At 44.6% G+C, this 144,179-nt stretch overlaps 1 protein-coding gene across 1 annotated transcript; it reads right to left on the bottom strand.

Moving 5' to 3' along the window:
* Positions 1-32,993: 32,993 nt before the first annotated feature.
* Positions 32,994-116,004, bottom strand: LOC103186697 (collagen alpha-3(VI) chain). Its single transcript, XM_042336498.1, has 49 exons — positions 115,897-116,004; positions 100,954-101,544; positions 99,364-99,939; positions 97,660-98,235; positions 95,161-95,757; positions 93,676-94,272; positions 91,425-92,021; positions 89,942-90,538; positions 88,464-89,060; positions 86,429-87,031; positions 85,432-86,043; positions 83,286-83,876; positions 79,668-80,273; positions 77,734-78,342; positions 75,993-76,339; positions 72,990-73,068; positions 72,557-72,702; positions 72,361-72,453; positions 71,482-71,535; positions 70,780-70,851; positions 70,648-70,674; positions 69,814-69,858; positions 69,657-69,710; positions 69,315-69,377; positions 67,701-67,766; positions 67,490-67,543; positions 65,912-65,947; positions 64,672-64,734; positions 63,652-63,714; positions 62,747-62,809; positions 62,583-62,645; positions 61,689-61,739; positions 60,718-60,753; positions 60,559-60,621; positions 60,264-60,326; positions 59,234-59,266; positions 59,111-59,147; positions 57,872-57,883; positions 57,280-57,773; positions 56,159-56,246; positions 52,795-53,484; positions 51,846-51,948; positions 51,718-51,755; positions 50,923-51,183; positions 50,049-50,114; positions 42,179-42,349; positions 41,980-42,030; positions 35,404-35,574; positions 32,994-34,756 (listed from the first exon to the last, which is right to left on the bottom strand). Exons 1-49 carry the CDS (start codon positions 115,973-115,975, stop codon positions 34,716-34,718), a joined length of 11,685 nt encoding a protein of 3,894 aa, XP_042192432.1. The 5' UTR covers positions 115,976-116,004; the 3' UTR covers positions 32,994-34,715.
* Positions 116,005-144,179: the final 28,175 nt, after the last annotated feature.

Raw genomic sequence — 144,179 nt, 5'->3', positions numbered from 1 at the left:
TGATTAATATCTGAAAATCTCCTCAGTGGAGAAAATGCTGATTAGGAACTGTAGGGAGTGCAACTGCTTATCTTGGTCTCTTAGGTGCACAAGGCCTCTGACTGATTTGGTGATTATGTTTTTAACACACTGCAGGTGCTGTGAGTGAGACATTCGCTGGGTCTGACGCTGATATATGGCTTTTATTATTTCAGCCCCGCAGCTTATTGCTTCCAACTGACAGCCAGTAAGATGTTCTTTTACCAATTAATGTTTTTTCGGGAAGAATAAATTGTCAAACAATTTCTCAATTTTTTAAGTAATGAAGGCATTATAAAAGGGTTTCTCTCTTAGTTGTCAGCTGCTGACATGTTTGTGCGTGTATGTCAGTCAGTCAGTCTGCCCATGCTTAACCTCTAGGAAAGAGTCTGCTCCACACTGCAGCATGGCAGTAAAAAAAAACCAAATAATTTAAATAAATCCTCGCGCATGGTGTAGCGTCTATTATATCAGCACAGTTTTCTGTAAAGTGTATTGACTGCGCATTTGTAGAGAAATGCAGTATAACAATGTCCCCCGAACCACTACCCTCCTTGGGGAAAGGCTGGGGGAGGTAAGCGGTGTCTGTTTGAAGCTGAGTTGCCTCCAAGGTGACGTGCTTAGCAATGGAATGTCAGAATAAAGTCAGCCTTCTGTGGTGGTCTCGGTCATCTGGTTCCTGAGCCAGTCAGGTCCACCATAGTCCAGGATACTGCTGATAACAGACCAGCCATTCACATGACTTAGAGAGACAGACAAATCACTGGGCACTCAGCTCCTGTTAACCCTGGAAGTCAAAACTCTAAAGGATAGAGTGGACAAGCAATACTAGACTTTTCTCTCATATACATCTTTAGCTGATTAGACTCCAGCAGTTACCCCCGATATCCTGGCGTCCTCAACCTGTGCCTATTACTCACTGTATTTTGGTAAGCAAAAGTGGTATTCTATTCCAGACATGGGAATTTCCATGTGTAGGTGGCATCCATATGAAGAACTCTGTCTGGTTTGGATATTCTTAATAATAATAATAATAATAATCCTTGCATTTGATATAGCGCTTTTCACGTCGGGAGGACGTCCCAAAGCGCTTCACAGAACACACTGTAAAGTAAATTGACTGTATATTTGTGGGCGAACCCGGCAGCCAATTGCGCACAGCAATGTCCCACAAACAGTCGTAGATTGAATATGACCAATTTATTATTGTTTTTGGTTTTGGAGGGATTATTATTAGGCGTGTGGAGTAAGGACTTGCCCAAGGTTTCGCCCTCTGCCTGGAATTGAACTCAGGTCTCTCACTTGCAAAGCGAGTGCTCTAACCACTGAGCTACAGGACTCCACAAGTATGTGATGGGTTTCTGTATGTGTCAGACACTCAGTTGACCAACGAAAAAATCCCACAGCCATGAAGTGAATGACTGTTTTTATTTGGGGGATTGCTGGCCAAAACAGCAGGAGAATGCATTTCTCTTGATAAATAGTGTCATGGGATCTTTATTGTTCGCTTTTCCGAGGGTAATAAAAAAATTCGTCACTCAATCCAAGATTGTGTGTGGGCCACTGTTGTGTGCAATTGGCTGCTGCGTTTCACCCAAAATATAATCAATTCACTTTACCGTATATTCTGTAAAGCGCTTTGAGATATCTCGAAGATGTGATAAAGCGTTATATCAAATGCAAGGATTATTATTGTTATATTCATCTGAGCAGGCATACAGACCTTCGGTTTAATGTCTCATCATAACAATGTCACCACCGACAATGCAGCACTGCCCCCAGCACTGCACTGGAGTGACAGCCTAGACTGTGAACTGTGAACTGTGAAGTCCCAACATGGAGTTTGAATCCACAATTTTCCGACCCACAGTTGAGAGTGCTACCAACTGAGCCAGGTTGGATTCCCGCATTGGCCTCTTAGGCGAGCAATCGGTCTATGTTCTAACTCACTATTAAATTGCTTCATCCACTGGTTACAATGGCTGTCTGACGTTGCACAGGACTGGACAGCTCGCCTGTGTGTCCTTCTTTCTCATCGGAAGATAATAGCAGCACAGAGAGAGTAATGCCCTAGCACTGGGGCCATAGCACATCCATACCAGACTGTTGAAATCCTTATGTGGAGTTAGTCTCACTGTAGTCCCTGCGGTCCCCTATAGTGAGAGGATACATGGGTGATAACTGCCTTGTCACTAAAGCAGTGAATTGGTCCCATTGGACTCTTATTTTCTACCTTTAGGGATGCATTACATCAAGGTACAGCATGAGATACTGTGGTCTATTATGGACCATACTTCCCTATTGTGGTCTCTTTTGTCTACTGATCTATTATAGATCACAGTAGATAATTATTTGGGGAGGACAAGTTTGCAAGGCTATGGAGAGAGATCGGGGGTGTGGGTTTGATTTGGATAGCTTTTTTCAAAAAGCCAGAACAAACACGATGGGCCTAATGACCTCCTTTTGTGCTGTATAATTCTATGATTCTATGATTATGTATTCCAAACCCATTACAAAAACCTAATGAACAGATTGTTGTTGCTAGCGATCTCTGTGTGATAGACCCCACTGTTAAAATGTTGGTGAGGAAGGTGTAAGTTTGAGAATTATGCATTCAATATAAGATGATGCTCCTCCCAGCCAGCATTCAGCCACCTCCATATCCTCATCCAGCAGCAACAGCAGCAGCAACAACACCACCAATACCTTGCGTTTATATAGCGCCCTTCACACAAGGTAGCTCCTTGGACCGCTTAACAGGGGTGGAGCCTGATGTAGAGCCAGGGGAAGGAGGGAAATGACTCTAGGCACAATCGAAGAGAAAGGTCTTAAAGCGTGATCTGAAAATGAGGAAGAACGGGTGGAGGGATTGAGGGAGAGAGTTCCAGAATTTTTGTGGGTAGTGACCGAAAGCATGGCTGCCATTGCTGGAATGAAGGGGATGAGGGATATGCAGGCAGCTGGAGCCAGCCGAGCGGAGGTGGAGGGTGGTTGGTTTGGAATGTAAAAGCCTGGTATGAAATTCAACCAGTAGGCAATTAATGGATCAGAAAGACTATCTATGTTCCTTTGCTCTGAGTGCAAAACATTTGCACTGTTCTTGTCAGTAACTTTGTTGTGCTGCTTACATGTGTCCAGTGGAAGTTCTCTTGTGTCCAGTTGTAATTCTGTTGTGTGTTCGACATACGCAATCCTTCAATGGGTCTGGCTTCCAGCCGTTGCAGAAAGCACATCAATTCATGATCCAGCTTTTCAACCACATGCACATTCTATTTCCTGTACTTTTTATTCCCATATTTTGTTGCCAATTTTCTTGTATTCTTCTTAGGAAAACCTCTGCCTCCTTGTCATCTCTTCTCCCGCTTTAGCTCTGGATAGACATGGGATTAAGTTTCCTCAAAATTCCTCAATTTGCCTTAAATTCCCCCGCCCCAAACTTCCACAAACTTTCCCCATAGCCTATCCGAATGAGATTTCTGAATTAGCATTGAATTAAGAGCAGTTTTGTGCTGTGGTGCATATCTGGAAGGTTATGGGATCAAACCCCCACATCTAGGTCGACAGTGCAATGCAGAGGAACATTGCAAAATTGCTCCAAAAATTGTTTTTGTTAGAATAGATGGGGAGAGATTATTTCCACTAGTTGATGAGTCAGTCACTAGAAGACATCAATTTATGAAAATTGGCAAGTAAGAGGGAGATTAGGAGGATTTTTTTCACACCGAGTTATTAGGATGTAGAATGCCCAGCTGGGTGTGGTGGATAATATTGGCTTGTGTTACTGCCAAAACATCCCACACATATCTCTGAAAAGTGGCTTGAACTCAGAAGGACATTGTTCAGGCTCCGTCCTCATTTTGTCAGCCTCAGTCGAGTCAAGGGCTGAATGAACTTCAAACCTTCTGGGCCCAAGTTCAATTGATGGAGCACTTCCATAAGTTAAATGTGAGGAGTTATTAATAATATTACTTGCATTTGATATAACGTCTTAGCATGTCTTTGAGTCGTTGCAAAGCACTTCACAGAATATGCTAAAAAATTAATTGACTATATATTCTGTGGGTGAAATATGGCAGCCAATTGCGCACATCAGTGTCCCACAAACAGTTGTGGATTGAGTGACCAATTTTTTATTGAAGGAATTATTACCCCGGGAAAAGCCAATTGACTAACAACCGGGTTCCTACTTTTTGCTAGGTAAACAGAGGCATGTAGAGTACGAAAACTTGCGTAATGTTTCGCCTTGCTAGGAATCGATCCAGTATCTCTCGCTTGCAAGGTGACTGCTCTAACCACTTGTCACCACCTCAATAGTTTCTCTCCCAAATCTTGTAGAAGACCTGTTGGATGAAGAAAACTTTCGAAGACGTGCCCTCCCAGCACTAAAATGGAGAGTCAGCCGAGTGTGTGAGCCCAAAGTCCACCACCACTAACTTACTTGCGGGGGGGGGGGGGGGGGGGGAAGCGAGGACTTCCTTCAAGTTTACCTGGCTCCACGGTAACATGTTTGGCAATGGAATGTCAGAATCGAGCCGGCCCTCTGTAGTGGTCCCTGGTCTGGTTCCTGAATCAGGTGAGTCTGCAGTGCTCCAGAGCAATGCTGATGACAGCACTGCCAGCCTGGCTCATCAGTAGGACATGGAAGGACAGACCAGTCACTGGGGGCAAGGAATTCTCCCACTCAGTTCTTGTTAAGCCTGCAAGCCATAGCCCAAACAAGTAGGGTAGTCCAAGCTGGACAAGCATCAGGAAGCTTACTAGTCAGTGCCTTCAATGGTAAGCTAGTTAAACTCTTGCCAATCTGCACCTAATACTCTCCAGAATTAGGTAAACAGGTTGCATCCCTCCAGGTTGAGTGTGCGCAATTCATTTCAGACATGGGAACTTCCATGTGTAGATGAAATGCATAGAACTCTCAGTCTGGTTTGGAGACTCCGAAGCATGATGATAGGTTTCCAAATGTATCAGACACCTGGCTGTCCCAAATATGACCTTTGGCCCAGAGGAGAGTGTGCTACCAACAGAGCCTGTCTGACACCAGGAATAATGACCGAAAGTACAAAGAAAAATTGTGTGAAAATTAGTGAGGAAGTTAGTTTGCCTGTGAGACAGATGACTTGAAGCACATTGCAGATCACTGACAGACATATGCTGTTTTTAAGCATTTAGCTGCTCTGCAGAATGGCTATTAATCAACCACAGTTATTTCCTGAAAACTGTGTATGTGGGTGGGGGGGGGAGGGAAACTATGCTCTTTCTTCTGAAAATGTAAGCATGTAAGTCTTATAATATCACCCTGTAAATGGTAACAAAATAGCAATCTTTGCATTTTATAGAATGCCTATAACATATCAAAGCACTTCACAAAAGATTCTGTATTAAGTCCACTGACTATATATCTTTCAGTGAATGTGGCTCATTCTTTTCCTTGCATCTTTTCCTGTATAAGGCTCTGTGAGCCTATTACCCCCATCCTTGCTCGGCTCCACTGGTTCCCCATCCCGAAATGTGAAACCACTTGAGACATCCTCCCAAAATACAGCCTCTGTATAAAGTAAATGGTATTGTATTGGCTCATGCAGTGGATTTAATGCAACAGATTCTCATTTCTTACTGATAAAACGTGAGCCTACATACCCATGCTCAGTGTGTCAGCTTGGTTCAGTGGCAACACACTCGCCTCTGAGAGTTAGAAGGTTGTGGGTTGAAATCTCATATCAGGACTTGTTATCATTTACAGGGTGATATTATAAGACTTACATGCTCTCATTTTCAGAAGAAAGAGCGTAGTTTCCCTCCCCCCCGTCCCACATACACAGTTTTCAGGACTCACATAGTCTAACCTGACGTTCCAATGTCGTGCTGCAGGTGAGGGGGGTGGAGTGCATGTTGCATTGTCAGGTGAGATGTTAAACCGAGGTCCCATCTACCCGTTCAGATGGATGATTAAGATCCCATGGCACTATTCAAAAACAGAAGGGCTTTCTCCTGGTATCCTGGCCAACAATCCCCCAAATAAAATTAGTCACTCACTTTGCAGCTGTCTGTGGGATATTGCTGTGCTCAACTGGTTGCTGTGTTTGCTTACAAATATTCAATTTCACTCCATTTCTGTCATTCCATTTCACAGTAAATCCTGTGAAGGGCTTTGAGACGTTCTTCCAACGTGATGAAGTTCTATACCAAATGCAAGGATTATTATCATCTATTGCTAAATATTTAGGTACTGTAGAGAATGTGCCAGCCTGGCTCAATTACTTTTGAATTAGTATTGTTTTTGGGTCGGAAGGTTGTGAGTTCATACTATTTGAAACCAGGAAGTTTTTCCAACAATTCCTCTGTTAAATTGGTCGTGGCTGTTTGTGGGACATTACCGTATGCAACTATCTACCAAATTCACTTGAAGATATATAGTCATTGGACTTAATAGAGAAACTTTGTGAAGTGCTTTGAGATGTTAAAGGCGCTGCATAAAATGCAAGGATGCTATTTTATTACCATTTACAGGGTGATATTATAAGACTTACATGATCACATTTTCAGAAGAAACAGCAGTGTTCCCCCCCACACACACATAGTTTTCAGGAAATAACTTGGTTGAATAATAGCCGTTCCGCAGAGCAACGAAATGCTTAGGAACAGCATATGTCCGTCAGTGTCCTGAAATGTGCTTCTGGCTCACAGGCTAACTAACTTCCTCACTGATTTTCACACAATTTTTCTTTGTACTTTCCTTCATTATTCCTGGTGTCAGACAGGCTCTGTTGGTAGCACTCGCTCCTCTGGACCAGAGGCTATTTTTGGGTCAGCCAGTCTGACACATGGATACCTATCATCATGCTTCGGAGTCTCCAAACCAGACTGAGAGTTGTATGCATCTCATCTACACATGGAAATTCCCATGTCTGGAATTAAATGCACACTCTCAGCCTGGAGGGATGCAACCTGTTTACCTAATTCTGGAGAGAATTAGGTGCAGATTGGCAAGAGTTTAATTAGCTAAAACCACATAGCTTACCATTGAAGGTGCTGTCTGGTAAGCTTCCTGATGCTTGTCCAGCAAGGATAACCCTACTCGTTTCAGCTATGGCTTGCAGGTTTAACAACAACTGAGTGGGAGGATTTCCTGCCCCCAGTGACTGGTCTGCCCTTCCATGCCCTACCGATGAGCCAGCCTGGCTGCGCTGCCATCAGCATTGCTCTGAAGCACTGTAGATACCCCTGGCTCAGGAACCGGATTGGAGACCACTACAGAGGGCCGGCTGGATTCCGACATTCCGCTGCCAAGCATGTCACCTCGAAGCCATGTAAGCTTGAAGGAGACCACCTCACTCCTTATTGTACTTGCGAATTTTAGTAACGCTTACGTACTATGCGGCCTCTGTTCTTTTCTAACGCTGTCAGTGTGTGTCCCTGCTCAAAGGTGCCTCAACTGAGTCAGAATCAAGTCAATTACAGGTATTCCCGGTTAACTCCAATGCCCGGTAACAGGGATGTCGCATCGGGGTCTGTCTGCACTGCTGGAACTCCGATGTCAGCAGCTGCTCTTTAAGTGATTTACTCCTTTTCTTGTCTTAGAAATTTACAGAGACTCGAGGGTACAATCGGTCAATACAACAGCTCTTTATTAAGACCTAGTAACCCAAGGCTACTTCTCATATAAGAAACAAAACTATTTAACATAAACAACAATGGCATCAAATTTAACTAACACACACAACTAATTAACTTAGCTAATTAACTATCAGCACAAAACTACATAAGTATAAAGTAATTTAAACCAACCTGACTTGCACAGTAAACCTGTACACGTCAGCACATACCGGATAACGACCATTAGACAGTGACCACGAGGCACACCGAGCATTGCTTTTTATAGGCACATGGCCCCGTCCAGCAGGACGCGAGTGCGAAGGCTCTTTCCTGCACGAGTGTCCACGTGACTTTCCAGGCTGATACTAACTGCCCGTCAATCAAACAATCCAGATATTGTTGCAACTTGGGCTCGTGTGCTCTTGCAAACAGCCTTTGCAGCTAAATAATTTGCAATCTAATTAAAGGCACAGGCTTAAATAATATATATATTATTTGTCTGGCAGACATCAAGGCCTGGATGAGTGTAAGCTTCTTGTAAGCTGAATATGATTGATGGAAGCCATATTCCTTGGCTCCCATCCACGTCTTCACTCCTGCGGATCTAAAGTCCTCAACCTCCCTGGGGTCTCCCTCAGACTCACCGAACCAGTGTGCAACCTGGGCGCCCAGTTCAACCCCTGCTGTCCTTCCAACCCCACATCTGGTCCCTGACCAGGACCGCCTTCTTCCACCTCTGTCACATTGCCCGCCTCTGACCGTACCTTACCCCAAATGCAGCCAAAACTCTCGTGCATGCGTTTGTCATCTCCCGCTTGGATTACTCAAATCGTCTCCGCAGCTCCACCATTCAAAAGATCCAGCTCATTCAGAACTCTGCCGCCCGCATACTGACCAGGACCAAACTCCGTACCCACATCTCACCAGTTCTGGACAGGCTCCTCTGGCTCCCCATCACCGAACGGATCAACTTTAAGATCCTCACCCTTGTGTTCAAATCCATTCACTCCCTGGCACCTCCCTACCTCTCCGACCTCTTCACTCCCGATCCACCACCCGGCGCCTCCGATCGACTGGCACCGGCCTCCTGCTCATCCCTCGCACCCTCTGCCCCACCATCGGAGATCGCACTTTCAGCCACTACACCCCAGAACACTGGAACACTCTCTCTCAATCCCTCCACCTTGCCCCCTCTCTCCCGTCTTTCGGGTCCTGCCTGAAGGCTTTCCTCTTTGACCGTGCTTATGGCCACCTCCCCTCTCCCTCAGGCTCCACCACTGTTAAGCGCTCTGAGACGCTACCCTGTGTGGAGGGCGCTATATAAGTGCAAGTTGTTGTGATATATATTTACATTTTACTGAGGGATACAAGAACAAGACAATCATGACACCTTGCTTACTCCCACCAAATAAGTTAGTAGTGATGAACTTTGGGCTCACAGTTTAGGCTGACACTTCAATGTAGTGCTGGGAGACCACTTCTTCAAAAGATCTTCTCTGTCCAAAATATTCTGCAAGATTTGCGAGAGATGGTTATGAGACAAATGTTCTGGGCTGCAAAAGGCAATTTCAGATCAGACTCCACACATTTCTTCACACATTGGGTAACTGATGTTTACATAAGAACATAAGAATTAGGAGCAGGAGTAGGCCATTCGGCCTCTCTAGCCTGTCCCGCCATTCAATAAGATCATGGCTGATCTATTCTAACGCCACCTACCCGCCTTATCCCCATATCCCTTAATACCTTTATCCACAAGAAATCTATCAATCTCAGTCTTGAATATGTTCAAGGACTGAGCATCTCCAGCCCTTTGGGGTAGAGAATTCGATAAATTCACTACCTTCTGAGTGAAGAAGTTTTTCCTCAACTCAGTGCGAAAGGGCTTACCCCGAATTTTAAGACTGTGACCCCTGGTTATAGTTTCTCCAACCAGGAGAAAAAGTCTCCCACTATCTATTCTAATGTGCCCCTTAATAATGTTATAGGTTTCTATAAGATCACCTCTCATTCTTCTATATTCTAGAGAATATAGGCCTAAATTGCTCAACCTATCCTCATAACTCATGAAACATCTGGTTAAAATGAGCCGTGCTATGGTAAGTTACAATAGTGCGTTCCTTTCGTATAAGCACACTTTGAAGAGAAGCACTGTTCAGTGAGGCCTTGACTTGCTCTAGAAGCTGGGCTTGGACTTAGACTCTTTCTTTTTTCAGAAAGTAAACCTAACGGGCTGATTATTATTTTAAAAATCTTACAGATGTTGGGACTTGGCTGAAATGGATTTTACAGAATCCATAGGGAAGAGCAGGTACAATCACTGAAATTGCAGCATTGTACTCACTCCCCCAGAGCAACCTACAACAATTCTATTTCCTGCTCTGTTCACTAGAGATAACTGGGAGTGTGTCCCAGCATTAGACACACCGGGCTCAGATTGTAATAATACTAATCCTTCCGTTTGATATAGCACCTACAATTTGCCTAACAGTAATTAAAAACCCGGTTGTTAGTCGATTGGTGGATCGCTTTCTGGGGGTAATATTCCCTTAAAAAAAATTTGATCATGCACCCATGACTGTTTGTGGGACAATGCTATGTGTAATTGATTGCCCCGTTTTGCCCGGAAAATATACACTCAATGACTTTACTTTATATCCTATGAAGTGCTTTGAGACGTCTCAATGAGGTGATAAGGTGCTGTATAATAATAATAATCCTTGCATTTGATTTAGCGCTTTTCACGTCTTCTAGACGTATCAAATGCAAGTAGTATTATTAATGGATCTCAGCACCCCATATTAATTGGTTTTCATATGAATGATGAAAATTTTTCAACTAATCGATCCACTATTAGGCATGCAAATAGTTTGGGATTTCTAAATTCATTCAATAAACTAAATTATTAAATTGTCCAACATTCAATTAATCAAATTTCACTGTTCAATCAGGAGAATAGGCGGAGTGTTAGTGTTTCTGTATCTCTGCCGAAGTGCGTTTTTTTGCCCAAGTTGTCTGCTTCGCTTCTTTAATACGTTAAGTTATGAGTGCTTTCTTTTTAATGTTTCCTTGGCATTCAGGATTCATTTGATGAGGTCTTGGAAAAAGGGAATGTGGATACAGTACTTATTTCAGTGGTTAACACTACCTAACATTCCTTGGAGGGTTTGTGGCTTGAATTCTTTTGCACTTTGTTTTCACAAAGGAAATAGTATAGGCTTATGCTAAGTACCTCCAGGCCTTCAGAAAGTAGCTGGAGATACTCCATGACAGGCCCTGGAACATCCCCTCTATGTCCATTACTCTCTTGGCATAGAGTGACGCTTCCACAGTTACTCATTTTAATCCAGACTGAAATTAATTGGTTTCCATTAGAATGGAAAAAATGATTCAATAAACCAAATTATTCATATATTTGAATATCCAGTATTCAATTAACCGATCTATACTCTTAGATGAGTTGTACAATTTTTAAAAAATGTTTACAATTTTTTTAAAAAAAATGATTATTCATTTGAGAAACTTAACTGGTGAATGAGCGGCCTAGCTTTCTGTTGGTGCTGAGCTACAGTAGAATGTGAATGGTTCAGTAGATAATGTACAATACAGCACTTCACGTCAGGAGGACGTCCCAAGCGCTTGACAATTCTGGCTGGGCACCAGAGCTAACATGTACCTTGTTACAGAGACTGTGATTGGTTCATCAGGTAATATACCTGTACTTGGAAGGGCAGACCGGGCTCTGGTACAAGAATTCTTCCCACTGAGTTCCTGTTAACCCTGCATGCTGAAACTCTAAATCTTAGGTTGGTCCTAGCTAGACAAGCTTGCCAGACAATGCTTTCTATGGCAAGCTATGCATTTTAGTTGATTATTATTATTAAAAGTAATAAATAATAATATTTGCATTTAATATAGAGCCTTATGTCACTGAGACATTTGAAAGCCCTTGACTGTGTATTTGCAGGCAAACACAGCAGCCATTAAGTGAATTTACTCTCCATGGATAAACTCCAATTACCCCAACGCACACTATGGAGTCCCCAAGCCTTGGCTCTCTAATTGAACCATTCATATTCTACTGTAGCTGAGCACCAACAGAAAGCTAGGCAGTTCGTTCAGCAGTTAAATTTCTCAATCTGTTCTGAATACTCTCCACACCTAGGTACGCAGGGTGCATCCTACAAGGAGAAGAGTGCACATTCTGTATAGACTAGGGAATTTCCATGTGTAGATGTGGTACGTGGAACTCAGTTTGGTTTGGATACTCTTAAGCACAATGAGGGGTTTCTGCATTAGTCAAACACCTGACTCGTTCAGAAACCCAACACTCTGCTTGAGAATATGGCTGACCAAGACCAAAACAAAAGTTCTCTTCCAAGCATTTATAATAATAATAATCCTTGCATTTGATATAGCACCTTATCATGTCATTGAGGCATCTCAAAGTTCTTCACAGAATATACTGTAAAGTGAATTGACTATATTTTGTGGACGAAACGCAGCAGCCAATTAAACACAGCAGTGTCCCACAAAAATTTGTGGGTTGAATAAACAAATTATTTATTTATTTTACAGGGATTAATACCCCGGAAAGCGCTATACCAATTGACTAACAACCAGGTTCCTACTTACTGCTAGGTAAACAGAAGCGTTTGGTGTAAGGAAACTTGCCTAAGGTTTCTCCTTGGGAATTGAACCCAGGCCCTCTTACTTGCGAGGCGAGTGCTCTCACCAGGGGAGGAGCAGGAAGCTGTTAATCTAAAGATGAAATCGGTTTAAGTTCATAGTTGAAAGTGTTTGTGTTATTTGAGTGGTGTTGCACAACAGGCAAGAACATCATCTAGAAACACTGTGTTCAGTTCTGAGCACCACATTTTAGGAAGGATGTCAAGACACTGGGTGGAAAGGAGATTTACCAGGATACCAGGAATGAGGGACTTCAGTTATCAGGAGAGGCTAGAGAAGCAAGGATTATTCTCCTTGGAGCAGAGAGGTCAAGAGGAGACTTAATAGATGTTTTCAAAATTATGAGGGGATTCGATAGGGTGAACAAGGAGAAACTATTTCCACTGGCGGGTGGGTCAGTAACCCAAGGGCACCGATTTAAAATAGTTGTTAAAAGAAACAGGGGAGGTGAAGAGAATTTTTTTTACACAGCGAGTTGTTCGGATCTGGAATGCATTGCGTGAAAGGGTGGTGGATTCGGTAACAGCTTTTAAGGGAGAAGTAGATAACTATTTGGGGAGGACAAGTTTGAAGGACTATGGGGAGAGTGCGGGGGAGTGGGATTGAATTGGATAGCTCTTTTCAAAGAGGCAGGACACACACGTTGGGCTGAATGGCCTCCTTCTGTGCTGTATAATTCTATCATTCTGTGATGACAACATTGTCATGTGGCTCTCCTGCCTGCCAGGTGAATTTCTTCCTTAATGTAATGGAACTGCAAACCAGGCAATCCCGAGGAGCTTTATTTTTACTTCACAAACTCCTATGCCATCAATTTTAGGAATAATGAGCCAAGGGGCCTTCTTCAATGAAACCTCTTCTGTGATTGTTTGCTCAGCTGGTAACACTTGCTTCTGAGTCAGAAGGTTCAAATTCACAAATTTGGAATTATGAACTCACAATCTAGGTTAACACTACAATGGGTGTGTCCAGCAATGTGGAAGGAACCATCCTTCGGATGAGACGCTGAACTGAGATCCCACCTGCCTGTACAGGTAGACATTAAAGATTGCATGGCACTATTCAAAATGAGAAGGGAGTTTCTCCCTGCATCCTGGCCAACAATCCCCAGATAAATAAATCGTTCACTCCATGGTTGTTTGTGCAACATTACTGTGGACAAATCAGCTGCACGTTTGCCCATCACATACACTTTACAGTAAATCAAATGAAGGGTGTCGATGGTGTGGTAGAGCGCTGTACCAAATGTTATTATTGTTATTATTATCTAGAATTGTACAAGAAAAGCTAGTGAAAGCCAACTGAAAACTTATTGTCGTTGTAACTCACCACAAAGATGGGTGATTATGTATTGAATGCTTTACTGTGGAAAAGAATAGACCTCAGTTTCATGGTTTTACAGTAGAATTGCATTTAATCCTGTAATATTTGGCAATGGAACACAATTCATAAGCAGACAATGATGCTTTTAAACATTTTGGACCCAGATTCCAATTAATCGTCACCTGTTTTGTCTTAAAAATTAAGGTGCTACAGAAATGTGGAAACATTCTTAAAATCAGCATTAATTCCAAAGCAGCTTCTTTTCAAGAGCTGTGGAAAACCTACTTCTAAATTGAGACTGAATTTGAGGATTTGCCACAATTATACACCACCTTAAATAATATGACAAACTGGTATCACAGGCTAAGACTACGTTCAATTTCTGGCCCATCATCAGGGTGGGAAAAAACACAATTCAGGAGCAAAGAGGTCCTGACATTGGTGTCTATACTGTTTCATTAAAATAAAATAAATTGAAATAAATAAGGGGATAGAAGGATATAGAAGAGGGGATTAGCAGAGGTGGAGATTTGTGTCGACTATAAATATCAGCACTGATTAATTGGGCCGAATGGCCTGTTTCCATGTTGAACAGTCTATGTAATTCTGTGTGAAGCCTGTGTCAGCTTTACTGACTGATTCTGATTTGATTTCCTGTACTTAGTTGGTATACTTTCATAGATTCAGTTGGTTGCACTCACATGTGTAAGAAAGTTGTGATTTCAAGTCCTACATCAAGACTTTGGACTCACAGTCTAAGCTGACACTCGTGCTGGGGAAGTGCTACATTGTCAGAGGTTCTTCAAACGAAATGTTAAAGCAAAGTCTTGTCTGCCAGTTCACATAAAATATTCCATGGCACTACTCAAACAGAGAGGAGAGATCCCCAAATAAAATTAGTCATTCACTTCACCGCTCTTTCTGGAATCTTAATGTGTGAAAATTGGCTGCCGGGGTCTCCTGCAAACAAAATACACAGTCACTATACTTTACAGTGAATCCTGTGAAGCTCTTTCAAACATCCTCCTGACGAGAAAGGCCATGTACCAATACCAATACTATTACAAAAGGATGGCCATGATCTTTGCCAAATTACTTAGATGTTTCTGTATCTTTTAATCAAGATGTGCAATGTAAAAGATAAGAGTCCGACCACAAATAGAGCCTGGAGGGATTCGAGCCTCCAGCTTCTCTGGAGGGGTGAAGATCAAAGTAATCTCGCTCTCTGTTCCCAAACTCGAATTAACACAGATGTCACAGTTCTGTGCACATGGAAATTTGTAGGACACTGGAAGGGAACGTGCAATGAGAAACATCTGGAGTTTTGTAGATTCGTAAGCCCTTTTGAAAAATGTCTATAGGATACGTGCATCTAAAAATGTTATTGTGCCTTGTGAATAAAAAACACTTCATGATCTTTATGTGGAGGTGACAAAGGCCTTATGGAATCATTGTGTGATCAACTGGTCAGGATCAAGTCAAGCCTCTGTTGCGGTCTCGGTTGTCCGTTTGCTGAGCCAGGTGAGTGCATATTATTCCAGGTCACTGCTAATGACAGACCAACCAGTCTGGCTCATCAGCAGAACTTGGAAGGGTAGACCAGTCACTGGAGGCACAAATTCTTCCCACTCAGCTCCTGTTCACCCTGCAAGCTAAAGCTCTAATGGGTAGGGTGGTCCTAGTTGGACAAGCAGTGGGAAGTTTGCTCGACAGTTTTTGCAATGACAAGCTATGTGGTTTTACTTGGCTAAACTCCAACTGAATGCTCCAGTTAAAATCCAAAATTTGCTGTGCACAAATTAGCTGTCGCATTCGTTTACAGTCACTGCACCCAAGGGCGTTTCTCCTGGTGTCTGGCCAACAATCCACAAGTAAAATTTGTCATTTACTTCTCGGCTTTTTTGGGACATTGTTGTGCACATCTTGACTGGTGCGTTCACTCAGATAACACACATTTATTTTACAGTATATGCTGTGAAGTGCTTTGAGAAGGCCTCATGATGTAAATGGCCAAGTGTCAAATGTAAGGATTATTATTTACAGAAATGTTTGAACAACAGCAACACGTTACATTTGTATAGTGCCTTTCACGTAGGGAGGGTATCCCAAAGCGCTGGACCATCAAGGACTTGCACCCAAGCTTGGGATTGGGATCAGGAGGAGTGGAGAGTAGGGTGGGTAGGGGTAGGAGAGCATATTCCTGTTAAGGCTCACTTCTACCCAGCCTACCCATCTCAACTCAGATTAACTTGACTTCCCAAAGATTTCTTTATTAAGAAATCAGATTAAGAAATACCACAAACTATTATCACAATGAGCATTTGTAGCTACTTCTCTCCTTCCCTGACAATTGTGACACTTCATAGAATCATAGTAATCTACAGCGCAGGAGGACATTTGGTCCAACGTTTTGCCCCGGTTCTCAGAGTAAGCTGTCAGTTCAATCGCACTACCCCACTTTATCCCCACACCCCTTCAAGCCTCTATCCTTCACATACCTATTCACTTTCCTCTTGAAGCCCACAATAGACTCTGTCTCTACCACTTTACTTGGCACAGCGATCAATGTCCCAACAACTCTGTGTGAAAAAAAATCTTCTAAATTCCCCTTTCGCTCTTCTTGTAACTATCTCATGCTTTCAATGGGACTCAATTGAAAATCCTTTCTCCAACCTGTTCCTGCTGTTTTTAATATCTAAATGACCTGTTTGCCCTAGGCAGACACATAGCCATCAAACAATCTCAGAGTAATCTCCTATGTGGCAGCCCACAGCATGGTGAGTAGCACACTCACCTCGCAAGCAAGAGGACCTGGGTTTGATTCCTAGGCAGGGTGAAACCTTAGACAAATTTCCTTCTCCACATGCTTGTGTTTACCAAGCAGTAAGCAGGAACTAGACTGTTAGTCAATTTGCAGCACCTGCTGTATTTTGCCTTTTCATTTTTTCATCTCCGACAATGCAGCACATCACCAGCACTGCCTTGGAGTGCCAGGCTATACCGTGAGCTCAAAATCCCAGACGTGGGGTTTGAACCCACAACATTCTAACTCCAAGACAAGAGCACTACCACTAGGCCAGTATCAAATGTAGCAAATCAAATAAGGATTATTGTTCTTATTTTGGGAGAGAGTGGTAAAAGTGGCTGAAAGCTCATCTGGTGATGGGGCGGTGGAGGTGGGACTAATGAAACGGTTCGGGGGAGTGGACAGTGAAAGTTATTAAGACCGAAACTTACCCACCACACACTGCCTTTAAAGGCAGTACAGCCAACAATTGACCGTTGTTTTTTCGAACGTTCCTTCAGAGCTGCAATCTTTCTCAGTTCGCCCCCAGCTTTTCCAAAGTTTGGGACACTTGGCGTTCTTGTGCTCTAGTATGAGCTCACGATGAGTCAGATGCTGTCCACTAAACAAACACTGATCACCAGGAACCTCACACAAAGAGATCAGTTTCATGTGCTAAAGGCTGCTGGCTTACTTCAGACATCAATGTATGTTTTTCTTGAAAGTAATGTAAAAATATCTAAAAATCCTTGTTTATACAACAGCAGTCTAGCATCCCAGACAACTGGACTGCAAGGTAGTCAGGTTTCAGCCAGGCTTGGGCTGGGGTGGATGGGCAGCGGAGGAATCTGGTCTGGGGAATGGATGTAGAAATAAAATATAACAGTAATAATCCATGCATTTGATTTACCACCTTTCAAAGGTCTAAAAGTACTTCACTGGATTTATTGCGAAGTGTAGTGTCTGTACTTTGCAGGCAAAGAGTAAATTAAATATGACAAGGAGGATAGGGTTGAATAGTGAAGAAGAGGGAAGTACAAGAATGAATGGAATCATAGAAATCTACAGAGGAAAACGAGGCTATTTGGCTCATTGAGTTTGTACCAGTTCTCAGAGCAAGCTGTCCATTCAACACCACCGTCCTGCCTTACCACCAACTACATTAAGCTTCATATTCCTGTCTACTTCCCTCTTGAAACCCAATTGATGCTGCTGCTATCACCTTACTTGGAAGGGCATTCCACATGCCTGCAACTTTCTGTATGAACACATAGTGGAATTCTCGGCTATATTGTCAAATCAGTTGATTTAGATCATACTCGGGCTGTACAATCCTCTGGTCAAACTGTACCTTCTGGTGACCATGGCATAAGTTGGGTTGCCAGGCTCTGGAGGCAATGCAGAGGACAGGAACAAGGATGCTTCCCAGTGTTAGAGGAATGAGCCATGAGCAACAATTAACTAGCCAGGGCTCTTCAGTCTTGAGGAGAAGACAACTCAGAAAGGACATTGTAGAGCTATACAGAATTTAAATGGAATTGTATTCAATGAAAAAATAAACCCAGATCATTACTGCAGGATGCACCAAGACAGGAGAACAAAAACATACGGGTTTAGAGTTGTAAAGTGCAATTTCAGGACAGACACCAAGAAGGTTTTCTTTACTTAGAAGTTAATGAACAACTGGAACAGGTTCCCAGAAAAGGCGAGGACACTGGGACTCATTTAAAAAAAACAGCTTACTGCAGTACTGGGGGGATGGTAGGGTGGTGTGCTGAAGGCATGGGATTGCATGGGCCGAAGGGTCTTCTTCATCTGAACTGATTTTGTGAAATGCTGCTGCCCCCGATGGAGATGAGCTAACTCAGCACAGAGTGGGATTGGAAGCTGGAACTTTCCTGCAGGTGGGTTACTAATACATGATTTCCTCGCTCAAGGATAGGAAGCAGCTGCTGCATGGACTCCACGCCAGATTATGTTGGTTTATTTTAAGACCACGTATTAACAATGAAAGCTGACTCTTGGCCTTCTAAACAATTCACTGTCTGCCTGACCAATCTTTTCTCCTACACAATCCAAACCAGAGCCCACATCTCCAATGTCCCACAGCTTTCCAGAGCTGGTTTTCCCGCATGAAAAACCTTGAAATTCAAAATGTTTTCTCCCTGACAACTATTTGGAGGAGATTCAAAGTTTGTTTCTAGCAAGAGTGGCTGATAGCAGTGCAGTTCAAATCATTGTCCTCAGTTTCACCTTTAGTTGTTATCCACTCAGATGAAAAATGCAATAATCTCTCTCTCGCTCTTTCTTTGCTCAAACACACTCAGATTTGTTTGCCTACAAATTTATTATAGTTAATTTCAATGAATCACTTTGAAGCGTACTCCTGATATGAAAGACATTGTAGCAAATGTAAGAATTATTAGGACTATTCTTTTACTACTTACAAATGGCATCAGTGTTCTTGGGCTAGGGGAGCAGAAAAGGTTAGGGAAGAGCACTGCACTGGAACATCAATCTACTGACAGCTGAAGATAAGGCTTCCTACCCAGAGGCAAGAGTGCTAACAGGGATCCCCACAGGAAGGGAAAGCAATACAGAATCTTGGTCTCCTCAGCATTATAACTTAGGAGATTGTCTCTCACTGCATTCTCTCTTCCTGTGTTATGAAGGGGCGGGAGCTCTGTGGGATTAGTAATGGGCTGAGCATTTCAAGATGTCTTCTGGTGGAGGAGAGAATGAGTAAGGGATGGAGCTGCATGTTTACTATCCAGTGTCTCATTTAGTGTTTTAAAATGAGCAGGATCTATACAAAGTCCCACAGTGATAAACATTTTGTGAACTTGTTAGTTAGTGCTGGCTAAACACTGCATAGCCACTCATCAGATGACTAAATTGTACCCTGGCCCATATCCAATACAAGCAAGCCAACCTCTCATTCTGTCAGGCAGATCAAGTCAACACTGTTCTGTCAGTACATGGACTTAAGAAAGAAAAACACCAACCATTAATTCTCCACAAAAAATGAAGAAGAACCAGCTTGTCTGTGCACAACAAGATCTTTTTAAAAAGTTAATAAACACTAATAATCCATATTAGCTTTCAAAAGGGAGCTTGATAGAATGGAGTAAACTACAGAGATATGGGAAAGCGCAAGTAAATGGGACTGAATGGATGGCTCTTAAAAGAGCCAGCACAGACACGATGGGCTGAATGGTTTTGATGGTTCTATAATGGTTAATAATAATCCTAGCATTCGATACAGAGTCTATAATGTGAAAACATCTCAAAGCACTTCGTAAAATTTCTTTAGTGACTGTATTTTGTAGGCAAATGCAGCAGCCAATTTGTATACACCCATGAACTGAATTTTATCTGGTGAATTGTTGAGCAGGACACTGGGAGAAACTCCCTTTTCTTTTCAAACAAATAGGCGAGATCTGTTTCCAAATGAAGCACAGCACCAGAGGAAATTGATTGACCAGGAAGGGTTTGATGGCATTTCATTGTTGCTACACTGCCGGCACAGTTCCAAATCAGAGTTAATCCTGCACACAGTTGTGATATTAACTCTTCTGATGATTTATTACCCAAATCAATGGATTTGGCCAATGCATGCACCACCTTGTCAATCATAGCACATCAAGCGACAGGACAAAGTTCCCAAGGGCAAAGTGTGGCGCTGCAGAGAGGAACCAGCATAGCATAGCTCTGCCAGGCAGAATCTTTACGGATTGAGGGATAAGTGTGAAACTTAGCTAACCTAAATGAGACACTGTATAGTAAACATGCAACTCCATCCCTTACTCATTCCCTCCTCCGCCATAAGACGTCTTGCAATGCTCAGCCAATTAGGCATCCCGCAGAGCTCCTGCAGCATTGTAACAAAGAAAGAGGGAGTGCAGCGAGCGAGACAACCTCCGTTGGACAAAGGAAGCACTGAAGTACCTGAAGCTCTGTGGCGTTGAGCTCACAGTCTAGGCTGACTCTCTACTGCTGTACTTGGGGGAACACTACCTTGCCAGAGGTGCTATCCTTCAGATGAAACATTAAACTGAGTGCCACCAACTGAATCGGTATCAACTTTGAGATGTTATAGGCACAACATGAAATACTATTTTATTACTATGAAGAATTAGCAGCTAGTCATCTTTGGTTGTTGGACAACCATATCCTAATAGCTGGATGTTCCTGATTGATGCTTGCATTAGAATTTGACAAACCAATTTAACAGGAACCTTAATCTCAAATCATTCTTTGGGGAAATAAATACTAGGGGCCAGATGGAAAATAGCTTCTGCGGTGCAGTGGATGTGGTCGTGAGAGCAGCTGTTACTGATGGTCAGTAGAATGGGATTTGTCATTCCCACAGTCTTCCCCTCTGTTACAGATCCCAATTGCTGGTTACAGGCCCTTTCTTTACTTGGATGCATCTATACTCACTGATGAACTGTTCATATAGCATTTGTAAGGAGCAGCAATGATTGTGTAGTGGATAGAGTTGTTTACAGACCAAGAGCTTGCTGGTTCAAATCCCAGTCTGTGCTGAGTTTGCTGATCTTATCCAGAGCTGCACGGAGAAGCTAAATTGGATTGGCTTTTCCTGGATTTTTCTGGATTCCCGCTCCTGTTCCCTACAGCAGCCTCTAATAGTGCACGTTTGGCAGTCGGGTGAGGAGAGGTCAGGCTTGGCTTTGAGACCCTCTACAGTCGAGTGGACTGCCCACACTTACTGCCAAGGCTCATGTATGAACAATGGCTACTTGGACGGGGTGCCAGAGGACAACCAGTACCCATGGAATTACACAACAGGAGAGGAGCAGGAAAACAGGCTGTGAACCAGGAGCACAATATATACCAATGTAGAGAAAATGAGAAAATAATTGAACACAACACAGCATTCGGTTTATCTCAAACCATTCCGTTATCCTCACTGACAACATTGCTGGCACAGCGCCTGAGTCATTCCACAGATCCAGAGAGACTGCACTTAATGGAGTCAGTAAAACAATCCCTAACAGATTGGATTGTGGATTAAAGACCTGTTTACATTCCTGTTGGATCACACTGTGCAGCCAGCAAGATAGTTGAGACCTATCAACCTCCCCTTGACCTGACATCTATTAAACAGTAAAAGGCTACATTGAACTCTGTACAGAGCCTTGGGATGTCAATCCACTCATAGTTTATCTAAATGGGGGTAAATACTGCTGAATACTCGTCAGAACAATTAACCCTAAATTCCACATGCAGATGTTGAGCAGGAATGATCTAATAATAATCCTTGCCTTATCACATTGTCAGAATGCCTCAAAATGCTTCCCAGGACTTTACTATAAGGTAGTAAAGATTGTGCAGGTTGTAGGCAAATTTATAGGTAACTTTCCCTTTTTCCCCGGCTAGGCATCAAACTATTGCCACTGTTCAGCACTCCAATGCCCTCTGATGCCCTACCCTGAATGAAGGTTTAACACCATACCAACATTTCCACTCGGTGGGCACTGGCCTGCTCCATATTTCCCGCCTGCCCACCCGACCATTGACAGTCGGCCTTTCAGCTCTTCTGCCCCATCTTCTGGAACTCCATCTCGGAAACCCTTTGCCTTGCTCCCTCATTTAGCTCCTTCAAGGCCTATCTCAAGACTTTTCTCTTTGATCTGCTTTCTTGATTCCAACCCCCAACTCAAGTACAAGCCTATAACTGTCTAGCGCCTCGGAACGCCCTTCCGATTTGAAAGGGGCTGTATAAGTCTAATTTTGTTGTTCTTGTTCCTCTATAAATGGAAGTGAAAGATGTTGGACACACAACCCTCTGCTCCAGAGGCAATAGTGCGACCAACTTGATTTAGCAGCAGGTTGATCCCCTTTTCACAAATTAGCATCCCATTTCCAACCTGTCCTTCCTTGCCAAAGTTCTGGAATGTGTTGTTGCTAACCAGCTTTGCTCTCACCTGTCCTTCCTCACTGCCTCCTCAAACCCCTCCAGTCTGGTTTCCAACCTGCCTACAGTACAGAGACGGTGCTTGTCAAGGTCACAAACGGCTCCCTCTGTCTCCTTGTCCTCCTCGACCTCTCCACCACGTTTGACACAGTTGGCCACACCATCCTCATCCACCGCCTCACCTCCCTTATCCATTTCAGTGGGACCACACAAGCCAGGTTCGAGTCCTACCTAACAAACTGTCTTCATTTTATTGCTTCAAACTGTTTCTCCGCCCGCCACCGCCCGATCACCTGTGCCATATCCCAGGGCAACATCCTTGGCCCCCTCATCTTCCTCATCTGGATGCTCCATCTTAGTGATGTCATCCGCAGACATGGGGTAAACTTACTTTGTGGAGACCTGTAGCTCAGTGGTTAGAGCACTTGCCTTGCAAGCAAAACACTTGGGCTTCAATTCCAGTCAGGGCGAAACCTTGGGCAAGTTTCCTTACTCCACACGTCTAATAATAATCCACCCAAAACAAAAAACAATAATAAATTGATCATTTTCAATCCACGACTGTTTGTGGGACACTGCTGGGCACAATTGGCTGCTGCATTTTGCCCACAAATATACGGTCAATTCACTTTACAGTCTATTCTGTGAAGCGCTTTGAGACGTTGAGAAGACGTGAAAAGCGCTATATCAAATGCAAGTATTATTATTATTTTTATTATTATTATTATGTATGCGGATTACATACAAATCTACTTCTCCAGCTGCAACTCCAGGTTCGCCGATGTTATCTCGACTTGTCTGGCAGACATTAGGGCCTGGATGAGCAAAAACTTCCTACTACTAAATGTTGACAAGACAGAGGTGATACTCATTGTCTCCTGTCAATGTCTTCTTTTACTGCGGTTCTGATCTCCTCAACCTCCCCGGCCTATCCCTCAGACTTACCGAATCAGTGTGCTACCTAGAAGTCATGTTTGACCCACAGCTGTCCTTCTTCCCCACATCCAGGACCTCCTTCTTCCCCACATCCAGGACCGCCTTCCTCCACCTCCACCATATTGCCCACCTATGAACATACCTTGTCCCAGACTCAGCCAAAACACTTGTCCATACATTCGTCACCTCCTGATTTGATTTTTCAAATGCCCTCTTTGCCGGTCTTCCCAGCTCCAGCATGCATAGGATCCAGCTGATCCAAAACTCCACCGCCCACATACTCACCGGCACTAAACTCCATACCCCCATCACACCAGTTCTAGCCAGGGTCCACTGGCTCCCTATCACCGAATGGATCGATTTCAAGATCCTCACACTCGTTTTCAAATCCCTTCATGTCTTGGCCTGAAACTCTATGAACAACAACAACAACGTCGGGAAGATGTCCCAAAGCGCTTGACAGACAGATAGAGATATTGCGTATCCTACAACCCACAACCCGCTGCCTTTGTTCGCCTCGCTTCAGCCTTCTGCATGTCCCTCGTGTCCTCTTTTCCACCATTGGCGGCTGTCCTTCCAGCCATTATGCCCCCAAACTCTGGAACACTCTTCCTCTATCCCTCCGCCTTCCCCATTTTCAGTTTGTGCCTGAAGACCTTCCTCTTCAACCGTGCCTACGGTCACCTCGCTCTCCCCCAGCTTGGCGACATGCTCCGCCACTGTCAAGTGCTCTGGGACGCTACCCTACTTGTGAGACGCTATATAAATGCAAGTTGTTGTTGTATCATAGCAGCAGCTAACCACAACGTCCATCTAATACTACTGGGTAAGGAATTTCCTGAATCACTTACTCCTGGATCTTCTAAGATTCCCAAATGAGTTTATGAGGCCCCTTTCAGTATAATTTCTGAAGAGTATGTGAATGTTTCCACAGGGTGAAGGACGGCTATTGGCTGAGAACATTAAAATGCTTCACTGTCTAGACACATGATTCTGTCTTTCTGTGGGAACTGTTCATCATCTTTCACGTGGTAAGCTTTGGCTTGCTCAACTATGTTGAGTTTGGCACACAGCAGATGGCATTTTGTTTCTATAGATAACTTGTGCTGTGTGACTTTCTGTGACTGAGTCTGAAAAGTATCCACAAAGCTCTATTCCGAGCTGTATGGAGCTCAGGAGTTTATTGTGCTGTCAGCTCAATCTCATTGTGGGTTCAATCCCCGCATCGGATATATCAAGGCAGCAGGACAAGAAGGCGCAGGTTCTAGTTTACAAAGGCCAGTTTCGGGCACCAGAAAGGTTTCCTTCACTCGGAGGATAATTAACAACTGACACAGAATATATTGTAAAGTGAATTGACTGTGTATTTTGTGGGTGAAACGTGGCAACCAATTGCACACAGCTGTGTCCCATAAACAGTCATGGATTAAGTGATCAATTTATTANTTTTTTTAAGGAATTATTACCCCTGGAAAAGCGGTTTGCCAAACCATTAACAACAGGGTTCCTATTTACTGCAGAGGTGTGTGGAGTAAGGAAATTTGCTCAACGTTTCACCCTGCCGGGAATCAAACCCAGGTCCCTCACTTGCGAGTCAAGTGCTCTAACCACTGAGCTAAAGGACTCCACAGAATACACTCCAAGCTGGGTGTTGGGATCAGGAGGGGTGGAGGGCAGGGAGGGTAGGGGTGGGAGCGTGACCGAATGTGCGGTTGAAGAGGAAGGTCTTGAAACGAGTCTTGAAGGAGGCAAGGGAGAGAGCAAAATGAAGGGACTGTGGGATGAAGTTCCAGAGGGTGGAGGCAGAGAGGCTGAAGGCCTGGGGCGGGCAAGGTGGGGGACGTGAAGCAGGCTGGGGTCCGCTGAGTGGAGGAAGTGGATAGGTTGATAGGGGACTAGCAGGTCACAGAGGTAGGGATCAGCAAGGCCATAGAGGGCTTTGAAGGTGAGGACCAAAATCTTAAACTGTATCCTCTGAGTAATGGGGAGCCAGTGGAACCGGGTGAGGATGTGTGTGAAAGGGTCGCGGAGCCTGGTGCGGGAAGGGCAAGAACTTCAGAGTTCTGAATGATCTGCAGCCTGTGGAGGGAGTATTCGGGGAGGCTGACAAGCATGGAGTTTGCGTAGTCAAACCTGGATGTGATGAATGCATGGATGAGGGTCTCGGCGCCCTGCGGTGAGAGACAGTGGCGGAGCCGGGCAATATTGTGGAGGTGGGGAAAGGCAGAGTGGGTCATGGCGTGAATGTGGAGGATGAATGACAGGTTCTCACTCTTTGATGTATGTTCAAATTTTAGTAACGCTTTTGTATTAAGTGGCCTGCGCTCTCTCCTAACCCTATCAGTGTGAGTTCAATGAGTGGACAGGTAGGGGACACTATCCTAACCCTATCCCTGTTCCCTGGCTCAACCGAGTCAGAATTAAACACTCAGACTGGTATTTCCAGTTAACTCAATTCAACTCGCATGTCTCCCACAGTATGATGCGAATGTGAGGGGCTTTTTCCCGCGTGAGTGCCCACAAAAGGGACAAGCTTTCTCATTTTCCTTAAATAATATATATTATTTACATATTATTAAGGATTGCAAAAGCAGGATAACTATGACAAGTTGAGGGTCGAACAGGATGTCGAGGTTCCGTATTGGCTCCATGAGGTGTAGTGCATCCATGAAGGGTGATGCTGTCAGCGCCCAAGGTATGGAGGTGCTGACGGGAGCCAAGCAGGAGGGCCTCGATCTTGTTGACATTCAACTGGAGGAAGCTTGCTCTCATCCAAGTTTTAATATCTGAGAAGCAGTTTGTGAGGACAACAATAGTCCTGGTGTCAAGGGTGGAGGCAGAGACGTAGAGTTGGGTGTCATCCGCATACTGTGGAAGTTGTCTCCATGTCTACGGATGATATCACCAAGAGGGAGCATGTAAATGTCGAAAAGTAGGGAACCAAGGACACAGCCCTGAGGGACTTGACTGTGTGGGGGCTGGAGGAGAAGCCGTTAGTGGAGACAGAGTGGAAATGGTCGGAGAGATAGGATTTGAACCAGGTAATGGCAGGTCCATGAAGGTTGAGCTGTGAGGAGAAGTGGTGGAGGAGCATAGAATGATCGACAGTATTGAAGGCAGCAGAGAGGTCAAGGAGGACAAGAAGACAGAGAGAGCCCTGGGTTTTCATTTTTCCTCCACTTTCTGAAACTCCATTCTGGAGTCCCTCCAACTCACAGTGCTCCCTTTCCCTTTTCAAGTCATCCGTCTCAAAACATACTTCTTTGACCATGCTTTCAGGCACCTTTTCCCTCCCCATCCTCTTCAAATCCCACCTCCAGCTAAGGTGAAGTGCTTTGAGATGTCATCCCGATGTAAAAGAACATAAGAGCATAAGAATTAGGAGCAGGAGTAGGCCATTCGGCCCCTCGAGCCTGCCCTGCCATTTGATAAGATCATGGCTGATCTTCAGACCTATCTCTAATTACCTGCCCTATCCCCATATCCCCTAATCCCTCTATTTTTTAAAAGTCTATCAGTCTCAGCCTTGAAGATGTTCATGAAATGAGCATCTACAGCCTTCTGGGTGAAGAAATATTTGCTCAACTCTGTTCTAAAAGGCTGACCCTTAATTTTAAGACTGTGACCCGTGGTTATAGATTCTCCTACCAGGGGAAACAGACCCTCGGTGTCTACTTTACCCAGCCCTTTAAGAATCTTATATGTTTCAATAAGATCTCCCCTAATTCTTCTGTACTTTAGAGAATACAGCCCTAGTTTATTCAGCCTATCCTCATAGATCAGTCCCCTCATCCCAGGAACTAAAAAGAGTGAATCTACGCTGCACCCCCTCTAGGGCAAGTATGTCCTTTTTTAAATAAGAAGACCAAAACTGCACACAATACTCTAGTTGCGGTCTCACCAAGGCCCTGTACAGTTGCAGCAAGACTTCCCTACTCTTGTACTCTAAACCTTTTGCAATGACGCTAACATGCCGTTCGCCTTCTTAGTTGCTGCTGCACCTGCAAAGTAACTTTTTGAGACTGGTGTACAAGGACACCCAAATCCCTCTGAACACTAACACTATCTAATCTCTCCCCCTCTAGAAAATAATCTGTTTTTCTATTTTTGCTACCTGGGTGAATAACTTCACACTTCCCCACATTAAATTCCATCTGCCACCTACTCGCCCACTCCCTTAGCCTATCTATATCCCGTTGCAATCTTTTTACATCGTCCTCAGAGCTTACCCTTCCACCTAGTTTAGTGTCATCCGCAAATTTAGATACGTTACATTCAATGTCCTTGTCTAGATCATTGATATAAATTGTAAATAACTGAGGCCCAAGCATTGATCCTTGTGGCACTCCAATAGTCACATCCTGCCAATTCGAGAATGACCCATTTATCCCTACTCTCTGTTTTCTACCCGTTAGCCACTCTTCAATCCATGCTAATATGTTCCCATTAATCCTGTGGGCCTTAACCTTGTGCAATAGCCTTTTGTGTGGCACTTTGTCAAATGCCTTTTTAAAATCTAAATATACTACATCTACTGGTTCCCCCCTACCTAACCTGCTAGATACATCTTCAAAAACTCTAAAAGATTAGTTAAGCATGACTTCCCTTTTATAAAGCCATGTTGACTCTGCCTAATCTTGTTATGGTCTTCCAGGAATTCCATAACGACATATTTAATTAAGGACTCAAGAATTTTCCCAACCACTGATGTCAGACTAACTGGTCTATAGTTCCCCATCTTTTCTCTCCCACCCTTCTTAAATAGTGGTGTTACGTTTGTAATCTTCCAATCAATGGGAACCGTTCCGGAATCCAGAAAATTTTGGAAGATCAAAGACAAGCCATCCACTATCTCAGTAGCCACCTCTTTTAAAACCCTAGGATGTAGGCCATCAGGTCCAGGAGATTTATCAGTTTTAAGAACTGACAATTTACCTAAAACCATTTCTTTACTAATATTAATTCCCCCAAGTTGCTCGCTAACATTGTCTTCTTGGTTCTCCTCTATTCTTGGTAGGTTTTCAGTGTCTTCTAAGGTGAAGACAGTAGCAAAAGGCACTGTATAAATGTAACTTATGTGATAGAGATATAAACAGAGCGAGGTAGAGAGATAGACATAGTGTTTGAGAGAGAGAAAGAGAAAGGATCGAGAGAGAAAAACAGATGACAACCAATCAGATAAACAAAAAGAGAATGATGAACAGAAAAGTGGAAGAGAGGGAAATAGGGGAGAGAGAGACACACAAATGAGAGACAGATAGAGGAGCAAGAGGGAGAGAGATAGACAGAGTAGTGAGCGTAAAAGAGCAACTGCAGTAATGAGGGCGAAGGGGTTCAATTGGCATCAGCCCATTGTGTGAGAGGAGGAAACCAGCTCAGGAAAGGAGCTGATTCTCGATTGCAGCCAGCCACACATCAGGACAGGAAGTGGGCCCCTGAGTTCAATTGGAATGCACTCGCTGTAACTACAGCAATGACTACAAATCCTAATAACACTGAACTCACAGACAACATTGCTCTTGGCAATTATATTCCTTGGTATTGTGTAAAACTAGGACATTAAACCAAGGTTCCATCTGCTTGTTCAGGTGGACGTTATAGATTTTATGGCACTATTTGAAAAGAGAAGGGAGTTTCTCCCGGTGTACTGGCCAACAATCCTACAGATAAAATTCACTATTCGGTTAACGGCTGTTTATGGGACATTCCTGCACACAAATTACAGCCTCATTCGCCCACAAATAGTTATTACACTTAACAGAAACCATGTGAAACGCTTTGAAAAAATTCTCTCCCCTGTTGTGTTCGTTTTTCAGTCTGGGATGAAGAAAGTAAACCCAGAACAATATTTACATATGCAATGAGACAGTGGAACAAATGGGCACAGGTTCTGGCCTGTAACTGGCAATTTCAGGACAGATACCTGGAAGTATTTCTTTACCCAAAGGGTAATTAGCAACTGGAACAGATTACCAGGAAGGATGGTTGAGGCCAGGACATTGGGACATTTGTTCTTAAAAAAATTTTTTTCGATGCTTGATGCCCACAAATATACAGTCAATTCACTTTACAGTCTATTCTGTGACCGCTTTTCACGTCTAGAAGACGTGAAAAGCGCTATATCAAATGCAAGGATTATTATTATTTTATGTGATGGGGATGGTAGGAATCTGGATGGATGAGATCAGATGGGCTGATCAACTTCTGCACTAATCTCATAATCTTACGTGAACTGAGTTGTCCACTTTGAGCCCCCACCAACTCCTCTCAGTGGTGAGGATTATAGCTTATAAATAGCTGAGTCCCAAGGACTGATCCTTGTGGCACTCCACTAGTCACATCCCGCCAATCAGAAAAGGACCTGTTTATCCCTACTCTTTGTTTCCTACCCGTTAACCATTCCCCAATCCACGTTAATATGCTCCCCCCAATTCCATGGGCCCTTATCTTTTGGACTAACCTTTTATGCGGCACCTTATCAAATGCCTTCTGGAAGTCCAAATAGACCACATCCACTGATTCACCCTTATCTAGTTTACTCGAAATATCCTCAAAAAAGTCTATGAGATTTGTCAAATATGACTTCCCTTTTGTAAAGCCATGTTGACTTGTATTGTGCTCCCCTAAATACCGCACTACCACATCCTTAATCAACGATTCTAAATTTTTTCCTATCGCTGATGTGAGACTAACTGGCCTATAGTTCCCCATCTTTTCCTTTCCACCTTTTTTAAATAGTGGTGTGACATTTGCGATCTTCCAATCCATGGGGACTGTTCCAGAATCCAAGGAATTTTGGAAGATCAGACACAAGGCCTCCACTATCTCATAAGCTCCCTCTTTTAAAACTCAGGGATGCAAGCCATCCGGACCAGGGGATTTGTCACTTTTTAGTGCTAACAGTTTCCCAAGCACCAATTCTCTACTACTGAAAATTTCCCTAAGTTGCTCCCTGTCCTTATCCCTTTGGTGCATCTCTATTGTTGGCAGACTTGTTGTGTCTTCTAGGTTGAAGACAGATGCAAAGTACCCATTTAGGGACTCTGCCATGTCCTTGTCCCCCATTACAACTTCTCCCGTCTCTGACTGTAGTGGACCTACATTTACCCTCACTAGCCTATTCCTCTTAATATATTTGCAAAAACTTTTACAATCAGACTTAATGTTCCTCGCTCGCTTACCCTCATACTCCTTTTTCTCACTCTTAATGAGTTTTTTAGTTTTATTTTGCTGGTTTCTAAAACTCTCCCAATCTTCAGATTTGCCGCTTTTCTTGGCAGTTTTATAAGCCTTTTCTTTTAATTTGATGCTTTCCCTAACTGCTCTAGTTAGCCACGGATGAATTGCTTTCCCTGTGGTACTCTTATTCCGCAAGGGAATATGCGACCGCTGAGAATTTTGCACTACATCCTTAAATATTTGCCACTGTTGGTCTACATTTTTACCTCTTAATCTTATTCTCCAGTCTATTTTACCTAAATCTTTCCTCATACCTACAAAATTAGCCTTATTTAAATTCAGAATACTTGCCTCGGATTTAACTATATCCCTCTCTAACTTAATGCAGAATTCAATCATATTGTGATCACTCTGCCCGAGAGGATTCTTAATACCTACACTGCCAACTAGCCCTGTTTCGTTACACAAAACAAGGTCTAGGATGGCCTGTCCCCTAGTTGGTTCCTCGGCATGCTGCTCTAGAAAGTTATCTCTCATACACTCAATGAACTCTTCTTCTGACCTACTTTTGCCGATTTGGTTTTCCCAATCTATGTGGAGATTGAAATCACCCACTATTATCGCTTTACCTTTCCTACATGCTCCACTGATTTCTTGATTGATACCCTGTGCTATATTGTGATCGCTGTTTGGGGGTCTATAAACCACTCCCATTAATATTTTCTGCCCTTTATTATTTTTTATTTCCACCCATATTGTCTCGACCTCCTGGTCATCGGATTTCAGATCCTTCCTCTCCACTGCTTTTATTTCATCCCTAATTAACAGGGCTACCCCCCACCTCTTTTCCCACAGTGCCTATCTTTCCTGTAAACTGAGAACCCTGGAATATTTAACTCCCACCCTAGATCTCCTTGTAACCATGTTTCAGTGATGGCTACTAGATCGTACCCATATGTGTCTATCTGTGCCTTTAGTTCATCAGTTTTATTCCGAATGCTTCGCGCATTCAGATATAACATTTTTAATTTCCTACCATTTCCTTTACTCTCTGATTCCTTATCTGCTTTGCCAAGCTTCTTACCCCAAGTTAACATATTCCTATTATCTGGCATGCTATTCTGGTCATCTTTACTTTTTCTAATGCTAACTTATGGTTTCTCTTACCTATATATTCCCCCCCCCCCCACCCCTTTACTTGTTTAAATTCCTATTTATTTCCCTGTTAATTTGTTTAGCTAGGACATTTGTCCCAGCACGATTTAAATGCAGCCCTTTTCTCCGAAAGAGCTCTTTTCCCCCAATATTCGTGCCAATGGTCCATAAAAAGAAACCCCTGAGTTCCGCACCACTCTTTTAGCCATGTGTTCAAGTCCTTAATTTGTTTGTTCTTGTACCAATTGTTGTATGGTACAGGCAGTAGTCCCAATAATACCACCTTCGATGATCTCGACTTCAATTTGGACCCCAGCTCTTCAAATTCCCTTCTCAAGTCATCTTGGCCTACTCTACCGATGTCATTGGTACCTATGTGAAGTACCGCCAATGGATCCTACTAACCCCATATCTACCTATCCACTCCGTACACTCAGCAGGCTCCGGCCTGCTCCATGTCCTCTGCCCAGCCCACCCCACCATTGGCGGTCGGGCCTTCAATCTCTATGCCCCAATCCATTGGAACTCCATTTCACAGACCCTTTGACTTGCTCCTTCTCTTGCCTCCTTCAAGGCACGTCTCAGGACACTCTTCTTCAACCGCGCCTTCGGCCACTCTTCTACCCCTATGCTCCCTGCCCTCTACCCTCCCTGATCCCAACTTTGTTCTCGGGTCCAAATCCCTGACTGGCCAGCACCTTGGGACATCCTCTCAACGTGAAAAACGCTATACAAATATAATTTGTTGCTGCCTCAAAATGTTGCACAGTATTTTGATGCTGGCATGTAGTGGATTTGTAGTTGTAGGTGAAGGCAGCAATTTATACACAGCAGTGTCCTACAGGTATGAAATGAATGACCAATTTTATCTGTAAATTTTAATGGAAGTATTAAGCAGTGGGATTAAAAGATCTGCCAGCTAAAACTGAATAGCTTGCCACTGAAAGCTCTGTCTGGTAAGCTTCCTGCTGCTTGTCCAACTAGGACCACCTTACCCATTATGGTTTTGACTTCTAGGGATAGTAGGAGTTGAGTGGGAAGAATTCCTGCCCCAATGACTGATTTGCCCTTCTTAGTCCTGGTGATGAGCCAGGCTGGGTTAGTCTATCATCAGCAGTGCCCTGGAATACTGTGGATCCACCTGGCTGAGGAACCAGACAAGAGACCATCACAGAGACTCGATTCCGACATCTCCTTTGGGGCCAGTTCAGCTCTAAGGGACCCTACTTACACTCTATATTTTTAACTCCTGAATTAGAAGTGATAGGTCCTGACACCAGACCCAATAACAGTGTAAAGGATAACATTTGCACCAACAATACAGAGACCCCTCAGTCTGAGAAGCACAAAAAGAAGCCACCAGCCCTAAACAAGTCAAATTTCAGATCAATTTTATTAGAAACATTCTTGAACGTACATATCTTCCGCAAAGTTATACATGGTAACAATGTTGTAAAAAGACATCAATCAGATGACACAAACATTCACCCCTAGGGCACTCAATTTCCTGGCGTTGTGCTAGGGAAGAATTCCTGATAGTATTTTTGAAAGTATTATTGGTTGTGTGTGTGGGTGTGCTTGTGTGTGAGAAAGAGAGAGAATGTTTTATCACTCAATCACTCAATCTCCTGGCTTCAGCCTCACAAAGCAAGTATTTTTAAACAACTTTTTTTTGTTCTTTTGATGTGTACTTATATGTGTGTGGGTTTTAACCTTCCCTGGTTCTGTGTGGCTGTCAGAATCTGCATTCGTCTGTAGAACCACTACAGTACTACAGTAAGCACCCCTGAGACATCACACTGCCCTTGTAAATACAGTGCTTGCATTTGATATTGTAAATGCAACTTATAACTAACTGGGAAAGCTTCTTAAACTTCTTAGCAAAATAAAGATTGTTAAAAACACTGTTAAGAATGGTACATAAATCTACCCTCACCTGACGAGAGTTGAATGCACTTTTTTTTCTTAGAAAAAAAAGGAAAGTTCAATTTTCGTGATAGTTCATATCTGGTGCAACAGTTCACTAGATTATAGCTGGTCTGAAGGGCGTTAAGATAGGATAAGGGGCTGGGTAAATTGGGTTATATTCCCTAGAGCAGAGGAGGCTAAGGAGTGATTTGAAGTATTTAAAACGTAGTTAAGCTGAAATTAATTGGCAGATTAGATAGTGGATGACTCTTCCCTCGAGTTGTTACGAGGGGCAGGGCCTTAAAATCAGAACTAACTGAAGTCATGAAAGTATTGCTTCCCACAGAGAGTTGTTAGGAGTTCCAAAGCTCTGCCCCAGAATACGGTGGAGGTGAAATTAATCAGTATGTTTAAAAGATAAGAGAGAGAGAGACTTGGGCAGTACAGATTTTAAGGAGTGTGGCAAAAGGATGAAGCGTTTAGATTAAAAGATCTTCCAAGATCTGGTAAACTGTTGGAACAGGTTCAATGGGTTGAGTGGCCTCTTCCTTTTCCGATTTTTCTATGTTTGTATACAGCCAGCGAATGCTGCTAATTTACACCTGGATTAAAAAATTGATCAAAGCATATACATACAATGGAAGCCTACCATGGTTCCCACGCCCCTCCCACACTCCCACCCCCCACCACCTTTCCAACCCCCTCGTATTCTTGACCTTGTGTTAGAATCCAGCTTTAAGACATGTCCCAGAACCACCTTGTTATTTTATGTTTTTTTAATTTTTTTTACACCCAATAAAAAGGAAAAAGCGGTGAGCATAGTCAGAGGAAATGTGGAAAATGTAATGAAAGTATATAATAAAAAGCACACACACCACGGTGTGTGGCACACACGTACATATACAAACATACACACCTGACCGATGAAAATGAAAGAAGCTGGGTTGAACGTGGATGTGTGCAACAGTGAACGGATTAATTATCCACGAATACAACACAAACTTTAGCACCATAATAACATGCAACAACTGTGCTTTTCAAATGGGAAGACTTTTCAAGATTGGGTTAATGAAAGCTATTAGCGTTACAGTGTAAGGTATCCGTGGAACCCTTCAGCGGATTGGGAATGTGGACAGGCCGTTGACACTGGCTTCTATCAGAGGTATGTAGGCCAGGGGATCTGTTTCTTTACGTTCCCATCGTGTTTACCATACCAGGTGGAACCTGACCTAAAAAGGACAATAGACATTGACTTACACCATGGCCTTTCAGTCAACAATATAATAAAAATCCTTGCATTTGGTGCTAATACTAATCTTTGCATTTGATATAGTACTTTATCATGTTGTTGAGACATCTCAAAGCACTTCACAGAATATATTGTAAAGTCGGTGAAACACGGCAGCCAATTGTGCACAGCAATGTCTCACAAACAGTTGTGAATTGAGTGAACACATTTCTTTTTGTTTGAGGGATTATTACTCTGAAAACCAATCCTCCAATCAACTAACGACCAGGTTCCTACTTACTGCTAGGTAAACAGAGGCAGGTGGAGTAACGAAACTTGCTTATGGTTCCGCCCTGCCTGGGAATCAAACCTGGGTCCTCACGCTTGCAAGGCCAGTGCACTAAGCAAGTCCCGTGTCCCGTAGCGCCTATTATGTTTGAAAATCTCGAAGTGCTTAGCGCAGCTCTCTAGGAAGTGTAAAGTGTAGTGACTGTGTACTCTGTAGGCGAACACAGCACCCAGTTTGCACACAGCAACGTCCTACAAACTCTAACCCATTTGCTGCCTCCGTATGGACTCAGTGGAGTAAAACAGAAAGTGAACGTTACTTATTACACAGCTGAAGAGCAATGGGACCAGGTGGATTACCTTTTGTACAGTTCTTGGCACACTCATCCTGCGTGTTGAACCTGTTCTGGTTTCCATTGCACCCACCATACCAGAAGCGTGTGCACTCCGCGCTTTTTGTGTCGTAATACCACCTCAGGACAAAGTTTCGGCACATTCCTTCATCCCGCGGTTGCTGACAAATGTCTGTAACTAATAATAATATATAATAATCCTTGCATTTTATATAGTGCTTTTCGTGTCTTCTAGACTTCTTAAAGCGCTCCACAGAATATACTTTTAAATGAATTGACTGTATATTTGTGGGTGAAACTTGGCAGCCAATTGTGCACAGCAGTGCCCCACAAACAGGGGATTGAGTTATCAAATTATTATTGTTTTTTATTTGAGTGATTATTACGGAGAACAAGTAGAGAATAATTGTAAGGGGTTAAAGGTAAAGCTTATAATGATGGTGCAGAAAGGAGAGGATTCCCAAGATGTGTGTGTGAATGCACACACACATCTTGGGAGTGAGTTACAGGCAGGAATCTACTCTGGGGGGTGGGGCTCAGGGATATATATACAATAAATGTGCAAACCCTCATAATTAGAAATCATATAATTATCTAACTCGTATAAACACCAGAGTCCCATTCAGTTTGCTATCAAAACCATTGGATATCTTTGCACTAGTAATGTTAATCATCTCTTAACTCGTGACACAGCTGCCCTTTCCTCCATTACTTCCACACTTACCAGTTACATTGAATCGCGAGAAATACAGTCTTGACCATCACCACATGTACATTTATAGAACATTGAGTTATGCACGAGCAGTGTAGATTATGGATTAAATCAGATTTTATAAAATTTATACAGTTTCCATATAACTCATACTTCGGGTAAATCATATTAAATGTTATGGTCCCCACTGTGTGACTTATGTGAATTTTACTATATACAGAGAATAACTGATACAGTATCCCAGTAGTGTGGAACCCAATCCAAGAGTTTGGGTGGTTATATATGGAATAACAGATCCTGGGCTGGAATCTAATCAGGGTTTTTTCGGTGATTTACTTATAGAATAGGTTGGGTGTTGTCGGAGGCCAGACTCAGATTGCTATGTTGCAATGACTCCTGTTATTTTCCTGTCACTCCAGGTTTAGCTGGAAATATCCTCACTCAGCCTGTGGCTCTGAACTGCCACATCGCATCGCTGAAGGAATGAGCAATACAATACAAAATGCGAAACAAATTACATTTGTAAAGCGCCTTTCACGTCGGGAGGACATCCCAAGGCACTGAACAGTTAGGGATTAGGACCCAAGCCTGGGGGGGTTGGGCTCAGGGAGGGTGGAGGTCAGAGAGATTAGGAGGGTGACCGAAGGCATGGTCGAAGAGTGGGGCCTTGAAGGAGGCAAGAGAGGGAGCAAGGTGAAGAAAATGTTGGATGAAGTTACAGAGGGTGGGGGCAGAGAGGCTGAAGGCCCCGACTGCCGATGGTGGGTCGGGCCGGGCGTGGAACATGGAGCAGGCTGGAGCCTGCTGAGAAAAGGGAGTGGACAGGTTGATAAGGGGTTAGCAGGTCGGAGAGGTAGGAAGGGCCATGGAGGGCCTTGAAGATGAGGACGAGAATTTTGAACTCGATCTTCTGAGGGATGGAGAGCCAGTGGAGCCGGGCGAGGGCGGGTGTGATGGGGTCACAGAGCCTGGTGCGGGTCAGGACACGAGTTGCAGAGTTCTGGATGATCTGCAGCTTGTGGAGGGAACAGTTAGGAAGGCTAACAAGCAGGGCGCTGGCATAGTCAAGCCTGGTTGTAATGAAGGTATGTATGAGGGTTTCGGCGGCCTGAGGAGTGAGGCAGTGGCGGAATTGAGCAATGTTGCGGAGAATGGGGGAAGGCAGAGCGGGTCATGGCACGGATGTGGGTGGAAAGGACAGTTGAGGGTTGAACAAGATGCCTAGGTTCCTGACTGGCTTGGTGAGCTGGAGAGTGCATCGTTGAATGTTACCAGTGCCTGAGGTACGGAGTTGCTGACGCGATCCAGGAGGAGAATCTTTTCCTGATTCTTTAAAGCCTGAAACTAAATGAAACAAACATTCCTCTCTTTCACCCTCATACTGCCATTCTCTGCCTCCCTCTGACTGCGTGGCAGTGATATACGGCTCAGTTATCTGTCCTGACCCTCAATGTTCATCAACGCGCATGTACAGAATTTTTGTCTGGTCCCAGGCAAGTGATAAGGATAAACTTGTCTCTCTCTACACATCACTACACTGATATTGGATCTCTGTGCTGATGTCGCTATACTAATACTGCATTGCTGTAACTGATATCACACTGCTATATTTAAAGCTCATTGTTGCCAGCATGTTTTTTTTGGTCAGCCGGGTGTCTGACACATGCAGAAACCCATCACCATGCTTCAGATTATCCAAATCAAACTGAGAATTCCAGAGAGAGATTCCCGAGATTGAGAAGCTGTGAGGCGCGGAGATGTGCATAGCCAGTTCCTGCCACAACCCAAGCAGGACTCTCCTGTCACTGCCCCACGCTCCACTCGTCTCTAGATTATAACCCACCTGGATCCTACCACTGGGGATAATACTGTCCTTAGGACTCTCAAATCTCTTTCCCTATAGCACCTTTTAATATATAGCTCAATTAACTGTAGTTAATAATAATAATCCTTGCATTTGATATAGCGCTTTTCACGTCGGGAGGACGTCCCAAAGCGCTTCTCAGAAGACACTGTAAAGTGAATTGACTGTATATTTGTGGACGAACGCGGCAGCCAATTGCGCACAGCAATGTCCCACAAACAGTCGTAGATTGAAAATGACCAATTTATTATTGTTTTTTGTTTTGGAGGAATTATTATTAGGCGTGTGGAGTAAGGAAACTTGCCCAAGGTTTCGCCCTCTGCCTGGAATTGACCTCAGGTCTCTCACTTGCAAAGCGAGTGCTCTAACCACTGAGCCACAGGACTCCACAAGTTCCAGAAGTATTAGAAGCCGAGTTATACCACCCAGCTTAGACTGTGGAACATACTCTTTGACCGCACTTTTGGTTAACTTTCCCAACCACAACCCTCTTCAAATCCCACACCCAGCTTGGGTACCTAGCCAGCAGTCACTTTGAGATGTCCACCTAATGTGAAAGGCGCTATATAAATGTAAATTATATTATACTGTATTACATACTGGGTAGGGCTCTGTTATACCACCCAACTGAGACACGGGTATACTGTAGACAGCACAGAGCTCTGTTATACCATTGGATTGATGCAGGTATATACAACACAAAGCTCTGTTTTACCCCTGACCGATACAGGGGTATGTACAGTACAGCGCTCTGCCTAGTCAGGCTTCTTGATTAGCACATAACTCTTTTAATAGTATCGTAAAGCACTTCAAACAATGAGATGGTTTGAAATGTAGCAAGTGTTGTATTGCCAGTGAAAGCAGCAGCTAATGTTCACTTAGTAGCACCCCACCAGCAGTAAATCCCTTCAGACAGATAGAGCCAAAGGACCATGATTGTTAGAGAGCAGCGTACCGCACGCTGGCTTGCCATTTGAAATGTACAACTCATCTGCCTCAGCAACATCTCACGAACAGCATTGAATGACAATTATTCTGTATAATGGTGAATTTGGCTGAGAGAAGAACATAGGCCTCAGATGGTCTCTGCCCCTTTTGTTAAGTAGTGCTGTGCAATCTTTCATAGGCTGATGGAACCTCAGTTTAATAGCTCATGTGAAGGACAGAACCTCCGACAACACAGCCCAGAAATTCCACTTTGCCTATGAGAGTATTTACTTAAAATGTAAGATATTGTAGAATTGGGGAAATTTCTTAAATTCATTCTTTGTGTGTTTTTTTTATACTCTTAATAACTATGGCGTTCACCCACAAAATACACAGTCACTTCACTTTATAGTGATTACGGTGAAGCGATTTGAGACATCCTCCTGATGTGGAAGACACTGTATCAAATGCAACAATTATTATTATTAAAACCGCTTCCGAATTAAGACTGATTTTTCCATCTTAAATTTTACAATAAAATAATCCCATGGATTTAGACCACCATCAGGACATCCTTCTGAAATGAAAGGCACTGTATAAATATAATTTGTTGTTGTTGTTGATACAAGGGAGAAATTTGGGTAAAATGTAAGATGAAGACCCAAGTAAGGCTTAAATTCGAGGCTACCCACCAAGGCAGCCTGACCCTCCGTACTGAGCAACTGCTGATGATGCAAAGAAATGAGGAGTGGAGAGTTTTGAGGAGTGAGCTGTCAGCTTTAATAGCTCAGGATGTTTGCGCAATGCAAACCAGATGCTGAAAACAGCTGTGAACTTACTCCACAGACTCTAGCCAGTCTGCAGGAAAAAAATGCAGCTCAGAGCTTTGGAATTGTGAAGGTCATTGTCTCCGAACACAATAAACCTTGATATAATAATATTATTATTATTCTATCTAGATATAATGATTTATTATTTTATCTTTGCCACATGCAGATCCCCGTGTCTGAAATGGAATGCGTATTCTCTCCCTGTGTAGCTGCATCTCACTTATCTAATTCCAGAGAGTATTAGCCCCAGGTTGACAAGAGCTAAGCATTGAGGGACCCCAGAGTATGCGTTGGGGTATCTCCTTGAATCTAACTGGCTAAAACTACATAACTTGCCATTGAGAGCACTATCTGGCAAAGTTCCTGCTCCTTGTTCGGCTACGACCATCCTACCAGTTAGGGCTTTGGCTTGTAGGGTTAACATGAGCTCAGTGTGAAGAATCCCTTCTCCTCACATTTGGTCTGTTCCTCTAAGTCCTGCCAATGAGCCAATGAGGCTGGCTGTGCTGTCATCAGCAGTGTCTTAGAGTACTGCAGAGCCATCTGGCTCAGGAATTCAACTAGAGACCACCTCAGAGGGTTGACTCAAATGCAACATTCCATTGCCAAAAATGTCACCTTGGAACCTGTGAAGTTCAAAGGCTCCCACCCATCCCCATTCTCCAACTCCCACCCCACGTGTAAACAACACGCCGTCAACCTGGTCTTTACAAATTATCCACTTGAGACCCCAAATTATACCTAATCTTATCCTTAAGATTGTTTCACAACTTTGGAAAATTATCTTAAATTGAGTCTGAGTCTCAGGTCTTTGCAGTTCTTAGAAAGACCCACAGAGATCTGCTTATTTTATCATGAGCTACTTCATACTGACAGGCTCACTAACAGCACCCAGCCAGCACTCTGCATTACTGATTATCTCTACTGATGTTATTCAAGCTCGCACGCATTCTCGGGCTCTGAAACTCCCGTGTTACTGACTGCATTTCTGTTCACGTTAATCCAACTCTCTAGTCCCAAAAGTGGGGAAATCTTTGATGAAAGCAACCCCTGAATTTATGCCCTTGCATGACATTAAGGCATTTAGAGTTGAAATATTACAGATAACATTCTAAGCTAAAAAAAATGCCTCTTGTAACAGGCTTTTCCAAAATCCATTATTCTCATCTGTTGACCTGTCAAAACTGACTGTTTGGATAATGCAGTGTGAAAGTGGGTGAAATTCATCAACTTCAATGCATTTTTTTAAATTCCAAATATGGTTTAGTAGCTGGAATGCAGCTGAGCTGTATTTGAAGCACCGAAAGAATAACCATGCTTTGTCTGGGACAGCTTAAGCTGCCAGCACAGGGGCTCCCTGAAGGAGGAGAAAGAGACTCACCCATAACGAGTTTCCCTGTTGGATGTCTCCCAGATTTACAGACCAGCGGACATTGGGATTCTTCCTCCACTCTAGCCTGTCCATTCATTGACCTCGAAAGGATCATCCCTCCCACCACAATAAAAAAAGCTCCATGTGCTATCATCTCTGAGTCCGTTTCTAATGTTAGATTTCAATTGACGTCTGTTGTGTGTCTGGGCAGATTCAGCATCTTCTTTTGGCAGTGAGCAGGGAATAAAACAACGGGACGAAGCCAAACTGGAAAATCTGAGCTTGCAACTTGGACGTAGTTCAAGACACTTTTGGCTGTGGCAGCCCCAATCCTTCAATTCAGTTTTATTGACCTATCCCTAGATCTGGAATCTCTTTAGTGCCTTAAGTTGTAATATGGCCAATGGCAAGGGTTCAACAAGGCAGGTTAGTTTAACATTAGTCAAAAGTTGTTGGTTTTGCTGCTCTTTTATTCACAGCAAGAATAAGCTTTGCATCTGATCTAGCCCCTCATCTCATCAAAACGTCCTGAAGAGCTTCATAGCAAATACACTGTGTATTTTGGGGCGAGCATGACAAAGAGCATCTGTATGTCCTGTCTGTCTCTTCCAGACTATCCAGTCTTCGCTTTGTCTCCCCTGCTCTATCCCATCTCCTGTCTGTCTCCCCTGCCTTTTCCCATCTCCTCTTTCTCTCTCCCTGCTTTCTGTCTCCCTGTCCTTGCTCAGTCTCTTCTTCCTTCCTCCTCCTCTCCAGATCACACTGATCATCATGGGCACACATGGCTAAATTGGTACCAGACCCAATGCAGACTATAAGATACAAGATCCAGTGTGCACGTCACACTGGACCTGGGGTTAACTTGAGCGCTCATTTACCTGGCAGCGAATTTTCCTCACCCACAGATTCTGATGTGCTCCTCTCTGGCACTGTTGAAGAAAACCAATCGCTTTATAAATACGCGGAATTTTGTCTTGCACTCTTAACTGTCTGAATTTAATTTCAATGGAGTGGGGAGTAAAGGGGGAGGTGGGTGGTGCTCAGAGAGGGAGGTTCCCTGACGGCCACTGTACTTACATGATTTGCCGCACTCTCTAAGGCACTCGGCTTCTGTATCAAACCTATTGGCATTACCGTCACAGCCCCCATACCAAAACTGAGTGCAGATCTTGTTTTTCCCGTCAAAGAACCATTTCGCAAGATATTCCAAACACCGAGATCCCGAGTCAAAATCCAGCATGCACCGATCTGTGAAATTTACACGCAAAAATATGAGCAATTAATAACCCAGGGCACACTTGGCCACAGCTAAATAAAAACAGGGAGGGATGGTTTGTGAAATACAGTGGAACCCCATTGTAATAATAATAATCCTTGCATTTGGTACAATACCTTATTACATCATCGAGACATATCAAAGCGCTTCACAGATTATACTGTAAAGTGAATTGTGTATTGTGTATTTTGAGGGCAAAACGCAGCAGCCAGTTTGCACACAGCAATGTCCCACAAATAGCCATGGAGTGAGTGACCGATTTTATTTGGAAGATTTATTGGCCAGGACACCAGGAGAAACTTCCTTCTTCTTTCAAATAGTGCCATGGGATCTTTAATATCCACATGAACAGGCAGACACAACCTACAAATTACACAGTCAATCAATTTTACAGTATATCCTGTAGAAGCGCTTTGAGACGACTCAATGACATGATATGGTACTGTATATGGTGCTGAAATGAAAGGATTTTTACAATAATTATTTTTGCAACCTGATATAGCGTCGTATTGTGTTGAAACCATTTCAAAGCACTTTTCTGCAAAGTTTTTCTGCAAAAAGAGTTTTCTGCAAAGTGCAGTAAATGTGTATTTGTAGGCGAATGCAGCAGTTGATTTGCATACAGCAATCTCCCACAACCCTTTTTTTATATCTGGGGGATTCTTGGCCAGGACATACAATCAGACAGACAGACTCTCTTCATCTTAGAATGCAATTTTCATTGTAACCGTGGAATAAAACGCTAGTCATTAGCGCATGTTAGATCGCAGTGTGGCCAACTGTTCAACAGCAGAGGGCTCTATCTCTGTGCACCATAGTACCAAGAGGAGATCTATCCTGTTCCTCAACAACCATCACATATACCATTTGCCAGAGAAGGTCAATCAGGGGCCGGAAATGTCTTGTGGTCTTGGCCTTAAGAGTACATCTGATGAAGTAAGTTTGTACAGGATTTGACTGAATTCTTCAATTCAATCTCAACTTGGAAGCCAGTTTTCCACAATTCCCTCTGGGTTACTGACTTCAACATTAAAATTGAGTTCAAGAAATTTTCCAAAATTCTGCACAATCTTAAATTTTGTGTCAGTGATCTTGAGGTTAAGACCAAGAGGTTATTAGAGGCCTCAGGAATGGTTTGAACTCCTTCCCTCTCCCCTTCTCCACACTCATTCTTTGCCCATCTCCACCCTCTCCTTCTCCTCATCCTGCTCTACTCCCATCCCCTATCTCCCCTTCCCTCCTGAGGCATTGAGACTAGTTAGAACCCCAAACACTGTCACCAAAGGGCTAACTCAGCAGTGTTGTGGTTGGAGCTGGGACTTTTAGCTGTGTCCCAACGCACTTGCCAACTGAGCTGTGAGGAGAGGGAAAAGTAATTCCTGCAGAGCCCTTTGCTGCAGTAACTAAGTAAGCTATCTTACTCTTTTATTGCCTTCCTCTCTGTGCTTGTAATGCCGAACACATTAACTGTTGTAAAGTCAGATACTGGCTAATTACTGAACTTCATTGCCCTCCTGGTACGTGAAAATACACTCCATAGTCTTAAGCACCATGTACTTTTTAGCACAGTCAGATCCACAAATTCCAACTTAGAATTCATTCCAGCTTTACTATACAACAACAAGATTCCATTTATAGAGCGCCTTTCACGTCGGGAGGACGTCCCAAGGCGCTGTACAGTTGGGTCAGGACCCGAGCAAGGGGGAAGTGGTCGGGTGAGGGGAGGGAGCGAGGAGGGGGTAGAGAGTCGAGAGGGTCGCTGAAGGCACGGTCAAAGAGAAAGGTTTCAAACCAGCCTTGAAGGAGGAAAGGGGGAAGGCGGCGAAGGCACTGGGGGATAGAGTTCCAGAGCCCAGGGGCTGAGAGGCTGAAGGCTCGGCCACCGATGGTAGGGCGGTTGAGGCGGGGGATGTGGAGCAGACCGAAGCCAGAGGAACGGAGGGTACGGGCAGGTAGGTAGGGGGATAGTAGGTCGGAAAGGTAGGAGGGAGCAAGGCCGTTAATGGCCTTGTAGGTGAGGATGAGGATCTTGAAATCGATCCTCTGGGGGATGGGGAGCCAGTGGAGGCGAGCGAGGGTGGGAGTGATGTAGTCGCGAAGCCTGGTGCGGGACAGTACATGAGCTGCAGAGTTCTGAATGACCTGCAGCTTGTGGAGGGAGGTGCCGGAAATGCCGGCGAGGGGAGAGTTCCCATAGTCCAGCCTTGAGGTGATAAAGGCGTGGACCAGAGTTTCAGCAGCATGAGGGGTGAGGTAGTGCCGTAGTCTGGCGATGTTCCGGAGGTGATGGAAGGCGGTGCCAGTTGTGGCACGGATATGAGGGAGAAAGGACAGCTCAGGGTCGAACAGCGAGGTTCCTGACTGGCTTTGAGAGGTGGAGAGTGCAGCCTTGGATGCTGATGCTGTCAGCGCCTGAGGTGCGGATGCGCTGACGTGAGCCAATCAGGAGGGCCTCAGTTTTACGCACGTTGAGCTGAAGAAAGTTGTCTCTCATCCAGGACTCGATGTCGGACAGGCAGCTGTCAGGACATCGGTGGTCGTGGAGTTGAGGGTAGAGGAGGAAAGGTAGAGTTGGGTGTCATCCACATACATGTGGAAGTTAACCCCATGTCTGCGGATGATGTCACCAAGGGCGAGCATATAGAGGGTGAAGAGGAGGGGACCGAGGACAGAGCCCTGAGGGACACCGCACGAGACAGTGCGGGGGGGTGGAGGAAAAACCATTCGTGGAAACAAAGTGAAGACGGTGGGAGAGGTACGACCTAAACCACTCAAGGACAGGGCCTTGAAGGTTGAGGTGGGAGGACAAGCGGTGGAGGAGGATAGCGTGGTCGACCGTATCGAATGCTGCCGATAGGTCGAGGAGGACGAGGAGGCAGAGGGAGCCCTGGTCAGAGATGTTCAGGATGTCATTGGTGACCTTGACCAGGGCAGTTTCTGTGCTATGGGCAGCATAATTTGTTTTTAAAAATAATAATCCTCACATTTAGGATTGCAAACATCTAAAATTAAAGATTAATCCTTGACTGACTGAACACAAGATTGGTATGAAATGCCTGCAGAGAGGGAGAAAAAAAACTTTGCCCAGAATAAGAACCTCTCTTGGAGACATGTCCTATACATTTGGTGACAACTGACATCCTGCATGACCCACCTCTTTTAAGAGAGGTGCTTAATTCTGAGCAGGAGTTGGAACTGGCATTAAAATCCAGTAAAATTATGTTTATTAGAATTAGGTGTCAGTCTGGCTCGGTAGGTTGTTTGCTTGCCTCTGAGTCAGAAGGTTATGGGAACAAGCCCTATGTCAAGGCTTTGAGCTGATAGTCCAGGCTGACGCTTCAGTGCAGTGCATTTGTCTGCCTGTTCAGGTGGGTGTTAAAGATTCCATGACGCTACTCAGAAAGAGAAGGAAAGTTTTCCCCTGGTGTCCTGGCCAATATACCTCCATTTTAATCAGCCATTTACTTTATGGCCGTTTGTGGGGCATTGCTCTGTACAAATTGGCTGTCGTGTTTTGCTACAAAAACAGTCATTAACACTGAACAACGGTTTCTGTAAAGTGCTTTGAGATATTTCAATGTGATACATGGATATAAATATACAAACTTATGTTCTTTCGTCTCTGATTATAGTTGCTGTTTAGATTGCTCCCAGACCTCCACCTACCCTGCTAACCTAGTGCGTAAAGATGACTTCTGTGGCAGTGCCAAGCACAAAGACCAGAAAGTCTGAGATTCAAAGCCTGCAGTCTGTGCTGAGTTAGCTGATCTAATTGTTAGGATGCTTACAATCTGCCTCAGTACTCTGCTAGGCTACAAGGGGAAGGGAAGAAATCAACCAGGGCTCCTGCTCCCTGTCCAGTATGTGGGCATCCAGTGACAATAGGTTCAAAACCATAATGTTACACAAAACAACACATTTAGGAGAAAAGCAGGTGAAACAAGCACAAAATGCTTTCAGTATTGTGCTGCGTCAGATTCATATTTTTTACAGCTATACCGAATACTCCATCTAATCCCATAGCTCGTGGGAGTGAATGAGAGCCACTAACACATACACTTCTCCTATGAAATATGATTGTGACACCATTATATACCCTCATAACATACAATCAGCGCATACAGTCTCTCCCTATCATCTGACACTGTTCCCATCTGCCTAAAAACATTACAGTATCAGAACCCTTTAGAAGACACAGTGCCATTACCTTGCACTGAAGTGGGCAACATCAGCTTCTGATGGTCTTCCTTCCAGATACTGATTCCCAAAAAGGCTGACCTTAGCACTCCCCCCACCATACGAGGGCAGGATAATACAAGCCAACTGAACTGGGCGTCGATGGTGAGAAGGTGAAGGTAGTGTAGTAAAAAGGGTAACAGACAGCAAACTGTCCATGCAAGAGAGAACACAACAAATTGATTTCACATATTGCCTTTCACATCAGGAGGACATCCCAAGTCGTTGGACAATAGAGAGTTTGCACCCGAGCTGGGGTTTGGAGTCAAGAGGGGTGGAAGTTAAGAGGGTGTGGGTGGGAGGATGATCAATACCCAAATGCTGACCCTTACTTTAGAAGAGGATGCTCTAGAGGAGGAGGGGGTGTCTTTGGGTGGGTGAGTGGTGCTGGCAGAGTTGTTGACGCTGAGTTAGGGCCTTGATCTCCGGGCCTTGAAGGTACCCAGAGTTTGGAATACTGCAGTAAAACTCATATAAATCATATCAGTTTGGGACCATAATAATAATAATATAATAATAATAATCCTTGCATTTGATATAGCGCTTTTCACGTCGGGAGGACGTCCCAAAGCGCTTCACAGAACACACTGTAAAGTGAATTGACTGTATATTTGTGGGCGAACGCGGCAGCCAATTGCGCACAGCAATGTCCCACAAACAGTCGTAGATTGAAAATGACCAATTTTTATTATTGTTTTTGGTTTTTGGAGGGATTATTATCAGGCGTGTGGAGTAAGGAAACTTGCCCAAGGTTTCGCCCTCTGCCTGGAATTGAACTCAGGTCTTTCACTTGCAAAGCGAGTGCTCTAACCACTGAGCTACAGGACTCCACCATACCATGTAATATGGCTTATGCGAAGTTGAGTTGCAGACAAACCTGTTTAAATTGTATAAAATCCAATTTAATCAATAATCTACATCACGCATGTGTAATTCAATGCAGCTGGTAAGTGCACATATGGTGACGGATCAAGACTACGTTGCCTGCGAACCCTTTGCCACATGCGCACTTACTGGCAAGGATTGGAATTGCATTGAATTGCGGGAAATTAAGTTCTTCTGCAAAAGCGGCAAAGGATCAAAACTACGCTTCCCGTAATTCAATGCAGCCAGTTGGTAAGTGCACATGTCAGGACAGGACATAATTTCCAGCGTTTTAATGCAACCAGTAAATGTGGGAGTAATGGAGGATAGAGGAGTGGTGTTACGAGTTAAGAGATGATTCATACAACAGTGCAAAGAAATCTAAGTGGTTTTGATAGGAAACTGAATGGGACTCAGGTGCATGTAAGACTCAGGCAATTATACGATTTAAGACCAACGCAAGTTTTACTTTACTGTACACAGGAGGTGTTGAGAGGGCAAAGGCCATGCAATGTATCCCTCTGAGGAGATCACAGTGTGCAGCGTCCTTATTCCTAGCTACACCTCCTCGCCCCTCTACTCTCCGACACCATCAATCTCTCCCTATTATTTGGCACCATTCCCATCCGCCTAAAAATAACTATAATAATAATTCTATAATAATTCCTTGCATTTGAGGTAGCACTTTTGTGTGTGGAGTACGGAAACTTGCTCAAGGTTTCGCCCTGCTGGGAATCACACCCATCCCTGCTTTCTAACTACTGGCTCATCTCCAATCTTCCTTTTCTTTCTAAGTTCCTTGAAAGAGTCATTGCTTCCCAGCTTCACTCATTCCTGTCCTACCACTCCCTGCACGAGCCCCTCCAGTCAGGTCTTATGTCTCACACCGTCTCCAATTTGTCTCCACCAAGGGTTTCCCTTTCAGCCCCTGCAGTCTTGTGCGGTGATCCTCTGGACTCTGTACTCGGCCTCCTCCTCTTCAAACTCTACAAGCTCCCACTTGGTAACATCATCCGCAGACATGGGGGTCAACTTCCACATGTATGCGAGTGACACCCAACTCTATCTCTCTGTCCCCACCCTTGATTCCAGGACAACTGACGTCCTGACAGACAATCTGGCAGACATCAAGTCCTGGATGAAAGTCAACTTTCTACAGCTGAATGTCAGCAAGACCGAGGCCCTTCTGATTGGCTCTCGCCAGCGCCTATGCACCTCAGGCACTGGCAGCATCAGCATCCATGGATGAACACTCCACCTCACCAAGCAGTCAGGAACCTGAGCGTCTTGTTCGATCCTCAACTGTCATTTCTCCCCAATATCCGTACCATGATCCGCTCTGTCTTCCCCCACCTCCGCAACATTGCCTGACTCTGTCACTGCCTCACCCCTCAGGCTGCTGAAACCCTCATGCATGCATTCGTTAGCTCAAGACTCGACTATGGAAACTCCCTCCTTGTCGACCTCCCCAACTCTTCCCTCCAAAAGCTGCAGATCATCCAGAACTCTGCAGCTCGTGTCCTCTCCACTACCAGGCTCTGTAACCCATCACCCCCACCCTCACCCGGCAACATTGGCTCCCCATCCCTCAGAGGATAGAATTCAAAATCCTCGTCCTCACATTCTAGGTGCTCCACGGCCTTACCCCCACTGCATCTCTGACCTGTTGACCCCCTAATCAACCTGTCCGCTTCATCCGCTCAGCAGGCTCCAGCCTGTTCCATGTTTCCCGCCTGACCTGCCTACCATTGGCGGCCAATCCCTTCTCCTTACTCCATCCTTTACCTCCTTCAAAGCAAGACTCAAGATGCTCCTTTTCGACCGTCCCTTCAGACACCCTCCTACTTCTCTGCCCTCCCTCATCCCAACCCTGCCCCCCTCCCCTCCATGCTCAGGTCCTGATCCCCAATTGTTCAGCGCCCAGGACGTCCTCCCGACGTGAAAGGTGCTTTACAAATGTAATTTTGTTGTTGTTTAGGAAATTGCAGTGTGGGACGTAGCTGGGAAATGGGCATATTAAAGGCCTTAGCTGTGTAAAGCAGAGGCAAGAGAGCGCGAGCGTTGGCAGAGGGGCGACCACGGTGCTGACAATATCAGGTGACCTTGCTATTTGACTGACCGAGCACAACCCTCACTGTTCACAATGTGACTCAGAAGTTGCCAAATACAAAGCTCATTGCAGTACACCCCGTAAATACAGCAATAACAGCAATCATATAGCGCCCTTTACCTAGGATAACATCTCAGAGCGCTCGACAGGGACGGTGTTGGACACCAAAGAGGGGAGTACGACGAAGTGACCATAGACATGGTGAAAGAAGTAAATTTTTAGGCAAGATTTAAAAACAGATAGAGAGCGAGCGAGACGGAGGGAGTTCCCGAGGTGGCAGCATTTTTGCTGAACTATATACACGGTAACTGTAATATACTACAGTACGTTTATTTCATTTGCCTTTAAGGCAACTGAGTGGGAAGTCTCGATTTGCTCTAACCCCATTTTAGCCCCATCAGGCTGTCTGCCTGCCCCCCTCTCCTGCTGGTGTTAGCGCAGAAGCGATGATTTCCACTTACCTGTCTCCGGGTTCTCTAGCGGCTCCTGTCCAAGAATGATGGGGCTGCTTTTGTTGGCTGAGCTTTCTGGAATTGGGAGAGAAATGAGGGTTTGATTCACTGGGATAGAATCTCGCCAATTGTAGATAATAATCCTACAATTCATTCTGGAATGAAACCCACATTTACTCAATGGGCTCCATCCACCAATTATTGAGCGCTGGATGGATAGCATAGAAGGAGTTTTACTCTGTATCTAGCGTGGAGGGAGCTTTCCTATATATCTAACCAATGCTGTTGCTGACTTGGGAGTGTTGAAACAACAGTGCAGGGAGAGCTTTACTCTGTACCTAACCTGTGCTGTAGTTGATGGACAGGTGTACACCAACTATAACTGTACGATTGACCGGGATAGAATCTCATTTAGACTCCAGCAGAAAATATTACATTCTTAGCATCAATATCAATAGGAAAAGTCAGCGCCTCTCTCTGACTCTCTCAGTGTTGTTCATTTGTGAACAATTTGTGTTGTTCATTTGTGTTGTTCATTGTGGAGTCCTGTAGCTCAGTGGTTAGAGCACTTGCTTTGCAAGCAAGACACCTGGGTTCAATTCCAGGCAGGGCGAAACCTTGGGCAAGTTTCCTTACTCCACACGCCTAATAATAATCCTTCCAAAAAACCCAAAACAATAATAAATTGGTCATTTTCAATCTACGACTGTTTGTGGACATTGCTGTGCGCAATTGGCTGCCGCGTTCGCCCACAAATATACAGTCAATTCACTTTACAGTATATTCTGTGAAGCGCTTTGGGACGTCCTCCCGACGTGAAAAGCGCTATATCAAATGCAAGGATTATTATTATTATTATTATTATTATTTAAGGGTGACTTACTGGTTGTAAAGGTGCTGTTATAAAAGGTTTTGGCCTTGGAATGATAGAATCCCGTCACCAGCACATCATACATCTGCCCGTCTTCTAGCTCCTTCAGGAAGATCTCTGGCTTAGTGACGTTGGTCTTCAGGATAAGAAGGTTCTGGTTGCTTTTGACCACAGTGACCTCATAGTAATGGATCTCCTGTGGCTCTGCCTGGCCCCATTTCAAGAAGATGCTGTCCTCTGTCACGTTGGACACCGAGAAATCTGTGCCTGGTTCTGTGAACGCAAGGGAAAAGGAAGAAGACGCAGATGAAGAGTTTTCAACCAAAGGGAAAAATATTTTCATTGAAATAGTAGAGACAAAACATGGAACAAGGAAGGACTGTTTGGCAGCTCCTCTGATGGCCTTGTGAGGAAACAAAAGTGCTCAATGAAGCACAAAGCCACACAGACTGGACCGATTTGATTCTTGGTCTGTCATTAGTTCGCTGATTTTCAGTTACAATCAGCCTCAGTGCCACAGCTCTCTGCCAGGGATGCTTTCTACACCTAGCTGGATTAGCAATATATTGGTAGAATTAAAAGAAGACTATTGGGCCCTCAACGGACCACAGTTTAACATCTCATCTGAAGGATGATGCAAAACAATGCAAAACACTCCTAGCACTGCTTTGGAGGGTCAGCTTAGATGATGAGCTCATTTTCTGATGTGGATCTTGATCCCACATCCGTCTGACTCAGCGGGCTGTGTCACGGACTTCAGCCTTGGCCCTGAGCAGAAGGGTTCATATGAAGCTCAAAATAACGTACCTGCAAGTTTCGGTGGATCGACAGAGATTTCGTTGTCACTAGAGATGTAAAAGAAAGAAACATTAGAGCTTCAACTCTTGGGTTATGTGTCAGGTTAACAAAGTGTTTGCTCCACAAGGTCTGCTTACCTGGGTTTGACATGAGTTCCCCAAGTGCCTGGTCCCGCATCGTCACTCTGGAGCCTTTCACACTGTTTCTGCAGCTCTGTTGCCAAATAGAATGTGTTCTCACCTGGGAGAAGAAAACATTTCTTTAAGGCCTCTCAACTCTCAACAACAACAACAAATTGCATTTATACAGCGGCTTTCAAGTTGAGAGGATGTCCCAAGGTGCAGAAAAATGAGGGGTTTGCGCCCGAGCTGTGGGTTAGGATCAGAGAGGGGTGGAGAGCAAGGGGGCTGGAGGAGGGAAGATGATCAAAGGCACGGTCGAAAAGTAGGGTTGAGACAGTCTTTGAAGGAGGCAACGGAGGGGGCGAGGGGGAGGAAGTCTGGGGATGGACTTCCAGAGGCTGGGGGCAGAATGGCTGAAGGCCCAACTGCCAATAGTGGAGCAGGCAGGGCAGGAAACGAGGAGCAGGCCAGAGTTTGCAGAGCAGAGGGTGCGGTCAGGTTGGTGGTTTTCTCCAGACAAGCTCTCGATACACAGCCTTGCCTCGGGCTGCACATAGTCACCAGTGGTAGACTGCTGGCAAGTTCCACCTTCCCTGGGCCAGTTGTGTTTTCAGCATGGCAGAAGGTTGTCAGGAGTATTGTTATCTCCTTTACAAGAACAGGGTGATGTGGGGAACGAGGCCGCCACAACTCCATAGAACAGAGACAGAAAAACAGACACCAGAAGTCTGGTTTAATAACCTGGACTGGGGCCAACCACTGAGGCAGAGGGTCACTTAGAGCAGAGGATGATGGGTAATGTCATGTAGAAGAGGGCACTGGATAAATTGGGAAGGCTTGTGGACAACCTGCTTTTAGTTAGTGTGTAAAATGGCAGGGGATGAGGAGGCAGCTGGTGGGTGACGTGCTACCTTTAACTGACTGTCTCCCTTCATTTGTTAGCGAGGGAGGGGCTGGCACTTACCATTGAGGTACTTAGGGAGGAGGCGGCCAAACCTTAGTACAGCGTCGCTATGCAACTGAGAAGTGTCAGAAATGTGCTTGAAGAAGACATCGTGAGGGAAGCTAGCCAAGTAGGCGAGGTTCTTCCTGTTAATCTGCTCCTCAATGCTGAATATGATGAAGAAATAGCCTTTGCACTTGGCTCTGGTAACCGCTACCTCCAGCTTCTCTCTCTCAGCTTCCGTCAGATCTCCAATTGTTATGATGACCACCGCCCTCAGAGGTCTAGGGTGGGGGGCTTTCTCAAAAACGTTTGCGATGGTCCACTCGACAGCATGGCCCAAGGCCCTGGTCCCTTCCAGCAGCACCATCTTGTTCCGGATGTACTCTGTGATGGCTGTGGCAGAGGAGTGGCCAGTCAGGGTGAAATCTACCTGCACCGGGGCTAGGCTGCGGTTGGCCTGGAAGTGGTAGGAGGCGTGCTGGACGACGGCCACCCTGGCGTGTCGCTGCGATGCCGCGGGCTGTGGGCTGATCTCAAGCTGCTCTGTCATGTACTCAATGAAGCGTTTAATCTCCAGGAACTGGACAGGGCTGGTGGACTCAGAGGTATCTAGCACAAAGGCTATGTCCAGGTCTACATCGCTGGGCTGGGGCGACCGCTTCTGCCGGAACAGCTTGTCATCGCAGAGGTTATTGGGTTCGCAAAAATCTGAGCGGGAAGAGAAGAGAGACAGAGTCACAGTGCCCTGTAAAACACCCTTGTGGGAAGCTGGACAATTATCATTGGAAACAGAATGTGCAAAATAGCGAGTATTTGCAGTGCACCTACAATAAATGCAAGTGGTACTACTCGAGGGGGTCACGCTGTGCTTTATAGTGGGGTTACCCTATGTTAGGGTACCCTATGAAGGGTGTTGTAATAAATGCAAATTGGTGTTGTGCAGTTCAAAGGCATGTGGACATGAATTCTAGATCAGGCTTCATGTTGCTCTCCACACAGCAGTTAAGTGTCTGTCCCTCCAGCTGTATAAATACTACATCAGGGTTAAACCCAAACCACACTGCAGCCTCAGTGAACCGGCTGGTGTTTACTAGGGTAACCTTTATTTCTACTGGTGACATTAAGGTTCTGGAGTGAGTGTGTCAGCCTTGGTCCTCTTGGTGGCAGTGGCTTTCCAGCTCGAAAACACCTGGCGGCACCAAACCGGTCGTGGTTGACTCCAATTGGCAATATTGTAGCTGTAGGAGGCCTGATCAGACAGCACCAAGCGGCCTTTGGTTTCTACTCGGCATCTACACAGGCTGCCTCTGCTTCTAGCAGACCCTGCCCCAGTGTTCAGGCTTTGAGTGCTAAGCTGGTGTGATTCCACTCAGTCCTTCGGGATTGACTGACTCACTGACTGAATCTCACACTCTTCACATCTCAGTTGCAGGAAGAGCTTTGAGATGTCCTCCACAATATCAAAAGTGTTACAAAAAATATAAACTGTTGTTGTACAAAGGGGGATGCCAGTGGGGTCGTTTTCAATACAGTGGTGCTAAGTTTCACCAATCAGCACCGATTTACAACGATGACAACAACTTGCGTTTGAGCACAAAACACAGTCACTGCATTTTACACTATATCGCACAAAGTGCTTTGGGGAGTCCTCTCGACATGCAAGATGTTATATCAAATGTAAGCATTGTTATTATTAGTATTTAAATAGTTTCTTCATGCAGAATAGTGCCTTGGAGTGCTGTCCATAGCACAGGAACTGCACTGGTCAAGGTCACCAATGATATCCTGAACAGCTGTGACCAGGGCTCCCTCTGCCTCCTCGTCCTCCTCGACCTATCGGCAGCATTCGATACGGTCGGCCACGCTATCCTACTCCACCGCTTGTCCTCCCACCTCAACCTTCAAGGCACTGTCCTTGAGTGGTTTAGGTCGTACCTTTCTCACCGTCTTCACTTTGTCTCTACAAATGGCTTCTCCTCCACCCCCCGCACTGTCTCATGTGGTGTCCCTCAGGGCTCTGTCCTCGGTCCCCTCCTCTTCACCCTCTACATGCTCCCCCTTGGTGACTTCATCCGCAGACATGGGGTTAACTTCCACATGTATGCGGATGACACCCAACTCTACCTTTCCTCCTCTACTCTCAACTCCACGACCACCGATGTCCTGACAGCTGCCTGTCTTGGACGAGAGACAACTTTCTTCAGCTCAACGTGCGAAAAACCGAGGCCCTCCTGATTGGCTCACGTCAGCGCCTCCGCACCTCAGGCGCTGACACCATCAGCATCCAAGGCTACACTCTCCACCTCTCAAAGCCAGTCAGGAACCTCGGCGTTTTGTTCGACCCTGAGCTGTCCTTTCTCCCTCACATCCGCACCACAACTGGCACCGCCTTCCATCACCTCCGGAACATCGCCAGACTACGGCACTACCTCACCCCTCACGCTGCAAAAACCCTGGTCCACGCCTTTATCACCTCAAGGCTGGACTATGGGAACTCTCTCCTCGCCGGCCTTCCCGGCACCTCCCTCCACAAGCTGCAGGTCATTCAGAACTCTGCAGCTCGTGTACTGTCCCGCACCAGGCTTCGCGACCACATCACTCCCACCCTCGCTCGCCTCCACTGGCTCCCCATCCCCCAGAGGATCGATTTCAAGATCCTCATCCTCACCTATAAGGCCATCCACGGGCTTGCTCCCTCCTACCTCTCTGACCTACTATCCCCCTACCTACCCACCCGTACCCTCCGTTCCTACGGCTCCGGTCTGCTCCACGTCCCCCGCCCCAACCGCCCTACCATCGGTGGTCGGGCCTTCAGCCTCTCAGCCCCCAGGCTCTGGAACTCCATCCCCCAGTGCCTTCGCCTTGCTTCCTCCCTCTCCTCCTTCAAGGCCGGTCTCAAAACCTTTCTCTTTGACTGAGCCTTCAGCTCCCCTCTCGACTCTCTTCCCCCTCCTCGCTCCCTCCCTTCCCTCCCCTCACCCTGACCATTTCACCCCTCCTCGCTCCCTCCCTCCCCTCCCCTCACCCTGACCATTTCCCCCCGGCTCGGGTCCTGACCCAACTGTGCAGCGCCTTGGGACGTCCTCCTGACGTAAAAGGCGCTTTATAAATGGAATCTTGTTGTTGTAAAATGATGCATTGCAGCTCTAATGGCTAGTTAAAGAGGGGATACGGTGGAGGGATGAGGCAGGGGTGGAGTGGCTGAAGGCACGGCCAAAGATGATGGCAGGGTGCAGTCGGGAGATGCACAACAGGGCTATGTTAGCTGAGAGAAGGGGGCAAATAGAGGAGTGGGTACCAGCAGGTCAGAGAGAGGGAGGTGCTGGGGATTTGTAGGTGAGGTGAAGGGAAAGTAGGAAACTGACAGATGGAAGTAACATACCTAAACAAACGTGGCAGGACATCACCTTTTCCATTGTCGCCTCATCATTGCGGAAATTCAGGAGCTGCGACAGCCCGGTTTCATTTATCTAGCAAAACAAATACATGACTGAGCTAGCGTGTCACTCCTCCACACAGCAGGGATGGATGACTCTGTCACTCGGACAATGTTATGAAGCAATGAACTGGACCGGAATAAAAATACAGCATCCATATTTGGTCCCAAAGATTTTCTCTTTGGGGAGAAATTCCACCTGAGTCCAGATTTTACTCTTATTTACGTAACATTTCAGAAAATCCAGAATTTAGCAAATAGTCAAGTTCAGTCCCAACTTTAAAGCCGTTTTTCTCTAGGTCTCAAAGCAAACTTACATTAAGAACAGCTCAAACTTATGTTTAAAAGACAAATAGATAGATTGGGTAAAGATCAGCCAAGATCCTAAACTGGGGAAGAGGCTCATTGGGCTGAATGGCCTCCTCTTGTACCTGCTTTCCTATAAAGGCCATATTGAAGAATTTTCCAAATTGATACATGATACATGAGTAGGGTGATTTTATGGTGGAGTTTCTCCCCAAGTTGTGTACGCTATAATACAGCCAGATACACTTTACAATGTGACCTGTGAAACTCTTTGGGATGTAGCGATGATGCGCATAATAATATTACATCCTTCTATCTAATTTAACGCCTTATCACGTCATCAAGACATCTCAAAGCGCTTCACAGGATATACTAAGACTATTTTTGTGGGCAAAACGCAGCAGTAAGTTGTGCACACCAGTGTCCCACAAACAATCGTGGAGTTGGTGACTATTTTTTTATTTGGGAGGCTTGTTGGCTCAGATTCCATTCTCTTTTCGAATAGTACCATGGGATCTTCAACATCCATCTAAACAGGCAGACAAGACATCCTTTTAACATCTCATCCATATGACAGCACCTCCGACAACCAACAACCCCCCCAGTACTGTACCGGAGTGTCACCTTAGACTACGTGATTCCAAGTCCTGAGATGGGGCTTGAACTCACAACCTTCTGACTCAGAAGTGAGAGCGCTACCACTGGGCCAGGTTGACACACAATAAGCAAAAGGCAAGAGGAGGCGGGATAAAAAGCCTCACCTGCAGCGCCCGGTTCAGCACGTTGTCATCTTTGGGCGTAAGGAAGACAGAGATGATGTTCTCGTCGTAGATCTTCAGGATGCCCGCGTCCAACTCCGGGGAGCGACTTGTGGCTCCGCTAGGGAAGAACACAGCCAGCTTCCTCATCAGGAAGCCACTACGCACACGCTTGAAGGTATTCTTGGCCACAAATTGCGTAGCGTGGGCAAGGCTGGACTCCCTGCTCGAGCGGGTGAACTGCATGTTTTCGATACGGCTGATCAGGTCCCGCTTGTTCCTGGCACCGCTGAAGCGTATTTCTGTCATCACTTCACTGTTGTAGGTCAGCACTGCCACCCGAGCACCCTTGGGGCAATTGCTCTCTACTATGGTCAGGTTATGCACTATTTTGAGAATGAAGTCCTTGTAGCTGTTAAGCTGGGCAGCATTTGAATCCTTGGATGTATCGATCACAAAGGCCAGCTCGGTTGGATAGACTGGACACTCCTTTTCACCTGAGGGCAAGGACTAAGAGTGAACCCGTTTTCCTTTCAAATCATCAAGCAAATGCCACAGAAACTCAAAAGTATTCACTTCATCCGGAGTAACTTACCATAGCAGCAAGCTGTAAAGGAGACAAACAAGCACAGTGTAAGAGTTTTTATCTGGGATCATCAACATTTCAAAGGAACTTTACCTGTACATAGTTGCACTCGGAATAAATATTCTCTATTGGGCACATATTCATCTTGGTGGGAATCAATTAGTATGCAATATTTTATAATGATATTAATCCTAGCATTTGATATAGCTTTAATTATTACTTTTTTTTATTATTTTTTTTATTACATTGTCGAAACGTCTCAAAGCACTTCACAGAATATACTGGAAAGTAGATTGACTATGTATTTTGTGGGTGAAACGCGGCAGCCAATTGCACACAGCGGTATCCTACAAACAGCCATGGCGTGACTGACCAATTTTATTTGGGGGATTGATGGGCGTGACACCAGGGGAGAGAAACCCCCTTCTTTTTTTGAATAGCACCATGGGATCTTCCACCTGAATAGGCAGATGGCACCTCGGTTTAACGTCTCAATCCAACACACCTTCAGCACTGCATTGGGCTAGCCTATGCAATTCCAACTCCTAATACGGGGATTGCACCTACAACCTTCTGACTCAGAGGTGAGAATGCTACCACTGAGCCAAGTTGACACACTTGGAAGCTCTCATTCTAGCCTGTGAAGTTGGATCAGGGGCTCTAAAGCTGCCAGTATGTAAATTGGACAGATATAATAATCCTTGCAATTGATACAGTGTTTTTTCTGTCCAATTGCTTCACATGATTTTACCCTAAAGTGTGTGTTTGTAAGTGAATACAACAGTCAATTTACACACAGCAACGTCCCACAAATAACCATGAAGTGAGAGACCAATTTTATTTGGGGGACTGTTGGCCAGGATACCAGGGGAGAGTGTTATCTGAAGGATGGCACCTCTAACAAGGCAGCACTGCCCCAGAAGTGCACTGGAGCATCAGTCTAAGGAGATGTATTGCCCTATCAGACTGAGTTGTATTCAAGACTACTTCCTAGCACTGAAAGATAAAAGATAAAATACTGCTATGCTGCGCGAACCATTCTCCTGTTAAAATACAGAAGGGAAAAAAATCTGTGGAGTTTTGCTCTAGGTACCTTTGGCAATGAACTATTCTAATGGCAGAGTCCCATGGCAGTCAGCATCACCAAGGTGCTGTATGTGATAAGATCGGAATTTCTAACCACACATGTGAGTGAGACAGAGAGAGAGGAACATCTATCCTCAGAGATATGTAACATGCATGACTTACGGCAGGAATCTCTGATCTGCTTTACAAGATCGCAAGTCTGAAAAATTAGGAAACAAACTGGATGGTCAGTTGCTACACGATAAAATCCAAACTATATTTTGTAATCTGAAACACTTTACTTACCATGACAGACAACCCACGCCTTCCCTTTTCACCCTGAAAAAAAGGGCAGGAGATATGTGTCAAAAATCTTCATAAATGTACGACCACTTAGTGCAATGCTCGGGCTGAACGTCGATTGTGTAAAATAATAATAATCCTTGCATTTGATAAAGACCCTCATCAAATCACTAAGATGTCTTAAAGCACTTCACCGAATATATTGTAAAGTAGATTGGCTGTATTTTGTGGGCAAAACATGGCAGACAATTGCATACAGCAATGTCCCACAAACAAAGGTGGATTGAGTGACTAATTTTTTCTTTTTGGTGGGATTATTACATCAGAAAGCTATGTGCCAATTGACTAATGACCAGGTTCCTACATACTGCTAGATAAATAATAATACTAATAATCCTTGCATTTGATATAGCGCTTTTCACGTCGGGAGGACGTCCCAAAGCGCTTCACAGAACACTCTGTAAAGTGAATTGACTGTATATTTGTGGGCGAACGCAGCAGCCAATTGCGCACAGCAATGTCCCACAAACAGTCGTAGATTGAGAATGACCAATTTATTATTGGTTTTGGTTTTTGGAGGGATTATTATTAGGCGTGTGGAGTAAGGAAACTTGTCCAAGGTTTCGCCCTACCTGGAATTGAACTCAGGTCTCTCACTTGCAAAGCGAGTGCTCTAACCACTGAGCTACAGGACTGGAGGCGTGTGAAGTAAGGAAACTTGACAAACGTTTTGCCCTGTCCAGGAATTGATCCTGGAGTCTTCTCACTTGTGAGGCAATTCCCAAGGCCAGGCTGCAGTTCCACACATTGTGTGTTTAAATGTGAATGATTTGCAGGAAGGGTGTCTGAGATCAGATGTGGGACTCATTTAACTAACAGTGCAGTGCTGTGAAAGTGGGGTAACGAGAGGGGGGTGTTTCCTGGAAGAGGTAGATTGGCTGAAGGGGCCGTCTTCCACCAAACTGTTATAAAATTGTACAGTGATCAATCTATAAAATACTTGCATTTCTAAATCAAACAAAATATACTGTACCTGGGGGCCTGAATAACCATACTCTCCTTTCTGTCCATCTGCTCCTGGCTCTCCTGAATATCCCTGTGTGTTTAGGAGAGAGAGAAAACGATCAACACTGAAGCTGTCCCATACTGAAGCCATCACAAAATGACCATTATGGAGGTCGTCACACACTGACCAATAGTACAAAATTTAAGAAGTGAAAGTTACTCAGCAGCAATACAAAATCCGCAGCAAAAAGTCATCTTTAACACAGTGAAAGTGAGAAGCGTCTCAAATAAGTGCTGCCTTTCGTTGTTTGGAGACCACTCACCCTCCTGCCTCGGTTTCCTTTCACACCTTCTCTGCCTTTCACTCCGTTCTCTCCAAGGTAACCCTGATTTGAAGAACACAATACTATCTTATAAGATGATCAAAATGAGAAATGCGAAGCAGAAAAGCAAGGTGATCAGTGGAAACTTAATCCTTTTACCTTTGGTCCTGGGAGTCCTAGTGGACCTCTCTCTCCCTGGAAAACAAAGACAAGGTGAGACCCATCAGAACACAACTGAGAGCTTGCTGCAGTGACCAGAACGATTGGTCTGTTGGTTATTTGATACATACTGGAAACAATGTGTGGAAAACATGCTTCATTCTAAGTCAATGGAGGATTGGCAGGCTTTTACCCATTAATTCAACAGTGACTGCAAGTGTCTGCAGTATTTCCATCCTGCTCTTTCTTCCGAACTAAACTGACCTGTCCGCTCCCTCTGCTCAGTGGACTCTGGCTTGCTCCACGTCCCCCGCCCAGCCCACCCAGCATCCGCCACTGGGCCTTCAGCCTTTCTGCCACCGTCCTTTGGAACATCAATCTACAGTCCCGTTGCTCCCTTTCAAGGCCTGTCTCAAGACCCTCCTTTTCTACCGCACTTTCGGTCACCATCCTACCCCCACCCTCCCTATCTTCCACCCATCCTGATTCCAACCCCAACTGGGTGCAAATCCTTGACTGTCCGCGCCTTGGGACGTCTTTTCGACATGAAATGTCATTTGTTGTTGTTGTTATAGGTAAACTTCCACAAAAACATAGAAATTTACAGCACAGAAGTGCCATTTGCTTGCCTTTCAGTCCCATTTACTTGGCTTTTACCCCGTAGCCCCACAAATGACTCAATTTTTAGATAGCTGTTTAGCTCGCTCTTGAAAGCTAATATGGATTGTGCCTCGCCCACCACACCCTGCAGGACATTCCACACCCTAACAACTTACTGTAAAAAATTCTTATTAATCTCTCCCTTTTTGCTCACTTGCCAATTTTTGTAAATTGATGCCCTCGAGTCACTGACATACAGACTGGGGGAAATATTTTCACTCCATTGTTAAGCCTGTGTTAACCTGCATTCATTGCACACTCCTTTGCATTTAACAAATTTCCATAAGTGTCCTTCCCTGAACATCACTGACCTTTCTGCCTCTGGGTCCTGGGTTTCCGATTCCATCTTTCCCATCCTCGCCCTGTAGGAGCACAGAAATAGACTGAGTAAATACTGGCCGTACAATAATTCTATAATGATCCTTGTGCATGCTATAACACCTAGACTGTTGAAACATCTCAAACTGCTTTACAGTAACGAATGTTAGTGACTACACATTTGTGGGCAAAGAGGTAACCTGGTACTTAAGTTCATCAGAATAATGATATTATTAATGCAAATTGCAAGAGAATGCCAGAAATCATTGGTATTCTGTACTAAACTGCATGTTGTTAAATGCACTCAGTGTACTTTGCATTAGTCCACTGCAAATACATTGACTGTATTGAGCATCTTTTTTTGGTCAGCTGGGTGTCTGGCACATGCGGAGACCCATCACCAAATTGAGAATTCTATGCATCCCACCTATGCATGGAAATTCAACAGATTGATTGTCGGAATGGAGTATCCACTCTCTCCCTGCAGGAACGCATCCTGTTAGCAAGCCCCAGGAATACCAGAATGAGGGTTGGGGTGGCAGCTGGAGTCTGTCCAGCTAAAACCAGATAACTTGCCGTTAATATTGCTGTCTTTCCCACTGCTTGTCCAGTTTGGGCTTTGACTTGCAAGGACAATAGGAACTGAGTGGGAGGATTTCTTGTCCTTAGTGAGTGGTCTATCAGCCAGGCTGGCTGATCTTTCATCAGCAGTGCCCTGGAATACTGAGGATCCACCTGACTCAGGAACTGGACTACCGAGACTGCTACAGAGAGTTGCTCGATTCTGACATACCATTGCCAAACATGTCATCTTGGAGCTTACCTCTGCCCCAAAGAGTATATTGAGCAACTCATAGGGAGTTAGAGCAAACAGAGTGAACACTAACCATTTCTCCACGAGGCCCAACAGGTCCACTTTCACCCCTCTTGCCAGAGGTGCCAGGCTCACCCTGAAAAGCAACACATCAGTTAAAACTGAGCATCAGTAAGCCACAAATCAGCTAACTTCACGAACTCAATGGAGTCAGATACATTCTAAAAGGCCACTCACCTTTCTCCCAATTGGCCCACTCCTACCGTTTTCACCATCTGGTCCTGGAGGCCCAAACGGTCCCTAATCAAAAGAAACAAAAGAGCCTCTTAAACAATTAACAAAAAGTAGACATCAACTCAGCTCCCCAAAGCACTGTTACATTCTCTTTACACTCCCCCCCCCCCTTCCCCCCACTGCTTTATATTTGGAGTGTTGTGCTCATTGGCATGAAGAATATCAAGGGTTAAGGGAAGAGAAAACCAGACTAGCAATTCTAGATCTAGTAAAGCCTGGGCAAAAGCTCCCTCTGTTTGATACCAGCTTGTATACCAGCTGCAATATTGGTTAGATATAGAGCGAAGCTCCCTCCACACTCCCTCCATCCCGACTCCAATGTTAGCTACAGCATGGGTTACATATAGAGTGAAACTCCCTCTACACTACCCATCCAGCACTCCCAGGTCAGCTACAGTTTGAGTTAAGTTACACAGTTAAACACTCTGGCAGATGTGTTCTCCTGCATGTAAACCATATAAACCCCTCAATTATATTCTCGGCTTTGACTCATCAAAAGGTGCTGAAATTTATCTGGGGAAATATACGGCTGGGAAAAATACAAATTGGATGGAGAATCACATTCAATTCATTTAGAACTGTTACAGCTGCTAAAAGGTAATCCACAAGTTTGGTCTGGATTGATACAGGACAGAGAGTGTATTTTTGGAACCCCATTGGACGACCTTATATAAATCAGATCAGGCCCAGTCTTGAGCTCAAGCTAAGGAATGCACAATAGTATACAACTCCCCAGCTCGGCATCAAACTACACTATTGTGAAACTGTCTGAGACCTACCCCGCTTAAAGTGGGCTATGTAAAGTGCTGTATGTATATGAGAAATGGTCACGTGTTCCTTGCACTCACCCGAGGCCCTCGCATGCCCGGTGCACCAATGATCCCAGGCTGACCTCCGCTTCCAGACGGACCCTGACAATACACAAAAAAACATCAGTTCTGTGTTTTGCATCTTAAGGATCCTTGAGATCTTACAATTATAATACAGTAAACCTCACATAAGTTGTATCAGTCGAGACTATAGTATGTCTTACGCGACTTGCTCAAAGTCGAAGTTGCAGGCAAACTGTATAACTCAAATAAAATGCAATTTAATCAATGATCTACACTGTGCATAATTCAATGCAGATGATAAGTGCGCATGCGGTAGTTCGTCATTACAGCCGGTAAGTCCGTATGCAGTGACGGTCAAGACTGCGTTTCCCGCTATACAATGAGTCTTGACACAGCCCCGCAAGCGCACATGCCAGCCAATGTTGGAACTGAATCACAGGAAATGAAGTTCTTCTGCGCATGCGCTGACGGATGAAGACCGATTGTGGAGTCCTGTAGCTCAGTGGTTAGAGCACTCGCCTTGCAAGCGAGACACCTGGGTTCAATTCCAGGCAGAGGGCGAAACCTTGGGCAAGTTTCCTTACTCCACACAGAGCCTAATAATAATCCCTCCAAAACAAAACAATAATAAATTGGTCATTTTCAATCCACGACTGTTTGTGGGACACTGCTGTGCGTAATTGGCTGCTGCCCACAAATATACAGTCAATTCACTTTACAGCATATTCTGTGAAGCGCTTTGAGACGTCTAGAAGACGTGAAAAGCGCTATATCAAATGCAAGGATTATTATTATTACTACGTTTCCCACGATTCAAAGCAGCTGGTAAGTGCGGGAGTAATGGAGGTTAGGGGAACAGCATTATGAGTTATTAGGTGATTAATACTACTAGTGCAAAGAAATCGAAGAGGTTTTGATAGCAAACTGAATGCGAATCTGGTGAAGGTATGATTAGGTGATTATGCCATTTATAAAGATAAGACTTATGCAAGTTTTACTGTATTTAAAGCTTTTTTTTAGTTGTCTAATACCTACTTGTGGGCCTCTGAATCCTGGCTCCCCTGCACTGCCTGGGGGTCCTGCAGCACCTTTGTCGCCCTAAATGTGTCACGTGAAATAAATTTTAATACATGACATTTCTTTTTAGCATCCTTTGTCTCACACAAGTGGATCTGAGCTGCTTTTATTTTTGTTCGGCTGGGTAAATGACATATGCAGTAACCCATCATGCTTAAGAGTCTCCAAACTAAACTGAGAATTCCACGCATCCTATCTGTACATGGAAATTCAAGAAATAGAATGGAATGCACACTCTCTCCAGTCTTAACAGCTTCCTCTTTGACCGCGCCTTCGGCCACCCTCCTACCCCTACGCTCCCTGCGCTCCACCCCTCCTGATCCCAAACCCCTGCTCGGGTCCAAATCCTTGTCTGCCCAGCTCCTTGGGACATCCTCCCGATGTGAAGGGTGCTATACAAATATAAATTGTTGTTGTTGGTGCTTACCTAAGTATTAGTTGCAGGTTGACAAAACCCAAGGCTTGGGGACCCCAAAGTGTTTGATGGGGTACTGTGGGTGTGTAACCAGCTAAAACTGCATTGTTTGCCATTGATGGCACTGTCTGGCAAGCTTATCCAGCTAGCACCATCCTACCTGTTAGGGATTTGACTTGCAAGGTTAACAGGAGCTGAGTGGGAGGATTCCCTGTCTGCAGAGACTGTCCTGGACTTCCAAGTCGTGCCAATGAGCCAGTCTCTGCTGTGCTGTCATCAGCAGTGCCCTGGAATACTGTAGACTGGCTTGGTTCAGAGGATCTGAGTTGGCAGAGTGCACGGTTCCAGAGAGGCTCCATTCGTTTGAGTGCAGAATGGTACCTGAACGCACAACCAGCCAATCCAGCAGTGAATGTGGGCACAGCGACAGTGCCTTTTGGTATATTTATACCACAATTGTAGATTTGTGTGTCACTCTGCACTGTTTCTCACTCCACATTTTTAGTTATGCCTCATTCCACGCTGTAAACTGTGTCTCTCACTCCACACTGCTCAATGTCTCTCACTCCAAACTGTTTGATGTGTCTCACACTGCACTGTTAAGATGTTTTCCATTCTACCCTGTTCAATATCTCTCATGTCATGCTGCTAGCTATAACCCTTCATACTATACTCTCTGTGAATGCAAGAAATTCTTACAGATATGGAATAAACCACAGACAGGAGAGTACACAGAGAAAACACTGAGAAAAATGATTCAGAGAAAAAGAAAGAAAACTGTACTCTGGGTCCGGCTGATCCCCTGCGGCCGGTCGCTCCCTGTAATGACATAAACAAACCCTGAATTACTGATATGATACCAAAACCAGGAGACATGTCATTAGCATATGGCTTGCATTCAGCTTGTTTATTTAGAAACATTCCACTTTTTTTTCACAGAATGAGGCTAATTGGTCCATCGTGCCTGTGCCACTTCTTCCTCTTTTTTGCCTTTTTTTTATAATCCAATAGAACCATAGAAATTTACAGCTTAGTTGAAGGCTATTTGTCCCATCGTGTCTGTGTCGCTCCCTCAAGAACAACCCTTTCAGTTCAATGTGCCAGCCCTTTCCCCATACCCCTGTAAGCTGACTCCTTTTAAAGTATGTGTCTAAAATAGTTATTTACTTTATTGGACCTTGCAAATTGGCTGCATTGCTTCCCTACAAATACATCGTCATTGCACTTTGCAGTGAAGCACTTTGAGGCGTTGATGTGGTAAAGGCGCTGTATCAACCACAAAGATTATTATTATTAATCGTTTGGTGGTGGCTGTCGGTGTTCAGTGTAATGCTCAACAGAATCATCCCCTTCAGTGAGGGCAGAATCAGGCTCTGTTAAGATTGACACTCGGGAACCCAGCAAACTTTTACCTGGTCATTTGAAGCATAGTTGCACTGGGGAGTCAGTGGGTGGGGGTTGGGGGCATGGTTATAACAATCTAAAGGAGAGTTTAGGAAAAACATTTTTACTCAAAGAGTTGTTGGGATGTCGAAATCCAATCTAAGGTACAGAGGCAGTGTCCATTGTGTATTTCAAGAAGGAGGTATATGAAGAATAGAGGCTTGAAGGAGTGTGAGGATATGGCAGGGCAGTGGGATTGAATGAACACCTTTCTCTGAGAGTTGTTGGAGATTTAATGGGCTGAATGGCCTCCTTCAAATTTCTCTGATTCATAGTTACATGGTTACACTGGGAAGTTACAGTGAGGTCTGAACTGTTCAGTGAGTGAAAGCGTTACTCCTTTAGCAAAGCAGTGTTAAATCCCAGAGTCTCAGAGATATGCACAGTAAGAATATTCAGCCTTTTAGAATATACTGAGCCCAATAAGAACATAAGAATTTGCCAGGCGAGAGAAGACCAACATCCCTCGCTTGCCTTCCACCATCCTGGCAGATGCTTGACATGTCGTGTCCCAAACTATACACGGTATCCCAAGATATTATTTTCTAGCAGAAACCTATCTCATTTATTCTTGAAACAAAATTATATTTTCAGCTTCCACTGTCTCCCTAAGGACAAGGGCACTGTCTCCCTGTTCCACAAGTTTGCTAGTCTCTCACTGAAGTAGTGTTTCCGCAGATTTGTTCTGAATTTACCCCACTACAGTCATAGGCCAGGTCCTCTGGTTCTACTGTTCAGTACAAGATAAAACAACTTGTCATGGTCTACATTATGTGTTCCCTTCAGAATCTTAAAGACTGCCTTACTCACTGCTACCGATCCCTGCTGGGATAGCTTCAATTTATTATCAAGCAGGATCCCCAGGTCCTTTTCATTTCCCGTACAATAATCCTTCACGAGTAATAAAATCTCACTTACATTCTTGCCAAGTGGTCCCCTCTGTCCTGGAGTGCCATCTGTACCGGGGTCTCCCTACATCAAAGTAAAATGTTAGAAAGACCAAAGCGGGTTAACTGTTGCCGTATATTTTTTGATGCATTAATATGACTAAAAGGTTAACACTAGCTGTAGGCTTAACAATGTGATTATTATTCAATAATCAAAATATCTGGAACAAACTATACATTACCGCTATGCCAGAGTCACCCTTCTGCCCTTTGATTCCTCTCTGAGTGTTGTCAGTTCCTGATGTGCCCTGTAGGATCACAGAGAATCCCATTGATATTGTTATTTGCTTTGTGATGCCTTGTACTATTTTCCTATAAAATCCATAGTCACTGCATTTTATAGTGAATCCCATGAAGCATTTTGAGTCATCCTGCTGATGTGAGAACAGCTGTACCAAATGCAAAGCTTATTGTTTTAGTATTTACCTCCACACACACACACATACATCATGCAGCCCTCCCTGACCATTGTAGAACTGGAGTTACCAAGATCCATCTCAGTCATTGCTAGTCAGCATCGAACCATACTTGTGTCCACTGATTGGTTTGGCATTCCAAATGAAACCCAGAAACTAGCTAACTGTTATAATAAGGTTAGTGCAGAACTGACTGTCAATAGATATCACAAATAAATACGATCAATTATAAACCTTAATGTACTTGAAAGGCGGACATATGAACATCCAGTGGACAAAAGTCATTTGCGCATTTCTCCTTTGCGGAAAATAGTCCAGGGTCTTCTTGGGGCTGAGCTGGCTCCAAGGTGACATGCTTGGTAACAGAATGTTGGAATCAAGTCAACCCTGTGGAGTGGACTCAGTAGCCTGGTTCTGAGTACTGCACAGCACTGATGATGGACAGCTCAGCCAGCCTGGCCCATTTGGCAGAATCTGCGGGGGAGCAACAATTCTTCCTACTGGACAAGTAGTTAGGGGAGGGTATCGATTTATGAGACCTTTCAAGACTTGTAGACCTTTGTATTACCCACCCGCTGACAGTATTTGAAGACCAAAATTCACCTTGTCCACAGACACTTCTATATTAAATGGACTTAGGTTCAGCATAGGCTGAATTTTTGTTTTGGTCAACCACATGCGGAAACCCATCATCATGTTTAAGTGTACCCAAACCAAGCTGAGAATTCCATGCATTCCACCTACACTTGGAAATTTCAGAGATAGATTGTTGCACTGGAAGGCACACTCTCTCCCTGGAGGGTCGCATCTAGCTTACCTAATTCCAGAAAGTATTAGGCATAGGTTGGCAAGAGCCAAGGCTTGGGGACCCCCAGAGTGTGCATGGCGTACTGCTGGAGTCTAACTAGCTAAAAACACATAGCCATTGATATATGTGAGAACTTCATATTTGTTAGAATAAACGTTGATATTGCTAAACTCATTGTGAATTTTTTTTTCCCAGTTCTCATTCAGGGTTCCACTGAAAGGTAAAAATTCCATTCAGGGTTAACGCTCAGTGCCTTTGATTACATGACTCAAATGGGGACGTCCCATTGGTGATGGACATCGCTAAAGGCAATGCATGTAACACTGAACAGAATTCTTACCCCATGAAGCTAATCTTGTTGGTAACTTATAAACATGAAAAACATGCCTTGCAACTCCTTTATCAATTTGCAGTAAACAGGATCTAACATAAGAGAACGAGCTGAATGTTAAACAACGAATGTAATCCTTGAATACTCTGCTCTGTTTCAAATTACCTGCAGCTCAGCCACTTCCAATAGTTGAAAATTAAACAGATTGGAATATGGGTTTGAAGTTATTTCTGCAGCTTACCGGGTCACCTCGATGCCCCATTTCACCTCTTTCTCCTCTCCCACCTTTGGCTCCTTTCAAACCCTGCACAGAAAGAAGTATTAGTTAACATACAGCTTGATTTGACTGTGTTATTGCTAAGTATGTACAATTTCAACCCTCGGTACATTCATCTGTCTCTATTTATCTGCCCCTAAGTAGCTCAGACACTATGAGTGTGTTTATCTTAACATCTGCCTGTATCTCTATAACTGTCTGTGTTTGAAAATTGTATAAATACCGTACGTAACCCAAACTATTTGCAAATGCTAATACCATTAAGTGACGAATGGCCATATTATGGAAAACACTATGTAGACTTACCCGGGGACCCAGGTCACCTCTTTCTCCTGACGGGCCTGCTATTCCATATATTCCCTGCAAGGGAAATAAAGATGGCATTTAATACAATGTTGCAGCAATCCAAGCAAATTATTGGCAAGTGAAAGGAAGGCGTGGAACATAATGGTCCGTAACATACCTGCTCGCCATTTATTCCATCAAGACCAAGTTCTCCGTCTAGACCCTACCAAAGAGAAGACAAACAGCGATAAACAAAACACAAAATACTGCAGATGCTGGAAATCTGAAAATAAGAACAGAAGTCACTGGGAACACTCAGCAAGTCAGGCAGCGTCTATGGAGAAAGGAAAGTGAGTCAACGTTTCGGGTCCTCGACCCTTCTGGGGTTGTGGCGAAGGGTCATGGATCCAACAAGTTGACTCACTTTTCCATCTCCAAAGATGCTGCCTGACCTGCTGAATGTTCCCAGTGACTTCTGTTTTTGTTTACAAACAGCAATAAGATAGTTTGGATGATAAAGGCCATTCGGTTCAACTAATCTCAAGCTCACACCAACCCCACGATCACAGTAGTCATGCCATTTCGTAAATGAGTTCCAGGGTCCTGCTTTTATCGTACTTCCCAGTAACCTATTGTAGCTGGTAATTATGCTTTGTAAAGGAATACTTTTTGATGTCTGGCCTAGAGTTGCTTTTCTCAATCCAAAAATTTGCCCTCTTGCCTTGCTGCATTTACATATCTGGAAGTATGTGTTCTGGGTTTAAGGTCTCAATCCAATTTAGCATCTTACATACCTCTATAATAATAATAATTATAATAATCCTTGCATTAATGTATAGCCCCACCTGGGAATCGAACCCGAGTCCTCTCGTTTGTGAAGCAAGTACTCAAACCAATACAGTACAGGATTCCAAGGACTATAAGGTCCCCTCTGAGACTGAAAAGCTATAGAATAAGAAGCACAGTCAAAAATAGCAACTGCTGCTGCAGGCTCGCCAGGCTAGGTACATACCTTATCTCCTGGATATCCACGGGTGCCCTGTTTTTGAAAGAAAAGCAAAGATTACTTGTGTGCAACTGTAAAATATTCTTTTGGAATTTGATGATAAGTCACCCAGCTGTTGGAAGACATATCCGGGGTTACCTTCATTCCACCTTGTCCTTGGCATCCCTGAAAGCCTTGAGTTCCATTTACACCAGGCGGACCTCTCTCACCCTGTGACAGACACACAAGAATTTAATAATAATAATAATATTAATCCTTGCATTTGATATAGCGCTTGATACATCTTCTAGACATCTCAAAGCGCTTCACAGAATATGTTGTAAAGTGAATTGACTGTATATTTGTGGGCGAAACGCAGCAACCAATTGCGCCCAGCAGTGTTCCACAAACAGTTGTGGATTGAAAATGATCAATTTATTACTGTTTTGTTTTGAAGGGATTATTATTAGGCGTGTGGAGTAAGGAAACTTGCCCAAGGTTTCACCCTGCCTGGAATTCAACCCAGGTGTCTCACTTGCAAGGCGAGTGCTCTAACCACTGAGCTACAGGCATCACAAATTTGGTTCAGATGAAGTAGGGCCCTCTGGCCTTTTTGATGTCATGTTTTTTTTGGGGAGGATCGGCTGGGCATCTGATACAGTTTGCACAAGAGGGAGAAGGGTTGCATTGGAGCAGGTTGCATGGGCAGAAGGCAAACTGTATTACCGGGAGTAGGAATTTGTAATTCCGGTTGATCGAAACAACATGAAAAGGGCTACAGAACATTCTGATGTGACAGTTCGCCAATTACATATTTGATGAGGAAGCAGGGAGTATGCAACAATTACAGGTTGTACTTACTGGTCCACCTTCATATCCTGGATGACCACTGAATCCTTTAGGACCTGGGTTACCCTGGAGGAAGGACAATGCAGGACAATGAATAAATCTGTTTGGGACATTTTCACCTCTGTGCTGCCTTATTTTTAATACACTTCCAGGTTTACAATGCCCTGGGTATACTTGCTTGTTGTCTCGCTTATAGTACATTTTGAAACTCTGTTCATCAGTAAATGTACTACCCACGGAGGTGAGTGTGTTTGATTCTTGGCTTGGTGATAAATGTCCTGACTCTGACACTGTTAACTAATAATGCTCTCAGCAGCACCATCAGTGCATTGATGGCCAACAGGGAACCACTCCCTTATACAGGAAGTGTGAGTCCAGTTCAAAAGGGCTTGTTCGTAGATAATATTGGTTGTATTATCTATTACTAGTGGAAATGCCAAGAAATGGAAGAGAGCTTTAGCAAACGCAGGGTTACAGAATGTGGGACCCTCCATAACGCAACCATGGGAGAAACCACTGGAATCTTAAAATGTTTTCACAAACTTCTGTAAAGTGTAGTGACTATGTATGTTTAAGTGGACAAACAGCCTACTTGTAAGTAGTAATGTTGCATGATTTTTATCTGAGGGATTGTTGGCCAGAAACTAGGAGAAACTCCCTTCTCTTTTCCAATAGTGCCATGGGATTTTTAATGCCCATCTGAATGAGTTCTCAGTTTAACGTCACCTATAATGCAGCGCTCCCCAAGCACTGCACAGCAGCATCAGCAGAGACTATGAGCTGAAAGTCCGCAACTTCTAACCCAGCGACTAGAACGCTACTGACTGAGCCAAGTTGACACCTACCTGTTGATAACATGTAAAATGCGAACTGCTTGGTAGGTTTACTTACCTTCAGGCCTCGTGGTCCCTGAGGACCTTTGTCACCAGACTGACCAAGACACTTGCAAGGGACATCACAGCATACTCTCTCTGCAATGTTATCCTGTCAAGATAAAGGCACACAGCAGTTTTGGCAATAAATTGTTCAGATAAGGACACTTTAAAATTAATTTTAAAACAACCCTAAGTAAATAATTTAATCTTACAAGTTCTTCCGCCAACTCATATTCTAAATCCAGCTGGCTGATTGACAGTGGTCTCCTGTACCGAAACCCTCGGCCAAACTCCAGCAAGGCAGCTTCTTCAAACCCTGCTACGTTCTCCATGGCAACCAACAGCAATGAGTGGATACCTGTTGGGAGACAGAAGAAAGAAGCAGCACATCAGCTATTTAAATGCGATTTTTTTCTTCCCCCGTCATTTTGCTCTCTGAAAAGAGGTCAGGCTTGGTTATGGTGCCCTGTTCACATGTGAACAAAGGCCATTGAGGTTGGGTACTGGAGGGCAACATGTGCAACGAAGATGCCAGACCGCGAGTAGAGAGGCGTAGGCCAATGAGGAGAGGATCAGAAAATAATTGGACATGCTAACGTTTCTAAAAAATACTAGACATGGGGAGGCAGATGAACATTGTTATACCTCCTCTTCGTAATGTCTCGGCTTCTGCCCTTAATGTGTTAATGTCTTCATCGAGCCCGTCCGTGAAATGGATTATGACCTATAAAAGGAGGAAACGACATTTGAGCAAAAGCTGCCAACAGCAACATCAATTACATTTAGTCTCCCACAAAACACACAGTCAATCCTCTTGACAGTATATCTTGTGAAGCACTTTGAGATGTCTCGAAACATGATAATGTGTAATATTAAATGCAATTGCAAGAATTATTATTTAACATCGGGAGGATGTTTCAAAGCACTTTTCACACAACTGACCGAGAAAAGAAGGGCTAAATGACATTTGGAGTGTCCATCCAGAAATGTCAATCACTTTGAGATCTCCTTCCAATGTGAAAGACGCCATATAAATGAAAATTATCTTGTATTTAATAATAATTCTTCATTTGATATAGCTTACACATCAAAGTATATCAAATGCAAGGATTATTATTATTATTATTATAAAGTGCTTTGCAGGATTTACTGTAAAGCATTTTATAAACACACAGGAAGCAGGGAGTCTATGTGTACTTTGTAGATGAATACAGCAGCTAATTTGCACACAGCAATGTCCCACAGAGAGCCAGGGATTGAGTGACCAACTTTATTTGGGGGATTATTAACAAGGAGACTGAGTAAAACTCCTTTCTCTTTTTGAATCATCCCATGGGATCTTCAACGACCACTTGAACAGGCAGACAGGACCTTGGTTTAAAGTCTCACCTGACAGTTACTCCAACAATGCACAGGAGTGCCATCCTGTACTGGGAATTCAAAATCCTGACATAGGGCTTGAATCCACAATCTTATAACTCGAAAGTGTGAGTGTTACCAACTGAGCGAGGCTGACTCATTTAAAGAGGAATGGAAATAAACTGTACTTTGATGAAATCATTCAATAGTATTGACTGGGATTTGATTAGACAGGCTCTGTGGCTGTACAGCCCTCCCTTGGAGCTCAGTCAACTCCCTTTGGGGAAACCAAGATTGTGCATTTGGGGTACTGATGGAGTCTAACCAGCTAAAACCACAAAGTTTGCCATTTGAAAGCAAGCTTCCCACTGCTTGTACCGCTAGGCTCATCCTACCCTTAGGGCTTTGACTTGTGGGGTTAGCAGGAGTTGAATGGGAAGAATCCCTGCTTCCAGTGACTGGTCTGGCCCGCCTGCAAATGGGACAGGTAGGTTGGTCTGTTATCAGCAGTGCAGGAGAGCCCGTTTAAGAGGATAAGGTGGGAAGTGAAATAGGGGAGTTATCCCAAGAGTGGAATCAATAGGACTTTGGGCCTTTTACCACTCTGTGTATCTACATACACTGCCTTACTTAGGTGCTATCTGCAATGTTTGGGGTGATGGATACAGAAGAGAATGCGCCAATCCAGAATTTTAACACGCAGTTGAAAGTGACTGGCAATATTGGTGTCTATTATATGCAACATGCATTTCCACAAAATACATTTTACGCACATAAGGAAAGGGTAGAATTAAAAAATGGTAACAGAGCTAAGTTATTACTGGGGGTCTACTATAGACCTCCAAGCCAGGGTGAAAGCCTTGATCTGGAACTGTGGGATGAGATAAGGAACAACAACAGCAACAACAAAATTACATTTATATAGCGCCTTTCACATTGGGAGGACGTCCCAAGGCGCTGGACAGACAGAGTTACGGAACCAAGCTGAGGGTCGGGGGTGGGGGAGGACAGGGGGGGAAGCAGGGAGATTGAAAGCACGGTCAAAGAGGAGGGTCTTGAGGAGGGTCTTGAAGGTGACGAGGGAGGGGGCGAGACGGAAGAACTGTGGGATGGAGTTCTAGAGGGTGGATGCAGAGTGGCGGAAGGCCTGCCCACCGATAGTGGAGCAAGCAAGGTGGGGAATGTGAAGCAGGCCGGAGCCCGTTGAGTGGAGGGAATGAAAGGATGGTAGGGGGTTAGGAGATCGGCGATGTAGGGGGGAGCAAGACCAAGGAGGGCTTTGAAGGTGAGGACCAGGATCTTGAAATGTATGCAAGGGGCCAACCATTGTGGTTGGAGATTTTAACTTAACTGAAATTGATTGGGATAATAATGTGTCCACTGGTAAGATAGGGAAGGGGTTTCTAGAGTTAAAGGAAGACTTTTATGACTCAGTTTGTAAAAGAGCCAAAGGGGAGATAACAACTTGGATTTGATAATGAACAACAGGAACGACCAAATCTCCAACATAAAGGTGGGAGAAGCAGTAAGCATCAGTGATCACAATACAGTCACATTTGACTTTTTTTTTCTTTTCGACCGCGCCTTTGGTCACCTTCCTCCCCCTCCCCCTGGCTCGGCCCCAGAATCCGTTACTGTGAAGCACTCTGAGATGCTGTCCAGCATGGAGGGCGCTATATAAATCCAAGTTGTTGTTGTTGTTGACATCACAAGAGTTGGTGAGGTTCTAAAAACCCAAACAAAACTGCCAATCTGTTTCAACTTGTCCAGAATAGTAAAACCAGAGGACATGGCCTGAGACTGAAGGGGGGTAAGTTCAGAACAAATCTACTCAAACACTATTTCAGTGAGCGAATAGTGAACCTGTGGAACAGGCTCCCTAGGGAGACGGTTGAAGCAGGAAGTATTGATTCTTTCAAATACAGATTAGATAGTGTTCTTTGAGGAAATAACATTATAGGATATAGTACATGGGTAGTTTGGGACATATGTGCATATGACTCCCAGGAAGGTGGAAAGCAAACTAGATGAACCTTGGTCTTTTATTGTCTAGCATTTCTTATGTTCTTATGTTCTGTAACGGCAGGTGTAAAATGCACTCTGTGGAAATGTATGTATACAGAATAATTGCATAAGACCTGATTTATGCAACTGACAGTTAAAATAGGATTAACCAAGTCAGTATCCCATCAATTAGTTTTGTTTCCTTTACATGCGGTTTATACCCACATTATTATCACATGGTGCGTAACAATCTCCCAACATGAAAATATGTATTGAAAGACTTACCTTCACACCAGCAGAGCTGCGGTCTCTAAAGGCTTGCAAGTATGCATTTAAAGTCCTTGTGTCGAGGACGTATGGAGCATCATCTCTCAGGGTTTGGAAATTTTTCATTATTTCGGGTGTGTAGTCTTCAAAGTCGAAGAATTTCCGCTGGCCTCCACGACTGTAGGCCATGATGCCGACTCTCACCACTGGCACCTTTGAGCCAGAGCAACTTAATGTCCGTAACTGGGAGATTCTCTGCATAACATCTCCCACCTTGGACTCCAAAACCCTCAGAGGTACAAAGACGTTGTCTCCACGACCACCACTGCTGACATCTAAGCCAAGCAAAATGTCGATGTTGCAGTCTGAGGATGGAACAGAGAGAAAGGCCTTAGCACCTAAATGTAACAGTTATAAAATGAAGAAACTTAATCATGATTCTTAGATTCAACAAAGCCCCTTTTACATGGGAGGACATCAAAGCGCATGAGATACTGTAAAGTGGAGAGGCTATGTATTTATTGGCAAATGCAGCAGCCTATTTTGCACAGCATGCAACACCACAAACAGCTATGGAGTGAATGACCGATTTTATTTGGGGGACTGTTGGCCAGGATATTGGGAAAAACTCCACTCTCTTTTCCAATCGTGCCATGGGATCCAAGTGTGGATGACCACTCATTTTGGAATTAGGATTCCAAACACCTTGCCTATCCTAGATGCATTTGGCCCGGCACCACAACAAACTGATATTTTTATTTTCCTTAAACAGAACCGTGGTTGGTTGTGCTTAAGGCAACCTTAGGCAGGGCTTTCTCGCGATCTAGCGGTGGAATGTTACTCTCATTTGTTTACTCTGTGGATCTGGTTGGAGCATCTCTCACACAAGGCTGGTATTGAGACAAATGTGGGAATGCTTCTGGCTGAGCAGCTCACCAAGGGAGCTGAGGCTCCGCTTATATGGAGTCCTGCATCACAGTGGTTAGCGCGGTCTTCTCACAAGTGAGAGGTCCCAGGTTCGATTTCCTGGCAGGGAAAAACCTTAGGCAAGCTTCATTATTCCACACAAGCTCTTTACTTAGCAGTAAGTAAGAACACGGATGTTAGTCAACTGGCGGATCACTTTCCAGGTTTAATAATCCCTCCAAAAAAAAATGTGGTCACTGACTCCCACCACTGTTTGTGGGACACTGTTGTGCCCACAAATTACAGTCAATCCACTTTACAATATATTCTGTGAAGCTCTTTGAGACATCTCAATGATGTGATAAAGCATTATATGAAATGCAAGGATTATTATTATTATCATCAGCATTATCATCAGCCTGAAAAAGATGCCTTGTGATACTTCCCTGATTTCTGAGACACTATCCTATGTAAAGGGTGTTATACAAATGCAAGTCGTTGTTGGTTTGAATGCCATGCCGTTATTTACCAGATGTGTGCTGAATAGTCTTTCCACCTCTACAGATGTTCTTCTAAATAAACAATCCTTGCACTTAATGTGTGTCTATAATGATGAAATAAAGCACTTTGGAAGCAATTGGATTCAAATATATTGACTGTATTTGTAGACAAAAGACTAAGTGATAGGTATTTATGACCAAATAGTTATAATATTCAGTGATTGTGTATTTTTCGAAATACTACATAGTGCATTCCCCACTAATATCATCAAGCACTTGTCTTAAGACATATGACCATTAGTTCTTAATTTATACCCATCCATTACTACTTCAGCGATCTCTCACATTCTTACCTTTCACTTTATCAGGCACTCTGGGACACAGTTCACCTGAAATGCTGTCAGCCAAGGTCAGCAAGATGTCCTCAGTCAGGCCAGACAGACCATTGTAGTTGGTGACCCTGAATGCTGCCGCCTGCTCACTTGCTATTTGGCTCATTTCATCCACATCGGCGTTTGGCAAAGCCACAGTGAAGAGCTTGATGTGTGAATCTCTCAGCTCTCTTGCAGCCAACAAGGCATCGTCGGTCGACTTCCCACCTGTTAAGAGGATAACAATCTGTGGCACCCCCTCGTCCACCCTGCTACCTGCCGGCCGGATTAGCTGCTGGGTTTTAATCTGCCTCAGGGCTTTCCCAGTGTTCAGCATCCTGCCCCCTTTGTACTGGATATTCTGGATGGCCTTGATGACACTCTCTCTGTCTGTGAAGGAATTGAGGAAGAATTCATGCGACACGTCTGAGCTATACTGGACCACGCCGACTTGGAACGATCCGTCATCCCTATAGCTCGCGTCCACTATGCTCCTGATGAACTCGATCAAAACTGGGAAGTTCGTCCGTCCGACGTTCATGGAACCATCCAAAGCAAACACAATGTCAGCCTTTTTCTGACGCAATGATGCTGTGAAGAAAGTTTAAAATATGGGGAGTTTACTTAATAGAAACGAATCATACTTGCAATCGATTCAGCGCTTATAACATTGCCAGTTAATAATGGCTTTCAAGGGCAGCTGTAAACACAGCAGCCAGTTTGGAAATAGTCATTAAATGAATGTGGAATTTTATCTGGGCGATTGCTGGCCAAAAGATCTTTCTGGTGCGCCTGAACAGGCAGACAGGATCTCAATTAATATTGTAGCAGAGGATGACAACTCTGACAATTCAGCTCTCCCCAGCACTGTACTGGACAGTAAACTCAACATCCTGCTGTGAGGCTTCATCCCACAACCATAGGTGAAAGTGCTAACAGCTGACCTGAGCTTAAATTTGAAATTTGTTGTGTGTTTGGCATTAAAATTTACTGCCAGTGATTGACTACAGTACACACTACACATGGAAACCCATCACTTTCCTTAATCTCCAAAACAAGCTACTGAGAGCTCCACATATGTAAGGTAATTTGTTATGGAGCTCCCTGGTTGTACCCTGCTCACTAATCCCAGAGTTTAGGCGCAGATGTCAAGAGCCAAGACTTGGGACACCAGAGTATGTGCTGGGTTAACTGTTGGAGTCAAACCAATTAAAATCTCATAGGTTATCATTGTTAGCAATGTCTGACACTTAGTTGGTGAGGAATATCTGAGGGTTGGGATGAAGTTGCTAGAAGGCATCTTATCTAGCTAGGATCACCCTACTCATTAAGACTTTGGTTTAGAGAGTCAATAGGAGCTGAGATGGAAGAATTCAACATCAACCGCGACGACATCTGAAAAGCGCCAGTTGAGTCCTTATTAGGTGGGTAGTAGGAACTCCAAGATTTGGAGCAAGATTTTTGGTGAGCAGCACAACTCACTATGAAATAAATGAGAGCATTGCCACCACACTCTTACAGACAGCTTGGACACGCATCACTATCCAGCCTGTTCTTTCCTGATTACATCGCAGGCCTCCCAATGCATCCATACAAGTCCCATGACAACAACAAGATTACATTTGTATAACGCCTTTCACGTCAGGAGGACATCCCAAGGTGCAAGACAGTGTACAGCATTTCAGACCCGAGCTAGGGTCAGGGTGGGAGAAGGGAGGGGTATTCCTGGTATTGATCTGTAAGAATCCTGTTGTGTTCTCTTCCCTCCCAAATACCAGAGCAGCTCTTAAATACTCACGCTCCCTTATCCACACACACACATTGAATTTTTGGCAAACTCCCCCCACCCCCCACCCCCCATCCATAAGAACCATAACCCTTTAATTAAAGGGTAAGAGGCAGCAGCAGGCACACACCTTCGGGTGTGGGGGGTTCGGGGGTCTCGTAATCCACTGGATTGACCATTAGCAGCTGGTTGCGAAGCGCCTCCTGCATGGTGGGGAGCAGCTGGAAGCTATTGAGAATGTACACGCTATAAGGCAGGGTTCCAATATTTTTCAACTCATCTCTGTCAGGGTTTTTTGCACCAACAGCAAAACTGTAAATTCCTGAATTTTTGATTAAATCTGAGGAAGCTCGGATGTCATCTTGGGACTTGCTGCTGGTAATGAGTATCAGATACTGTGGTACCCCCTCATCTTTCCTGCTTCCAGCTCTTGAGATGAAGTGGTTTTGAATAACAAAGTTCACAGCTGCCCCAGTGTTGAGCCTCAAGTCCCCTACAGGTCTAATGCGCCTGATGGCCCCCTGCAGGGAAACTTTCCTCTGATGGTCTTTGAGGAAGAACTCGGTTCTTGGTCTGTCACTGTACTGAGCCAGGCCAATTCGGATCTTGTTGGCTCCAATGTCAAGACTGTCAATTAGGTAAATGATGAAATCACGGATGTGAGCAAAATCTCCAGAGTTCACGTTTTTGGATCCGTCAACCAGAAACACTATGTCTTTCTTGGGATTGTCAGAACCTAGAAAACATTAGGTCAGTATGTTACTAGAGGAAATGGAAAAGCCACACAAGAGGAATGGGAGGCACATTACTGGGGTAAAGCATTAGAAGCATTGCTTTGGGTCAGACCAACAACAACTTGCAATTCCAGAAAGTATCAGATGCAGAGAGGCAATATAAATTGGAGGATGCCAAACTTGAGTTAGAAATAATAATAATTTAATAATAATCCTTGCAGTTTTCTATAGCACCATTCAGGACACAAGGACATCTTTCAAACCACTTCACAGGATATTCTGCAAAGGACCATGATATTGTTTTCAAATAACAGCGGGGTAAAGTGAGTGAATAACCAATTTTATCTGGGGGATTGTTGGCCAGGACACCAGGAGAAATTTTTGAATTTTGGAATAGTGCCATGCGATTATTATTAATTATTAATAATAATAATCCTTGCATTTAACATACGATACAAAATTACATTTGCATAGCACCTTTCATGTCGGTAGGACATCCGTAGGCGCTGGAGAGTCAGAGATTTGGACCTGAGCTCGGGTTGGGATAAGGGAGGGTGGAGGGCAGGAGGGTGGATAAAGTCAAAGAGGAGGATCTTGAGACATGCCTTGAAGGATGCAAGGCGAAGGAACTGTGGGATAGAGTTCCAGAGGGTGTGGGCAGAGAGACTGAAGGCCTGACAGCCAATGGTGGGATATGCCGGGTGGGGCCGAGCAGCGGACATGTTGGAATGAGCAAGGGCGTAGAGGGCCTTGAAGGCGAGGATGGGAATTTTGAACTTTATCCTCTGGGGGATGGGCGAGGGTGGGGGTGATGGGGTCACGCATCCTGATATGTGAGAGGACATGAGCTGCAGAGTTCTGGATGATCTGCAGCTTGTGGAGGGAAGAGTTGGGAAAGCCGACGGGCAGGGAGTTGGCGTAGTCGAGCCTAGATGTGATGAACGAGTGAATGGGGGTTCCAGCGGCCTGAGGGATCGGGGCAGAGCCGGGCAAAGGTGGGAAAAGGCAGAACAGATCATGCTATGGATGTGGGGCAGAAAAGACAGTTGTGGGTGAAAGAAAATGCCAAGGTTCTGGCCTGGCTCAGTAAGGTGGAGTGTGCATACATGGATGGTGATGCTTCCAGTGCCTGGGGTGTGGAGGCGCTGACAGGAGCCAATCACGAGGGACCTGGTTGACATTCAACTGCAGAAAGTTGGCTCTCATCCAGGACTTGATGTCTGACAAGACATTCTGTCAGGAAGCAGTGGACCTTGGATTCAAGAGTGGAGGAAGAGAAATAGAGTTGGGTGTCATCCGCATTCATGTGAAAGTTGACCCCGTGTCTGTCGATGATGTCACCAAGAGGAGCATGTACATGTTGAAGAGGAGTGAACCAAGGACAGAGCCCTGAGGAAAGCCGCACAAGACTTTGCAGGGGCTGGAGGACAAGCCATTTGTCGAGACAAAGTGGAGACAGTGTGAGCGGTAGGATCTGAAACACTCAAGGACAGAATTATGTAGGTTGAGGTGAGAGGAGGGGTAGTGGACGAGGATAGAGTGGTCAATGGTATCAAAGGCAGCAGAGATGTCAAGGAGGACGAGGAGGAGACAGAGGGAGCCCCGGTCACAGATGGACAAAATGTCATTTAGCACTTTGACCAGGGCAGTTTCTGTGTTTTGGGCAGCACAGAAACCCGATTGGAGGGGTTCGTACAGGGAGTGGCGGAAGAAGAAAGAGCAAAGCTGGGAAGCCACGATTCTTTCATGAACCTTGGAAAGGAAACGGAGGTTGGACATAAGGTTGGTAATTCTGAGAACAGGGATGGGACCAAGGAAGGTTTTTTTAAGGATGGGGTGATGATGGTTGAGAGGAGGGAGGAGAAGTCAGTGGAGAGCAAGAGGGGGTGAAGTGCAGGTTGAAGTCGCCTTGGATGAGGAGGCGTACAGAACAGAGGCAGAGGGAAGCTAGAAGGGTGGAGATGTCAGAGAGGAACATGAGGGAGGGCTTGTGGGGGGGTGATAAACAAGGAGAATTTTGAAGAAATGATTGGAGGGATGGTTGGAGGGTAAGGTGCTCGAACGAGAGAAATGAACCGGAGGAGTAAGGGGACTTGGACTTGGAGATGACCCACACCACCACCATGGCGGTTAGGTCGAGGTGTATAGTGGAAGGAAAAGCCGGGTGGTGTGGTCAAAGTCAAGAGGCATCACCTGGGGTGATCCAGGTTTTTGTGAGGGTGATGATATCAATGATTCCATCAACAATGAGGTCGTTGATGGCGAGGGCTTTATTGGAAAGGGAAAAGACATTTTGATATAGTGCCTTATCACATCGTTGAGACATCTCAAAGGGCTTCACTGTAAAGTTGTATGCTAGATTGACTATATGTTTTATGTATATGTTATGGCCAAAACGCACCAGCCAATTGCACACATGTGTTCCACAGACAGTCGTGATTGAGTGCCCAAATTATTATTTATTTATTTTTTCCCTCTGTGTGTGGAATGGAATACAAACACTCTCTCTCCCTGGAGGGACACATCCTTAACATCCATCTGAACAGGCAGACGGGACATTACTTCAACATCTCATCGGAAGGAACGCACCTCCAGCAATGCAACACACTCCCAGAACTGCAGTGGGCTGTCAGCCTAGACTGTGAGTTCAAAGTCCCAATGTGGGGCTTGAATCCACAATCTTTTGATTCAGAGGGGGGAGTGCTACCATCAAGGCAGTCTGACATCTAATACAGGAAAGTGAGATACAGGAAAGAAGAAAGAGGGTGTAAGATGACGAAAGGACAATTTGGGTGAATTAAAGCTGTTCAGAGAAGAATTGGCAACATAGAGAGAAAGCCTTTCATGAATGGTTCTAAGGGGAGAGTTCAGAGGATTGTCTACCGCAGTGCTCCACCCCAGGGTTCAGCAACTGAGGCATTTTTACATTATGTTGGCACATTATTACTAATATTAATAACCTGGTCAATCGGTTCAAACAATTTGATAAACACGGCAGAAAGATTATTCCTTACGTAATGTTTCGTGGATTGTGCTTATTTCAGTTGCTTTCATGTTCAATAAAGGCTTCAACAGACGTTGCTCAAGTGTTCCGACATCCCGCAGATCATCCACCTTGAAGATGTAATTGGGAGACAGTGAAATCCGTCGCAGCTCCTCATCATCCATATCCCTGGATCCAATAATGAAAGGCGCCACACCAGCTTCTTTCAGTGCCAGCGCCGCCTGACCAACATTATCGGTGGACTTGCCACCAGTGAACAGGATCAGAAACTGGGGCACGCCTTCCTCAATTCTGCTGCCAGCAGGCTTGATGAATAGGTTAGCTCTGACGAAAGCCAGTGCCATTCCAGTGTTAGCATTTGGTCCTCCTAAAACAGCAAGGTTTCTCACTGCTCCCAGGACCTCAGCCTTGGTGGAGTGAGTGTTTAAGAGGAAGTTCACCTTGGCTTCATTGCTGTACTGCACCACTGATATACGCACTTTGTTCATTCCAACATCCAAGTTGTCAACAACTTTAATAATGAAGCGTTGAATTGCAGGGAAAACACGTCTGAGTTTGTCTGATCCATCGATGAGGAACACAATGTCTCTCTTGATGGCACCTGGAGGTAGAAGAGAACCACCTGTTTACCTTTTCACCAATAAAAAATAGTCCTAACTCTCTCAAAAAAAAGTATTCCATACTATTCAATGAAAAGTAGTTTGGTGTAGCAATTTGAACTTTGCACTGACCCCTGGTTGACTTTGTATTAACCTAATCATCATTGTGGTTATATTATTCTTATTCTTCCCGAACTGGGGAGTGGGGTCTCCTTGGAGCTCAACTGGTTCCAAGATGACATGTTTGACAATCGAATGTCAGAATTGAGCCCAACCTCTGTGGCAGTCTCGATAATAATAATAATAATCCTTGCATTTGATATAGCGCCTTATCACGACTTCAAGACTTCTCAAAGGGCTTCACAGAATATAAAGTTAATTGACTGTATATTTTGTGGGCAAAACAGGGCAGTCAATTGCGTACAGCAGTGTCCCACAAACAGTGGTGGATCGAGTGACCAAAGTTTTTTTTTGAAGCAATTATTACCCCAGAACATCAATCTGCCTAATGACTAACAACCGAGTTCCTACTTACTGCTGGGTAAACAGAGGCATATGGAGTAAGGAAACTTGCCCAATGTTTCCACCTGCCGGGAATCCTCTCACTTGCAAGGCGAGTGCTCTAACCATTAAGCTTCAGAACTTCACTTCATATCATGAAGTGGGATATGAATACATATCCCACTTCAGTGACTGATCTGCCTTTACAAGTCCTGCCAACAGTGGCTGGGCTATGAATATATATCCCACTTCAGGATGTAAGCAAAATGCTGCTCAATAAGTTTACATTCCTGTCTTGCATTTTTCTTATGTTAAAACTCAACCACTAAGTTACAGGACTCCACTAGTCCGGTTCCTGAGCCATGCGGGTCCGCAGTACTCCAGCCTGGCTCGTTGGCAGAACTTGTATGGGCAGATCAGTCACTGAAGGCAGGGTTTCTTCACATTCAGCTCCCATTAAACCTGCAAGTCAAGCTCTGCTGTCCTGGCTGGACAAGCAGTGGGAAAGCTTGCAAGACAGTAATATCAACTGCAAGCTATGCAGTTTTAGCTGGTTAGACTCCAGCGGTATCCCAACTCACACTCTGGGGGTCCCCAAGCCTCGGTTCTTGCCAACCTGCACCTAATACTTTCCGAAATTAGGTAAGCAGGATGTATCCCTCCAGGAAGAAAGTACGCATCCCATTCCAACAATCTATCTCTGGAATTTTCATGGAATTCCATGGAATTCTCAATTTGGTTTGGATACTCTAAACCATGGTGATAGGTTTCCGCATGTGTCATACACTAGGCTGAACAAAAAAAACACAAATACCCATTGCAGCTGTAAAATTGCTGCCTAAATGTCACTCCCAAATATTTGTTTTGTGGGCGACAGGATCTTCGTTTAATGTCATATTTGCAGGACGGCATCGTAACGTTTTTACATAGAGGAGAATTAATGGCTGGAACAGCATAAGCAGAAAAGTATTTATGAAAAAATACTTGTTGTCATGGGAGGCTGGGGAGCAACAAAACACTTTTATGGATTCATGTTTTAAGCAAATGAAAGCTTACCTTCAGCAGCTAATTTGTTCCTGATTTGGATTATCTGAGCATTGTTCAGCTGGGTCAATGGGGCTACTATATCCTGTCTTATAGCCTGTGGGTCCTGCAATGTCTCTAAACTGAAGACATAATCGAGGGACAGTGAAATATCCTGCATTTCTTTTCTGTCTGCGTCCCTGGATCCAATGACAAAAGGCGCCACAGCAGCCAGTTTCAATCCGAGAGCTGCCTGTCTGACATCATCACTAGATTGACCAGACGTCAGGAGGATCAAAAACTGGGGCACTCCATCTTGGATTCTGCTGCCACCGTCCCTGGTGATTATATTTCTCCTGACGTACTCTAGAGCTGCACCAGTGTTAATTTCTCTCCCTCCTCGGTGGTTGAGGTTCTTTAATGCCGCCAGCAATTCCGGTTTGGTGGAGTAGGTGTTTAACAAGAACTCCACTTTCTGCTGGTCGCCATACTGGACAACACTGACCCGCACTTTGTCGGTTCCAATGTCAAGGTTCTCAGCTACGTTGATGATAAAGGTTTTGACGAGGGAAAAGGACCTTGAAGCCTTGTCTGAACCATCAACCAGGAACACAACATCTCTCTTCACACTCTGTGGGGTTGGATCTGGAAAATAGTCACAGGAAAACCATTTGAAATTTGTCTGTAAAAACTCCTTTATCTTTTTGACAGTGCCACGGGATCTTTAATATATTTCTGCGAAGGCAGACTGGACTTTAGCTTAATGTCTTATCTGAGGATGGCACCTCTGATAATGCAGCACAGGCCAGCACTGCACTTTAGTGTCTCTCTGGACTGTAAGTTCAAGTCCTGACAAGGTACTTGAACTCATGACCTTCTGATCCAGGATCATACATGATCCACGCAGTTTGCTGACACACAGCTGTGTTCCCAATCATCAAGTGGAGAACGTCCACTTACAGGAACAGCCAATCACACTATTGTGGGACAAAGCATACTCTAAAACACCAAAACCTACTACAAACCTTACCTACTATAATCCTTCCTTGGTCCACTATAACCCTTATCTGATCTCTGGTCAGAGTTGACAGAGGAGATTCGAGACGTTGTTCAAGTGTTCCGACATTCCGCAGATCATCCACACTGAAGACGTAGTCAGGGGACAATGAAATTTGCCGCAGCTCTTCATCGTCTGCGTCCCTGGATCCGATAGTGAAAGGCGCCACGCCAGTGCGTTTCAGTGCCAGCGCTGCCCGCCTAACATCATCGGTGGACTTGCCAGCAGTGAGCAGGATCAAAAACTGGGGCACGCCTTCCTGGATTCTGCTGCCACCATTGATCGTGAACACGCTCTTCGTGACATAGCTCAGCGCTTCCCCAGTGTTTGTCTGTCTCCCTCCTTTAAATCTGAGTCTTCTTATTGCATCCATCACATCCTGTTTGTTTGAGTGGCTGTTTAACAGGAACTCGGGTCTGGGATCATCACTGTACTGTACTACACTGACTCGCACTTTGTCACTTCCAACATCGAGTTTCTCCACCACTCTTGAAATGAAGCTCTGGACCGAAGGGAATGAGGATCTCATTTTTTCTGATCCATCAACCAGGAAAACAACATCTCTCTTAACAGCACCTGGAACACAAACGGAAATGGATTCCTGTTCAGCGTTCACTGTGTCTAAAACCCAAGTGCCTTGTGCAGTATCAAGATCAGGTGAATAAGCTGAAGGAATGTTTCTATCAAAGGAATTTCTGTCACTTTTCAAGAGTCAAAACTATATATTCTCCAACTAACGGTAAGTTCACTCAAAAATCGGACAATAGGTTGCAATCATCCGCCAAACCCGATCAATACTGGGGGCAGGATTTCTTCCCCTCAGCCAGAGAGCACTCTCAAAAAACATACAGTTTTAGCTGGTAATTTCCAGTAGTACCTGAACACACAGCCCAGGGAAACCTGTGGCCTGCAGGAGAGAAGTGACTCACGGGGATTTCAAGTATCTCAGCCCTCGCTCCCTCTGAACATTCACACAAGTCTAGGTGAGTCCGTGTTCGATCAGTAATGTATTTTCAGTTGATTGAATATTTCTTGATTAACGGCAAAGCTCGGCCAGAATTGCCAAATGCTTTGGGCGTCCTCCCAGCATAAATTGCATTATATTTTAAGAAGTGAGAAACCAGTTTCATTTGGGGGTATTATGTCCAGGATACCAGAGGAAACTCCCTTCTCTTCGAATAATGCCAAGGGATCTCGACTTACATATTGGTATGGTTCAGTTGTTTCTTGAACTGCTCAATAAATTGTTGCTCACCCCTGGATATCTTATTCTCCTGATGTTTAAAGTTATTCAAGACATAATGTAGATACAGCATTCCACATGTGCTCCTCCACTGACCCTTACATTATTATGCATGAAAATCTGTAGGTGCTATACTGTGTTAATTGCTAAAATGTGCTGTGTGCCTCCACTCTGGAGTTCCATCCTTGAGACTCTTTGATTTGCGCCTTTCCTCGTCTCCTTCAAAGTTAATCTGAAAACCTTCCTCTCTGACCACACCTTCAGTCATCTTTGGACGCCAACCCCCCAAATCTGACCCTCCAGTGCCTTGGGTTATCCTCCGGATGTGAAAGGCGCTCTAGGAGTATAATTGTTTTGTTGTTCTTCTTTTATATCATTTATATATTCATCTATATAATGTATAACTGATAATAATCCCTCCAAAAAACAAAATAATAATAAATTGGTCATTTTCAATTCAAGACTGCATGTGGGACACGCTGTGCGCAATTGGCTGCAGCATTTCGCCCACAAACATACGGTTAATTCAATTAGCAGCATATTCTGTGAAGTGCTTTGAGATGTCTAGAAGACGTGAAAAGCGCTACATCAAATACTGGGATTATTATTATTATTACAGTCCATCTGAAAAGCTGACGAGTCCTCAGTATTTAGGCTTCCAATATTTCTACATTTTACTTTGAGCTGTCCATGTGGGATTAGGAATATAGGAAGGGCTTCAATAGTAGGATTCAATAGGATACTCAACAGAAAGGGCCTCCTTACCTTCAAGGATCCTTCTCTGGATCTGGACTACCTGATCTCTGGTCAGAGTTGACAGAGGAGATTCGAGACGTTGCTCAAGTGTTCCGACATTCCGCAGATCATCCACCCTGAAGACGTAGTCAGGAGACAATGAAATTTGCCGCAGCTCTTCATCATCTGCGTCCCTGGATCCGATAGTGAAAGGCGCCACGCCAGTGTGTTTCAGTGCCAGCGCTGCCCGCCTAACATCATCGGTAGACTTGCCAGCAGTGAGCAGGATCAAAAACTGGGGCACGCCTTCCTGGATTCTGCTGCCACCATTGATCGTGAACACGCTCTTCGTGACATAGCTCAGCGCTTCCCCAGTGTTTGCCTGTCTCCCTCCTTTAACTCTGAGTCTTCTTATTGCATCCATCACATCCTGTTTGTTTGAGTGGCTGTTTAACAGGAACTCGGGTCTGGGATCATCACTGTACTGTACTACACTGACTCGCACTTTGTCACTTCCAACATCGAGTTTCTCCACCACTCTAGAAATGAAGCTCTGGACCGATGGGAATGAGGATCTCATTTTTTCTGATCCATCAACCAGGAAAACAACATCTCTCTTAACAGCACCTGGAACACAAACGGAAATGGATTCCTGTTCAGCGTTCACTGTGTCTAAAACCCAAGTGCCTTGTGCAGTATCAAGATCAGATGAATAAGCTGAAGGAATGTTTCTATCAAAGGAATTTCTGTCACTTTTCAAGAGTCAAAACTATATATTCTCCAACTAACATTTAGTTCACTCAAAAATCAGACAAAAGGTTCCAATCATCCGCTAAACTCAGTCAATACTGGGGGCAGGATGTCTTCCCCTCAGCTCCTTTAAACCATAGAAACCAAATCAGTGATCAGTAGGATGGTGCCGATATGAAGCAGGAAGCTTGCCAGAGGGCACTCTCAAAAATATGCGGTTTTAGCTGGTAATTTCCAGCAGTACCTGAATACAAAGCCGAGGGAAACCTGTGGCCTGCAGGTGAGAAGTGACTCACAGGGATTTCAAGTATCACAGCCGTCGCCCCCTCCGAACATTCACACAAGTCTAGGTGAGTCCGTGTTCGATCAGTAATGTGCTTTCAGTTTTTTCTTGATTGAATATTTTTGGTTAACGGCATAACTCTGGTGCCCGGCCAGATTTGACAAATGCTTTGGGCGTCCTCCCAGCATAAAACGCGCTATGTAAGTGAAATTTTTATTGTCAATTGCATTATATTCTCAGTGAGTAACCAGTTTCATTTGGGGCTGTTATGGCCAGGACATCAGAGGAAACTCCCTTCTCTTTCAAATAACGCCAAGGGATCCCTACAGTCCATTGTAAAAGTCTGATGAGTCCTCAGTATTTAGGATTCCAATATTTCTACATTTACTTTGAGCTGTCCATGTGGGAATAGGAATACAGGAAGGGCTTCAATAGTAGGATTCAATAGGATACTCAACAGAAAGGGCCTCCTTACCTTCAAGGATCCTTCTCTGGATCTGGACTACCTGATCTCTGGTCAGAGTTGACAGAGGAGATTCGAGACGTTGCTCAAGTGTTCCGACATTCCGCAGATCATCCACCCTGAAGACGTAGTCAGGAGACAATGAAATTTGCCGCAGCTCTTCATCATCTGCGTCCCTGGATCCGATAGTGAAAGGCGCCACGCCAGTGTGTTTCAGTGCCAGCGCTGCCCGCCTAACATCATCGGTGGACTTGCCAGCAGTGAGCAGGATCAAAAACTGGGGCACGCCTTCCTGGATTCTGCTGCCACCATTGATCGTGAACACGCTCTTCGTGACATAGCTCAGCGCTTCCCCAGTGTTTGTCTGTCTCCCTCCTTTAACTCTGAGTCTTCTTATTGCATCCATCACATCCTGTTTGTTTGAGTGGCTGTTTAACAGGAACTCGGGTCTGGGATCATCACTGTACTGTACTACACTGACTCGCACTTTGTCACTTCCAACATCGAGTTTCTCCACCACTCTAGAAATGAAGCTCTGGACCGATGGGAATGAGGATCTCATTTTTTCTGATCCATCAACCAGGAAAACAACATCTCTCTTAACAGCACCTGGAACACAAACGGAAATGGATTCCTGTTCAGCGTTCACTGTGTCTAAAACCCAAGTGCCTTGTGCAGTATCAAGATCAGATGAATAAGCTGAAGGAATGTTTCTATCAAAGGAATTTCTGTCACTTTTCAAGAGTCAAAACTATATATTCTCCAACTAACATTAAGTTCACTCAAAAATCAGACAATAGGTTCCAATCATCTGCCAAACCCGGTCAATACTGGGGGCAGGATTTATCCCCTCAGCTCCTTTTAACCGTGGAAACCAAATCAGTGACAGGTAGGGTGGTGCCGACTGGACATGAATCAGGAAGCTTGACAGAGAGCACTCTCAAAAAACATGCGGTTTTAGCTGGTAATTTCCAATAGTACCTGAATACAAAGCCGAGGGAAACCTGTGGCCTGCAGGCGAGAAGTGACTCACAGGGATTTCAAGTATCACAGCCCTCGCCCCCTCCGAACATTCACACAAGTCTAGGTGAGTCCATGTTCGATCAGTAATGTGCTTTCAGTTTTTTCTTGATTGAATATTTTTGGTTAATGGCATAACTCTGGTGCCCGGCCAGATTTGACAAATGCTTTGGGCGTCCTCCCAGCATAAAACGCGCTATGTAAGTGAAATTTTTATTGTCAATTGCATTATATTCTCAGTGAGTAACCAGTTTCATTTGGGGCTGTTATGGCCAGGACATCAGAGGAAACTCCCTTCTCTTTCAAATAACGCCAAGGGATCCCTACAGTCCATTGTAAAAGTCTGATGAGTCCTCAGTATTTAGGATTCCAATATTTCTACATTTACTTTGAGCTGTCCATGTGGGAATAGGAATACAGGAAGGGCTTCAATAGTAGGATTCAATAGGATACTCAACAGAAAGGGCCTCCTTACCTTCAAGGATCCTTCTCTGGATCTGGACTACCTGATCTCTGGTCAGAGTTGACAGAGGAGATTCGAGACGTTGCTCAAGTGTTCCGACATTCCGCAGATCATCCACCCTGAAGACGTAGTCAGGAGACAATGAAATTTGCCGCAGCTCTTCATCATCTGCGTCCCTGGATCCGATAGTGAAAGGCGCCACGCCAGTGTGTTTCAGTGCCAGCGCTGCCCGCCTAACATCATCGGTGGACTTGCCAGCAGTGAGCAGGATCAAAAACTGGGGCACGCCTTCCTGGATTCTGCTGCCACCATTGATCGTGAACACGCTCTTCGTGACATAGCTCAGCGCTTCCCCAGTGTTTGTCTGTCTCCCTCCTTTAACTCTGAGTCTTCTTATTGCATCCATCACATCCTGTTTGTTTGAGTGGCTGTTTAACAGGAACTCGGGTCTGGGATCATCACTGTACTGTACTACACTGACTCGCACTTTGTCACTTCCAACATCGAGTTTCTCCACCACTCTAGAAATGAAGCTCTGGACCGATGGGAATGAGGATCTCATTTTTTCTGATCCATCAACCAGGAAAACAACATCTCTCTTAACAGCACCTGGAACACAAACGGAAATGGATTCCTGTTCAGCGTTCACTGTGTCTAAAACCCAAGTGCCTTGTGCAGTATCAAGATCAGATGAATAAGCTGAAGGAATGTTTCTATCAAAGGAATTTCTGTCACTTTTCAAGAGTCAAAACTATATGTTCTCCAACTAACATTAAGTTCACTCAAAAATCAGACAATAGGTTCCAATCATCTGCCAAACCCGGTCAATACTGGGGGCAGGATTTATCCCCTCAGCTCCTTTTAACCGTGGAAACCAAATCAGTGACAGGTAGGGTGGTGCCGACTGGACATGAATCAGGAAGCTTGACAGAGAGCACTCTCAAAAAACATGCGGTTTTAGCTGGTAATTTCCAATAGTACCTGAATACAAAGCCGAGGGAAACCTGTGGCCTGCAGGCGAGAAGTGACTCACAGGGATTTCAAGTATCACAGCCCTCGCCCCCTCCGAACATTCACACAAGTCTAGGTGAGTCCATGTTCGATCAGTAATGTGCTTTCAGTTTTTTCTTGATTGAATATTTTTGGTTAACGGCATAACTCTGGTGCCCGGCCAGATTTGTCAAATGCTTTGGGCGTCCTCCCAGCATAAAAGGCGCTATGTAAGTGAAATTTTTATTGTCAATTGCATTATGTACTGTAATGTATTTTCAGTTGATTGCATATTTCTTGATTAACGGCAAAGCTCGGCCAGAATTGCCAAATGCTTCGGGCGTCCTCCCAGCATAAATTGCATTATATTTTAAGAAGTGAGCAACCAGTTTCATTTGGGGGTATTATGTCCAGGATACCAGAGGAAACTCCCTTCTGTTCGAATAATGCCAAGGGATCTCGACTTATATATTGGTATGGTTCAGTTGTTTCTTGAACTGCTCAATAAATTGTTGCTCACCCCTGGATATCTTATTCTCCTGATGTTTAAAGTTATTCAAGACATAATGTAGATACAGCATTCCACATGTGCTCCTCCACTGACGCTTACATTATTATGCATGAAAATCTGTAGGTGCTATACTGTGTTAATTGCTAAAATGTGCTGTGTGCCTCCACTCTGGAGCTCCATCCTTGAGACCCATTGACTTACCCCTTTCCTCGTCTCCTTCAAGGTCAATTTGAAAACCTTCCTCTCTGACCGCACCTTCAGTCATCTCTGGACCCCACCCCCCCCAAATCTAACCCTCCAGTGCCTTGGGTTGTCCTCCCGACGTGAAAGGCGCTGTACGGGTATAAACTTGTTGTTGTTGTTCCTTTATATAATTTATATATTCATCTATATGATGTATAACTGATAATAATCCCTCCAAAAAACAAAATAATAATAAATTGGTCATTTTCAATCCAAGTCTGTTTGAGGGACACTGCTGTATGCAAATTGGCTACCGCATTTCGCCCACAAATATACGGTTTATTCACTTTATAGCATATTCTGTGAAGTGCTTTGAGATGTCTAGAAGACGTGAAAAGCGCTATATGAAATGCAAGGATTATTATTATTACAGTTCATCCGAAGAGCTGACGCGTTCTCAGTATTTAGGCTTCCAATATTTCTACATTTTACTTTGAGCTGTCCATGTGGGAATAGTAATATAGGAAGGCCTTCAAAAGTAGGATTCAATAGGATACTCAACAGAAAGGGCCTCCTTACCTTCAAGGATCCTTCTCTGGATCTGGACTACCTGATCTCTGGTCAGAGTTGACAGAGGAGATTCGAGACGTTGTTCAAGTGTTCCGACATTCCGCAGATCATCCACCCTGAAGACGTAGTCAGGAGACAATGAGATTTGCCGCAGCTCTTCATCATCTGCGTCCCTGGATCCGATAGTGAAAGGCACCACGCCAGTGTGTTTCAGTGCCAGCGCTGCCCGCCTAACATCATCGGTGGACTTGCCAGCAGTGAGCAGGATCAAAAACTGGGGCACGCCTTCCTGGATTCTGCTGCCACCATTGATCGTGAACACGCTCTTCGTGACATAGCTCAGCGCTTCCCCAGTGTTTGTCTGTCTCCCTCCTTTAACTCTGAGTCTTCTTATTGCATCCATCACATCCTGTTTGTTTGAGTGGCTGTTTAACAGGAACTCGGGTCTGGGATCATCACTGTACTGTACTACACTGACTCGCACTTTGTCACTTCCAACATCGAGTTTCTCCACCACTCTAGAAATGAAGCTCTGGACCGATGGGAATGAGGATCTCATTCTTTCTGATCCATCAACCAGGAAAACAACATCTCTCTTAACAGCACCTGGAACACAAACAGAAATGGATTCCTGTTCAACGTTCACTGTGTCTGAAACCCAAGTGCCTTGTGCAGTATCAAGATCAGATGAATAAGCTGAAGGAATGTTTCTATCAAAGGAATTTCTGTCACTTTTCAAGAGTCAAAACTATATATTCTCCAACTAACATTTAGTTCACTCAAAAATCAGACAAAAGGTTCCAATCATCCGCCGAACCCGGTCAATACTGGGGGCAGGATTTCTTCCCCTCAGCTCCTTTTAACCGTGGAAAGCAAATCAGTGACAAGTAGGGTGGTGCCGACTGGATATGAAGCCGGAAGCTTGCCAGAGGGCACTCTCAAAAATATGCAGTTTTAGCTGGTAATTTCCAGCACTACCTGAATACACAGCCGAGGGAAACCTGTGGCCTGCAGGCGAGAAGTGACTCACGGGGATTTCAAGTAGCGCAGCCCTCGCCGCCTCCGAACATTCACACAAGTCTAGGTGAATCCGTGTTTGATTAGTAATGTGCTTTCAGTTTTTTCTTGATTGAATATTTTTGATTAATGGCAAAGCTCTGGCGCACGGCCAGAATTGTCAAAATGCTTTGGGTGTCCTACTAGCATAAAAGGCGCTACGTAAGTGAAATTTTTATTGTCAATTGCATTATATTCGAAGTGAGTAACTAGTTTTATTTGGGGCTGTTATGGCCAGTACATCAGAGAACACTCCCTTCTCTTTCAAATAATGCCAAGGGATCCCTATAGTCCATTGGAAAAGGCTGATGAGTCCTCAGTATTTAGGCTTCCAATACTTCTTCATTTTACTTTGAGCTGTCCATGTGGGAATGGGAATATAGGAAGGGCCTCAATAATAGGATTCAATACGATACTCAACAGAAAGGGCCTCCTTACCTTCAAGGATCCTTCTCTGGATCTGGACTACCTGATCTTTGGTCAGAGTTGACAGAGGAGATTCGAGACGTTGCTCAAGTGTTCCAACATTCCGCAGATCATCCACCCTGAAGACGTAGTCAGGAGACAATGAAATTTGCCGCAGCTCTTCATCGTCTGCGTCCCTGGATCCGATAGTGAAAGGCACCACGCCAGTGTGTTTCAGTGCCAGCGCTGCCCGCCCAACATCATCGGTGGACTTGCCAGCAGTGAGCAGGATCAAAAACTGGGGCACGCCTTCCTGGATTCTGCTGCCACCATTGATCGTGAACACGCTCTTCGTGATATAGCTCAGCGCTTCCCCAGTGTTTGTCTGTCTCCCTCCTTTAACTCTGAGTCTTCTTATTGCATCCATCACATCCTGTTTGCTTGAGTGGCTGTTTAACAGGAACTCGGGTCTGGGATCATCACTGTACTGTACTACACTGACTCGCACTTTGTCACTTCCAACATCGAGTTTCTCCACCACTCTAGAAATGAAGCTCTGGACCGAAGAGAACGAGGATCTCATTTTTTCTGATCCATCAATCAGGAAAACAACATCTCTCTTAGCAGCACCTGGAACACAAAGGGAAATGGATTCCTGTTCAGCATTCACTCTGTCTGAAACCCACAAGTGTAGGCCCTCATAATGTATCAAGATCTTATGGTTAGCCTGAAGGAATATTCCTATCAAACCAATTCATGCCATTCTTGAAGTATCAAAACTACATTGTAAAGAATCAAAACTACTTGTCTGGGCAGGCAAACTCATCCTTTCTCAACACCCACCCTAACATCATTCTTTCACAGCATCCAGTTTGTTGGCCTCAACCACTTATTCCACAAAAGAAATTAAAAATTGATTACTCACTCCATGGCTGTTTGCGGGACATTGCTGTGCGCAAACTGGATGTCGTGTTTTGCCCACAAAATACGCAGTCAATCCACTTTATCTGTGAAGCGCTTTGAGAAATCTCAACGACATGTTAAAGTGCTATATCAAATGCAAAGATTATTGTTATTATCGTTCACATACGGACGATATTTTAGAGTGCTTCACAGGATTTCCTGTAAATTGCAGTGACTCTATTTTGTAGATGAAACACAGCAACTAATTTGCACACAGCAAAGTTCCAATATCAGTCACGAAAGGAATGGCCAATATTATTTGGGGGTCGACACCGGGATTAGGATTATGTCAATGCTATTAGTAATCCTTGCATTTGATATAGAGGCCTTATCATGTCCTTGAGACGTCTCAATGCGCTTCGCAGAGTATACTGTAACGTGAATTGACTGTATATTTTATGGGCGAAATGCAGCAACCAATTGTGCACACCATTGTCCAACGAACAGTCGTGGATTGAAGTGACCAATTTATTTTTTTTTTTGAAGGAATTATTACCCCCGGAAAAGCATTCCGCCCATCGACTAAAAATTGGATTCCTATTTACTGCTCGGTAAACACAGGCGTATGGAGGAAGGAAACTTGCCCAACATTTCTCCCTGCTGGGAATCGAACCCAAGTCTTTAGCTTGCGTGGTGAGTGCTCTAACAACTGAGTTGCAGGACTCCATGTTAAGTTAAGCATACTTCAGCATTTTTCTCTCTGTGATCGGAATAACTCCAAAGTAGTTTAAGATGTAAACAGAAACTCTCATCAATCCCTTTATCAATTCTGAATTTGTGAACCTTTTGCAATCAGGCGCAAGTCCCACATTGTCATTTTGCATAGGTGCAAATTGCTATCTTCTGTTCTGAAATTATTAAATTCTAATGCAAGGTTTGGTTAGAGCTAAATTAATTGAGTGAACAGATTGAGTTGAGTGAACCTCTGAGAACTTCTTAATTCAAGCATTACAAGACTCTGAGCTCATCATCTTGGCTGACTCTCCAGTGCAGTGGTGTGGAAGTGTTCCACTGTCGGAGGCGCCAACCTTCAGATGAGAGCTTTATCCAAGTTCCCGTCTGTTCAGATGGGTGGTAAATATCCCATGGCATTGTTCAAAAATAGAACAGAGTTTCTCCTGGTGTGCTGGTCAACAATCCCGCAGATATTAAATTGGATCATTCACTTTGTGGCTGTAGAATGGTCCTAGCTGGATAAGCTACAGGAAAGCATGCCAGGCGGTGCTATCAATGGCAATCTATGCAGCTTTAGCTGGTTAGATTCCAGCGGTACCCCATCGTACACTGTGGGGTCCCCAAGCCTTGCCTCTTGCCAATCTGGGCCTAATACTTTCCAGAATTAGGTAAGCTGGATGAGTACATACAGGAAACGAGTATGCATTCCATTCCAACAATCTATCTGTAGAATTTCCATGTATAGGTGGGATGCATGGACTTCTCAGTTTGGTTTGAATACTCATAAGCATAGTGATGGGTTTCTACACAAGTTTCACATGCAAAAATCCACCACCATGATTAAGTGTATCAGCTAACCAAAAAAAGGGGCATTAGTTTGTCAAAGGCTCTTACCATCAGCAGCTTGCTCAATCACAATTATTGTCCTAAGGTTTGTTATCAGGGCTTGTTGAATACTTGATAGTTCCTGGAAGTCTCTTAGTAAGAAGGCAAATTCGGGTGTTAATGCAATCATCTGAATTTCTGCTACATCTGCTCTCCTGGCACCGATAGCAGTGGTTACTACTTGGGCGACTTTGAGTTCATTTGCTCCCAACCTAACATCATCTTTGGACTTCCCACCAGCAAACAGTATCAAGATTTGACTAGCTCCAGAGTCGCGTCGGCTGCCAGATGATGGGATAAAGATGTTCTTGTTGACATACTCCAGTGCCACTCCGGTGTTGAGAGTTGTTCCCCCTTTCAGTTTGAGGTTTCTTATTGCAGTAATGACTTCATTTTTTCCGGAGTGGTCAGTTAATCCAAATTCAAGTCTGGGGTCAGAACTGTATTGCACCACTGCAACTCGATCGTTGCCGTTATCAATTTCTAGCTCCTGAATGACTTCAATGACAAAGTCACAGATTTGAATAAATCCTCTTCCATTTGCTTGCGTGCCATCGATCATAAAGACGATATCTCTCAGCCTGACTGCAGGGTGCAAAATATAATGAGAAAAACATTAAGTGCAAATAAATGTCACTTTAACTATTGAAGGCGAGCAAACATTAGAGATTAGTTCACAGGAGAGTTGAAATTCCTCATAGCCTTAGCATGAATGATTATTTGGTTTAAAATTTAAGATGGTACAGAATTGTGGAAAATTCCTAAACTCCATTTTTGCAAGTCTTTTTTTTAAGAACTGGGGGAACTGCAGATTAATTTTGCAAATTAAGATTAAATTGAAGAATTCTCCACAAGTCTTAATATTAACTCTTAATTTTAAAGCAAAGATTAGATGGGATTTGAGCTCTAGGGCAGACAGAGTGCAAGGTAGTGTCAAAATTAAACTAAATGAAGTGGATTTAACAGATTGTCATCAACTTATTCTAAAATGCAGATGCCAAACTCAAAATAAATTTAAATCTCCTGCTTTTTACACTGAATGATCCAGAGGCAGCCTCCTCACCTCCTCCCGACAGCATTCTCACAGCATGGTGATGCCCATTATGTTGCTGAATAAGGTAATGGTGACTACAGGAGGGTAAATAGGCAAATTCAAGCCTATTCATTTATTGGAGTTTCATGACAAGATAACTAGATAAGATGAAATCAATGAATGTTGGATATTTGGATATTTTTAAGTCACTGACAATGTGCTGTGTGAGAGATTGCCTCTTGAGGTTAAAGAGTTTGGATTTTAGCAAGACCATTAACAAGGTGCAACATTGAGAGATTGCTTCTTGAAGCCACAAGGAAGGGGAACATCTAAAATGGATCATAGAATAATAATGCTTGCATTTCCATTTGGAAATAAGGTAAAGAAGTGTGATTTCTGGAGTATCACCAGAGTGGAAGTGGCTGGTGGGAATGTCCCATAGTTCAGTGCTGGGACCTGGCTCTTTACGGTTCTATGTTAAAATTGTGTTTGGGAGGAAGAGCCAGAAAAACAGTTGATCAAATTTGCAGACATAATACAAGACAGCTCGTATGGCAGAGGTATGCTGCAAAATTATGACTGCTGCTATCATTTATGAGGTAAATTCCATTTCATTCACCCTAAATAATATCACAAGCGTAGGAGATGAGCCCAGTGTGTGTGAAAAGCAATTACTGTACCTGAATGTTCTGTGCCTGCGATTGTTTGTACTTTCCCCTCCACTTGTTGCCGGATATTTTGTAGCGCACTGAATTCATTCACCTTAAACACCAAACTTTTGTGAAATGCGATGAGCTTCAGTTCTTCTAGGTCTGCTCTCTTGGCTCCTACACCAATGCTGATTATGCCACCTTCCATCAATGCTTGTTTGACATTAGTAAGACTGTCACTTGACTTGCCAGCAGTGAAAACCACCAGAATCTGGGGAACTCCTTCATCTTTCCTACTTCCCGTAGAGTTGATCAAAAGATTTTTAAAGGTGAAATCCATGGCACTCCCAATGTTGAGAGTGGAGCCCCCTTTCAGCCTGAGTCTTTCTACATGATTCAGAACTTCAGACTTTTTTGAGTAGGAGTTCAAATAGAATTCAACATTTGTGTTATCACTGTACTGTGCCACACCGACTCGCACTACACCATCATCAATATCAAGGTTCTCAATTATCCTCTGGATAAAGTCGCGGACAAGAGGAAAATTTACATTGCCAACATTATTGGATCCATCGATCAGGAGGAAAATGTCTCTCTTACTCATTCCTGTGGCAACAGAAAATGAAAGGACTATTACATTGCATCAATAATGATGTCCATTCACTGGAAATGTGCAGCATTGAGCAAACTTCTACTTTTCCTAACAAGAAGCCCTCTGCATTGTCATGAAAAGCTTGCACTAGTCAATACCTGATGTATCTTTAAAAACTACTTTTTTTGGTCAACCATATGCTCTTTTGTCTGGTATGGATACTACTCGCTGCTTGTCTAAAACCTGGCAAGGATTGGTGTGATGGGGGGTACAGAGTTTTGTGTCGGTGAGTATCCGGGCGGCGGAGTTTTGAATTAATTGAATTTTGTGTATGGTGGAGCTGGGGAGACCAGTGCAGAGGGCATCGGAATAAGTCGAGCCGGGAAGTGACAAAGGAGTGGATAAGGGTTTCGGCTGCATTGGTTATGAGGTATGGATGGAGGCAGGCAATGTGACACAGATAGAAAAAAGCGTTCCTGGTCAGGGAACAAATGTGGGGTAGAAAGGAAAGCTGGGAATCGAACCTGATGCCTAAGTTGTGCATGGTTTTGGTGAGTCTAAGGGACAGCCTGTGGAGGTTCAGGAGTTCAGACCTGGGGGAGACACTCAGCTGCAAGAAATTTGTGCTCAAGCAAGCTGACAGGACATCAGCAGACTGGGAGTCGCAGCTGGAGGAGAAGTAGATTTGGGTGCCATCCGCATACATGTGGAAGTTGACCCCATGTCTGCAGATGACATTGCCGAGAGCGAGCACGTAGATAAGGAAAAGTAGATAAGGATGGAGCCTTGCGGTACCCCGCAGGAGACTGGGTGGGGGCGAGAGGAAAAAACGTTTGCCGAAATGTACTGTTAGTAGGACTCAAACCATGCAAGTGCTTTCCCATTAAGGTGGATGATGGAGGAGAGACGGTGGAGGAAGATGGTGCAATCGACTGTGCTGAACTGTGTAAAACTGTTGCTATTTCTTTTAACATAATTACAAAGCATACTATTAGTGGAACATGGAACAATGCACATAATTCAGTTACCTGGCGTGACAATAACATCTGGACGAATGGCTATTTCTGGGATGGATATTGTTGTTATCATCCCCAGCACTTGTTTCTGAATAGTAAACAGAAGTTTGCTTCCTACATTGAAGACCAAAGAGGGTTCAAATGCGATTTCGTCCAACTCTGCCTGGTCTGCATTCTTGGATCCAATAGCAAAGGTCATGATAGAATCTTGCTTCAGTGCACTCGCTGCTTGTCTAAAATCATCTATGGACCTTCCACCAGTGAGCAGCACAAGGATCTGTGGGATACCTTGCTCTTTCCTGCTTCCTGCAGAGCTGTTGAAATGGTTTCTAAAAACATAGTCCAGAGCAGCACCAGTATTCAAATCTTGACCTCCTTTCGGCTTGAGATTCCGTAGATGTCGCTGTACCTGGGTTTTCGTTTGATAGGTGCTTAAGTTAAATTCTGTTCTAGGGTTGTCACTGTACTGCACCAATCCAACCCTCACAGCATCCGGGTCAATATTGAGTTTGTTAATTATTTTTAGAATAAAGTCCCGGTTCGACTTTCCCACGCTGGAGGTGCCATCAAACAAGAACACAATGTCTCTCCTGGTGGCTTGAACTAGAACATAACATTAGGTTAGTTGGTTTCTGCAAACAGTTCATATTTCACATTCAGTCAATAATACGCTTTCAGATTTATTTACTGTTCCAAAAATAATAAACCTTGGCGTCCTCTAAACCAAGATTTTTAAAATTCAAAATCATCCCTTTCTATACCAGTGTTTCTCAAGGACTGGCTCCACCTGGTCCAAAACTAGTCCCGCCCCACTCTAAAACTGAACCCGCCCAATACAAGGATCAGGAACAGCCCTGCCCAGTCCATGATACAATCATGACCGAAGATTTCATTAGATTAAGTGGCCTGACATTTATAAATGGTCTGCCATATTTTACAAGAAATTGTCAAAAACATTAAGAAACAGTGTTCTAGATATTCATGTTTTGATAAGGTTCTAATATCTAAACAGCTCCTCAAGTCACTGAAATAAATGCAGATGTGATGGGTGTACCATCCCAATGTCACTGACCAGCCTATGATGCACTAGACCAATTCGTATCCGTAGATGATTTTAGACAATGTTCCCATTCTCTCAAGATCACAGAACACCAGCGGTCACAACGTGAAAGATACAAAACTTGTATTGTGTAAGTTCTATACTCGGTTTCTGGTGATTTAACAATATGATCACTCATATGCCCTTCTAAACATGCAATACTTGAATTGGTTTGGATAGATTTTATGATCCTTGCACTCACCTATGAATCCTTTAATACCCTAGCACCTACCTCTCCGACCTGCTCTCACTTCATTCCTCTACCCACCCCCTTTACTCAGCCATCTGAAGCCTTCTGCACGACCCTTACGCTGCTCTATCGGTGCCCGTACCTTCAACCACTACTCGCCGAACCTCTACATGCCCTGCCTCTGCCTTGCATCCTCCTGCCTGTCTTCAGTTCGTATCTAAAGGTTTTCCTCTCCGACCATGTCTACAATCACCTCCTCTTTCTCCCCAGCTCAGCGTCAAAGCTTATCATTGATCAGCGCTCCGAGAAACTGCCTCGCATGAAGGGCACTAAAATGCAAATTGTTGTTTTAACCTTGATTTTGTACAGTATAATTTTTGTGTAAAAACACCCTCTACATTTATTAACAATTCTGACCTCTCCTTACGTGGCTGCACATGCACACTGCTGGTAGAGAGACCAGCAGCAGGAACCCTAGACGGTTTTCCTCTCCCTTGTCCTTCAGATGGTGTGATGGTGTGACATAATTCCAAATACCCAAATAGAGTTCTTAAGAAATCCTTTTAAAAAAAACACAAAATTGATTCTATATAAAACTTGTGTGCTATTAAGGAATGGTTCATACCCTTTGAAATAATCCTGGTTCTTCAATGGAGGATGCTAGTTAGAACACACAGGAGACAGTGGTCTCATCCAAGGCATTACCAATAAGTATCTTGTTAAGATAAGAACCACACCCCTAAAATTTACAGGGGAGAGGATGAAATAGAAGAAAAACATGAACAGAAAATGGCATTCCACCAAAACGTATGATCATCCTTTTAACTACTGCAGTGGCCTTAATATTTGGAAATGCAAATGTAAAATTTCCTATCGTTGTAGGTGAAATGGAAAATTAGGGTATCACTAAGATAATATGCCAAGCCTATTTCATCTGCCAATCATTTCTTAGGTACAAAAAGTAGTGGCTCCTTTCTTACTAGGAACATGTAATTAAGGGGTTACAGACCTCATGTGAAACTACCCTTTGGATGTGGATCTCAGAAATAGTCATTATTTACTAGCACACCACTAAAGCACACACATTTTGCTGGTGCAAAATGACTATTAGAAGAGATGATCAAATCGGTTGGATATATTTCCCTGAGAAGAGCCTCAGCAGCAACACTGAATGCTTTGTAGTTTAAGTCTGTCAAAGGTAGCTAAACCTGTGAAAAAAAATGCTGGAGTGAATGAACCCAGAAGAGCGTTTTATACATCTCATTGTTGAACATCAATGAGGAAGGATATCAAGACTTTGGAGAGGCTGCAGAGGATATTTATCAGAATGCTACCAGGAATGAGGGACTTTAGCTATGTGGAGAGATGACAGAAGCTGGGATTGTTCACCTTAGAGCAGAGAAAGTTAAGGGGAGATTTATTAGTGGTGTTCAACTTTTTCCACTAGTAGGTGGGTCAATAACCAGGGGATGTAGAAAATTGGCAAAAGAACCAGAGGGGAGATGAGGAGACTTCTTTTTTTTACACAGAGAGTTGTTATGGTCTGGAATGCATGGCCTGAAAGGGTGGTGAAAACAGATTTAATAACAGCTTTTATAAGGGAATTGGATAAGGAGTTGAAAAGGAAAAGCATGCAATAATCCTAACTAATCCTTGCATTTGATATAGTGCTTTTCACGACGGGAGGACGTCCCAAAGCGCTTCACAGAATATACTGTAAAGTGAATTGACAGTATATTTGTGGGCGAACGCGGCAGCCAATTGCGCAGAGCAGTGTCCCACAAACAGTCAAGGATTGAAAATGACCAATTTATTATTGTTTTTGTTTTTTGGAGAGATTATTATTAGTCGTGTGGAGTAAGGAAACTTGCCCAAGGTTTCGCCCTGCCGGGAATCGAACCCAGGTAATGTTATGGGGAAAGAGCGGGGGAGTGAAACTCATTAGGTAGCTCTTCCAAAGAGCCGGCATAGGCAAGATGGGCCGACTTGCCACCTTCTGTACTGTAATATTCTACGATTGTATATTCTGTGATCTTAAGTCAAAGATGAAGCCAGAATCCTCCTGAATTGATGGTAAATCCATGTTCTTAGGAGGCCAAGTTAGAAAGTCCAAGTGTTTGCAAATAACAGGCCCTCGATGCAGTTCAGAGGAGAGCAACAAGGATGATCCCCAATGAGCAATGATTAGATAAGTTATGTCTCTGCAACCTTGAAAAAAGATGTCGCAGAAGGACCTTAGGGTGAGATTTAAGACTCTAAATGGGATTGAGAAAGTAGAACAATACTTTCAGATATGCCAAAATAGCAGAACAAGAAGAAACAGATTTAAGGTTGCAAAGGACAATTTCAGAACATGTCTTTCTTAACGTAGAGGGTAATTAATGATTGGAGCAAGGTTAACAGGAAGGATGGTTGAGGCCAGGACATTGAGATTCATTTTAAAAATAAGATTGGTGCTATTATGGAAAAATAGTCGGGTGGGTTTTCTGGAAGGATGGTTGCGGCCGGGATCTTGGACTGAAGGACCATCTTTATCCAAACCTCTCGTGTGGTTCACCATCATTTTATACCGCAGCTCGTTTTTAGTCATCATGGAATATTCTGGTGGCTTTAAAATGATTCAGAGTGGAATTGTTTGCTTTTAAATCTTCACATCTAAATCCCTGAATATGAAATAGACTGTGAGAAGATTGAAATCCTAATTTAGTCTTGTTGTGATCTCTGGCAACCCTTAAGAGTAAGTCAGTGTTCTGCTGGTTCCCAGACTTGATTCCAGTGATAGAGACCAATGGTTCAAGCCATTGATATATTGTTGTCTTTGGCAGTGAAACAAGGTCCAGAAAGAAAATATCCTTCATTTGATCTTCTTGGAAATAGAAAATGTCTTTGGCTGAAATGAGTTATGTGTTTTTTTTTAAAGACAAGAGTTTCAACAGGTTTGAGAGTTAAATTGAAAATCCCTTTGTATAATGTATCAAGGGATTGTGTCTCTGAATTATTTAGTGAGTCAAAATCTTGGGCAACTGGAAGCATTGCATTCAAATACCAAGCCATCATACTCAAGCTGTACAATTCTATGTGTTATCGGGAAGTATGGTTGCAGCCGGGACCCTGGACTCATTTGTGAAACCATCTGATTTTGTAATGGGAAGATGTGAAGTAGGTGGCACCATCCAATGGGGTGATGGATCTTCATCCAAACCTCCTTTGGCAAACTCATGAATAGAATTCTAACAACATGAAAGAAAGAGGCCACCCACGCCCAAGAGGTAAAGTGCAGGACAGCACAAGACTGATACCCATATTTGTTAAGACTGTATGATGTTCCGAACCCCATTGGATGGTGCCACCTACTTCACATCTTCCCATTACAACATCAGGTGGATTCATGGGAAGGAGGGTGAGTATTTGGGAAGGATGAGATGCACTGGGCTAGTATGCCTTTATACTCTTGTGACTTTGACAGCTTGTGATCTGTGTCCTGAAAAGCTTACTCATCATAAACTGTTCGTCTGGCAATATGGCGTTTCATTCCTTCACAGTGCAGACGTTAGGAACATCATAAAGTCTTAACAGATACGTTCAGAAGAATAACTTTTCCCCTCTTGGCAACTTGAAATACAATGATTTCCATGAGAAGCACAGATTCACCCACAATAGATAAAGTCACTGCAGCTTACAATATATCCTGTGAAGCGCTTTGACATGTCCTTCTGATGTGAAAGATGCAATGCAAATGTAAGGATTATTATTATTATTCAGCTTACTCATTGATTGAGCCAATTCACAAAAAATAAAGGATCTGGGCTCTACAAGCTGAGATCACTGGTGCTCCTATGGCTGAATAGGAGTGGCACAAAATATAGAAGTAACCATATTCCTAATGATAATGGGCAACAATGTCCACAAATGTGTAGACAGCTGCCAAGTTACCTATACTGATGCATTCTTTTTTGCTCATTGCATCAGGCTGACGGAAAAGAAGGAAACCAGCTTGTCAAAATCCTTGCAAAATGTCCTTGAGATAGTGATGAGTCCTAGATGCACCATGGGATTCAATATGAGGTGTCGACTCCACTTAAATTGGTCTAAGGTATTGTGGCCTGATCATAACCTTGTCTGACTATCTGGGCCACACAATCACTTCCTCAGAGAGGAGGGCAAGGGTTACCCTGGATACGGAGTGCAACGATCCTCATCACAAAGACAGTGTTCAAGGAAACAAACCTTTCCTTTGTGGTTCTTCCCCTCGACAAATAGACCTTCATCCCTTAGAAATAGAGATAGAGTAAAACTCACGTAAATCTTATCTTTATAAATTGTATAAGCAACTAAGTCATACATTCACCCAGTCTCATTCAATTTCCTATCAAAGCCATTAGATTTCTTTGCACTAACTATTAATTGCCTCCTAACTTGTAATGCCGGTCCCCTAACCTCTGTTATTCCCGCACTTACTGGTTGTCTTGGATCACAAGAAATTACATCCTAACATGTAACACATACCGGCAGCTGCACTGAATCGCTGGAAAGGTAGTCTTGATCTATCGATGCATTTGCTGAAAAACTTAATTTCCTGCGATTCTATGTGATTCCAGCACGTACCAGCAAGTATGCTTATGGCGACCAGTTAAGATACATGAAATCACAGGAAATGTAGTCTTCACCCATCATTCTTACCGGCTACAGTGACAAACTATGCCATACAGACATACCAGCTGCATTAAAGTACGCATGCGCAGTGTAGATTATTGATTAAGGAGACTTGTAAGGAGACTTGTGTCAGCCTGGCTCAGTCTCTCTTTCTCGTCTCTGAGTCAGAGGTTGTGGGTTCAAGTCCCCCACATACTAATAACTTGGTCACTCAATCCACGCCTGTTTGTCTGGCAATGCTGTGCGCAATTGGCTGCCGCATTTCGCCCGCAAAATACACAGTTACTACATTTTGCAATATATTCTGTGAAGCTCTTTAAGACATCTTGAAGACATGATAAGGTGCTGTGTCAAATGCAAGGCTTATTGTTATTATTAAATCAGACTTTCTACGACTTATACAGTTTGCCTCCAACTCAGACTTTACGTAAGTCATAGTAAAGTTACTAATATCAGTAAAGACTGATATTAGTTTTACTGTATTCTAAACTGCTGAACACCTTATCAAAAAGGGTTCATCAAATGTCCACATTGGAATGCTGGAAGATAAAAAAAAATCCCCATTGAGAAGTTGGGGCAAATGTAATTCAAGGTTCTTACCGCAGGAGTTCACATTCTACATGGTTCAAATTATTTCAGATTGCATGATTTAAATGCTACCTTGGGACCTACACCAGGATAAGGTAATATCAAGTGTAAAATCTCTCAGAAGCAAAAGGGAGAGTAACAAAACATTCAATGATCCACAGAATGGATGGGCCCTGATCACGTTACATACAAATTAATTTCCGACATGCCAGGTTTCAACTCCGGTGTCTCTTGTGTTTGAATCCAGGCCAAACTATTCCAATGAAAGTGTCCTCTGATTGATGGATATCGGGGTCTTATGTGAAATGAGTATGAGGACATTCTGGTCCCAATTGCAAAACTGCCCTTCACCCAGCGCTAGATTGGTACTAAATTCAGAGAAACTTCAGAATGGCTGGTGTGCAAAATAGAATATATCCCACTCAAACAGGCAAGGTCCTGTGCCTGGGTTTAGAAGTGCTGTTGGGGGTTGAGTAGAGAGAGCTTAACATGGGAAGGATGTATTCAACATTAACGTCGCTCATCTTCGGTGTGGTATTCAGTGCTAATGTCACTGGACCCGTAAACCAATGTTTGTGAGTTGGCAGATGTGCAATTTGAACATTAAAAAATCATGTGGCCCAGAAAATAGCAGAAAGCTGTTGGTGTTTTGTAAAGTTCCCAACTGGTTCACTAACGTCCTTCAGGTCTGGTCTATACATAACTTCAGTCCCAGACTACCTTGGTTGACTCGTTACGCCCTCAAGCCATTCAGTTAAGAGCAGGTCTCACCTCCACCTTCTCGGGGCAAACCAGAAACCGCAGTAAATACCGCCCGGGGGCAAAGATAACTTTTAAACAAAAAAAAGCTTTGCACTACGTGCTATCCTTTGCTGAATTACGGGTTGGTGGCCAATTTGCACCCAATGTAACTGATTTCTGAACAGTACTCAAGTGTAGCACAAGCTATGGACCACCCCACGGTTCCCCGCTGGACCAGACTCTGTTACACCTTCTCCGATGTTGGCACCACAGAGGAAATGCCAAACTAGAAATGATGGATCTGCAGTTGGCAAATAACATTATATTGAATTGTTGCCCTGCCCACCCAGCACCCTTTCACAATCTGCCCTTGGGCACAGCAGAACCGTGTCTTTACGCTGTAACAAAGACTTGTTTGTAACTGTGATCCCAGTTAACGAAGGGATAGATGATCTTCGGAAAAGAAGGAACGCTTCCCCGGTTCCGACGAGTTTGCAGTTCAGCCAATGCCCAGCGAGTCGACAGGGAGTTACTTTACACATCGAGTAGGGCTGCAAACAGTACAAACTCAATTGAAAGCATACATACCTTCGTCGGCAATAAAGGTCCAAGGAGTATATTCCGCCAGGGCCACATCTGAGACCAGTGACAAAAACTGCTGCTGTAAGTTAGCAATGTCGCGGAACTCGGATGACATGGCTATGAATGTGGAGAAGCTCGCAATCTGCGTGAGTTCATTGGGATCGGCATTTCTAACTCCAATGCAGAATGCATTTATACTACCTTCCTTTAATGCTTGTTCAGCCTGACTTATATCATCACTGGACACGTTAGAAGTGATAAGGAACACTGCCTGGGGCACCCCGTCCCCTGCCCTGCTGCCGGCCGACTCAGTGAAATAGCTGTCGACCAGAAACTGCAGGGCGGCGCCAGTCTTAAGCTCTTCCCCGCCTCTCAGCTGAAGGCCTTTGACAGCATCCAGGACTTGTGTTTTGGTGGAGTAAGTGTTGAGATAGAATTCGGCGCTGGGGTCATCGCTGTACTGAGCCACGCCGATTCGGATCGTGTCTGGCCCCACGTCCAGGTTTTCGATGAAATTTACCATAAAATCGCGTACGTGCGCAAAGTTGGCTCTGCCCACGTTGTTCGATCCATCAATTAAGAACACAAGGTCGGCTGTTTCTTGGGCTTTTAAGAGGGAAGAAAAAAGCAAAAAAAGAAAAAAAAGGTGAACAGGTTAAAAAAACAGGTGATGTCCATGCAGGGATTAACCTGAGCATTAACAAGTGAAACTGCTGCAATTCAGTGAACATAACAGTGAACATAACATCTGCTAAAGCAGTGCCTACATTCTGCATTCTTTGATCATTAAATCTCGGTTACTTTGTTTCAAAAGACATCCTGGAAACCACGTTTCTTTTTACAATTTACTCTTTTGTCTTTGCTATCTGTTCCTGACGTTCTGTCCAATTTTTTTACGTGGGGCGACCTGTTTGGATGTCCACTTGGTTTGTTGCCATTTCTAACCAGAATAGTGTAAGGCCACGGGGGCTGGGGGTTAGTGGAAGGGGTCATGGCTTCCCAATAACTCAAACACATCGTTCAGCGTAACTTTAATCCTGAATGGGTTCAAACCACAAGACACTTAAAGTGCAAAAACTTATTTTTCCCTTTAAAGACTTTAAAGATTTAGAGAAGGTAATTTATAGCGACTGCAAAGAAACAATGGCGCATTTCAGAGTATTCAGAATTTGGCAAATTCTTAAATACAGCGTTCACTTTGAGGCCGGTTTTCTGTTAGATTCTGTAAGTTTCTTTCAAGATTGAGGGAGGGTCGTGCCTACTGCAGTATCTGAGGTTCAATGTACAGGGCCACAGAGTATTTGCTGCTGAATGCTTGGGGAACTTGGGGATTCGTCTGAGCAGAAACACAGCAAATATAAGCAAAAGAGATTAGAAAAATCACACGAAATTCCAGGGTACCCCTACCCAGAACTGGGGAAAGCTGCAACTGTCATTGGATTTTGGGAACCAGCTGAATTCGTGAGAAAGCAACACGGGACTCTTATATTGGGGTCTCATTGTCAGACACCCTTTTCAGAAACCAAACGTTTGGAAATTTATATGATTTTTTATCCAACTTCCGTCTGATTAGTTTTCTATTTCGACAGATATTTCTTCATCCGTAAGGATGTTTCACAGTATCGCAGCACAGACCCCATCAAATCTGTTGCTATTAGATGTGGTCTGTTGCTATCAAGTTGAATGCTTTTGTAGCTGGTAACACTGCTGAGATCCGAGCAGGACCATGGGTCAGGTCAGGCTCTCTTTTACTGGTTTCCAGCCACAGCACAGTGAACCAGAGAGGGAGACAGCTCAGCTTATTGATTCATTGTTGATTCCACAGTGTCCTTGTTTATGAGCCCAGCAAAGATTGCTTGTTGGAGATTAAGTGCTGTTGCAAGTTCTCGCTCTACTGAATTTTTATGAATTTCGATAAACCATTATTTAATCAATTACTGCAATAGACTTGTGTTGCGATAAAACTGATTACACGCCTGCCAAAGACACGAAGCCACTCAGACCAGAAAAATCTCAGATCCAATCCTTGGATTGCGATGAGTTAGTGATTCAATTGAGCTGCTACAAGGATCTTTGAGTGCAGAACCATGCCTGCGGAATCACAGACCAGAATGGCTCAGCATCTTCAAGAGATAACTGGGGAAATAATCAATTAATTAATATTAATATCTCAAGACCCTCCTCTTTGACTGTGCCTTCGATCACTCTCCCAGCTCCACCGCCTTTGCCTTCCACCCCTCTTGACTCCAAGCCCCAACTTAGGTGCAAACCCTGCACTGTCCAGCAACTTAGCACGTCCTCCTGACATGAAAGATGCAATATAAAATGCAATTTTCTGTTGTTGTTAATATTCTTCCTTTTAAAGAAATTCCTTCTTTCCGTCATGTGATTTAACGATGGTCAGTCCCATCAAGGGGGTCTTTAAATACATTCATAATCCTGTGAAACCTTACAGACACAACACCACTAGGATTCTCGAGCCATCCTGGGTTGAATTTGTTCAATTTAGTGGAGGCGAAAGACTGTGCTCCTCAGCAGGAAGCACATCTGTGCTGGATCAAGGAACACATTGGACAGTTGGGTCTGCTCTATTCCAGTGGATACTGCAAGTCATGTACAGCATAGGTTCAATTCAGGGTCAAACACTCTCTCTGAAAGGCTCCCAATTTAATGAAAAAAGAACTCATAGTCTAGTCTGTGTGGTGCTGGGGTAGTATTGCATTGTTGGAAGTGCTGTCCTTTGAATGAAATGTAAAACTATCTGTCTGTTCAAGTGGATATTAAAAATCCCATGGCATTATTCAACAACAGAGGTTTCTCCCAGATAAAGTTTGTCATTCACTTCAAAGCTGTTTGTGGGACATTGCTGTGTGCAAATTGCCTACAAATGCACAGTCACTACGCTCAACAGAAACCCATGTGAAGTGCTTTGAGAAGTTTCAATGTAAAAGGACACTATATCAAATGCAATTAATAATAATCATTTATAAGTATTATGATTTATTAATATTAAATTATTGCACTGTTAGAATTATTATATTATACCAATGTGAAATGTTTCCATTTCTCTCGCCAGTAACCCTATGGCCTTTCTGGATGTGGATTTTCTAATTTTCTACCAACCTGTGCAAAATTACAAGCAGTCCTGTGCTGTGGGCCCATTGATCTGAGTTGCATCAAACTAAATTAAATTAACAATAACTTGCATTTTTATAACACCTATTGCTTTGAAGCATCTCATAACACATCACAGTAATCACTGTGGAATGAAGTGATTGTTCACGCTTTAACACTGTCACAGATACTTTCATCCCCCCGCCCCCTCCCCTAAGTGTGTATTGTGTTGAGTGAGGCAATGGTCACAGCCCAGAAAGTTGGGCTGTGACCACTGAATTGGGACAGATCGTTAGCACTAGCTTGTAACGTTTGCCTACAAAAGCAGAAAGCACTCAGAGAAATTTAGCGAGAACACACTTGAGTCAATGGCAGGCACCAATGGGGACAATGCTGGGTTCATAACCAGGGATACTGTCTCTTGGGGTTCACATCTTCACAAATAAGGGAACCACCATTTTATATATCAACGTAACCTTCATCTGTCAAACAACAACTCTTTTTTTTGTTCCAAAGAATGCAGAATAAGTTAAACAATCTTTAATTAACATTGTGCGGTGTGTAACAGCCGATGACATTCAATACAAGCAGGTGTGCAAGAGGGTGTGGTGCACACACAGTTGAATGGAGGTGGAAGCAAAGCTTTGGTGTGTTAATTGCAACAACATATAAAGTGGATGGGTCAAGCAAGGGCTTCCCAGTGACCGGTTATACTCCAAACCTCTTGTCATCTATATGTTGAGTTGAATTTTAGATCAAGAATAATTAAACAGTAATTGGTAATTTCTCAGCAATGTCTCTGTTTTTCTTCTATCCCCTCCATCATCTTTTTCTTCAATCATAAAAATAAAATTTCTCCAGTTTTTATAAATGTACATTCTCCCCTTCAGACACATTGCCCCCTTCTTACCCTAGGCCCACCCTCAGAGAACTGGAGATCCGGGGGTGGGGGGGCGTCAGCTGGTGGCAATTTCGAGTTAGCTGCCTGGAGGTGTCATTTTTCTCTCTATGCCTTCCCTTTTTCCTGCTCAAGGCCAATCTTTGGCTCTATCTTAATGGTGTGGCTGGTTTGCAAAGTTGGGCAGTCTTCATCTTTGACCATTCACTCCCCTCTTCTCCTGTCCTGAAGCCTTGTCCTTTTGACTGGAAGGCATTTTCTACAGACAAGTCCAGTACCTTGCCCAAGTTATTTTTCAAGCATTTGCCTGTAAACAGCAGCTGGCTATCTGATTATGAGGGGAATCTTGGCCAAGATACCTCTGGCTGATTCCCCACTCCCTAACCTAGGACTAATTATACTTCAGCCCTGAGGTGCACTTCATAATAATAATAATCTTGCATTTGATATAGCACCTTATCACGTCTTCAAGACATCTCAATTTTGAAAAAAAATTGAAGGAATTATTACCCCCATTCCATTACAAATAGAAATTCTGACATTAAAAAGCTTTCGTGACAGCCTACATGGGTATTTGGCTACCAATTTTCTATTTGAAAGTACCTGGCTTCTACTGATTTCAACACCCCACCCTCATGTCACAACTGGGTAACTGAATGGAGGCTGGTTCTGTTAGCTAGTCTCAGATATTTGTTGCACCTGGTGATGCCCCTCATGCATGGCTAGTAAAATGCCCTTCATAAAACCTGCAAATGGATTCGCAACCAGTTTCTTTTAAGTGTTGCTTTACTCCACCCCGAGTTAGCTCGACTAACTCTGAACGCACCGGGATTCAAAGCTGGCACCTTCCTGGTCTGCGTGGTTCAGTTCAACACTGAGCTTCAAAGCGCATTTCTCCCAATTATTTATGCAACCGGTCACTTTTATCAGAAAAGCAGTCAACCAATTGCAGTTTACAGTTGCGGAGTGTGGCAACCGCTCCATTGATCCATCAGTGCATTTTTAGTCATGAAGTGTCATTGATGTGTAGCCGAGCTGATGGCAACGCAGAATGGATTTTAATATTAAAAAATTTGTATTAAAAAACACAGAATGTGAGGGGAATGAGGTTAGTAGAATGTAAGGTTGAAAGTGGCCACTCTATCCCTTGGTTACATCCAATTCAGGTCGATCTTTTATATAACCCTCCCAACCCCTTTCCAATTTTCTTTGTCGCCCCATTTCCTGAAAGCGTTTGCTTGCTTGGGTTGGTTCCATGCGCTGGGCACCCTCCAGTACCAACACAGGCCCAACGTGCCGTTTGTCACGTGTGGGATCAGAGAATGTGCGTGGGCAGAGTATTTGTCTCCACAGTCGATGCCAATCCTGCCTTCACCCTCTGTCCTCTCACACGTACTTTCCAGCAGAGCACTGCTGGAAGGGGTGGAGGGGGAAACCACTGGCTGATTTTGTTTTGAAAAAATTGCCCCTTCTCAACCCAAGGGACGCTGAGAGGCCAATTGCAAGACCCCTACTGACACCTCTAGCTGAGACCAGTAAATCCAGCACAGCCCGGAGGAAATCAAAGCTCTGGTTTGTATGGCTCAGCTCCACACAAAACCAATGGAGCCAGTGGGGGGAAAGTACACAGAGGACTTTGGTACATATCAAAGCCGTATTGTTTGTTCCTTAGCACTTCGCTCTGATGTAAGTTGAGGAGATGAAGGGTGAGGAGCAGCAGCAGACCAGCTTACTGTTTACCTGTGACATCTTTTATTATCCCTTCGGATAGTGGGTGCACAGCAGCCGAGTGCAGGCTTGGCACTATGTCGCTTACAATGCTCTCAAGCATGGAGAAATCGTTGAGGCGGTAAATGAACCTCCAGTGAGGAGCGCTCGCGATCTCCTTTAATTCCCACTCAACCGCCTGTCGAACTCCAATGGCAAAAACCATGACATCGGCAGATTTTAGAGAGGCAGCGGGCGGGCCTACGTCATCCTGAGAGTGTCCGTCTGTCAGCACGACCACAATCTGCGGGACGCCTTGTCCAGCCCGGCTCCCGGCAGCCTCACTCAGTTGATCCTTGGACACATACTCTAGTCCCAGTCCGGTTTTTGTACCTCCCCCCTTAAATGACATGTTCCAGACATGAAACAGGATGTCTTGCTTCGTGACATATGTGTTTAATCGGAACTCAGTTTGCGGCCTGTCGCCATACTGCACCAGCCCGAAACGAACTGTCTCCTCTCCGATATCAAAAGCCTTTATAACCCTGAACAGAAACTCTCGCACGTATGGGAAATTTTCCTGTCCGATGCTCCGAGATGCATCCACTAGAAAGACTATATCAGCAGAAGTGGCTGTTCTGTCATCTTTAAGAAAAAAAAGCCGTTTAGCACTGCCTGAAATGTATGCCCGCATTCTCCTCTCCATTTCTTGTACAGCACATTTGTCAACCATTTCTCTGCCTTTTGTTTGGTGCTACTCTCTTCTGGTTTTCTCTTCGGTTTCTTCCCCCATTCAGTGACCTTACCTGGTTCTCACCCTCCCACTGCCATTCCTGAAAGCAACTGTCCTGGAGGTGTGCCAAGCAGATTGGGATGGCTTCCATTCCTCCCTCCTTCCAATAAGAAAGCACAAAGCCTTCACTTGGGTCAACCCCCTCCCTCCACAACTGTGAAGTTGACCGTGATTCAATACAACGTGTGTGTGTGTGAGAGAGTGTGGGTGGTTGGGTAGGTGCAGGCTACAGGATTTATCCTATAATCCGAGGATTCTGGAATCAATCTCCCTCATGCACAACTGTATAACCCTATTAATACTCTAACATTTATTCAAGTCTGAAAAGGCAAAAAGGATCTGAACATCTACTTGGGCACTTCAGACTGTTAAAACACATGAATATCTTGAAGTCTCCTTCCTCCTGCTGATGACCATCCCCGAGAAAGGAAGAACTTTTACACTAAAAACAAACTTACCGCGAAAAATTCTGAAAGCAGAAAGACAAAGTTACTCACACCGACGGAATTGAATTTGATAACCGACTGACACAATATCATCAGGGAGAGACAACCAGCTGAAAAAAATGACTGGATCTCCCCGGTCCTTACCTGATTGTGCTTGAGTGAGACTATTTGAAAGAAATAGGCCAACGAGTGCCAATAGTGGCACACAGAGGAGTCTATTCATTTTGGTAAACTATGAACCAGATGTGCGACCTGCAATGAAAATAGCAGGCATTAGTCATCTGCAAATTAAACCTTACCTTCTGGTACAGTTAAATATAGATTGACTTTTTTTAATAACAAAAATGCAAATAAATGCGATGGTTTACAGCCAAGGTGTTATTCCTATTACAGTCCTGCAGGCACCAGTTGCTTATTCCATTGGCTCGCCTGGAGGCATGAACCCACTTGGATACCACTCGCTGTGCTTCAGTCTCCAGCTCCAGCTGCTGAGAGTTTCTGTCTGTAAATTTGGGAGTGGGCAATCTTACCGTGAGAGGGACAGAGGCACAAACTCTTCCATTCCCTTATTGGTTATGCCTCGGGAACTGGTTGAGAGGCAGTAGGGATACCTCTGAGCACTTTGGGTGGTATTGCTGAAATTAATAATAATACTAATGCTTGCATTTACTTGTACTGGGGAGTGAGAGAGTAAGTGAAAGAGAGAGAGCAGAGAGTGATTGAGATGAGCACAGTGTGAAAGGGGGAGAGAATGCGAGAGAGAGTATGAGGGGGTGTAAATGTGAGAGAGGGGGGGGAGAGAAAGAAACAAACAGAGGGTGATTGGGAGAAGGTGATTGAGAAAGAGTTTGAGAGGAGATATAGAGATTGTGTGTGGGAGAGAGGGGGAGTGAGAGAGAGTAATTCAGAAAGAGAGAGTGTGAGAGAGAGGAGAGGAGGCAGAGGGTGATTGAGAGGGGGAGGTGGAGTGTGAGAGGGAAGAGAGTGTGTGAGAGGATGTGAGAAGGGGAGTGAGAGAGAATAATTGAGAGAGAATGTGTGAGAGGAGAGAGAGTGTGTAAGAGAATGCATGAGAGGAGGGGATAGAGAGAGTGTGATTGAGGGAGAGAGAGAATGAGGGAGCAGGGGAGAGAGAGAAACAAAAAGAGCAGAGAGAGGAGAATTGATAGCAACATTTTGTGGTTCACTGTCAGGACAATTAGAGCTTCTCTCGGCCGCCCCGGGTGGGATCGAGGACTGACACCAAGTGATGTGCTATGCAATTTCCTCACAGACAGCTCCCTCTTTCCCCAGTGAGAAACTCCTCTAAGTCCTTCAATCCACCTCCCTCCCAATCTTGGCAATCTCCCGACCTATCCATTCCCTTTCCTGAGAAAACACCAGCTTGCTTCATGTCTCTGCACCCTATCTGCCCTACCATCGCCATTTACCCCCCACTCTCTGGAGTTCCATTCCCAGAGTCCTTCCGATTTGCTCCCTTCCTTCTTTCAAGGCACATCAAGACTTAACTCTTTGACCATGCCTTTGGTCATCTTTTCCCATCCCCAACCCATCTCCCTCAGCTCCCTCACCCAGCTCAGGTGCCCAGCCGATAGTGTCAAGATGTCCTTCCGGCATGAAAAAGGAGCTGTGTAAATGTCGTATTTCTGGAAGCAAAACACAAAATATGGTCCATGCGGCCCGTGGACTTTTCTCAAATAGCGAATCCAGCCAATGGCAGCCAAAAGGTTTGACCACCCTTCTTCGTGGAGTCCTGTAGCTCAGTGGTTAAAGCACTCGCTTTGCAAGTGAGAGACCTGAGTTCAATTCCAGGCAGGGCGAAACCTTGGGCAAGTTTCCTTACTCTACACGCCTAATAATAATCCCTCCAAAAAAAAACAATAATAAATTGGTCATTTTCAATCTACGACTGTTTGGGGGACACTGCTGTCTGCAATTGGCTGCCGCGTTTCGTCCACAAATATACAGTCAATTCACTTTACAGTGTGTTCTGTGAAGTGCTTTGGGACGTCTAGAAGACATGAAAAGCGCTATATCAAATGCAAGGATTATTATTATTATTATTCTTCGACTGCGTAAATTCAAGTGGGACTTGAATCCACAAACTTCTGACTCAGAGACGAGAGTGCCAGCATGAAGCAATAGAGAATTAGCTAGCATTCACTGGACTCGAGGCAAACCCCAGAGCAGTGTAAACAGAGTAAACAGAGTAAACGTGGCCCTGGAGCTGAAACATCAACTTACAGTCTTGTTAGCCTTGCTTAAATCAGACATTATTTTAAATGATGTCAAGGTATAAGAGACATAGTATATGGGAAGATCTTGAGGGTCATAAAGTGGTCAGAGATAGCTCACATAGATTTAGGTATGTGAGGTCGTGGGGTTAGTTGTTGAGCAATGTACAGACATAATTGATGGGGTGAGATAATAGGTGATAAAGAGGGAGATCCAGCACCAGGAGCTGTTTAAAGAGGGCAATTCAATGGGTTGAAAATTCAACTTGGAAAGAAACGAGACCCTGAGATGTCGGGAGAACATGTGTCAATGACCATTCCCAGGACCTTTGATCGTCCACCTAATGTTTACTCCAACAACCTTGTTTCAGCAGAGCATGGCTAACACTGTGCTTGTATGTCCACACAAAGGACAAGATCCCAGGCATCAACACTTCCCAGGCAGGAGAAGCAGAGTACAAGGCTTGGCACAGAGCTGCATCAGCTTGTTCCAAAATAGCATTGATCCGGACGCCTGGTTTAAGTGAGATTTTATGAAGTCCTTTCTGAGGAGACCCATAGGTGGCAGTATGTGAGTAACTTGCTTATAATACACAATTTGTATAACTTGTAACCCAAGTCATTAATATTTGGGCAATTACCTTTTAGTGTTCTGAACTTGAGGGGGTGTTAACGCTTATAACTGGCACCCGCTCCAATTTCAAGGACCCAATCTGAGATTGTTTTCATTGAAAAAGGAAGCTTAAAGGGGGAGGTGGAGGAAGGGGTAGAAATGTAAGCCAGGACTTTAAGATGATGATGTGGATGAGAGGAGGCGATTTGACTTAAAAAGACTGTGAATGCAGAACTCAAGGACACAAGATTAAAAGTAACAAGCCTCAAGTGAGACTAGAAGGAAATGTTTTCCCCACATGTGAATCAGCCTTTCAACATAAATAGTTGAAGATCATGTGATTAACTCCTAAAAGAGGTGGATATCTATTTGCTTGAAAACAGTACTGGAGATTAGAGGGCCAGCATGAAGCAATAGAGAATTAGTTGGCATTCATTGGACTCAAGAGTAATGACAGTAGGAAATGCAGCAGTCTTAAACAAAATGTCCAATTGATAGAAGGTTTGTCTCCAGCATACCAGGAGAAATTCCCTTCTCTTTTTAAATAGGTCATGAGATCTTTAACATCCACTTGAACAGGCAGATGGGATGTCTATTTAATGTCTCACCAAAACCCTAATCTGCAACTCGTAAAAGCAGCATTCCTCCAGCACTGCATTCCACTTTGAGCTCCAAGCCCAGAACGGGACTTGAACCCATAGCTTTCTGCCCAGAGGGGAGAGTACTACATGCTGAGCCAAACTTGCCATGTGCCCTTTTCTACTGCCTCCCAGTGAGAGTGGATCAGGTTAGGATCGGGCTTCATCCTGCTTCTAACCATTCAATGACCCACCATTGATTTATTTTCTGCCCGAAGAGAGTCTGAAATGGGAAGAGTTCCATCCATTTTTAAAATGATGGGACATATCCTTCATAACAATTAACAGCAATTTATTTTATTATTATAATAATACTTTCAAGGACAGATTTGTTTTCTTTTAGGAAATAACATTATGGGATTTAGTACATAGGTAGTTTGGACCATATGTACCTGGGACCACCAGGAAGGTGGAAGGCAAAGTAGATGGACCATGGTCTTCTTTCGTCTAGCATTTCTTATGTTGTTACATTTGGTAGCACCTTTCACATCAGGAGGACATCTCAAAACGCTGACAGGATATAATATAAAGTGTGTTGACTGGGTTTTTTGTTTATTTCACTGTGTAGCACAGTGGTTAGAGCACTCACCTCGCAAGTGAGAGACCTGGGTTCGATTCCCAGCAGGGCAAAATGTTGGGCAAGTTTCCTTTCTCCACACGCTTGTTTACCTAGGAGTAAGTAGGAACCCAGTTGTTGGTCAATTGGCGGATCACTTTTCCGGGGGTAATAATTCCGTCAAATAATGGTAATGAATTGGTCACTTCAATCCACGACTATTTGTGGGACACAGCTTGCGCATTTGGCAGCTGTGTTTCGCCCACAAAATATACAGTCAATTCACTTTACAGTATATTCTGTGAAGTACTTTGGGACGTCTCGAAGACATGATAAAGCGTTATATCAAATGTAAGGATTATTATCATTATTTTGTAGATGAACGAAGCAGCCAATTTGTGCACAGCAATGTCCCCCAAAGAGCTATGGAGACAGTGACCAATTTTATTTGGGGGATAGTTGGCCAGGACACTGGGAGAATCTTCCTTCTCCTTTCTTATATACTGTATTTCCTTTCACATTGAATGAATATCTCAAAGAACATCTTATAAGACATTTAAGCAGGAAAAAGAAGCGAAAATGTGAGTGTTGATAAAAGATGTAGTCAAAGACATACATTTTTAATAGAGTTTTGAAAGCAGGGAGAGAAGGAGCAAGGCAAAGAGATTTGGGGACAGAGTTCCTGAGATCTGGAGTTAGGTGGCAACAAGCTTGGCCACTGAAGGTGGGCTGAGGGGTGGGGGAAATGAATTAGGAGAGGAAAGAACGTACAACTAATCCGAGGATTTAATTCCATTCCAAGATCACACAGCCATCCATCAGGTCCACTGCCCACTAAGTAAATTTGTTCCGCTGTGAGATCAACCCACGTTTAATTTTTCATTGAACAGTGTGTGCCCCATGACTTTATTAGGGAGAAAATGTGCATGACTGATGAGATTCAGTCAGTGTCTCCCTGTTGTTTGAAGTTCTGCCCACAGCTGCTACACATCAAATAACACTTTGTCCCAGAAAGTGCTCTCAAATGACATACAGCAACAAAAAATTGATTAAAACAAGGCCATTATAAGAAGAAAGCAGACAGCACTTCAACAGAGAAAGGAATCAACTCACAATTGACAATGTAACTTATTTATTTTTAAAAAGCAGTGTTGATGGGGCCAATTAATTATCTGATTGTCTACTCATTCTTATACCCCTCACTGGCCCTGGTCTGGCCCCTCCCCTCACTGCCCCTGGTCTGGCCCCTCCCCTCACTGCCCCTGGTCTGGCCCCTCCCCTCACTGCCCCTGGTCTGGCCCCTCCCCTCACTGCCCCTGGTCTGGCCCCTCCCTCACTGCCCCTGGTCTGGCCCCTCCCCTCACTGCCCCTGGTCTGCCCCTCCCTTCACTGCCCCTGGTCTGGCCCCTCCCCTCACTGCCCCTGGTCTGGCCCCTCCCTTCACTGCCCCTGGTCTGGCCCCTCCCCTCACTGCCCCTGGTCTGGCCCCTCCCTTCACTGCCTCTGGTCTGGCCCCTCCCCTCACTGCCCCTGGTCTGGCCCCTCCCCTTACTGCCCCTGGTCTGGCCCCTCCCCTTACTGCCCCTGGTCTGGCCCCTTCCCTCACTGCTCCTGATCTGGTCTGGCCTCTCCTCCCCTCATTGCTCCTGAACTGGTCTGACCTCCCCTCACTGCTCCTGGTCTGGCCTGACCTCTCCTCCCCTCACTGCTCCTGCTCTGGCCTGACCTCCCCTCACTGCTCCTGGTCTGGCCCCTCCCCTTACTGCCCCTGGTCTGGCCCCTCCCCTCACTGCTCCTGGTCTGGTCTGGCCTCCCCTCACTGCTCCTGGTCTGGCCTGACCTCCCCTCCCCTCACTGCTCCTGGTCTGGTCTGACCTCTCCTCCCCTCACTGCTCCTGGTCTGGCCTGACCTCTCCTCCCCTCACTGCTCCTGGTCTGGCCTGACCTCCCCTCACTGCTCCTGGTCTGGCCTGACCTCTCCTCCCCTCACTGCTCCTGGCCTCCCCGCCCCTCACTGTTCCTGGCCTCCCCTCCCCTCACTGCTCCTGGTCTGGCCTGACCTCCCCTCACTGCTCCTGGCCTCCCCTTCCCTCACTGCTCCTGGCCTCCCCTTCCCTCACTGCTCCTGACCTCCCCTCACTGCTCCTGGCCTTCCCTCACTGCTCCTGGCCTTCCCTCACTGCTCCTGGCCTCCCCTCCCCTCACTGCTCCTGGCTTCCCCTTCCCTCACTGCTCCTGGCCTCCCCTTCCCTCACTGCTCCTGGCCTCCCCTTCCCTCACTGCTCCTGGCCTCCCCTTCCCTCACTGTTCCTGACCTCCCCTCACTGCTCCTGGCCTCCCCTCCGCTCACTGCTCCTGGCCTCCCCTCCCCTCACTGCTGCTGGTCTGAGGTTCTACGGGCTCTGGTTATCTCTGCCCAAGTGGCCATTGTTCATGTGTGAGGATCAACTGGCCACCTGACCATACAGGCGTCATAGCCGAGTTGACCTCTACTCTCCCAACTGCCATAAATGCTCAATACCAGTTAGACTAGGATCAGTGAAAACAGCAAATTTTCACCTCCCTAACCCAGGGAAGCCAACTGAGCAGCTCTTGTAGCCCAGCAGCAATTGGAATCAGTCGATCCACTGGACTACCAGGTCTGCCCAACATAACGATTTCTGTGAGTTTTACTCCTGACCAGGCTGTACTGGCATTAAGTCTCCAAACAGATCGACTTCAAAACCCTCACCCATACATACATATCCCTTCACCTCTCTGACCTACTCACACCCCCTACTCCTCTGCCCCCCTAACACAGGCCTGGTGCGTGTCTCCTGCCACCACCAGTGTCCGAGGCTTCAGCCACTATGCCCCTGAACTTCCAATGTTTTGAACTGTGTGGTTGCAAATCAACTTCGCTTACACCTCTCCCTTCACTCTCTATTCAAACCCTTCCAGTCCGATTTTCACCCAACCCACAGCACAGAGACAGCGCTCATCAAAGTAACAAATTATGTCCTCTCTCTCTGTGACCTGGGGCCACTCTGCCTCCTCGTTCCCCTTGACCTCTCTGCTGTGTTCGACTATGCTATCCTCCTCCACTGCCTCTCCACTCTCATTCACCTTAGTGGGACCACACTCGAATGGTTCAAGTTCTACTTGACTAACTGCCAACAATATATCTCGGCAAATGGTTTCTCCTCCCGCCCGGATGCCTGCAGGGTACCCCAAGACTCCATTCTTGGCTCCCTTCTTTTCCTCAACTATATGCTCCCTCTTGGTGATGTCATCCGCAGACATGAGGTCAACTTATAAGCAGATGACACCCAAATCTACTTCTCCTCCTCCAGCTGTGACTCCCAGTCCATTGATGTCCTGTCAACTTGTCTGAGGGACATCAAGGCCTGGATGAGCGAAAATTTCCTGCTGTTGAATGTCGGCAAGACGGAAGCCATACTCTTTGGCTGCTTTTCTGTGGGTCTGAACTCCTCAACCTCTCTGGTCTCTCTCTCAGACTCTCTGAACCCACGCGCAACTTAAGCCTCAAGTTCGATCTTCCTTTCTACTTTCCTGTCTCACCCATTCTCTGACCAGGACTGCTTTTTTCCACCTCCGCCACATTGCCCTTCTCTGTCATACTTCACACCCACAGCAGCTGAAACCCTCATCCACACCTTTGTCACTTCCTGGCTGGACTATTCTATTGCCCTCCTCACTGGTGTCCCCATCTCCACCATAAACAAAATTCAATTAATTCAGAACTCTGCTGCCCAAATACTAACTCGCACAAAACTCCCATCACACCAGTCTTTGCCAGGTTGCACTGGCTCCCAAATACCAAATGGATTGACTCCAAATCCTCTCACTTATTTTCAAATCCCTCCAGGCCCTCGAACCTCCCAGCTATCCAATTTGCTTACTCCCCACTCCACCACCCACTGCCTCCGCTTGGCCGGCTCCGGCCTTCTGTTCTTCCCTCGCCCCCTCCGCTCCACCATTGGCGGCCGTGCTTTCAACCATTATACCCTGATGCTCTAGAATTCTCTTCCTCAATCCCTCCGCCCTGCTCCCTCCCTCCCCATTTTCAAATCCCACCTAAAGGCCTTCGTTTTTAATCATGCCTTGGGACTCACCCCACACCCCCACCCCCCACCCCCGGCTTGGGGTCAGACTCTGCCACTGTCAAGAACTCCGGGGCTCTACCCCGCGTGAAAGGACTATATAAATACAAGTTATTGTTGCTGTTGACGTTGTAGTCTCTGGAATATGGAGGGCACTATATAAATGCAAGTTGCTGTTGTACTTTTTCTCTCTAACAGTCTACTTCAATCTTTTCCTTCCCCTCCATTGTCTGAACTTTGGCAGTGAACAGCTTTGCATGTTATTCAGAGATTTGAGTATGGCACCGTATCACCTCAAATCATCTCAAAACGCTTCATACAACAAGGGTGTACTTACACTGAATAACCCCAGGAAATCCCATTGGAATGACATACCAACACAAGATCAGTATATGTTGGACACCAATGAGGTACTAGACTGCACATATTGTGGACGAAACACAGCAGCCAATTGCGCATAGCAGTGTTCCACGAACAGTCATGGATCGAGTGACCAAATTATTATTATTTGGTTGACAATGGTTGGCATCTTGGCTCAGTCAGGAGCACTCTTATCTCTGAAATGGAAAAACAAAGCAAATTGCATTTATAAAGCGCCTTTCACATCGGGAGGATGTCCCAAGGCGCTGGATAATGAGGGATTTTCACCCGAGCTGCAGGTTCGGATCAGAGAGTGGTGGTGGGCAAAGGAATGGAGGGAAAATGACCGAAGGAATGGTCGAAAAGGTAGGACTTGAAACAGGCCTTGAAAAAGGCAAGGATAAGAGTGAGTCAGATGGAGTTCCAGAGGGTGGGGACAGGAAGGTTAAAAGCCTGACAGCCGATAGTGGAGCAGGCGAAGTGGAGGGAGCAGACAGGTTGCTGAAGTTTTACTAGGTCACAGAGGTAGCGAGGAGCAAATCATGGAGGCCTTTAAAGGTGAGGATAAAGATTGTGAACTCGATGCTGTGGAGCCAGTGAAGCTGGGCAAGGATGGGGGTGATCAGCTCTTGAGGCTTAATACAGGGATGGTTGTGCATTAGGACTTCAAACTCAAGTCTAGACTGACCATCCAGTGCGGTGGTCGGGGGTGGCGGGAGGGGTGAGCACCATTCTCTGGAGTGCCGTCCTACAGATTGAATGTTAAACTGAGGTCTTGTCTACCAGATCAAGTGGATGTTAAGGATTCTGTGACACTATTCAAAAAGAGAAGGGAGATTTCCACAGTGTCCTGGCCATCCCTCAAATTGGTCATTCACTTCACAGCTGTTTGTGAAACACTGTTGAGAGTGAAATGGCTGTTATGTTCGCCTACAAATATGTAGTCACCGTGTTCCAAAAAACTCTTTGAGACATTTAAATGGGATAAAACGTCATATAGAATCATAGAAATGTAGCAGTCCTGCGAAAAGATAAACATGCAAAGATTATTATTATTACAAATCCAACATATATGAGGCTGTGGCAGCTGTTTTATTATTCTCTAGAATGTAATCAGTCCGAACAGTCTGCTCTGCCTCAGTCTGTCACTCACTCCTTGGCTGAGGATCCAGTTGATTTTGTACTCAACCTTGCCAAAAGAACTTTTGAGCACCCTCTACTGCCAGTTACAGAAATAACCACACGTTAAGTTCTCAGCAGCTAGAAACTAAACACGCTGAATAAATTGCAAAATGTAACAGGGTCCATTACTATTTTAACTGTTTTATCCCTGCAGGACAAAACTTTGGGCAAGTTTCCTTCCTCCACACGCCTGATGATAATCCCTCAAGAATAAAAAACAACAATAAATTGGTCACTTCAATCCACAATTGTTTGTGGGACACTGCTGTGCACAATTGGCTGCCGCGTTTCGCCCACAAATATACAGTCAACTCACTTTACAGCATATTCTGTGAAGCGTTTTGAGAGGTCTGGAAGATATGAAAAGCGCTATATCAAATGCCAGGATTATTATTATATAACAAACTGTTAAATCAAACTGCTAAATTCTACTTGGCGGGGACCAGCCTGCTGCATGTTCCCCCCACCTACCTGCTATACCACTGACGCAGGGACGGGAACGCGAGGATGGGGTGGGGGGTACAGGGGTGGGGAGGAGGGACGGACGGGGGTGGGAGGGACGGGGGTGGGGTGGGCGACGGACGGTGGGGGGGGGGGGCGACGGATGGGGGGAGATGGGGGAGGCGATAGGTGGGTGACGTGGGTGCTTGGTGTGCAACACAGGATGGGGTGACTTGCGGGGGAACTTTGTGGGGGGGGGGAGCTTGGGGTTAACATGAGCTGCAGCCAAGTCTGAAAATTTCAAGTCAAGTTGTCACAATCCACACCACACCAAGTGCCAGTTTGGAAGATGTCATGATGGCTTGCGTACAATATACAACAACATGATGGTCTGGACCATAGATGACACATTGTCATGGAAGTGGATAAAACAGATTTTAAATTAACCTTCTTCAATGTTCTCCGTTTGTTATTCGTTCTCTCCTGTTTTCTCTCCTGCTCCTAATGTTTTCTTTCTTCTGCATTCAGTACCTTTCGGGGGGTGGACTGGAGATTAAGCAAGTCACAGAGGTAGGGAGATGCCAGGTCATGAATGGATATGTGGACAAGTGTGAGGATCTTGAAGTTGATCAATTTTGTGATGGGGAGCCAGTGGAGCCTAGCAAGGACTGGTGAGATGGGGGTATCAACGAGGAGGGTATTGGAATAATTGAGGCAGGGAATCCCAAGAATGTGTACTATGATCTCGGCTGCATTGGGTGTGACGTATGGTTAGAGGTGGGCACAATGTCATGAAAGACTTTAAAAGACATAAACCTCCTTCACCGTTCTCCGTTTATTCTGCATGCTCTGCTCGTTCTCCTGAAGGTCCTCTCCCTTCTGGAGAATCTGGTATTTACAGGATTTGATTTTTACAAATGCTTTTGCGATCTTGCAAATTACCTCCATTGTCTTAAGTTTGTGGAAACTGTGTTATGGATTCAAGCACTCCGGGACGCTACCCTATGTGAAGGGCGCTATATAAATGCAAGTTGTTGTCATTGTCCACACTTCTGTTTGACCGTTTTGGAGGACACTGTGAGTGCAAATTGGCTGCCACATTTTGCCCATAAAATACAGGCACTCCACTTTACAATGTATCCAGTGAAGCACTTTACGACGTCTTGATGACATGATATAATAATGATAATAATCCTTGCATTTGATATAGCGCTTTTCACGTCAGGAGGACGTCCCAAAGAGCTTCACAGAACACACTGCAAAGTGAATTGACTGTATATTTGTAGGCAAACGTGGCAGCCAATTGCGCACAGCAATGTCCCACAAACAGTCGTAGATTGAAAATGACCAATTTATTATTGTTTTTGGTTTAGGAGGGATTATTATTAGGCTCTGTGTGGAGTAAGGAACCTTGCCCAAGGTTTCGCCCTCTGCCTGGAATTGAACTCAGGTCTCTCGCTTGCAAAGCGAGTGCTCTAACCACTGAGCTACAGGACTCCACTGATAAGGTACAATATCAAATGCAAGGATTATTATTATCATCTATCTCTCTTGAAAGCCAATATGGATGATACCTCAACCACCCTCCTGACAGCACATTGCCACGGCTTGCTCACTCTATTTGTTACAAATGCACTCGCTAGTGCATTATTTTTGTTACTTGTAGTTAATAGAAATAACAACAACAAAATGACATTTGTATATCGCCTTTCACGTTGATAGGACGTCCCAAGGCACTGGACAATCAATGTGCCTTCGCCTTGCTTCCTCCCTTTCCTCCTTCGCCTTGCTTCCTCCCTTTCCTCCGGTCTCAAGACCTTTCTCTTCAGCCGTGCCTTCAGTCCCCTCTCGACTCTCTACCCCCTCCTTGCTCCCTCCCTTCCCTCCCCTCACCCTGACCATTTCCCCCCAGCTCGGGTCCTGACCCAACTGTCCAGCGCCTTGGGACGTCCTCCCGAAGTGAAAGGCGCTCTATAAATGCAATCTTGTTGTTGCTGTTTTGGACCCAAGCTGGGGTCGGGATTGGGGAGGGTGGAGGGCAAGGGGGAAGCAGGGTGATCGAAGGCACAAATGAAGAGGAGAGGCTTGAGGGAGGGAGCAGAGGGAACGAGGTGCAGGGACTGCGAGATGGAGTTCAAGAGGGTGGGGGCAGAATGGCAGAAGGCCCGCCCGCCAATGGTGGTACGGGCAAGGGGGAGGACGTGAAGTAGGCCAGAGGCCGCTGAGTGGAGGGAGCAGGCAGGTTGATAGGGGGTTAGGAGGTCGCAGAGGTCGGGGGGAGCGAGGCCATGGAGGGCTTTGAAGTTGAGGACCAGGATCTTGAATATCTTCTGTGTGATGGGAAGCCAGTGGAATCGGGTGAGGATGGGGGCAATAGGGCTACGGAGCCTGGTGGGGCAGAGGACACAAGCTGCAGAGTTCTGGATGATCTGCAGTCTGTGGAGGGAGGAGTTAGGGAGGCCGTAAAGCACGATGTTGCGGAGGTGGGCAGAGCAGGTCATGGCGCGGATGTGGGGTAAAAAGGGTAGTTGAAGGTGAAACAAGATACCAAGGTTCCAGACTGGCTTAGTAAGGTGAGTGTGTATCCATTGGATGGTGCTGCTGTCAGTGTCTTGAGGGGTAGAGGCACTGACGGGAGCCAATCAAGAGAGCCTCGGTCTTGTTGATGTTCAACTGTAGAAAGTTAGCTCTCATCCAGGATTTGATGTCTGACAGACATTCTGTCAGGACAGCAGTGGTTCTGGAGTCGAGGGTGGAAGTAGAGAGATAGAGTTGACACCATGTCTGCGGAAGATGTCACCAAGAGGGAGCAAATAAGATGCAATGATTCACTGTGGAACATAAACCGAGGTTCTGTCTGCCTGTTCAGTCGGACATTAAAGATCCTAAGACACTACTCGAAAATAGAAGGAATTTCTCCCCGTGTTCTGGCCAACAATTAAAAAAAGGGGGCCATATTAAATACAGTGGAGTGAGGTTTAGCCGGACACCGGATAAATCAGACGAAATGCCCGGCACTGATTGATTTGTATTCTTACCTGTTTTAAATACGCCTTTTAATTTGGATAGTAATCCGGACAAAATGCTGTGCTACATCTACTCACTCGGGCAATCCCAAGCAGCTCCATTCAGCCAAAAGGGGCTCTGAGATGGAAATGGGAGGATTCAAATTGTAATTGATTGACAGCAGACTCCAGCTATTCACAAGCGCCCGAGGCTGACAATCAGTGAGGTAGCGGAGGAACAGGGAACAATCAAGGGAGGGAATGGGAGGAGTCAAATCGTGATTGATTGAGCGCTGAAGCCGCTTGTGAATAGGTGAAGTACCAATCCATTCACAAATGGCTCCAAGGCTGTCAATCACCTGGGAAGCACTGATAATTGTTCCTCTTCCCATCCAATGGGAACGGCAGTGGGAGGGAGGAGGTTCCGTCGCCTCTCCTCTGCTGGGCGGGAAGAACCTTGGTTAACCTCAGACCCTGCTTAAGACAGACAAAACGGTTCCCCCCCCGCCCCCCTCCACCCCCATGTGTCCATCTGAAGCGTCTACCACTATATTTCAAATGCAAGAATTATTATTGTTACTACTCTTATGTCTGGCAAAGTTCCAACAAGAATATCCAGGTGCAAAAATTTAATTTTTTTTCCTGCTCCTCCGAATATAAACTGCAAATTCACATGGCTCAGTTATGATTTAGAAAGTTTAGGAATAACTTAGTTCTAGTTGTGGATAAAATGCTGCCAGCCCTGGGTTTGTTCTGATGCTGATATGCAGCATATTTAGGGTTACCTAATGTTGTTTGTGAACAAAATATTGTTATTAATGACTCCTGCTGTTATTGTGTGCTGCTTGTGCGCTTTGGCTCAGTTGTCTATGGTTAGAAAGTTATTTGATCAAGCCCCAGATTGGAACTGACACTGTAGTTGGAGGGTGGGGGTAGGGGTAGAGATGCTACATTGTTGGAAGCGTCCTCTTTTAATTGAGAATTAAACTGAGGTCCAGCCTATTTGTTCAGATGGATGTTAGATAAATTGACCTCATGGCCTTTTCTGAGACACAACTAATTTGTGCGCACAATATCCCACAAACAGCCATGATGGGAATGACCAATTTATCTGGAGGATTGCTGGTTAAGACCTCAGGAGTAATGCCCTTCCCTTTTTTGAATGGTATCTTTAACATCCACTTGAACCGGTAGATGGGACATCAGATTAACATCTCATCCAAAGGAAGGCACCTCAGGATAAAGCAGAGCACTCCCAGCACTGCCCTGGCATCTCAGTCTAGGCTGACAATGCTGACAGAGCTCTTCTAATAATAATAACCTTACATTTGATATGCCTTTCAAAGCATCTCAAATGCTTCACAGGATATATTGTAAAATGTAATGACTGTGTTTTGTGGGTGAACACAGTAGCCAATGTGCACACAGCAATTTTCCACAAACAGCCATGAATGACCCAATTTTATTTGAGGGATTGTTGGCCAAGATGCCAAGAAAACCTCCCTCCTCTTTTCGAATAGTGCCATGATCTTTAATATCCACATGAACAGGTAGGCGGGGCCTCGGTTTAACATCTTATCCGAAGGACAACACCTCTGACAATGCAGCACTCCCCCAGTACTGCATTGGAGCTTAGACTGTTTGATTCCAAATTCTGACTTGGGGCTCTAACCCACACCTTCTGATTCAAAGGCAAGAATCCTACAACTACAGGCTGATATGCAGATACCTTGCATTGCCCTGAAGCAATGTTTCCATTAATATAGTGCTTGACCTTGTCTTGTAATAAAATGTAGAATATGCACAGGTCAGTCAGAGATGGGCAGGTTTATGTTTTGTGAGCAACCGGTCACCCGAAGTGATGGAGAGCATCAGGGTAATAGTCAATTCGAGTGGGTGGAGAATGGGCAGGACAGGCCTGGACAGGGAGTGGGAGCACTGAAACAAGGGGACTGGAGATGAAATTGGTGTTGAGTAGCTCCGATGAATGGTGACACCCTTTCTTTTAAAAACACCAAGGGCTTTTGGCGGGACATGAAATGCCCTGCCAAAAACAGTGAAGCAGAATCCAGAGCAAGTTTCAAAAGGGAATTAAACAAATATTTAGAACTATAGAAATTTACTGAAGAAACCTACATCCTAGAAAAAGGCCATTAGGACCATCGTGTTATCATATTTGTGCTGGACTTGAAAGGGAAAATCTAAAAGGGGGTTGGGGCAAAAAAACAGTGGAATGGGTCTCAATAGAGACCTATGAGAGAGTACAATGAACTGAATGGCCTCCTGTGCTACACAATTCTATGAAACATTAGATTAACTTTAGCTTAGCTGCTCTGCATTTTTGATTCTTCTTGTTATAATGATAATAATCCTTGCATTTGATATAGAGCCTTATCATGTCTTCGAGCTGTCTCAAAGCGCTTTACAGAATATACTGTAAAGTGAACTGACTGTTTATTTTGTGGGCATCTGTGCTGTCTGCGCTTTGTGGCTCCTATTCCAAGCAGACGGGCTCCGCCCGGCATCTGAGACTGTGTATGGGGCTATTCCCCTGTGTGCTGTTTCCCAGGCGCTCCCCGCGTGAAATGCAAACTGTTGTTGTTGGTGGGGGTTTCACACTGGAATAGTGAAGATAATCGCTGCCACTACACTGTACAAAACCAACAAGAAGGATGCAGTTGATCGGATGTAGTGGTTGCGAGGGAGCAGCTCAAACATTAAATATCAGACAAGGGAGAGATGTATTCCCAGTCCCACTGTCCGGAAGCGAGAGACAGAAAGAAGGCGTGAAGGAAAAGACAGGGAGAAAAGACTGGAAATCATAAGATTGTCCAACTGGAGGCGCAGAGTGAGCTGATGTGGACATCTTCCCTGAGGCCGCCGAGAAGGTCAGACAAAAATGTCTGTTCTTTTCATGTTTTAGCCTGAAAACCATTGAACATTACCCCACAGACAATCCAAAGCAAACCAGAACCTCAGAAACACACAGACCGTCTCTCTTTGCGTCTACTTTCTTTAAAAACGTACCCACTGTGTCTCAGATACTTTGCATTCCCCTAATTGCTAAACCAAAAACAGACCCCGAACTCGAAGAATAAAGAAATCGGTTCGTATAAAAGTATCGTAAATGTTTTCAATGTTACAAACCAAATCCGCACAATTCAAATATTGCAAACTCCGGATAACTGGTCCGTGGCTTAAATTGTCACTACCACTTAAGCCATCACCAAACTGTAGAAACTCCGGGAGAATTCACTTATGAATGTATACATATACCTAAACTGCCATATCTGATAACTCGCACTGAGTCCTTTTCTCGGTGGAGTTCACGGCACAGGACCCGCCACGCAAACCTCCACCAGTGAGACAGAATCACAGTTCAGTCCACTCACTGCGATTTTACAGAAGTAAAAAGAAACCACAAAGTTTAACAATAAAGTTGCATTGAAACAATGACAAGAACACGATATACAGCGGATTCCGCCGCCGGTCAGTCACCCGCAGTCTGAGCCGCTTCCACTCGCCTGAAACCGACACTAACCTGAGCTGCGCGGACACGGTGGAGCTTCAATCGCCGGACATCGCTGCGGCTTAAAGTTGGTGGTAAAACGGTGTTTCTGCTTCTGCAGCCGATTCCAAATCGGAGCTGATTGGCAATGTCACTGTGTGTGTAACTGTGTGTGTGGGGAGGGAATTGCAACTACCTGCGGAGGAGCCCGACCCACGAGCTGAGTGGATGGAGCAATAGACTCAGAGAGAGTTGGGTGTCTCTCCGCCCAGAAAACTTCTCCCAAGTTCGCCAATTAAAAACAGACATGACCGAGGGATCTGCAAATACAGTATTAACTGCTGATCTCACAGGGCGTCATTCCAAATTCACTCGCCCTTTCCTCTTTCCTTCCCTCCCTCCAGCTCCTTAAAGCCTTTGACCAACAAATTGCGTTCAATAAACCAGAACAAACTTAGTAGCTGAGGCCAGATCCACCAGCCCCCCCCCCCACCCCCCCCCACCCCGTCCCACAGCTCAGGCTGTGCACAAAGAATATCTATGGCATTTTTGCGAGACACTGTACTCATTTTTTCCCTTGAACCAAATACAGATCATGCCATTCCACTTTATCAATTACAGCCACTGGGTTTTTTAATTCGGTGAAGTAGAAAGTCGTGATCTCAGGACAAATTACAGTATAAGTTTTTCTTGGGGTGGTTAGTTCCTTCTTCCCACACACATAACAACAAATTGCATTTATATAGCGCCTTCCATTCTGGGATGACATCCCAAGACACTGGACAAACACACACACACACAAAGGGATCCCTGAAATCTCACAATAACTCGCTGCTGGTGTGAGGGAGAATCCGAAACACTTTAGGTCACTTGAACAGTGACAGAGCTCAAAAATGCTTTTTAATTAAAAGTTGTATCCAACTCCGTGTGTTATCCGTGGAGGATAGGAAGACAGGATACAGTGTGGAGTCATCGTAGACTTGTAGCCACAATTAGTTACACTTACAAATGTGGTTCGTTTTCAAATCCCTTCACTCCCTGGCACCGCCCTAACTCTCCGACCTCCTCACTCACCAATCCACCACCTGGCGCCTCCACTCCACTGGCACCAGCCTCTGCTTGTCCCTCCACCACTGGAGGTTGCGCATTCAGCCACTACACCCTAAAACTCTGGAACACTCTCCCTTAATCCCTCCGCTTTGCACCCTCTCTTCTCTTTTTCAAGTCCTGCCTGAAAGCCTTCCTTTTTGACCGTGCTTACTGTCACCTCCGCGACCCCATGGGAATCAGTCTCTGCCACTGTTAAGCATTCTGAGATACTACCCCGCATGGAGGATGCTATATAAGTTGTTGTTGTAAGCGATTACACCCACAAAATCCAACAATTAAATGATCGCTTCTTGTGTGATCTATCTGATCTAGGAAAATATTTAAGTCTTCAATCTGTTTTGGCCACACCACATACACTTTATTTGTAGATGTTGTAGGTTTATAGTACAGTCAGGATTTGATCACCCAGAAACCTTAAACATAATAATAATTCTTACATGTTGGGAGGACGTCTCAAAGCACTTCACTGGATATATTGTAAAGTGACTGTGTGTTGTAGACAAATGCAGCAGAAGAATTGCGCACAGCAATGTCCATGGAGTGAATGACCAATTTTATTTGGGGGATTATTGGCCAGGAGAAACTCCCTGCTCTTTTCAAATAATGTCACGGTATATTTAATGTCCACCTGAACAGGCAGATGAGACCTTGGTTTGACAGCTCATCCGAAGGACGGCACCTCCAATAATGCATGGGGTTTAAGTGAGTATCTTGGCGGCAGAGTTTTGAATTAATTGGATTTTGTGTATAGTGGAGCTGGGGAGACAAGTGAGTAGGGCTTTGGAATAGTCCCCCCGGAAAGTGACGAAGGCATTTCAGCTGGGTCGGTTGTGAGGTATGGACAGAGGCGAGCAATGTAGCAGACGTGGAAAAAAACGGTTCTGGTCAAGGAAGGGATGTGTGGTAGAAACGGATGTGTGTCCGTCAAACAAGCTGACAGGACATCAGCAGACTACACTCCCAGCACTGCATTGGAGTGTCAGCTTGCCTTAGACGATATGATTCCAAGTTCAGATGGTGGAGGTAGCTTGAACTCACAATCTTCTGACTCAGAGGCAAGAGCACTACCGACTGAGCCAGGCTGACACTGGCTGAGTGGAATTACTGCCAAGTGTATTGACATTTTATAGGCAAATGTGTCAGCTATTTTGTGCACAGCAAGATAACTATTGTGCATAGCAATGTCCCATAAACACCCATGAAGTGAATGACCAATTAATTCTGGAGGGTTGTTGACCGGGACACCAGGAGAGAGAAACTCCTTTCTCTTTTTGAATAGTGCCAAGGGATCTTTAACATCCAACTGAACAGGCAGAAAAGTTGCCTTAGTTTAGCACCTCTCTGATGTTGGTATGGACCCACAATCTTCTGACCCCAAAGGCGAGAGTGCGACCAACTGAGCCAGGCTGACTCAATGTAACTTACATCTGTGAGATCAAGAGGAGTTGATTTGTACCCAGTGACATTGAGACCATCACATCTCCAGTGCCACCCAGGTGGGTGACGCCTCACTCAGCAAAGGTCAGGGATTGAACCTGATGTCTTCTGGTGGGCATGGCTCAGTTCTGCAGTAGTTTTACCAACTGAGCCATTGGGAGAGCTCTTCACATTGTCCATCAGATGGGCGTAATTTGACATCAATTGGCATCTGAAGAGACTGTCTGCATCATTGACAAACTGTAATACAGAATGGCTGTGACCCAATATATCTGATACTGGCTTTAATGCTCATTCCTATTTGTGCCCCTTCCTGCCATAAGAAATTCAGATCTCTAGGTAATATAATATAATATAATATAATTCAAACAGCCACCTGGCAGCCATCACACTGGTAACATAAGGCAAGCAAACACTTTGGCTTTGGCCAGTTGGCATCTCTGAGGGACCCCAAAACGTCTGCAAAACATAAAATGCCAAATTCAAATACTTTATAGCCTGCAGTGCACACTTAGGGAGATGCACTCAGAGGTAATTTCCCTCTCTTAGACTTAGTACTTAGTGAACATATGATTATAGTAACAAGACATCATCAGGAGGATAAAACTAAGCTGTTCACAATGGTCTAAACCCAGAACATGTTCCTTGTTAGTGAGTGAACAATCTAACGCTGATGATTTATCAATGCTTATTTGGGGAGGGTGAAGTGGATTTTAGTTTCTACAAACAGTGTGGGATTTTACTTGACTCCTCAATATTAAGACCAAGCCTCCAATATTAGAATCAACCAATCCTACGTGATATCCAGCACAGATTAGACACAGAATAAATCTCCCTCTACACTGTCCCAATTAGCACGCCAAGCTCAGGTTAGATGCAGAATCACACTCCCTGTATACTATCCATCACTCCCAGCTCAGGTATAGTACAGTTTAGATCAGCATGGTCTAACTGGCGGCCCGCAGGCTGCAACAGGCCCGGCAGGTGATTTTATCCGGCCCGAGACCATTTCCAAAATTCCAACTTCTGCTCCTTCCCTCCCTGGTGAATGCAATGCAGAGAGTGAAAATAAGACCAGCCATTACTGCTGTCTGTCAGGAAGGTAAATACATCTCTTACCAACCGCGTGCTTAGCAACTTCTGTCTCCTGCTGCTGCAGATAGTGATCCGCGTGGCTGATTGGGAGAGAGAGGGATTGAGGGGGGGGGGAAAGAGTGGGGTTCGGGGGAAGTGAGTGTGTGTGTGAGAGAGAGGTAAGAAAAGGGGAGTGTGAGAGAGAGAGAGAGAAACTGTGAGACAGTGTGATTGACTGAGAAAGAGAGAGTGATTGACAGAGAGGGGAGAGAGAGAGTGATTAACAGGGGGAGAGAACAGAGAGAGTGTGAGAGAGAGAGTGTGAGAGGGGGAGGGAGTGTATGTGTGTGAGTGAGATGTGAGAGGGAGAGAGAGGGGGGAGATTGACAGAGGTTGGGACGTCCTCCCGACGTGAAAGGCGCTATACAAATGTTATTTTGTTGTTATTGTTGTTGTGATTGACAGAGTGGGGGAAAGATTGATTGAGGGAAAGAGAATATGAGTGAGGGGGGAGAGAAAGAAACAGAGTGGGAGGGACAGACAGAGAGAGGAAGCAGAGAGAGACAGTGATTGAGAGAGTGTGTGAGAGAGGATAGAGAGAATGTGTGTTGGAGAGAGGGGAAGTGAGAGAGTAATTAATAGTGTGTGTGTGTGTGTGAGAGAGAGAGAGGGGGAGAGAATGATTGAAAGGGGGCGATGTGGAGTCTGAAATGGTGTGAGAGAGGGAGAGAGAGAGAATGAAGGAGATGGGGAGAGTGTGAAGCAAAAAGAGTGAGAGAGCAGAGAAAGAGAGGAGAATTGAGGGCAGCATTTTGTAGTTCACTGTCACCACAGACGATCAGAGCGTTCTCAGCCGTCATGGGTGGGACTGAGGACGGACACTGAGCGATGTGCCGTGAATAGGCAGAGGGGATTTTGATTTCATGTCTCAACTGAAGGAAAGTACCTCCAATAATGCAGCACATCCCCTGCACTGTGCTGTCAGTCGAGTCTATAAGTTCGAAGTCCCCAATGTGGTACTTGAACCCGCAACCATCTGACTTAGTGGTGAGAGTGCTAACAACTGAGCCAGTCAGACACACAAATCAAATCAGACACACAAAACACAAAGTTAATCAAATCTTGCACTTTGCAGACTTCTAAGTATACGTTGAAAGAAAGTTTTCTCACCTTTTATTGGTCACTGGTGAGGCGAAATCTGGAATATTGTGTATAATTTTTTAGTTTGATAATCTGAGATTTAGCGAATAAATAAAAGGAACGTGAGTTACCTGGGAGTGATGGCAGGCACTAGTTACCTGGGAACGATCCAGGCAACTAGTTACCTGGATGTGATATAGGCACTAGTTACCTGGGGGTGACATGGGTACTAGTTAACTGGGGGTGACCAGGCACTAGTTACTTGGAAGTGACCAGGCACTAGTTACTTGGGAATGACCAGACACTAGATATCTGGGAGTGACATGGGCACTAGTTACCTGGGAGTGACGCAGGCACTAATTACCTAGGGGGTGATAGCATGCACTGGTTACCTGGGAGTGATGATAGGCACTAGACTAGGTATAGAAATGACATCAAGCATTGGTTCGGGGTATGGGGATGATGTTGGGCACTAGTCACTTAATATTAGACACACACTATCTCCAGGCCCACTACTATTGCCCATGAAGTAAGGATCTGCTGCTTCGACTGCTGATCTCCTGACCTCGCACCAAGGACATTTTAAACATTTTAAAAAGTGGGAAAATGTATTTTGTTTGCCTGCTGTAGAAGTCCCATAATGTTGGCAAATAATAATAAAGAAAGTCTACATTTCGGCATTTTCTGGCATGTAAAGGATTCCCTTTAGTGATAGGTTCTCTCTCTCTTTCCTTTCTATCTCCCTTAAACGTTATCAGTTTATTGTCCATAGGAGTAGAGTGTAATCAAATTACTTGCAGGGTTAAGCTGATGGGAGTCCAATTGGTATATAAGCTTTACACAAATGTTAATGATGTTTTCCCTTAAGGGGTCTACAGCCTACAAGATGAAGAATTAAGTGCAGAAGGGAAGCGGAATGGAAAGTTACACTCTTCATGACTGAAGCAATTCCATATCATGAAGTATATTCTCCCACGCATGTTTTCTCAGCCTGATACTTTCTTTGGCTTTTAGAACCACATGGAAATGCTTACTAGATGTTTCCACTTTTTTTTGATTAAATGTTTAGCAGAATAAAGGTAAACTCTTTCAAATTTTTATTCCAGTGACGATACAAGACTGGAATAAAAGGGCAATGTTCCTCCAGTATGAATTTAAACAAATTTGTTATTTCAAGCGGTCTGCGTTCAGATATTTGTGAGGGAGTTACCAACAAGGTTGTCAGTCTCAAATCTGAAGGACTAATTTTGGCACCTCAGGGTAAAAATAACACCATGTGAATACACCATTAACCCTTTAATGGATAATTCTACAATGCTTGAAATCTTCAGAGATAAGAGCGTAATAATTGTTCCTTTTGATATAGCACCTATAACATTGCAATATCTCGAACGTAATTACTGTCAAGCAAAGTGATTATACTTGTAGGCAATTTGAATACCGAAATATCCCACAGACAGCTCTGAAGTGAATAATCAATTTTTACCCAGAGGTTTGCTGGCCAAGACACCAGGAAAAACTCTTGCCTCTTTTCAAATTGTGCCTTGTCCACCTAAACTCTTCCCACTATATACTGTTTGTCTACCCCCCACCTCCCTCATAGTGCATTGGAGTGTTGGTCTAGACTCTGAACTCTAACTACCAGTGTGTGTGTTTGTGTGTGGGGGGGGGGGGAACCGATTTAATTTGCAACCTTTGCAACCGAGAACTACCAATTGAGCCAAACTGACATTTAGGTGAGGCATCTGAATGGTACAAGGAACACACACTTTCACCTCTGAGTCTCGAGTTCAAATACTGTCCTAAGGGATGGGATTTTCAAGAACTCCAGAATAAAGTCTGAGCTGCCACGATATATAATGAATAAAGACTAGCTGGTCATTTAGATCAGAAAGATACATGTCTGAACCTGTGTCTGTGCTGAATTAGCTAATTTCAGCCACAGGCCAGGTCAACAGATGAGGTACAGTACTGTAATACAATTAACCTCATCCCTGGGTAGAATGGAAGTCAAGCAGTGGTTTCCTGTGAATTATACAGTGTTATATAGTGCCCTCTGGTGGATTTCTGGTGAAACCAGCATTTGCTGTGATGAGGCACCGCCTTCCACACCTCCGGAACATCGCCAGACTACGGCACTACCTCACCCCTCACGCTGCTGAAACACTGGTCCACGTCTTTGTCACCTCAAGGCTGGAGTACGGGAACTCTCTCCTCGCCGGCCTTCCCGGCACCTCCCTCCACACTGCAGGTCATTCAGAACTCTGCAGCTCGTGTACTGTCCCGCACCAGGCTTCGCGACCACATCACTCCCACCCTCACTCGCCTCCACTGGCTCCCCATCCCCCAGAGGATCGAATTCAAGATCCTCATCCTCACCTACAAGGCCATTCACGGCCTTGCTCCCCCTACCTCTCCGACCTACTATCCCCCTACTTACCGGCCCGAACCCTGCGTTCCTCTGGCTCCGGTTTGCTCCACATCCACCGCCCTAACTGCCCTACCATCGGTGGCCGGGCTTTCAGCCTCTCAGCCCCTAGGCTCTGGAACTCTATCCCCCAGTGCCTTCACCTTTCTTCCTCCCTTTCCGCCTTCAAGACCGGTCTCAAGACCTTTCTCTTCAACCGTGCCTTCAGCTCCCCTCTCGACTCTCTACCCCCTCTTCGCTCCCTCCCTTCCCTCCCCTCACCTTGACCATTTCCCCCCTGCTCGGGTCCTGACCCAACTGTCCAGTGCCTTGGGACGTCCTCCCGACATGAAAGGCGCTCTATAAATGCAATCTTGTTGTTGTTGCTGTTGATGGAATCACATGCAAACGAGTCCCATTGTCTGGATTCAAAGGAAAATAGCTACTTGAATAAAGTCCGATACCCTATATTATGAGTCAATTTGTTTCAGACAAGTAAAGGAGAGATAGACAAATAAAGGATCAACGAATCTGATAATATAATAAACCTTGCATTGACATAGCGATAATAATGTCTAAACATTATTTGTGGCATTTCACCCACAAAATATACAGTCAATTCACTTTACAGTATATTCTGTGAAGCGTTTTGAAACATAACAACAACATGATAAGCCCTATATCAAATGCAAGAATTATTATTAAACATCTCAGATGTGTTTCACAGGAGTGTAGTGATTCTGTATTTATAGTTAAGTTGGCCGAAGAAGAGAGCTGTTTTCAATTAGAGATGAATACGTTCCAAAAGCCATCTCCACGTTTCGGTGCCTGTAAGAGGGACACTGGTTTCTGAGTTCTGGCTGGTTACTGGCTCCAGGGTGGTCACTGGGTTCTAGCTGGTCACTGGGGTCTGGCCGGTCACTGAGTTCTGGCCGGTCACTGGGATCTGGCTGGTCACTGGGGTCTGGCTGGTCACTGAATTCTGGCTGGTGACTGAGTTCTGTCTGGTCACTGAGTTCTGGCTGGTCACTGAGTTCTGTCTGGTCACTGGAGTCTGACTGGTGACTGAGTTCTGGCTGGTCACTGAGTTCTGGCTGGTCACTGGGGCCCAGCTGGTCACTGGAGTCTGGCTGGTCACTGAGTTCTGGCTGGTCACTGGGGTCTGGCTGGTCACTGAGTTCTGGCTGGTCACTGGGGTCTGGCTGATCACTGAGTTCTGGCTGGTCACTGGGGTCTGGCTGATCACTAGCTACAGAAGTAGGATTTGGCAGGAATGCTGCGTATGGAGCGGTTGGAGACCTTGTGGCCGGACAGATGGCTATGGTGGTTGGGGTGGGTGGGGGCGTGAAGCCGTTGTCACGGCCAGTGTCAGGGCCAGGTGGTGAGAGCCAGGACTCAGAGTCGTACCAGAGGAAGGTGAGCAGTGGGTTTCCTTGGTTTGTTTTTTCAGGTATTGTTTGTGCTTCCATTTGGTCTCATTTTAAAAGAAAGAACAATTTGGGGCAGAATTTGGGAGTTCAGTGGACTTGGTTCTGGCATTAAATGTTATCCATAAAAGAGGAGAAAAATGTGCAACTCCTCAGCAAGGCAGGTGAGCACTGAAGCTGCATTCGAGCCTCAAATACATACCAAAAATAATCCTGGCATTTGATACAAGGCCTATAAATAAATTCTCAGAGTGTTTGATCTTTAACAACAACAAATTACATTTGATTAGCGCCTTTCACTTCAGGAGGATGAGACGTTAAACTAAGGTCCCATCTGTCTGATCAGGTGGATGTTAAAGATCCCATGGCACGTATCACGCTGGCTCAGTTGGTAGCACTCTCGCCTCTGAGTCAGAAGGTTGTGAGTTTAAGCCCCACTTTGAGATTTTGAGCTCACAGACCAGGAGCGCTGCATCATCGGAGGTGCCCATTAACATCTTTGATTGCTTTTGGTCATCGTTCCACTCCCCCACCCCCACCTCCTTGGCTCCCACCCCCAGCTCGAGTGCCAAGCCTGGATTGTTAAAGTCCTGACGTGAAAGGTGTTACATAAATATAAATTTGTATTGTATGATAAGATGCTATATCAAATGCAAGGATTATTGTTATTTGAAAAGGGAAAAGAGGTTCTGGCTAACAATCTTTTACATAATGTCTGTGGAACATTGCTGTGAGCAAATTGGTTGCCACCTTTGCTTAGAGGTGAACAGTGTCTACATTTTACATAAACATTGATATAAGCGATATTAAATGCAAGGATTATAGTTATTTATTGGTAAGTCTAGCAGAACTAAGAACAATTGTGCTCTCAAAAGTAAATAGGCACGGTTCCTTATAAAATTAAAGGAAGTGTAATTTTTTGCAGGATGCATCTTCACTGGCTTATGGTGTCTCAATATTTGCTGAAAATTCCAAATGAGCTTTGTTTTAAATACAGATCCTTACAATTATATACTGTATTAATTTTGGTTGATATTTCATTAGAACTCAGTTAATAGGAGAAAAGATTTGAAATGATCCTTTTTCATTTTAATTGCCTGTATGAGTACATAAAGAGCAACATACCAAGCTTGTAAATTGTTACACTTTTCATATGAACTTAAGAAATTTGACATTGCATGTTTCACTTTTAGTCTGATCAATTCCTTCTGGAATTCCGTTATGTTGAGCGTACTATTAATATGTCTTTCCAAGACCTAATGCAAAAAGGAATTTATGATTTTATATTAGAGTGTTTTTTCCTTTGCTGATTTTTCCAAAGAAGTTGAGGTGCAGGTAACGTTCTGATCTGTCCGTTGAATGACATGTTTTTTGTTGGAGAAAAATATATCTTTTGCACGGGCTTTTTGGATGTGACTTCAGAAAACAAATATTAAATGAAGTCGTGTGATACTGCTAAATTCATAGAAATGGCTGACTACCTCAATGTGACTCAGATGGCTTCTCCCCTTTCATGCTGTGTGGTACCTCAAATGATTAACCACAGCTAATGTAAGCTGAGTCAAAGTGACAGGGCTCAATATTGTGCCAGGGTGCTCTGGTCTGGAGGACCTAAACGAAGGAGCCAAGACACAAATGGAGGGTTTTTGGTGCAGAAAGTCTATATTTTAGAATTGCAGGGTGGGAATCCAAAGTACGACAGTGGTGTATTAAACTCTTGTTATTACTCTCCCAGTTTGAATCTATAAGCCTGCAAAAGTTTATTCAACGTCCATTTGAAAGGGCAAGTTCTAGGGAAAATGGCATTGTTCAATCTTTTAGATGAAACATTTCAAACATCGCAGTGCCTTGGGAGATCCTCCCAACATGAAAGGCGCTATACAAATGTAATTTGTTGTTGTTATTATAAAGATCTCATGAGGTGACTGGAAAAATGAAGGGAATGTATCTTAGTATCCTGGCCAACAATCCTCCAGACAAAATTATTTGTCTTGTGCACCCTTACTCAAGTGCATTACAATAATTATTGCCATACCCAATGACTGATTTTGTGGACAAATCCAGTAGCCGTTTTGAGCACAGCAATTATTGGCCTGGATGTCGAGAGAAACTCCCTTTTTACAGTTAGTCTAAAGGAATTTTTAATGTCCACCTGAACAGGCAGACAGTATCTCAGTTAGCTCATCATCCAAAGGACACCTCCAACAATGCAGCACTCGCCCAGCATTGCACTGGAGTGTCAGCTAAGACTTTGAGCTTAAAGTCTCAAAATAGGGCTTGAGCCTGTAGTTTTCTGACCTAGGGTTACACCTGATGGGTATCCTCAGATATTAAATCAACTGAGACTTGTATCTCCATCAAAAAGGATATTTTCAGACATAGTTTCCATTTTATCAATTTCAAAAGGTGCTGAATGGACCCACTGGTATATGAAGCCAACCCTACCTCTCCCAATTCTGGTGCTCAACCAACTGAGCAACCCAGACTTCCTCCATAGTCCCATAAACCTACCACACTTTTTGTCTGGGTACATCATAATAATAATAATCATTACATTTGGCATAGAGCCTTATCATGTCATCAAGACGTCTCAAAGTACTTCACAGAATAAAGTTGAAAAACTGTGAAGTGGATTGACTGTGTATTTTGTGGGCGAAAGGCGGTACCTAATTTGGACACAGCAACATCCCACAAACAGCTATGGAGTGAGTGACCAATTTTATTTGGTGGATTGTTGCCCAGGACACCAGGAGAAACTCCTTTCTTTTTTTGAATAGTGCCATGGGTTCTTTAACATTCACCTGAACAGGCAGACGGGACTTGGGTTTAATGTCTCATCCAAAGGACGGCATCACCAACAATGCAACACCCTCCAGCACTGCAAGACTACGTGATTCCAAGTCCTGACGTGGGGCTTGAACCCACAACCTTCTGACTTAGAGGCGAGAGTGCTACCACTGAGCCAAGTTGACACACTTGGTTGATATTTTCCTTCTTTGACACATATGCCTAGAATGGGTGGGATATGGTAAAGTGGTTGGTACCCATGCAATCTTACCCACCATGAGTCAGCACATAAAGGAGAAAATTGGAGGGAAAAGAGAATTTGCTACAAAGGTTGATTCCATTTAAAGTTTTTTAAGGACTGCTTAAAATTATAATCTAACCGTAGACTGCTGTGGAAAGCAGCAT

This window comes from Callorhinchus milii, unplaced genomic scaffold (genome assembly GCF_018977255.1).
Source record: "Callorhinchus milii isolate IMCB2004 unplaced genomic scaffold, IMCB_Cmil_1.0 Scaffold6, whole genome shotgun sequence".
Classification (NCBI taxonomy): domain Eukaryota; kingdom Metazoa; phylum Chordata; class Chondrichthyes; order Chimaeriformes; family Callorhinchidae; genus Callorhinchus; species Callorhinchus milii.
This window is presented reverse-complemented; position numbering and strand designations above follow the sequence as displayed.

Bases quoted from the DNA above. Each gene is read 5' to 3' on its own strand.
- LOC103186697 (XM_042336498.1), bottom strand. From the start codon at position 115,975: ATGAATAGACTCCTCTGTGTGCCACTATTGGCACTCGTTGGCCTATTT. The intron at 86,044-86,428 runs GTAAGGTTTGTA...ACTATTTTCCAG, and splicing joins CCAAGGAAGGATTATAGTAG to ATCCAACCCCACAGAGTGTG. The intron at 64,735-65,911 runs GTACAGTTTTCT...TGACACATTTAG, and splicing joins GGGGATCAGCCGGACCCAGA to GGCGACAAAGGTGCTGCAGG.